This window comes from Dioscorea cayenensis, chromosome 12 (genome assembly GCF_009730915.1).
Source record: "Dioscorea cayenensis subsp. rotundata cultivar TDr96_F1 chromosome 12, TDr96_F1_v2_PseudoChromosome.rev07_lg8_w22 25.fasta, whole genome shotgun sequence".
NCBI lineage: Eukaryota > Viridiplantae > Streptophyta > Magnoliopsida > Dioscoreales > Dioscoreaceae > Dioscorea > Dioscorea cayenensis.
The window spans coordinates 20,261,361-20,384,349 of record NC_052482.1 but is presented as its reverse complement, the minus strand read 5'-3'; the positions used below and the strand labels follow the sequence as shown (position 1 = coordinate 20,384,349).

General features: G+C 34.4%; 13 protein-coding genes, 1 long non-coding RNA gene and 1 pseudogene across 19 annotated transcripts; 9 read left to right on the top strand and 6 right to left on the bottom strand.

The window, feature by feature from the left end:
• Nucleotides 1–4,701: 4,701 nt before the first annotated feature.
• LOC120273961 (LOB domain-containing protein 1-like) lies at nt 4,702–5,567 on the bottom strand. Its single transcript, XM_039280711.1, has 2 exons — nt 5,310–5,567; nt 4,702–5,226 (listed from the first exon to the last, which is right to left on the bottom strand). The coding sequence occupies exons 1-2, from the start codon at nt 5,505–5,507 to the stop codon at nt 4,879–4,881; spliced, it is 546 nt and encodes a 181-aa protein (XP_039136645.1). The 5' UTR covers nt 5,508–5,567; the 3' UTR covers nt 4,702–4,878.
• Nucleotides 5,568–9,064: 3,497 nt separating this feature from the next.
• LOC120273347 (S-adenosylmethionine mitochondrial carrier protein) lies at nt 9,065–12,938 on the bottom strand. The gene is made up of 7 exons (XM_039279972.1): nt 12,562–12,938; nt 11,865–11,958; nt 10,898–11,054; nt 10,686–10,801; nt 10,517–10,595; nt 9,874–10,107; nt 9,065–9,547 (listed from the first exon to the last, which is right to left on the bottom strand). The coding sequence occupies exons 1-7, from the start codon at nt 12,848–12,850 to the stop codon at nt 9,227–9,229; spliced, it is 1,290 nt and encodes a 429-aa protein (XP_039135906.1). The 5' UTR covers nt 12,851–12,938; the 3' UTR covers nt 9,065–9,226.
• A 4,553-nt stretch (nt 12,939–17,491) lies between these two features.
• On the top strand, nt 17,492–20,433 carry LOC120273658 (protein IQ-DOMAIN 1). The gene is made up of 6 exons (XM_039280335.1): nt 17,492–17,633; nt 18,177–18,287; nt 18,390–18,719; nt 18,879–19,100; nt 19,309–19,428; nt 19,561–20,433. Exons 2-6 carry the CDS (start codon nt 18,222–18,224, stop codon nt 20,242–20,244), a joined length of 1,422 nt encoding a protein of 473 aa, XP_039136269.1. The 5' UTR covers nt 17,492–17,633; nt 18,177–18,221; the 3' UTR covers nt 20,245–20,433.
• An 85-nt stretch (nt 20,434–20,518) lies between these two features.
• LOC120273659 (mitochondrial import inner membrane translocase subunit TIM14-1-like) lies at nt 20,519–23,357 on the bottom strand. Its single transcript, XM_039280337.1, has 3 exons — nt 23,214–23,357; nt 21,351–21,529; nt 20,519–20,843 (listed from the first exon to the last, which is right to left on the bottom strand). The coding sequence occupies exons 1-3, from the start codon at nt 23,214–23,216 to the stop codon at nt 20,687–20,689; spliced, it is 339 nt and encodes a 112-aa protein (XP_039136271.1). The 5' UTR covers nt 23,217–23,357; the 3' UTR covers nt 20,519–20,686.
• Nucleotides 23,358–36,854: 13,497 nt separating this feature from the next.
• Nucleotides 36,855–40,706, top strand: LOC120273651 (annotated as a pseudogene).
• Nucleotides 40,707–41,315: 609 nt separating this feature from the next.
• On the top strand, nt 41,316–47,371 carry LOC120273861. Its single transcript, XM_039280594.1, is given in 7 exon segments — nt 41,316–41,820; nt 42,603–42,637; nt 42,639–42,795; nt 42,906–43,145; nt 44,209–44,426; nt 46,295–46,546; nt 47,080–47,371. Coding segments are annotated over 7 exon segments (1,617 nt in total). The 5' UTR covers nt 41,316–41,396; the 3' UTR covers nt 47,371.
• Nucleotides 47,372–48,736: 1,365 nt separating this feature from the next.
• On the top strand, nt 48,737–50,990 carry LOC120273046. Its single transcript, XM_039279683.1, has 2 exons — nt 48,737–48,890; nt 50,131–50,990. The coding sequence occupies exons 1-2, from the start codon at nt 48,809–48,811 to the stop codon at nt 50,799–50,801; spliced, it is 753 nt and encodes a 250-aa protein (XP_039135617.1). The 5' UTR covers nt 48,737–48,808; the 3' UTR covers nt 50,802–50,990.
• A 6,862-nt stretch (nt 50,991–57,852) lies between these two features.
• Nucleotides 57,853–63,304, bottom strand: LOC120273648 (pre-mRNA-splicing factor SYF1). Its single transcript, XM_039280328.1, has 7 exons — nt 61,900–63,304; nt 61,468–61,793; nt 60,665–60,849; nt 60,400–60,570; nt 59,130–59,330; nt 58,601–58,852; nt 57,853–58,517 (listed from the first exon to the last, which is right to left on the bottom strand). Exons 1-7 carry the CDS (start codon nt 63,039–63,041, stop codon nt 58,068–58,070), a joined length of 2,727 nt encoding a protein of 908 aa, XP_039136262.1. The 5' UTR covers nt 63,042–63,304; the 3' UTR covers nt 57,853–58,067.
• A 2,455-nt stretch (nt 63,305–65,759) lies between these two features.
• On the top strand, nt 65,760–80,158 carry LOC120274104 (E3 SUMO-protein ligase SIZ1). 2 transcript variants are annotated; one of them, XR_005540699.1, is made up of 17 exons: nt 65,760–66,236; nt 67,444–67,524; nt 67,646–67,688; nt 70,376–70,454; nt 70,572–70,731; nt 71,007–71,140; nt 72,411–72,479; nt 73,568–73,655; nt 74,516–74,591; nt 75,348–75,421; nt 75,967–76,074; nt 76,757–76,918; nt 77,221–77,325; nt 77,399–77,479; nt 77,570–78,767; nt 79,362–79,778; nt 79,853–80,158. XR_005540699.1 is itself a non-coding variant. In XM_039280859.1 (16 exons), exons 1-16 carry the CDS (start codon nt 66,204–66,206, stop codon nt 79,505–79,507), a joined length of 2,637 nt encoding a protein of 878 aa, XP_039136793.1. In that variant the 5' UTR covers nt 65,760–66,203; the 3' UTR covers nt 79,508–80,158. The 2 variants fall into 2 exon arrangements, 1 of the variants encoding a protein (XP_039136793.1); XM_039280859.1 differs by having other exon boundaries at nt 79,362–80,158.
• A 1,067-nt stretch (nt 80,159–81,225) lies between these two features.
• Nucleotides 81,226–90,636, top strand: LOC120274105 (RNA pseudouridine synthase 5). 4 transcript variants are annotated; one of them, XR_005540700.1, is made up of 18 exons: nt 81,226–81,391; nt 81,468–81,525; nt 81,611–81,638; nt 81,707–81,753; nt 81,841–81,931; nt 82,176–82,344; nt 82,931–83,018; nt 83,606–83,690; nt 83,934–84,009; nt 84,225–84,292; nt 84,666–84,735; nt 85,734–85,812; nt 86,152–86,245; nt 86,912–87,057; nt 89,690–89,825; nt 89,905–90,006; nt 90,206–90,249; nt 90,342–90,636. XR_005540700.1 is itself a non-coding variant. In XM_039280863.1 (15 exons), exons 1-14 carry the CDS (start codon nt 81,280–81,282, stop codon nt 87,023–87,025), a joined length of 1,170 nt encoding a protein of 389 aa, XP_039136797.1. In that variant the 5' UTR covers nt 81,226–81,279; the 3' UTR covers nt 87,026–87,057; nt 88,096–88,376. The 4 variants fall into 4 exon arrangements, 3 of the variants coding, with proteins under 3 accessions (XP_039136797.1, XP_039136794.1, XP_039136796.1); XM_039280863.1 differs by lacking the exons at nt 89,690–89,825; nt 89,905–90,006; nt 90,206–90,249; nt 90,342–90,636 and adding an exon at nt 88,096–88,376 and having other exon boundaries at nt 83,615–83,690; XM_039280860.1 differs by lacking the exons at nt 89,690–89,825; nt 89,905–90,006; nt 90,206–90,249; nt 90,342–90,636 and adding an exon at nt 88,096–88,376.
• A 140-nt stretch (nt 90,637–90,776) lies between these two features.
• LOC120274106 (lipid phosphate phosphatase gamma) lies at nt 90,777–94,514 on the bottom strand. Of its 2 annotated transcripts, none has more exons than XM_039280864.1 (3): nt 93,977–94,513; nt 93,666–93,876; nt 90,777–91,078 (listed from the first exon to the last, which is right to left on the bottom strand). In XM_039280864.1, exons 1-2 carry the CDS (start codon nt 94,439–94,441, stop codon nt 93,670–93,672), a joined length of 672 nt encoding a protein of 223 aa, XP_039136798.1. In that variant the 5' UTR covers nt 94,442–94,513; the 3' UTR covers nt 90,777–91,078; nt 93,666–93,669. The 2 variants fall into 2 exon arrangements, with proteins under 2 accessions (XP_039136798.1, XP_039136799.1); XM_039280865.1 differs by lacking the exon at nt 90,777–91,078 and adding an exon at nt 92,215–92,470 and having other exon boundaries at nt 93,977–94,514.
• A 230-nt stretch (nt 94,515–94,744) lies between these two features.
• LOC120273392 (protein THYLAKOID ASSEMBLY 8, chloroplastic) lies at nt 94,745–95,760 on the top strand. The gene has a single exon (XM_039280019.1). The coding sequence runs from the start codon at nt 94,845–94,847 to the stop codon at nt 95,550–95,552; it is 708 nt and encodes a 235-aa protein (XP_039135953.1). The 5' UTR covers nt 94,745–94,844; the 3' UTR covers nt 95,553–95,760.
• A 1,952-nt stretch (nt 95,761–97,712) lies between these two features.
• Nucleotides 97,713–99,034, bottom strand: LOC120273014. The gene is made up of 2 exons (XM_039279651.1): nt 98,732–99,034; nt 97,713–98,655 (listed from the first exon to the last, which is right to left on the bottom strand). Exons 1-2 carry the CDS (start codon nt 98,897–98,899, stop codon nt 98,152–98,154), a joined length of 672 nt encoding a protein of 223 aa, XP_039135585.1. The 5' UTR covers nt 98,900–99,034; the 3' UTR covers nt 97,713–98,151.
• On the top strand, nt 98,490–100,337 carry LOC120273016. Its single transcript, XR_005540490.1, has 4 exons — nt 98,490–98,612; nt 98,794–98,875; nt 99,027–99,260; nt 100,262–100,337. It is a non-coding gene; the product is annotated as an uncharacterized LOC120273016 (long non-coding RNA).
• Nucleotides 100,338–102,063: 1,726 nt separating this feature from the next.
• Nucleotides 102,064–105,793, top strand: LOC120273517 (transmembrane protein 209-like). Its single transcript, XM_039280150.1, is given in 11 exon segments — nt 102,064–102,395; nt 102,504–102,559; nt 102,640–103,292; nt 103,294–103,380; nt 103,382–103,471; nt 103,550–103,748; nt 103,877–104,059; nt 104,202–104,578; nt 105,359–105,385; nt 105,387–105,507; nt 105,589–105,793. Coding segments are annotated over 10 exon segments (1,992 nt in total). The 5' UTR covers nt 102,064–102,189; the 3' UTR covers nt 105,501–105,507; nt 105,589–105,793.
• The last annotated feature ends 17,196 nt before the right edge of the window (nt 105,794–122,989 follow it).

The window sequence follows — 122,989 nt, the reverse complement described above, 5'->3', positions numbered from 1 at the left end:
TATCATATATATATTTTTATATATTCATGATTTTTCTTTCTGCTACTTAATGCGGGACTATTTAGTTTATTTTTTATACAAAATTAAAGTTGAGTCATCTTATTGGTCCAATATTCATATGATTTAATACAATTTAATTCATGATTTAGTTCATCTTTTATATATTTATTTGATTTAGCATTATTACTCTTGTCAAGTTTATAAATCCAATCAACTTTTATGAAAAAAATTGACTTACATTGGACTGGAACTTGTAAGAGGCCTTAGCCCATAATTTTTTTGAAGATCTTTTGAATCATTTAAGTGGAGGCCATCTCTTCATTGACTTTCCAATTCCCCTTTCTTTTAATCAAATTATTATAATTGTTATATATATATATATATATATAGTCTAAAAAAATTACATTAATGAAGTACAACTCTTTGATAGAGCCAAGTGAGAAAACAAAGGAATAGTTGAGCAAATGGAAACCTCTCATTTCATAGCTTGCAAAAAGATGGGCCATCTTTAAGAAACTTTCATGCAAGGACATCCATATGAAAGAGTTGAAGGATAAACAATGACATATAAAAGTAAAAGATTTCAAAAGGTCCCCAAAAAAGGGTCCCATTTTGATTAAATTGCATTCATGCATGCAAACCAAATTTTTTAACTTTGTCATAAAAGCAACCCCCTTAAGTTCCCATTTGAAGAATCTTAATTAATTAGATTATTATTAAAAACTATATCAAAGTCAAAATGTTAGGGTGGGAGTGAATGCACTAGCCTTCTTTTCACATTCTATGAAACAATGAAATGTGGTTTTGGGTTTGTGCATTATTTTTGTAGGTGTTGACATGCATTTATAGCTCAAGTGTTCTTTGTATTCATTTGTACTTTTTGAGAGAAGGGGAATGGTCAAATATATTAAGGAAAGAGCACTAGCCTTCTTTCACATTCCATGAAAAAATTCATGAATATGGTTGTGTGATTTCTTCATTGGATGACATGCATATATATATATATACATATATATATTAAAAACATTAAAAAATCCTAAGAGATATATAGCTTATATATAAATCAAAATGAGCAAAACTTATTCATTACTTTCTCTTTTTTTTTATACAAGATTTCACTTCACTTCACGGAAGAGTTTTTTTTATGTGTGAATAAGGAATTTGAGTATTGCATCCTCGTTTTGACACAAATATAAATGTAGATACATAGAGAGATTCTTTACGTATTTATTTATTATTATTAAAATTTAATAATATATAAAAGAAAAAAAAACGTAAAATCTAACAGAGATTCCTCTCCCATCGCAATTGATTCATTAATGTTTAATATTTCTTTGACTAGTGAGTTCTCATTTTTAGGAGAAAATAAGTGTGAATATGAGCTTAAATATTACATTCTTTTGGACAAACATTTGAATAAGCTCAAAACAGAGAGTGTGAAAATGAAATTAAAATATTACATGCCCTTGGAAAAAACATTCTTGATTATGAACTTAAAGAAGACTCATATAATAAGAAGTTTCACAAATGCAATGACTCAATGAGTCAAGAGTATTCATTATGACAACTGAATGGAAAGGAAACAAACAAACAAAAAAACACTTGCAGACTTGCTCATTGTGTGAATATAGTCCTCTTCTTTCTCAACCAATTAAGTCTTATGAATGCCATGACAGCATGATTCCACTGTCAGAAAATTCCAGAACATAGCTTTTTATTTTTTAAATTATTGTGCATAAGGTTCCAATTATATATGTTTCAAAGTTTTACATTGTATGGAGATTTTTAAAAACTAAACTATAATAATAATAGATAAAACCAATTTCTATCTTATTTAGAGGGGTCTTCAGTTTGTGTAATAAGTGAAGGGAAATGGCAGAAGTGAGGAAGTCAAACTTCATCAAAATCTCATTTTTTCATTAAAAAAAAATGAGAGTTTCATTGTTTTTGTTTTTGATGTTTAAATGATGAAACTAAGATATAATTATAACTAAATTTATTTCATGATTTTATTAAAATTCTATGTATATAAAAAATATTTAGAAAAATTGCATATATATATATATATATATATTACATGTATCTCAATAATTACATATGTAATTCTAGTTTTCCTTTTTTTAAAAAAAAAATCTATCAGATTTATTATTTTCTTTTCATTTTTTTTCTTTTTCTTACTCTCATCTCTTAAAACTCTCCTTAATTCAAATCTTATCTTAGATATATGATATAAAAGAGAAGCCAATGAAAGTTGAGAAAAAGAAGTACTTTCGTTTTTGGCAAATAAGTTCAATTACATTAATACATAGTTTTTATTTCTTAAAAAAATTGGATAAACCATCCAATGATAACATTAAAAAAAGAGAACAAATAACAAACAAAAACCATAACAACCTGATCACCAAGGATGATGCCGACAAAAGAAATATAAGGATAAAACAAATCGAATAACAAAAGGGAGGAATCCCCACAACACAAAAATGATAGGAGAGTACAAAATAGAGACAAAACAACGACAGACAAATGAAACTTCTAAAAAATCAAAACAATAAATGAGACTTCTGAAATAAAATAAATTTTTAACTTCACAAACCATTTTCAATAAGGAAATACCATCAAATAATCCACTTCTAATTTTGAAAGTCTCACTCTTGCAAAATAAATACTCTCGTATTCTATAAATTTTATCTTTGTGTTCGTTTTGTCTTTAACAATGACTTCATATGTGACTTAATATATAATTATAAAGTATAATTATTTCACCTGTTTTGCTCCATACAAATATTTTTTTTTTAATTTTTGAAATAACTTCTAAAATATTAAGATACTAAAGCCAAGCATTTTGATGAACTATTTCACCACTCACTCTTATCTTAGAAAGTGGATAAAACAACCAAATACAAATCGTATTTTAAATTTTAAAAATATGGAAATAACCATTTGAAGAAAAAACACATAAATTTAAAATGATTTTACCTATAAATATTTTTAAAAATAAAAAATAAAACATAATAAATAGCTTGATTTTTTTAATTGAGATATCTATCACATCTTCTTTATAGGAAGAGACCACACCATTCATGAAAAATTTGGTTGTTAGGTTGTTAGACAACCAACTTTGTCCTTCATATATATATACATATATATATAATAAAAAGACTGGATCATGAATTTCCAAAATGTGTTGCCTAAGATATCTTTTAATTGACAACCAAAATTAAAAAAATAAAAAATCTAAATTCTAAAAAGAGACTTAGATAAACAATTGTATGTGTATATAAAAGACATGAATGAGGAACATGTAACTTGTTTGTATGTGAAAAGCTTTGAATATTGTATGGATGTTAATTTGGTCAAAGATAACCATGTTTTCATGTTTGGATAGCACTGAACAAGGGCCTTGTTGTCATCCTTGATTGGGAAATTTGGAATTAAAGATTTGGAGTCTTCATTATTGTTATGCTAATTTAAATAAATCCTTTTGCCGACATTGTTCATACATTGTCCATTTATCAATTAAGAGTTTGTTCCTTTACATATCTTCTTAATTCCCATGCGTGTGCCTTTGCATGCATTCATTCATTAATGTTGATTTGATTGTGATTTTACCATTAGTATAATTAATTATTCCAATGTTTTCTTATTTCTTTAATTTTATATAATTTTTTATTTTAATTGATTCATGTTATTATTATTAAAAAAATAGATAAATTCGCTCGTTGTGGATACAAATATTATAAAAAATAGATAAATGAGGATGGTGGCATAAAATGCTCTAACGGTTAAAATCTAATTAAATTAAAAAAATTGTTTAAGTTATTATATAAACACTTTTATTATTTAATATTTTTATTTGAAATAATAACTCAATAATTTACTTTAAAATAAGCACTTCATTACTTCTACGTGTTTTTTTTTAAAAAAAAAATCAATAAAAAAAATATTTTTAAAAAATAGGCATAAAAGTGTTTAATTTAAAGTGGTGTGGCGTGTTTGAATTTATTTGGAGATTAAAGGACATAGATATTAATGAATCACCATCATGTCTTTAGGTGTTTTGTGATTGATAAATATATTCAAAAAAAGAAAAACATGCTTAATTATAAGAGCCTCATATTTACTAGATGACAATAAGAATTGCCATCAACTTTGCCTTTTGCTTTGTGCAAATCACATGTACATGCTTCTGTCTAATCTATTGAGATGTGATGCATCTTAAAAACCAAGAATCTATATATTTTTACTCAATTTTGCCTCCTTTTTTAATGAAATAAATAAATTCTCAGAATTTATTAAAAACATATAGGTAGCATAAAAATATTGATTAAATATATGATGACCGCTAACCATAAACAGTAATTAGATGACCTTACAAAAGAGAGAAAAGGAATAAAATGAGAAACACACAAAAAGAATGCCAATAAAAAAAAAGGACGCTAATCAGAGTTCCTAGAAAATAATAGCCAGTAAAATTCTTCAATTCATAATTGCTCAGTTAGTGAAAACTCCCATTCGCATTTTGAGAATTCCCGCTTAACTTGACATTTTTATTTATATAATTACATAATTAAATTACATATATCATTCAAAAATGATTTGACTTTGGCAATACATCACATGGCAAACTTGAAATTAATCACATAAACTAGTCAAGTACAAGAGCAATTAACTTTCTAACAACAGTAATTAACGAGGGCTTAATTAAAGTTATATTTATTTTATTCATTTCTTATAATTCATAAGACAATGAAATTAATCAGTGATACTTCTTCCATCACTATGCCTTCTCATAAGCAAATGTTTATTTCTCTCTCTCTCTCTCTCTCTGTCTTTCTCTTTAAACAAAGAGTCCTTAAAATGAAGAACTTAATAAGAGTTCTACGTCCAAAGGGGCTCTAATGGGTAGCCATGAATGAAGTCCTCATCTTGACCACCTTGATCAAAGAAGAAGGCTTCAAAGCTATCAAAATTTCCACAAGGTTGAGGACTACACTGTTGTTGAGATTTAGCCATTTCGGAGTAGACTAAGGTGATCAAGTTAGCTTGTTGAGCTTGCATGTTAACTAGTTCAGCTTGAGCCCTTGCTAATTGTGCTTGCAACTCGGTCACCTGTTTTTGTAGTTGGCAAATTGCTCCGGCACAACCATAAACCGGATCTCTTATGCGCGCATTTGCTTCATATACCATACTACTCACCGCGTCGGCTCTTTGATTTTCCGGTAACTCCTAAAATAAATTAAGATACAACTATATAAAATAAAGATCGATATAATATTATGCAAAATATGAGTTTGATATGATTGACATACTTGCAAGAATTTGATGATATTGCTTGCGCCGAAAACACGGTGAGCTGTAGTGAACTTGAGAGGCTCGGTAGGAGGAAAATACGGCGCGAGGACGCATTTTTCGACACATCTTCGACGTAGAATTTTGCATGCAGCACAAGGGCTAAGGATGATTGGAGGAGATGATGGTGGTGATGAGTTATTTTCACAAGACTCCATTAGAGATAAAAGAGAGAAAAGAGGGGATAACAAAGAAAGAGAGAAATTAAGAGTACTTGTTTGTTGATTGGAGGGAACTCCATAAGAGTAGGAGGAATGAATATATAGAGGAAGAAAAACATAGGCAAGGGTGATGAGGTAAGGGGTGGGAAAGCCTTGCCTCATTGAGAGAAAAAAAAATTTTTGAAAAAAATTGGTTTAATTAAATTAACAAAAGTTAATGATTTCATTAATAATTTTTGTTTTTTAAGTTTCTATTTTGTATGTTTTCATCAAGTCAAATGGGGTTTGCTAATAAGTCAAGTTGTAGTATACTTAAGTGGTGAAGTCACATGCTTCATATTTTATTAGTCGTTATATTTTTATTTTTTAGTAATCCAATCTTATGAAATGACTAATCGTGAAGAAAAACTAAATATGTTAATTTTCCTTTTCCACGCTTGATGAAATATCCAACATCAAATAAAAACTGACGAAAATCTAAATAATAAGTAAATAAATAACAAACATAATATAATATATATATATATATATATAAGTGAATAATATAAATAGCAGGTTGTCTATTTTATTAAAAAAATAAAAATAAAAATAATGATAAATTATGACAATAATGAAAGTTCTAATGACTCACTCTTGCATGGAAATGTCAAGAGTTGCATGACATGATCACCTATCAAATCTTGGCCCTTTTCTATCCATCTTCACTAGCTTGAACATCTTTAATCTTTGAAAGGTTGATATGATCTAACTTTTTTTATCTAGAAAATGTGATAAATGATTGGCATCCAAAGACTCATGAAATAAGAATCAAAACAGCATTCAATGGTAGGTATTGAACTAATATTTAATTTGATGACAAAATTCTAAACTAGGCATCATGATTAATTTTAATTACTTTTTGAGAGAAAAAAAAAATGACTGGTTAATTTCCATAAGAAATCAAGCCAAGTTGCGCAATATTTATCTTTATATACATCACTTTCAATATAGAAATAGAACACTGACTTTTAATTTCCTCCTTTGTAGGGCCATAAAGATGTATGTATTCCACTAATAATGATGGTGTATTAACATGAAAAAATAAAGAACTTAGAAAAGAGAAGGTGGCCTCCTTCTAGATCCTTTCATCTTTTTATTAGTACTCACTTAAGTTTCTAATTCAGTTGATATAATATTCAAAACTTAATCAATAAGTTTTTCTTTAACATATATACCCCTATATAATTTCAATGTAACAATCAAATACCAATTGCTTGAATAAACTTTTAATATATATATATATATATATATATAAGTCTCTATTATCTAATCAATGTGTCTAATTTTAGTATTAGAACTAGTGCATTAAAAATGGCTAAAATAAAGTAGACATGTTTATTTGTATCAAAATATAAAAAAATGAGAAGGTGAAAGTGAAATGTAGGACAACTCTTTACCTTAAAAAAAAAATTTAGGACAACATAAAAAATAAAGTGAAGTGAAAATTTATAATGCTAAAAATTATAAAATATCGTTGTTTTTTTTTTCAATTTGTAAAATAACTTCAAAATTTTTAGCAGTACTATCAAATTAGAATGCAGATAAAACTTCTAAATTTCAAAGTTAAAATTTCAAATCCATAATTACAAATCCATTTGACTAAAAAAGAGTAAGTTGGAGGTATTTGTGTCTATTATCAGGTGCAATTTTGACTTTGTTAGTACCTTCTCCGTCTTGAACGCGTCTACTTTTTACAACTATAGATCAAGTCTATGCCTCTTAAAGCACATCTAACATACGTTGTTACAAATCCCTTTGTTGATTATCTTCTAGAAGCCCACTTCTTTTATTTGTGTTATTTTGTTATTTTATTCAAATTCCTAACCATTCATACTAATTTCTTTTATTCTTCTTTTAATTTAAGCTATAATTTATCTTTCTTTTTTTAAAATAAAACTATTAAATTGTCTAGAAATTTTGATTTCAAGATTTTTTATATTGAAAGTGAGTCGACCTCTTCACTTGAGAGGAAAATGAACTATTACTCTTTCAATATAGGGGTGATAGTTTCAAAACTTCTCCAATTACGTAATAATAACTATATTTAATACAGTATTACTCGACACAATATAAATGAAGACTAAGTTGTGAAATCCACTCTAAAAATACAAAATTTCATGAGGGGTCTATACATAAATAAAACTTGACTGGGTTATACACATAAAAATATATGTATATTCCCTAAACTGGATTAAGAAAGTGTATAATATAAACACAAAAACTTAATTGAGAGCGGTTGGCACAATGGGCACGAGAAAGCAACAAGTATCTAAGCCCAACCGGACCTCACTTATGTGGCTCTTTTGGTCTCCCAAAATGCCCTTTTTTTCTTCTTTGAAGGAAAACCCTAACTAGTCTTTGATGATGCTCACCTTCTTCACTGTTTTACTTGGAAAAAAAAATAACCATAATAATGATAAATAGATAGAGAAATTAAATACATAAATAAATAAATAAATATATAAATAACAAAAATATATATTATTATGTATATAATTTAAATACTTAGTGGAATTCCAAAGCCAATTTGATAATATAACTAGAAGAAACTATTGATAACTAGTCTTGATTTTTTTTTTTTTCTTGATACTTTATATGTCAATGTCAATGGGCGTGTAGACCTACCAATCCACCAAACTAAGACATTTCAGTCTTTTAAGTTAAAAGTCTTTGGGAGGTAATGACATCACCATTCATCATTTATCTTTTTCATTTTCTTAATTAATTAATTAATTAATTGGCTGTGATCAATGTTTTAAAAAGTTAGATTAAATTATTATAAAGTAAGTGGAAAATTCAAGAAATTAACTGATTTTTTTAATTTTTTTCACACTTAAACATCACACACATAATTGATATTCAATTATGGCATTGAATTAATTTTTTATTTTTAATAAGATGGATAAAAAACTTATTATGAAAGAGAGTTTATCTAAAAAATTAAAATATGATATCATTAATGATGTCATTTTATTTTAATTATATAAAGTAAATTAGATGAAGTGGGGAAAATTGAATAAAAGCTCTAAATTTAATTTTTTTTAAATATAAATTACTAATATTATAGCTATCATACATACATACATATACATAGAAATAGATGAACCATAATTTCAATGAAAAGCTTAGTCATTCAACGGTAGGTACTAGCATTGTAAGAAAAAATATAAAACACTCCAAAAGAGTGGATGAACAACATCATGGAAGACATTAAAATGTTGACAAGAAAATAAGAAAAACTCCAACAAAAAAAAAAAGTACATTAACATTCAAGTAGAAAAAAAAAATGCTGACATGAAATTAAGAAAAACTCCAAATACTGGATAAGCATTCAGATAAAATAAACTTCTTAGGAAAATAAAGAAAAACTCCAAATGCTAAATAAGCATTCAGATTAGACAAAATAAATTAATCATGAAAACAAAGAAAAAACCAAAAAGTTGTTAAGCATTCAGGTAGACATGTCTATCAACATTCACATTTAACAATGTTTACAAGCAACATCATACCAGTGATATTGATAACCAAACAACTGTCATTTCCATGTGGAAATAGTACATGTTTTGATCAATGATTCAATATCAACAACATTAAAAATTTGAGAATACAATCTACTGATTCTTTTTTTAAATGGATAAATTACATTTAGAACGAAATTACAACAGAATGAGAAGGGATTACAATCTAACAGTTTTTTGCTCAATTGTGTCCATTGCTTTTCTTATTAGTTCAAAGCCGGCGAAATTTATGGCGCCGAGAGGAGCAACCCAGAAGAACCTGGGAACAGCTCCTTTGAAAAGAGCAAGAGGTCCTTCTTGCTGGAAAATAGTGATGGCTATAGATGACATTGATGGCGAAAGGCCTTGAGGAGCGATCATCATCCTCGTCTTCATCACGTCTATTGGGGTTGTACCAACAGCTGTAAGGCCGCCAGACACTGCACCTACTAACATTGCCTCCCAAGGCTCCAACTCCCGTCCGAGTAAATTTCGGGTTACCTTGAGAAGAAATATGACTGTTCAGTATGATAATGATGCAAATTGAAACTAAGAAAATTCACGTCCCAAATATAATCTGTTGTTTGAAACAAAATGTCACGCCAAACAAAATTAAGTGTAAATGACCCAGCCCAATATGGACATCCCAAGTGGTCCTGCCCAAATATGATCCAGCAGCATAAAAGCCATCTAACATGTTGAATAATGATCAGGTATGTGTAGCATAGAATCTCTAACTTGTAAATACTGATAAGGTTTATATTATTCTCGAGAAAGCTAATTAAGACAAAGCACGTTACGATGCTAATGACATGGGGAGGAGCTACCTTCTTAGCCTCCTCGTAAAGTCGTGTGCCTGCAACATAGAAAGGGACCTCTCGCATAAGTGTAGCCTTAGTCCCACGGAAGAAGCCTTTAATGCCATCCTGCCGTAAGGTACCAACAACTGCCTCACCAACATTGTTAAAAATGCCTGCTTGCAATCGTTGCTTCAGTACCTCACATGGAATTCTAGATGCTGTTCCCAGCATTGTGCCACAAAAGGATGACAAAGAATAAACCTGCATAGCGTGGTGGCTTGCAACTTTTGAAATGTGCATCAAGAACTCTTTACATGCTACTAAACAATTAAACATGTGCCTTGCCACAGCTAGTATCACAAGAGACATATTTCAGAAATAGAGAAGAATATGGAAGTCCTCAGGAGTACATTATTGAAGTGGTTATGCATGTAAAAATTAAGCCATAGTATATGGCCATTATGACATTTTGTATTAACTGTTTCTGGACTGGCGGTTCAATGGCATTTCCCATTTTTTGCCTTAGGATAGTATACATGCTGGCCCCATAAATCTATGCTGTTTAACAGCACAGCATCCAAGTAAAGCCATATTAAGATTCCAGGGCATACTAAAACTTATCTAATTCTGGAGAGGCAACGAAAAAGAAAGGTTTAAGTTCATTAACTACCTGAAGCTCAGGAAGTGATGGGGCAACACAACCCAATATAAGCCTGCTGGCTTCAAAAAGGCCTGTGCGCAATCCATGGCTGACATGTGACATTGAAAATAGGCACAAAAACTAGCTGTTATGCACCATGCAGAAAATTGAAAATTTATGGTAAATAACAAAAGCTAACCTATAGAATTGTCCAAAAATTGCAGGGATGGAACCTCTGTATAACCCATGCAGCCCAATTTGTGGAATGTTTGATAGAAGTTCTGGGAATGAGGCAGTAGAGGCTTGCACGCATGTCTGACATAAAAAAGTATCTCTTAGAGACCCAACTAGTGCATAAGGGAGAGTAGGAACCTAGCACTGCAAAAAAAAAAAAAAGGAAAAGGGGGTTGCCTTCAATGTGTCAACAGGATGCATCACAGCTGTAGAAAATGCACATGCAAGGGCTCCTGCCAAAGCAGATTTCATGACACTATTACTGGCTTCTTTGGCAGGCGGAGGGTTGGCAACAGAACTGTCAGCTTCATATTGCACACCCACGCCTCTGGCACTGAATGAAAAACATCGTGCTAGTTACATCAACACAAAAAGGTAATCCTTTCTGCTTAGAAGTAATTTTGGCTGATATTATTTGAAGTGGAAATCTCAATAGTACGTAAACTCAAGCAAGGAAATTATTCCCTTAAAAATGATGTCCCTGCCACCAGAGGAAATAAAGGCAAATAATAGTCTACAGATCAAGTAAAAACTTGATGATGTTAAAAGATATAAAGCAAAAGAGTTGTGTGGATCAAGAATTATCTGGAACATTGTTCATTCCGTTTTGAACTGGAATAAGCTAGGTTAAAAAGCAAATTGGGTGATTTTGTAAACATAAAACACTTCAGTTCAGTTACGTCTTTAGCTCTACATCTTCATCTGCAACTAAATGTGAGGAAACTTGATATGCCTTCATACATGCTTTACAACAGAAGTATATCCAGAAATAAACTTTAGAAGGAACTCTGAACCACTGCATCTAAGCCTAAAGGAACACTGTTACACACTGACACAGGCTATAATCTAAAATGGTATCATATAATTTTTTAGAAATCATGAAAGAAACATTTTGAATTTTTATGATAATAATTCAGCACTTGTGTGTGAATATGTCCTGAAAGGACTAGATTTGAAATGTCTGTTTTTGACATGGACACTGGACATGTTTAAATGTAGAAACATGTTTAAATGTTTGATCAGCAAAGTTCTGCTCCTGTTCTTTCAATGTGTGTGTGTGTGTGTCAGACAAAGCAATGACAAGCTGCTTCCAGACAACTGATTGTAAAACTAAGTAGTTTCTATGAAAGACTACCAAGAATACCTCGAAGATATCATCAAGTTCTTCATTGCAATGTTGAACTCTTCAATTGTAGCATCACCATCTTCAGCATTCACACTCTCAAAAATAAACCTTCCTGAAGTACATAAAAATTAATCCTTGACAAAACCAACATAAAAAATGACAGCTAAAATAAAATTAAATGCAACTTCATGTAGACAAATATCCATCAAATATGCTATTCATAGTACAGAAAACCAAAGAATTGATGATAATGTAAAACCAATTGTACAAAGAACCAAGAGCTCAACATTGTCTTATTAAAGACTCCTATAGATGTGTTCTTCACTAAGAAGGGTTCAGCAAACAAAATTACTTGCAAAAGATCCTTTGTGATGATTTCTATGACTACACATACAATTTTCCATTGAAAAACCAAGAGCATATCAAAGAACAAAATGCCAGCTAAACTAAAACTAAATTCAACATCATGTAGACAAATGTCCACCTAAAATACTATTGACAGTTTGAAAAACCCAAGATTTAATGGCAACGTTGAACTATTGCTACAAATAACTTGTTTTTTCAATCTCTACTTAAAGACTCCTCCAGACTTGTAACAACTGAGGAAAATTGAGTAAACGAAATTACAGCAAAAAGATTCCTTTTTTTTTTCTATCAGTGCAAATCAAGAAAGAAATACTAATCACAAACATGAAACTAAAATCAAACAACAAACCTTCATTCTGTGAGAGAAAACAATCAGCATCAGCTTCCCTCCATCTAATCCCATCCACAAGGCCCTCCAGACGATCGAATCGAACAAGGGAAGCAGTAGAGGCCACGATCTCATCTTGATTCGAGAATGGTTGGAGAAACCTCGCGCCGTTTCTTGGATTAGGCCAATGGGACTCCAGATCCTTGGCGGCGCGGCCGAAATTGGATTGAAGATCAACAATGGCGTGTTTGAAAGCCCGTATCGAGTCTTCGACGAAGGATTTGAAGGGATCGCCAGCAATGGAAGCCATTGACGAAGATCGGGAGCTGTGATCGATCGGAATTCCATCTTTTTTTGGAATTCGGGATTTTTTATTTTGAAATACAATTTCGCGGATTTTAAAATTCAGAGAAGCACATTAAAAGTGTTGGTTTTTTTATCAAAAAAAAAAAACAAACAAAGTGGTGGTTTTATACAATGAAATTACTAAAACGTCCCTGAAAGTTATCTTTCTGATCATTTTAGTTACTCTGATTTTTTAAATTATTTTTTAGTCCCTTACTTTTTTTAATTTATTTACTTTTTAGGCTATATAGTGAGCTCTAGGTGCTAGTGCTATTGTCGAGTGATGAAGTCATAAACCCTGTGACGGTTAGAGGTTTGCTCTTGGATCTCCCCTCTGCTGCTATGAGGGGAGATCCTCTTTTAATTGAGCTCAGCTCCAGAATCACCTCTGTGATTGGGGATATTCTGGATTATAAAACTTGGAAGCTAACTTCTGATAGATCTTTCTCGGTGAAGTTTTTCTATAAATTTCTTATCGACAGGGGGTTGAGATGTAGTATCACCTCGGTGATCTTCAAGCGTTTCGTTCCACGAAAAATAGCTGCTTTCACGTGGTTGGTCTGGGATAGGAAGATTCTCACGCTTGACACCATATTTCGCCCGAAGATGCAACAAACTCCCTACGGCAACCTGCTTTCTGTGTTGCTCTCATATTGAGTCGATTGATCACTTGTTTTTTAGATGCCCTATGGCTAGAGATATCTGGGACCGCCTTGCTCTCCTGTTTTCTTTCCCACGTGCCACCTTGTCCAGCTTGGACTTATAGGGACTGTGGTATCGAGAGCTTAGCCCTCGTCTCAAACTATCCTGCTCTTTGGTTGCGAGAGTGGTTTTGTGGAAAATTTGGCTTGTTAGAAATAACTGTGTTTTCAGGACAGTATTTATTTCCTTGCCTGCTTTATTTATGAAAATTTGTTACATGTATCTCTCTTGGATTCCAGTAGTTCCTGCTAGGGAGATGCACAAACTTGAGAAGTCTATTGTTGCGGTTCGGCGTTGTATCCAGTTTTCGAGCCTCCCACGTGAGGAGCTGGATCCCGACAAGTACGACGAGTTTTCCGGCTAGTTGTCCTCCTGATATGCTGTTGTGTCTTGGAGGAGTCCCTCTCTCCTCCTTGTGTCTCATTTTGCTGCCTTGTCTCATAGTGTTTATTACCCCTGTTGTATGCTTTTGTTTTCACTTCTAGTGGAGTTGTTTGTTTTATTATCTTTGTATGGTTTCCTCTTCTTTTAATGCAATTGTGGTTTGTACACTTTATAAAAAATATATATATATATATATATATATATCATAAACCCCCACATATGAGCAATTTAGTCATTTTTATTATTTGAGATTTAAAAATAAAAGTTTTGAATGATGTTTTAAAGAGATGACAATGTTGAGGAGTTGTTAAGAAAAATGAGAGTTTTTCTAAAATCTTACATTATTTTTCTCTTTTTATTTATTTTAATTTTATTTAAGGTTTGCTAGTCTTTTTTTTCTATCTATGCATAATTACTAAAAAGTTCTTGCATGTTTTCCTTCTCACAATTTAGTTCTTTGCCTTTGAGTTTGCTTTTTTCTAAAAAAAAAAATATTTTGTAACCAATTAATCTCTATAGTGTCATTTAAAAAAAAATCCTCAAAAATACTCCTCCATGTCTCTCTATTTACTGGTGTTAACGGTTAAGCTTAGTCGATTATCTCCTAATAGTAGGTAAATTTGTCATTTTTCTTTTGATTTGAATTTACAAATAAATAATTTAACAATGAGAAATTCAATGTACAGCTAGGAGTGAAACTTTACAATGATACATTGTTACTTTTCTCTAATTATTTTTTTATTTTATGATAATTATTTCTGGTTACATTTACGTTAGCAAATTGATAGAATTAGGAATAAACTATATGCATTAAAGTAAGCTAAGATGAAGGTACAAGAACAACAAACAAACAAACAATAAAAATAAAGAATAACATACCCATTAGAAATTGACAATAGATAAACAAATTACAACAGCAAAACAACAGAAAAGTAACAAGAAAAAAAAATAGAAAAAAACCCTGGGATCCCAGGGAGTGAGGATGAAAATATTCAAGCATAAACTTTATTTTTTTTCCTCATCCTCTGGTTGTTCTGTTTGCTTATAATAAGTGGACTTGTAGAGAAGTTGACAATTTGTCAGGGACTTTTCAGTAAATAACCCTTTTTTTCTTTCTCATAAATGTGGACAAGCCCAACAACCTCTTTTTTTTTTTAATTTGCAATCAGATCGATTTAGGATTATTTGTTTAATATTTATTTTTCATAATTAAAAAAAAAAGAGATTGATATTGAGATTGAGATTGAGTTGGCTAATGAACTACCCCAATAATTCATTCATAAGCTACAGCCTTACCACCAAACATGCATAAATGCATAGTTCCATAATCTTGTGTCATAACAACTTGTTCTTTTATGCTTTTTTATTATTTGCTTGGTATTACAAGTCCATCATGTTCCAATTCCAATTATTATTATTATTATTATTATTATGCTTGTCCATCATGTGGTCTTGAAAATGAGATTGAACTTTAAAAAATAAATAAATAAATAATCAAGGATCATGATTTTTTTTTCTTTCTAAGCCAATAAAAGAAAATATTAATATTTACTCTAAACACATGTAATGAAAAAAAAAACAGATATAGTGGAATGTTATGAGAATGATAAATAACAGACCCAAAGTTAAATCTTTGAGTTGATAAACTATTGTAGTACTGTACACATATTATAGGGCAATATATAAATACTGTAACACTGTTTATTGACGGTTTTGTTCCTAAAATATCATCTTGGTGTTCATATAGAAGGGTTTTAATCACGGTATGTAATGTCTAGTTGAGTTAATAAATCCCTAAAATGTTGTTAAACCATTATAACTGATGCAATTATATGTCCAATGACATCCTTTTGTGGAATTGCCCTTGTCACTGACTGTGTAAAAAAAAACTTTATTTTACCATCACACTATAATTATATGTCCCATTGTGGTTTATTCACCTTTTAAAAAAAAAAATTATATATCCCATGACACCCTTTTGTGGAACTGCGCTCGTCACTTTGTTAAGAAAAAAAAAAAACATTATTTTACCATGTTTTTTCAAATTTGATACAGTGAATTTTTAATTAAAAAATATACCCTGCCATGTATATAATTTTTATAAAATATATAATGATTTTAAATTATTGCATATTATATATATCGTATATATTACTAAATTTCCAAAAAAATTTACAAGTCCTTGTTGGGATATCTCAATCAAGGAAACCTCTTTCAGTTTGAAACAGAGTTAGTTCACGAGCTTCTTTCAAAGCCAGTGAAGTTTGAAGATATTTTAAATTTTTATTCCTCAAAGTTTCAAATAAATTTTTTTTTTTTTTAAATTGTTGCATTTAATCAGGAAAAAAATAAATTAAAATATAGTGGTCCAATTTATCCAACCGACACATAATAAATAATAAGAGAAAAAATAAATAAATAGTGTTTTATGAGGAGCGTCTGACGTGGCCACCGACACGAGGGATCCAGCGATGGAGCGGTGAACGTCAGTACGATCACCGGATGCGCACCCTATGCTTAGTTACCGTTACATGCTGACACGTTCATTGATGGTCTACGGTTATCCTATCCACGTTTTCTTTTGCACAAAAACCCCTATAAACATTTTTAATTATTTACACATTCTTGATAAAATTAAACCAAATAACAGTGAGAGGTGAAGGTCAATGAAAAATAAAAAATATATTTTGTTTGCACCGAGGGAATTAATATCACATGGGCCACAAAATATATTTATTATTCAGTTTTATAGTTTATTTTTTCCCTATTTTTTTATTTATCTATTTTACCTAATTCATTTGAATTAAAAAATTAATTAATAATTTAAATTCTATAAAAAAATATTAACTTTTCAAATTTATTTTTTTATTTAAAATATATTTTAAATAATATGTAATTAAATATAATTTATTATTAAAAATTATAGAGACACATTAAATATGAATAATATGTAATAAACAAGTAAAAAGAAAACAAAAAAAATCTCACAAGTAAAAAATATTAGCATTTTTACAACATACAAAAATTTATTTTTATAATTATAAGTATTTTTTTTTTACAGAATAAGGATAAAGCACACGTTAAACACATACACAAAAATTAAATTACCATCTCAATATATTTATATTTTTAAATAATTTAAACTAGAAAATTAAATCTGTTTATCCAGTAAAATATAAACACTCTAAACAAACAATCCAGCGCCAAATTTCATTATATTATTGGTAAATAATTGTCACTGTTTATTGACGAACAAAGAAAAAGGGAATAATCCAAGGCATCTTATTATTAAAAAAGAAAAGAATAATAGAAGGCTTTGTTTTTTTATTTTTTGGGTTTATATTATTTTATAGTGAAGAAGAAGAAGATAGGTGAGGGAAAGAACCAATGGTTTTTTGCAGTGAAGGTTGGTGTGGGTCCCACCTTTCACTCTTTACTATTAACAAAGGTAGGTCCCACTACCTCTCTAATACTACTATCACCAAAGATGGGTCCCACTTAACAAGGAGTTTCACCAGCTGGATCTTTTTGCCTCTCCTCCTTCTTCAACTTCCCCCTCTTCTCAAGTCTCCAAGATCTGGTTTTGAGAGGAGAGAGAGAGAGAGAGAGAGGAGTGAGGATTCAGGAGATCTAGGAATTGAGCAGCAGCTCTGAATTGAGAGGTATGAGGTTCTTGGTTTTGTGGGCATTTGCTGGGGTTTTTGTTTGTTGTTACTCCTTGTTTTATGTGTGTGGTTTTGTGTTTTTGTGTGTGTGTTTTGGAATTCATGATTTTTTTTTTTTTGGGTTTAGATGGAGCCAAATGAGCTGGTGGTGTTTTATTTATGACGTGAAAAATGAGATTTTTGTGTAAAGGTTCCATTTTTTTTTTGGAGCAGATTGTGAAATGATTTGTTAAAAAATGGTGTTTTGATTGCCTTGTTTTCCAGCCATTTTGAGATGTGTTTTTTTCTTAGATTTTTTTTTTTTTAATTGAGGAAATCATGAATTGCATTGTGAAAAAGATGGTATTTATATTGCTATATTTTTTTAATTACCTTTTCTTTTAGAGATTTAATAGGAAATATTAAACTGTTATCACTTCTCTTTGAATCTTCAGTTGTTCCTTGTTGATGTCAGGCAACAAACTTGTTGGAAGAATTCAAGATCTGTTCTTCTTTTTCTTCTCTTTGTTTCTTAATTTTTTTTTTAAAATTGTTCCACAGATACAATCAAAGGAATGATATAACAAGATCCAAGAGAAAAAGAGAATGGGGAGAAATGGGAAATGGTTGGGAGCTGTGAAAAGAGTCTTCAGCCCTGAATCCAAGGATAAGGAAAGCAGAGTTCTCATTCACCTTCTCCCTCTCTTATTGTTTCTGTGACTCATAACATCAACAGAATTATGATCAAAATGTCATCTTTGTTCTTCTCAACAGGTCAACAAATCCAAGAAGAAATGGGGATTTGGGAAGTCTAAGCAATCAGAACCATGTCTTTCAGAGTCACTGGACAATGTTGCTGCCCCAAGTGCAGCTCCGGCACCGCCGCCTATTCCTCATCCTGAGGAGGTTAAGTTGGCTGAGAATGAGCTAACCATGCAGACTCAGTCAGTGGCACTGCCCACTGCCAAAACCGCAGAACCGACTTCTCCTGCTGCTCCAACTCCTGCTGATTTTGAGCGTGTGATTACTCCGTCGAAGTTCTCTGTAAAATTATCCGAAGAGGCTGCTGCTATCAAAATCCAGACTGCTTTCCGAGGATATCTGGTATAATACTCAATACCTGTTCTCTCTTGTGCCATTTGATACAGAGCCATATTTGTTCTTTTATGTTGAAATTGTATGAAAAAAATTGGAACTTTGTAGTTGTATGATTTAATGTGTTGATACTCATGGTTGATTTTGCTAATCATGATCTTTATTTAGGCGAGGAGAGCGCTACGGGCTTTGAGAGGATTGGTTAGATTGAAATCACTAATTCAAGGTGATGCTGTGAAGCGGCAAGCTACAACCACACTGCGATGCATGCAAACACTGGCAAGAGTTCAATCACAGATCCGTTCAAGAAGGATTAGAATGTCTGAGGAGAATCAAGCCCTTCAACGACAACTATTGCTTAAAAACGGAAGAGACCTCGAGAAATGGAGGGTATTGATACTGCACCATACTTCGCTTTTTATATCTACATCTCCTCCTGTGAAATCTAGTGAAGCTAGATACTCATTGATGATATTTGACTTCGTTATATCAATTCTGATGAATTGCATCCTTGTGTATGGTTTTACTGCATATGGAGAAAACAAGCTTTGGAGAGCATCTTGAATGAGTCATTAACCGATCTTTTCTTCTCTGTCAGGGTGGAGATGACTGGAATGACAGTCCGCAAACGAAAGAGCAAACTGATGCAAGTCTGTTGAGTAAACAAGAAGCTGCTGTTCGAAGAGAAAGAGCGATGGCTTATGCATTCTCTCATCAGGTACTGCACATTTTCGACATTTGAATCCTAGAAATTGATTTCTTTTACTATCTCGCCTTCTAATTTTTGTTGACATTGTGCATTAAACATTCTTATCGGTTATGTTCATCGCATGATTTGGTTGTCCTCCAGTGGAAGAGCTCTTCAAGGTCAGGGAATCCACTGTTTACAGATCCAAGCAATCCACAATGGGGTTGGAGCTGGTTGGAACGCTGGATGGCGGCGAGGCCATGGGAGAGCCGGAGTGTGGCTGATAAAGAAACAAGCAACGATCAGGCCTCTGTGAAAAGCGCTGCCCGGAGTGTTGCTGGGGATATAACCAAGGCTTATGCTCGTCGTGACTCCAACTCAGAACGTGTCTCTGGTCTATCCCTGAAGGTGAACCGCCATTCCCCTGCAACCCCTCCCTTTAAGCCGACACCTCTCACCGGGAAGATCAAATCGGCAAGCCCAAAAAGTGGCTGGGCGATGTTAGATGATGACTCAAGGAGCATGATCAGCCTGCAATCAGAACGGCATAGACGACATAGCGTTGGAGGATCATCAATAAGGGATGATGAGAGCCTGGCAAGTTCTCCGGCTGTCCCTAGCTACATGGCTCAAACAGAGTCAGCCAGGGCCAAGTCCCGGTTCCAAAGTTCGGCAGCAAGCGATGCACCTGAGACACCAGAGAAGGGGCTTGTGGTGAAGAAGAGGTTGTCTTTTCCTGCCGGAGATAAGAATGGCGTGACTTCACCGGCGAGTCTGGGAAGGCGACATTCCGGCCCTCCCAAAGTTGACACTGCCTCCATGAAGGACATAGCCATCAATTCTTAGGACCATGAAATCATTGGAGGGAATTTAGCTGTTCAAATAACAGATTGAAATTACGGTCTATTTATTTATTGTACTTTTGATTCATTTGTCTCTTGAGTGTAATGTTCTTTCATGATACCTTCTTTGCAGAGATTGTGCTTGTCTCGCATTGACTTGTTTAAATGCATGCAATATTGTTCTATTTCATTTTATTTCACTGTTGCTTTTCTCTTTAATTTATCCAAATAATACCCTGATGATCAATAGATATGATAATTCACACCATCCAAATCTGGAAAGTTAAGTGCAAGCATCAAATTCATGTATATTGTTGCATGATACGTTCCCGATTATCATATAATCAGTACACAATGAATCAAACTGATCTTCTGATTTGCAAATCAAAATTTCACCATCCATCTCTGCCATTTTGAGGACATCCAGAAACTCGGCAGCAAAAAGATCAGAAGGCCGATCCACCACCTTTGGTTTTCCCGAGCAACACGTCTTTTGCCTCATTGATCTTTGAAGCGAGGTAATGGCTTCCTCCTGCATCTGGATGGTTCGCCACCATCACTTTTCTGTGTGCTTCTCTAACTTTGTCGGGTGTTGTGTTCTCCCTGTTCAATGCAATTTATGAATTTGTTAATGAAGAAATGATCAGCATGTGTGATTGATTAAGCAACTTCATCTTGTTTCAAAACAACCATTGGCTAAACCATCAAGAATCATAACCAAACAGGCTAGAACTTATATAGAAGTTTAAGTGGTTAAGATACTAGAACAATAGTGCCCTGCAAACTCATGGCAAGACAGAAGAATGCAAGTAAATGAAGACAGAATCAAACCAAAAATACAAAAATGGAACATAAAGGATAAAATGCTCAGAAAGAAATATATTCATTTATAGTTTGTCAGATAATATTGTTTAGGCAGCAGCTTGGATACGACTATCTCAGGTAAAACAGGTATCTGTTTGGCTACACATAAATGAGAATGACAAAAGAAATATCATCTTAATATGCTTTATAACTAATTCACATATATCTGATGTCTCTGATTAGCAGTATTTGTAGCATTTTACGCTGTCAAACTTCTTTTCTCATGATTTTCGGAGATGCACTCACCTAATTCCAAGAATAAGAGCAGCCTCTCTTCTGGTCATAGTAGGTTGGAAGCCACCTTCATAAAATTTACGCAACCGAGGAACAGCAGGCTGAGCCTTGTATGCATGCCAAGCTTGAATACTGTATCTGCCAGCAAGTGCAGCAGCGGCAACTGCCAACCCTGCTAAAAATGGTGTCGCCTATCCAAATATCCAAAAAAACAAAAACGAAATGAAAACAAGACTCAAAAGTTCATCAAATTTCACTAAGGGATCTGCAGCAAAATATTTATGTATATATATATATATATATTAAACAGAGAAACTAAAGCAGCAAGACTCTAAAGATCAGAAGAGATCAATAATGGTCATGGCCTTATCAACGCAATTGAAAAATGCTAGCACAAGATGAAATAAATTTGACATCCCAACTAATGGAATCAGTTTTGTGATGGATTGATACCACACTTTTAGTTTCAAGCAAAGAATTCTCGTTAATAGTTGTACGATTCATTCATTCAAGAAATATATAAAAACAAAATTTCTATTTCAGAAAAAATAACTCAAGCAGCACTCAAACAATTATGACCAACAACCTTCCGCTCCATAACATTCTACTAATCAGCAAACTCGGTTGGGTTAGAGACAACAGAATAAACATTTAATAAAACAGATGGTTCACTCGAAAGGCTGCTACTTTCGGGAAATAGAAAAAGATGCATAATCAATGTCACCAAAATCTCAGGATGCATCATGCTACTATGCGTGTTCTATCAGGAGTCCAATCTATAGTTGCCACATATGAAGACAATGAAAACGACAAAAAAAGAATGTCAAACTCGAGAAGTGAGGCACATACAGAAAGAACGTCAGAAATGATGTCCAATTGTCATATTAACACTGTTTGTAACACAAGAAACTAAACATAAAGTAAAGATGGTTCACTTGAAGGGCTGCTACTTTTAGGAAAAAGAAAAGGATGCATAATCAATGTCACCATAAACTCGGGATACATCATGCTCTTATGTATACTCTATCAGGGCTCCAAACTATAGTTGCCGGACATGAAGATAAGGAAAACAACAAAACAAACATCAAACTTGACAAGTGAGACATGTACAGAAGGAACGCCACAAATGATGTTCAATCCTCATATAAATACAGTTAGTAACATGAAGAAACTAAACATTAAGTAAAGAGCGAGTCGTTGACGCAGACACCATTTCTGAAGTTCAAACGCACACAACCTTTTTATAAGACTTGGCTAGTTTTCTACTTAGATCTCTACATCAAGTGATGGATGGTAAAATGTATGAAATATATACCAAAAATCACTTCGAAAAGACAATGTGCCGCATGAGAAACATGTTAACACAAGCAGTGGTACTAAGACTTGCATAATAACATCCACATTCTTCTCGAGTCAATCCATATTTGAGTGGTTAATTTATAGCAAAATCTAACCAACTGTTTGATTAAATTTTTCCCAAATGTATCATCCCAAGCATGCACTAACTTGAATTTGTAATGTAGAGGAGCAAATATTGCAGCCATTGTTACAGAATACTGAATCATAGACTAAACCATTCAATTTTTCCACAGATCATGATTCATAGATCATGAAAAGAAGTGCTTTTTACTGGATTAAATGAAAAATAACAAAGTTTTTTCACAAAATTTTATAAATGACACGCAAAATCCACCATTTTTTTCTCATGATTCAAATCCAAACACTAAAAACTAGCATAACAACACCAAACTCCCACTAAAACATCAAATAAACAAAACTAAAACACCAAATAATTAAAAAAAAAAATGCTCAATTACCAGATTAAAACTCAGAAAACAAAACACGGAGCAAATCAATAGCTTTAGAGGCGCTCACCATTTCCGTGAACAAACACTGGGATTAATCTCAAAGAGCATTCACGGATCACTCAAATCACACTTGATAAGTGAACGAAGAGGTTCAATTTGGGATTTTTGGTGGCGGCGGCGGCTACCGGCTCCTCCCACTGATGCATCGAAGTTCCTGCTGTTTCTATTTGCTTTCTTTTTATATATATATATATATATTTATTTATTTATTTATTTATTTATTAGTCCCTGAAATTTTCTAAATGTACTGTTCAGTCCCTCTGCTAAATGCCTATACTACGTTTCAGTTCCAATTTTTAAAATTTTTTTCTATATTATCCTTGTTGTTACTCTGATCCGTGAAAATTCTAAAAAACCCAGAATTACCATGCCTTGTTTGTTTGGAGGTTTTGCATCGTTTTGTAAAGTATGGTTTTAGGTAAAACCTTGCTTAGATCCAAAGTTTTTTATACGGTATGGTTTATGGGGGTAAAATGGAGGTTTGAGAACCTCTATTTTACCCCCACTTCTCAACCCTCCAAATTGGGGGGGTTGGGAGGGTTTTACATTTTCACTTGACTAAAATGCCCTTTTTACACTTTTAACAATTACATACATGCCTTATATTTTAACTTTGGTGTAAATTGTTTGAAATTTTTTTAATTCTTTGTTTTATATATGTGAACTTTGATGTTCATTAGACTATGTTCATTATGTAAATTATTCGAATTTCTTTTTAATGTGAAATTTGGTTTGTATCAAGAATTTGTATTTGAAAAGTTTTACCATTTATGATTATAACTTAATTGTAATAAATAAAAATATTTTATTGAAAAGTTATGTTTGATATGTATATATTTTAACATTCAAAGGGTTTTTTGGTAATTTTAATATATAACTTTACCTTACCTTACCTTTAAACCAAGCACAACATGGTTCAAAAACCTTCATTTACTCTACCTTTGTCCCAAGCAAAATATGATTTACAACCTCATTTACCATACCTTACCATATCTTACCATATTTTATAAAACCTTCCCAAATCTCCAAACAAGCAAAGCATTACATGCTTTTTGAGAGGGGAGGGAAAAAAAAAGAATGGCACCAGTCTTATCAAAGTATAGTTGTGTGTTTTTATTGTCTTGCAAAAGAAGCTTCTTGTTTTCGTTGTTTTTCTTATCATTCCTTTTGTAATGAATAGAGTCAGTCTTTTCTCAACCTGAACATACCTAAGTGGGGAGAAAAGTCGATCATGACTGAGGTGAGACACCATGGTATTAAATACTAGTATATAGAAGAGTAGCAGGGAGTGAAAGCTTGCAGTGAAAAAAGGTGCAAGTAACAAATGTTTTTTGGTAGCGTTTATTTTCTCTATCTTATCATCGATTTATTAATGACCATTTTAATGACTATCTCACCTATGTTAGTTTTATTGATGCAAGGCATAGATAAATGCATTTTACAATATTGCGCGCCATCAGAGAGAGGGTTGTGGCTTACACTTCACTGTCTTAATTGTATGGGGGTCGATACTAGATGAAATATGCAAACGGTGGAAACTTGAAGTTACCCGGGTGAGGGTCAAGTATTTAATGCCAGATGCACACAAGACGATGTCTTGCATTAGCTCAAAAAGCGTCTTCCAGCGGATGTGCCATATTCACCATATGTTTGACAAGCATGTGGTAGATATGATAGTTGCGATTGACAATGGAATGACATAGATCTCTTCTGTGTCATCAGTATTATTGTAATTATCGTATCTATTTACTGGTTATCTTCTTTACAATGCAGACCCTCTATAATGTGTTCTCAATTTCTCTATTGCATTTAAATTCATTTTGTTGTAATTATTTTATCGTTAGAAATCATTTTATCATGTGTAAATTTTGACGTTTAAGTCTTTATAATTCCCTAAACATTTATTTATGGTGGCTTATGTTAACGTATGCTACCTTGCATTCCCTAAATATTTGTATTGATGCAATTGGGGATTCTTTGTCACAAAGCACTTCATTTAATCAATACCCCGTGCCGTTATCAAGTTTGTCTTGGGGACCTATGCCAATATCGAACTCTTCAAGCAATTTTGAACTTGACGTGATCACGGTTGGTCAATGTTATGTAAGTGCAACACAATTCAAGGAGGCCTTGTGTGACTATGCTATCAACCGGAATTTCAACTTTCATTTTGTAAAAAAATTAAGATAGAGTTACTATGACATGTGTTGCCGCTAGTTGTTAATGGTGTGTTCATGCCTCAAGAGATGGCAATCTGTCAACATTTATAATCAAAACAACTCAAGGGGTGCACACATTGTGGTGGAGGTATCAGCACAATATCACATCCAAAAGTATCAAAGAAATGGGTTAGTAGGAAAGTAATTCAAAAACTCTGGGATTGTCCTCTATAACAGGTCATGGATATACAACAGGATATATTGCATGAACAAGGGGTTTATTTGCCATACAAACATGCTTGAGTGGGTAAAGAGTTAGCACGAGGAATTCTCCATTTAAGTGATATAACAAGCTATGATCTGCTTGTTATGGTATGCGGGAAAGTTAGCTGAAACTAATTCGGGAAGCATTGTCATCATTGATAAGGATGGTGAGCAATTTAGATATGGTTTTTAATGGTTTTCGAAAGGGATGTAGGCCCATGCTATTCTTGACGGAACACATCTACTTGGGAGATACAGTGTCATACTCTTAGGTGCAGCATGTAAGGATGCAAATGAAAGATTATTCCAATTTATTTAATATATATACATACATACACATATACTATATGTTAACTTTTTTGTTTTCATTGTTATTTTTATTTTGTTCATTTAGCTAAATGAGGGTGCTTGGCTTCATATACATATAATGTATATATATGGTATATAATATATAGTGTGTAAGTACACCATACAAACTATATTTTAATAAGTGTATACCAATTTTTTTTTTTACATGTATATCCATGCCGAATCTTATTAAATCTTCATATTTGCATCTATACATACCATCAATTTTTTAAGATTGATTTGTCAAAGTAAATTAGTTTATTAAAGATAAATAAATATTAAAAACATAAATAGTTATTAATATACATTATATTTACATTAATATTACCCTAAATTGAGTGTATTGTATATACTCTTACTATTAATTATTTGGTTAAGAACTATATATAGTATGCTATATTATTATATACCATATTATTATGATATATGTATATATATATATATTACACTATATTGTCTAGTCTACTATAATACCTATAGTATGTCTATTTGTCCTATAAAATAATGTGTATAATGAGTATATAACATATTACTATAAGTGGGCATGTCTTCTACGAACGTTTGTAAATAAGAATTTTACAAAAATCAGTATATCAGCTGTTGGATTCAAATCCAACAGATGTACATGAATTCAATGGATGTACATCATCCATTATTGTTTAGCTGTGCACGAATTCAAAAGTTATATATCATCCAATGTTGTGAACAGTGATGCCAATAGTAATTGCTAACAATGCTATCAATAGTATCGTGTGTGATGCACAGTTCTCGCATCACAATCATTTGATCACCACTCTTCAATGATCCTTCAATAACAGGGTTCCAACCCAAATTGCACTGGTCTCCCTGCCCTCCCTCTTCTTTAAATAAATCTTTTAAAACCAATCAACCCATCTTTTTCTAACCGTATACAACCCTCAGCCATTATTCTTTGTTGTTGTTGCGTGTCTTCTCTCTTCACCCTTATCTCTGTCTTTTTCTCTACCTTTTCTCTCTTACTTTTCATTTTTTGCGGATGCTCTACAAACGTCCATAGTGAACTTATTGCCTTACTATAGTTAGTAGGCCCAGCCATAGGCCTATGCCTAGAGCGCCATAATCTTTTAGGGGCCTATAAATTTTTATTTTTTTAAATTATATTTAAAATATTCATTTACTATTATGCTATTCACATAGTTATAATATTAAAAATTTTAACTGCTTTTTAAACTATAAAATTTAATCATATAGATATCCAATAAATTTGGCATTAGAATAGGACCTCATGCTCTTCTAAACTATAAAAAGTTAATTTATAATAATATCAATATGTAATAAATTTGATCTTACACTAGTCCCTCGCAATTCATTTTTTTTAAAAAAATTATATAAAATTTCCAGTTACTATTATTTTTATTTATTGTAATTATTTTTATTTTTATTTTTATTATGAGATTTATTTCTAAACAAATTTATTATGATTTTATCTGAGGCCCATTTTCATTAAGACCGGTTCTGATAGTTAGAACTATAGTTATTTTATCTCTAACATATATACGAGAGAAGATTTAGAAGTCTTTCTTTTTCAAGATGCCTCCCATTTGTTGTTATCCACCATGAGAGCTATCAGAGGGTCAAGGAGGACCCAAACATAAGAATGAATTAAAAAATAAAAATTAAAGAGCGTTAGGGTTAGGGTGAAATCAACCTCATTTCATCTTATAGTGGCCCACAGTGTAGTGAATCATCGTGGATTGATAAATCTATAATTTTTTCAAAGTAAAGGTGGCCAATTTAAAATCAACACCAAATCTCCCATAACCTATCCCCAATCTTTATAAATGCTTCTCGTAGGCCAAATCCCAAAGGCACTCTCTTGCTCCTCCTTCTCCTCCTCTTGGCCTCCCTTTCCATCTCCTCTTCCCCCACCCTCACCCATTTTCTCTCCCACTTCGGTTTTCCTCTCCTCCCAAAATCTGCACCATCCCAAGCATCCACTAGCGTTGCTGTCGACACCATGCCATCTCCATCAGCCTCCATTCCCAACACCTCTCCTGCATCATCTCCCTTTCCCTCACCCTCCTCTCCGACCTCGAAACCTTGGACCTCCAAGGCAACCGCCTGTCTGGCTCAGTTCTTTCCGACCTTTCGTCTCTCACAGCCCTTGGCATCCTCAATCTTTCCTCCAACCTCTTTACCTGTGACATCCATTTCCTCTCCACACTCCCCAATCTCGAACAAGCCTTCCTCACCTTTTCTCTGGCCAAATCCCCCAAGCCCTCTCCTCTCTCCACAAGCTCATCTTTCTAGACCTCTCTAACAACCTAGATCTCTACGGTAAATACAATGCTACTACGGTCTATGTCGAAGTAATTTCCTCAAACGCTATATATTAATTCGTCAAAACTAACAATACTTGGAAATCTCCTAATCATTCCAAAGTCATTACCGGAACCGATTTGGCTCTCAATGCTAAGATGCCTTGAGTATGATTTTGGTGACTTCAAATTCAAGGTGTTTAACCCAAAGTTAGAAAATTCAATAAAAATTACTGGTAGATTTATGGTTTACGCCCCTGCAATACAAATTGATTTGGTGTGGGTCAGTCTGTACAAAGTGTCAGACTGACAGACTGACTCACACCATATAGACTGATCCAGTGTTGGTTATATTATTTTATTTTAATTCAAATATAGGGTTTTTTAGATATCGTCTTGCGTTAGTGACAAGGTCCCCTTGCGTATATCCCGCAAGTGCACGGGTTTGTCGAAGTAATAATCCCGGATGAACGGGTATCGAATCTACAGGGAGTAGGGAATAAAAACACTTAATCCGCTTCTTAGCTATGTGAAAGACTAATAGTGATAAGTGTGACAATGATTCAATTCTCAAAAGTAAAATCAACAAGTAAGAGAGCACGAGTAAAGGAGGAAGGTAAGGCAATCGATAAAGATGGGGTACCCGGATAATGCTCCGCCTAGGACGATCGTTTCAAGTGCAAGAACCCTCTATTATGCTTCCTAATTAATGCAATAGTGAGTCGTGAAAATCCTTCATTACATAGTCCCAAATCTAAGGTCAACCATGCCTAACTCTATACATATCCCGGAGGAGAGATTAGATAACCTCTCAACCTCGCACTCGCATAGAGTTGCAATGAGCTCTAGGGATTCCAAGTGATAAATCTCTTTCTAATTATAGACCTAACCCTTTGGTCCAGGTGGAAGGTCCCTAACCACGATTAAGCCCTACATACTAAGATCACCTCAATGCTTCACTCCGTTGCACGCGCAACTAAGCCCCAGCAGAGGGTCATCCCTTAGACCATTCACTCTATTATGGCCGCAAAAAACTCGAGGAATGGAGGTAGAATCTATCACGTCGGAGGGGAAATGGGACGCTCCTGTACCTCTTGACTCACCCTCTCAATCCTCTCCAACCTAACTTTGTCTAACACTCGTGGTGTGTCATTCACTCACAAGGTTACCAATAAGAACTCTCAACCCTAGTGTCACTCTAGGGGAAATGTTCATACAATCAAGCATTCAAGGTTGGAACTCACAACAAACATCAATTGATTGAAAGCATAATAAAGAGATTCAATGAAACAAATACATCATAGGGTTCACAAATACCCAAGTACCCACTAGGGGTTTAGCTCTCCATGGAGCTAAGTACAATCAAAGAAATAGAATGTAAAAGCAATGAATTCATAGAAAACCCCCTTGATGGTCGTGTCGATGGTCTTGTGGAGAGTCCTCTACTCGTCGCAAGGGATCCTTTGTCCGGCCTAGGATACACCTCGCCGGATCGGTGCCGACGAAAGCTCTCCCAATAACCTTCTTCCAAACAACGCGCGATGTCGGAGCCGTAGGATTTCACACGCCTGTGGATTTTTCACACGCCCATGTGGAATTTCCACACAGGCGTGGGTAATTTCCACACGCCCGTGTGGATTCTCTAGAATTGTGATTTTCGGCCGGCTGTGAACAGTAACTGCTACGGTGCTTTGCTACAGTGATTTGATGCAGTACATGCTACAGTACTCTTCCAAAAATACTCCCGAATCCACTTTTCATCGAGGTAACATAAACGGGCACACGTTTATTCCGTGGATCGCTTTGCTTCTTCAATGACGGATAAGTTGATGGAGATCTTGTTCTATGTGCATAAGTCGGAATGTTTGAGTGTGACTGCCTTTGTGCTCCTCCAAATGGGTATGCAAACTCAAATACGGGGAGGTTGGCACACACTCTAGCATCTCGCACCCGAATTATATCTTCGCGTTTGAACTTTAGCAAGATTTTCTCCAAAATCGGTGCATTGTGATCCACATTGGCTTCTTTCCTTCATAATTGGTTTCACAATCCTACCTGCATAAAAGTAACATAAAAGCACACATATTAGTGTAAAAACCCGAGAAAAGTGATGCTCAACATAAAAAAAGAACGCTTCGCATTCATATTGTACAAGCACTTATCAGTTAGTCTGTCAGTCCTAGATAAATTCACCACCATAAAAAATTCATGAAAATCACAAATGCAAGCACAACCCAAGTCGGGGATAAGAATAGCAAAGTGCTTGACAAGTTCAAATGCAAAATCCGGTCTGAGATCCAAACAATGGGCCACATCTGGCACTACCTTTGCTGGCACATTTGCCTCGACCATATTGTGACTTGCTCATGTACGAGTACATGAAGAATGAGACCCTAGGCCATGTGCTCAAGGACTTGGTCGAGGGACTGTGCGAGCTGCATAGGTTCATGCGGCACCGGATCACCTTTGGCATTGCTGCGAGACTCGAGTACCTACACATGCTTCATAGCTCAAGGATCATCCATCAAGACCTGAAACCGGCGAACATACTCTTGGATGACATTATTGTTGGAAACTGCAAGGTTTTGAAGAAAACTCACATGTCCTGCCTTGAATCAACTACGCGATTGATCAAAATCCTTTAGCTTGCAGCTTGATCTGCAAGCAAATGTCAAGGAGAAGAGAAGGAGAGGAACAAAGTTTAGAGACGAAGAATGATTAATTTTATTGATCAAGCTAAGGATTACAAAAAGATGAGCTTATTTATATGAGTTCATTCGTTTGTACTAAAAGCTGTTATAACTGAGTGTGCTGACTTGGCATTAGTTATAACTGAATATGCTGAGTTGGCATAAAGTTTCCCAACTCAGCATAACAACAAACTCTATAACAAAAAAAGCTGTTGAAATACATGTTTCTCACGTGACCTGCTCTGTAATAAGGTTTAATTCAATGAACTGCTGGAAATGAATTACTGATCTTCATCTTCTAATCTTCACATTCTCCTCGTTTTTTTTCTTTTTTGTTAACTTTAACTTCTCCAACACCCCTTGAAGTGGGAGAGTGTAGATAATTAGCACACTCCCAACTTAGAAAGTATTCTTTAATGTTGAGGTCCAGATAAAGACTTAGTAAATATGTCTGCTAACTAAAATTTTGAAGGAACACGATGTAATGAAATTAACCTTGCTTGAACTTGTTCTCAAACGAAGTGGCAATCCAATTCTATATGCTTGGTGCATTCATGAAAAACAAGGTTCTTTGCTATATGAATAACTGCTTGATTATCACATTTCAATGAAATTGGAGTAATTGAATCCATTGTGTGCTTACTCAGCAATCTAGTGAGCCATGAAATTTCAGCACATACTCAGTGCATGGACCTGTATTCAGCTTCTGCAAATGATAAATCCATTGTAGTTTGCTTTTTAGACTTCCATGATATAGGAGATTGTCCCATGATAATATAAAACAGGTATGGTGTTTGTAAGATAATTCAATTTCCCAACTAACCTTCTATATATTGAAGGTTCAGCCAGTGGTTCATTTATAATAGGAGTTAGCTTTAAACCTAATACTAGAGAACTTGAGATTGGTGAGCGATTCTCACAATTAAAGTCTTTGAGTAAATCCAATGTGAATTTCTTTTGAGCCAAAATGAATCCTTCTTCATGATATACTGCTTCAATTCTGAGAAAATAATGCAAAATGCCTAGATCTTTCATCTTAAATTTTTTATCAAGGCATTCCTTCAATTTCTGCATTTCATCAAAGTCATCCCCAGTTATCAAAATGTCATCTACATACACTGCCAGAAAAACATTTCACCCATTGGTCTTTTTATAAAAAAGAGAATAGTTATTCTTAAAATTCTAGTAACCTTTATCCTTCAATGCTTCAGAAAGTTTATAATGCCACTGCCTTGAAGCCTGTTTAAGATCATATAATGACTTCTTCAATTTGCACCAAGTTATAAGCTTCACTGTTAAATCCTGGTGGTCTTTTCATATAAACTTCTTCATGTAAATCACCATGTAAGAAAGCATTGTTTACATCCAATTGAAAAAGCTTCCAATGCTTTTTACTGCAAATGCTATTAAGCTCCTCACTATGGTCATTTTAACATCTGAGGAAAAAGTCTCAGTGTAATCAACACCATATTTTTTAGTAAAGCCTCTGTCTACTAGCCTATCTTTGAATCTTCACACTTCCATCTGATTTATACTTAACCTTGTAGATCCATTTGCATCTAATGGGACTTTCTCCTTTTGGTATTGGAACCATATCCCATTATTATCTTCAAGAACTTTAAATTCTTGTTGCATAACTTCTTTCCAAGCAAGACATCTTATTGCCTCTTCATAAGTTTGTGGCTCAATTATAGTAGGTAATAGAGCAAGCATATCTCGATTGTGATGTGAAAGAGAAGGGAAATAGATGTGGTTAGGAGTAAAATAAGAATTGGTAAGAGTATGAGCACAATTAACATAACTAAGTAATGAATTATGAGAGTTATTAATTTTGATAGTATTGCAAATATAGTCATTCAAGTAGACTGGAGCATTGTGTGATATGGTAGATCTTTTGAGAAGCATAGAATTTGTCAAAGCATTTTTATTTGACACAATGGATTCAGAAGTTGATGGAGAATTTGACACAGTAGTTGGTAAAGAATAAGAGTTGGAATTTTGTTCTGTAATGGAATGAACATTTTAATTGGAAAAATTTTGTGAAGCTGTGTTGGGAAAATTGTCTTGCAATGAAGGAGGTGAGAAAGAATAGTTACTAGCTTTACTGTTATAGACCTTATGTAAATGAAAAACAGTTTCGTGAGAAATTACATTCTTAGAAACAACAATTTCTAGAGTATCAAGAAGAAGAACTTTGTAACCCGTTTTGCCAAAAGGATATCCAAGGAATACACCATGTTTTGCTCTATTTGAAATTTGTCTTTGAATTTTTCATTGTTTTTTTACAAAACATAAACAACCAAAGACTCTAACATAAGAATAATCATGTTGTACTTCAAATAATATCTCAAAAGGGGTCTTGTTCTTCAAAAGTTTCCTTAGACTTGTTAATCAGATAGGTTGTAGTAAGAATACATTCACCCCAATATTTGATAGACACTTTGGATTGAAATAAAAGGGCACGAGCTGTTGTTGATATATGTTTATGTTTATTCTCTAATACTCCATTTTGTTGTGGAGTATAATTGTAGGGTGTTTGGTAGATAATCCCTTTCTCTGCAAAGAAAGATTTTAACTCCTCTGAACTTCCTACTTCAAAAGCATTATCAGTTCTAATTTTCCTGATTCTCACTTGAAACTGAGTATCTATCATTTGAATAATATTTTTTGATGTAAAAGAAGCATCTCTCTTAGTTTTCAAAAGAAAAGTCCAAGTGGCTTTGCTATTATCATCCACAACAGTAAGGAAGAATCTATGTCCTTGATGAGTTTCTGTATTATATGGACCCCAGGTGTTAACATGAATTAATTCAAACATTGAAGAAGTGTGAATGTGACTATGAGCGAAGGGCGACATGTGTTGTTTACCATGCGGGCAAACATTGCAAATGATTAAAGAATTATATTTCAAATTAAAGGTTAGTGAAAGAGCAAGTTTATTTTGTGTAAAGGAAGATGTCCTAATCTTGAATGCCAAAGTTCAAATTCAATACTATTATAAGAAGTAGTTAGATTGTTTAGAAACAAAGAACATGTAAACTGATTTTTGTGGAACAACGGATATAGAATTCAGAACAGAATATACTATTGTGATTGTTCCTCTAGTATGAGAATGAAGAAAGTAGTCCTTTGAATGCTTTATCATGGACTCTTCAATGAAAGACCCTATAGAAAGCAAAAAACAGACGTAAAAATAACTTTAGAGCTGAGTTGTTGAATTAATTTGGTCACAGATAGAAGGTTGAAATGGAATTCAGGAACAAACAAAACTTGAGTAATATTCAAATTGTCTGCAAGAATAATTGTTCCAATATGAGAAACAGCCATTTCATAATCTATGGGAAGAGTAATTTAAAAAGATTTAAGTAAAACATGAAGAGTGTCAAAACAAGTAATATCATGACACATACGATCTGAAGTACCGATATCCATGATCCAAGTTTTTTGTATGGGGGATTGCTTGCTACTATTAAAAACATGTGAGCTGATTAAATTTGAAAATAGTTCATAAGATATACCTGCCATAATGGTTGAAGAAAGAGAAGCTACATTTGCATTTCCATTTTCAAAAGAAGTCATATGTATTGTATCCAGATGTTGAGGTGAATTTTTAGAAGTGTCAATCAACGTTGTCGTTAGTTTGTTAAACTAAGCAATATTCAATTCAGGTATATGAGAAATCTCAGCATTATTTCCTTGGACAGGAGCTGCTATTCCTTTCCCATTATATCTATTATTCTTGAGAGAATTTGGAAAACCATGTAGCTTAAACCATCTGTCCCTTGTATGCTTAGTCTTTTTGCAGTAGTCACACATCACCTTTTTGATCTAATTTGGTTCTAAGAGTTAACTGAGAGATGTTCTTATTGCTATAATTTGTTGAATTTCCAGACAAGCCTGCATTCATGGAAATTATTTTAGAGGAAAATTGAACACATGATGATATTTCCCTTTGCTTCTCTTCTTGTATTAACAAAGATAGAGGCTTTATCATCAAAATATTGCTACTTACTGCATTGTAACTCTCATTCAAACCCATTAACAAACTGCAATAACTATTGATTTTCCTCTTGCTTTTGTTGCTCAAGTAATGAACCACAAGTACATGGAAAGATCTTGGTCAAGCACTGAATCTCATCCCAAAGGTTTTTTGATTCTAGTGAAATAAGAAGTAATTGAACTAAAACTTTGTGAAACTTGGCTAAGATCTTTTTAGCTAACCAAACCTCTCCTCTAGCTCTTGCCAAATATTTTTGTAGATATTATTATCATTATTATTAAGTTTTTAATATTTATAAATTTTATTATATATTTTAACATTACATGCCAATCACGGGGCATATACACAAGCAAATCAAATTTAAAAGGAGTGTATATATGGTATTTAGTTTTATTGAAATATATACATGTAATTGCACTAATTTTTATGGGCATACCATATACAAACAAAAAAAAAAAGAAGAATTTTCCCCTTTTTATGTGTTATAAGTCTCATTTATAAGTTTGCCATGGTTTTAACATGTTTTATGTTATTAATATTTAGTAAAAAAAATCTCATTTCATCTTTTTTTTTTTATGAAATATGAATAATTACAATCTACAACCATAGTTGTGAGAGAAAGTTCAATCATGACCTCTCAACTCGGAGAAAATATGGTACCATTCCCCATGAATTTAAAATTTATAATCATTTTAAATATCTAAAATATTATTTTTTAAAAATATTAAATAAATAAATAATTTATATCCAAACTCTTCTTTTATTAACTAGAATTTTTAACACAAAATTCGACTTCTTAAACAACGAAGAAATAGTTTCATATTGAACAAATACATGTCCCCAAGATGCTATCGCTTAATGATATGATTTAATATGTTTTTATTGGTTAATTTATTTTAAAAATAAATCTCATTCGAGCTTATCTGAAATTAGAAACATGTGACAATGTTAATTATCCATATTATGTAAAAAAACAAAATTTTCAAAGCACTAACCATTCATGATTAAGACCTAAACACCTCTGAATCCCTAATTAAGATCTAAACCAAACATGAGTTAAACAACTAATCTAGGGTTGCAATAGAACCGAGCCGACCCAAACTGAGCTCAAGTGGAGCTTTGGTATATTCAAGCTTTGTTTGATATTATTTCAACTGAGCTCGAGCTCAAATCGTGTTTATTTTGAACTTCTTTTGCCAAGCTTTAAGTCGAATCACTACAAAAAAATATCAAGCTCAAGCTTAGCTCGGTATTTAATATTATTGTGGCTAAATTATCCTACATAATATTATTGTGGATAATTTAGCCACAATAATTTACTAGAGTACATGTATAATAATTTAATTACTAGAACTTAACTATTGTAATAAATTTTAAAAATATTTAAAATCATTAAAATATTATAAGTTGTAATACCTAGCTTCTCACGAGTGTTAACAAGTCGAGTAATTTAAAGTTCAAGCTCAATCGATTATTTATCCAGGCTCAAAAGTCAGGCCGAGTAATTTAAGGCTCAAGCTCAATCGATTATTTATTCAGGCTCAAAAGTCAAGCTCGACTTGACTCATCTCCTTAATAAACGAGTTTTTTTATTTTTTTGGAACCAAGCTCTGTGTAGCTCTCAAGTCGAGTGGCTTGGTTGGTTTACAACCCTAGACCAATCCAAATATGGGACAATGGGTTCGGTTCGAGTCACTTCACACTGGCCTTACTTTTATATAGTGGCCTCCAACCTCGAGCTTGGGGCCCAAGAAACCTAAAATTGCATCCACGTGTCTTGATATGATCCGCAAGATCTATATCGACGGTGGATAAGACTCAATGCTTATCACCGTTGGATAAATGATCGGACGGCGGAGAAGAAACCCTAGATAGCCAAGAGGCCTCTCGTCTCCTTTATAAACCCTTGGCTCTCTTCGCGTTCGCGTCTCATCTGAAACCCTAGGAACTCTTCTTCTCTCGCCGCTGTTGTTGCTCCTCTGTGGTGAGGTTTCTCTTGGTTTTCTTTTCGTTTGTATTTATCTTCTTGAATTGTAGCATGCCTTTCGTTGATGTTTCCAATTGATGGAATTCTTCCGATGTTTATTAGTTTTTTTTCCTCCATATTATGAATCCATGATTGTTCTTGTAGATCTGAACAAATGAATTTGATTTATGCTTAATGTGATGTGGGGTGAGGTTTCTTTTGATTTTCTAGTTTATCTTCTTGAATTGTAGCATGCTTTTGATTGGTTTTTTTAATTGATCTAATTCTTCCGGTGTTTATTAGAATTTTTTTCATCCGTATTATGAATCCATGATTGTTCTTGTAGATCTGAACAACTAAATTTGATTTATGCTTAATGTGATGTGCTGATGTGTATATGAAGTAAAATTGATGTTTTTTGTTTGATTTATGTGGTGATCATTGTTTTTTTTTCTATTGGATTTCACTTGAATTTCTTAGTTTCGAGTATTTGAGTTTGTGATGGTATGTTGACTTGCCGATGTTCATGATTTATTGAGATTGTGCTTCTTGATTTGTTTATCCTGCAAAAGTTGTTTTTTTATTCGAATTCAGCTTGGATTTTTATGAACGAGTATCCTATTTTGTAATTATATGTCTATCTAACATGGTGGTTCTGGCCTTTAATTTTTTTAAATTTTGTTTTTGGAATTCCACATGAGTTTTTGACCTATGAGCGCGTGAGTTTGGATTAGTATGTTTAATTTTGTGTTGTTCGTGATTTAGTCAATTTGGTTTCTTAATTTGGTAGATAAGCTTGTTCTTTCTGTGCCTTTTTATATTTAAGGAGTCGTATTCAGTGAGTATTTAAAAGATAGTTGTATGCTCTTGGTAATGAAGTTTGGAATGAAAAGCATCCATCGTCCAATGGATAGGACAAAGGCACCTAAGCCTTTGGTATAGGTTCAATTCCTATTGGATGCAAATGAAATCAATCCATTTAGACATGGCTGAGAGATCTGATATGGATGATGATATGAAAAATTGATGTGACCCTGAAGTAGTTGGGTTGCTTTGGTTCAGTCATATCTCATCAATTGCTCTCCCGGCTTTGCCAAATTGCCATGCGGTTATAATAATCCTTTTTAAAAATGATAAACTATATCAGACAAATTTATTGTTATCTTTATTGTTTTATTTTTGGAATATGGTAATATATTTATAACTAGCAATATTCATATGTAAAGTATAACTTATGATGATGGTTTTCTTTTTTCACTATGTACTGTTTTTGTTTTCTTCCATTCTTGTATTTTTTGAATGTGAACTTTGTTTCCTCACTGGACTACGATAATTTGCATAATATATTTGCTATGTTATGTAACATCTTCTGAAATATGTAAGCAGTACTTTCTCCATACTGTCTTATGTGTTATTTTAATTTATTTACTTTTATCTAAAAGATCATTTATAAATGTTTTGGTTTTGAACCAAGTCTATGAACTGTTAATGGAAGCAACTTCAAAGAAATGGCAAATGGCATTGTTATTGTTCCTTAGTTTTATGATAGTTTTTTACTCTATGTAGACATTCATGCTTATATAGTAATGCCATTCCTTTGAATTTGCTACTCATTTTTGTTTGATCCTTATTTTGTGTTTATTGTTACGAAAGATGTGCTGAAGTTTTTGACAGTTGCTGTTCATTATTGTTTGGCATTCAATTGATTTCTCATGTTAATATTTATCAGTTTTCTTTTACATCTAACTGATCTCCTGTATCTATTATTGTAATAGTTGAAAATTGCAAGGCTTAAAGTGCATATTTTTAATGGTTTAAATGTATGTCATATGATTGCTGTACAATTTTCATGCTCAGTGTTCACCAGCTCCACCATGAAAAGCTTGTCTTTTGTTTTCTAACCATCTTATTTTGGTATAGCAGATTTTTGCCTGTAGTCATGGGTAAAGAGAAGGTTCACATTAACATTGTGGTCATTGGTCATGTCGACTCTGGCAAGTCAACCACCACCGGTCATCTTATTTACAAGCTTGGAGGTATTGACAAGCGTGTTATTGAGAGGTTCGAGAAGGAAGCTGCTGAGATGAACAAGAGGTCCTTTCAAGTATGCTTGGGTTCTTGACAAGCTTAAGGCTGAAAGGGAGCGTGGAATTACCATTGACATTGCTCTCTGGAAATTTGAAACCACCAAGTACTACTGCACAGTTATTGATGCCCCTGGTCATCGTGACTTCATTAAGAACATGATTACTGGTACCTCTCAGGCTGATTGTGCTGTTCTTATCATTGACTCGACTACTGGTGGTTTTGAAGCTGGTATCTCTAAGGATGGACAAACTCGTGAGCATGCCCTGCTTGCCTTCACCCTTGGTGTGAAGCAGATGATTTGCTGCTGTAACAAGGTATGCTTGTTCCCTTTGCCTCACTTGTTCTGAATGGTGGAGATTATGTTATACTTGAATTTTTTTTTCTTCAGAAGTAGAGTTGTTAAAAGTTCAGGATTACTGTATGCCAAATAACATTTTCCAGTCATCAGCAAAGGTTTGTACTGTATTGTTGTGTGTGCTTTTTTGCTGATAAGTCCCCTTTGTTCCTTTGTTGTAGATGGATGCTACAACCCCGAAGTACTCCAAGGCCAGGTATGATGAAATTGTGAAGGAAGTATCTTCTTACCTCAAGAAGGTGGGATACAACCCTGAGAAAATCGCCTTCGTCCCCATCTCTGGATTCGAGGGTGACAACATGATTGAGAGGTCCACCAACCTTGACTGGTACAAGGGCCCTACCCTCCTTGAGGCCCTTGACATGATCCTGGAGCCAAAGCGGCCCTCAGACAAGCCCCTTCGACTTCCCCTCCAGGATGTCTACAAGATCGGTGGCATTGGCACTGTTCCTGTTGGTCGTGTTGAGACTGGTGTTCTCAAGCCAGGTATGGTGGTTACTTTTGGTCCCACCGGGCTAACCACTGAAGTCAAGTCAGTTGAGATGCATCACGAATCCCTCCCAGAAGCCCTTCCCGGTGACAATGTTGGTTTCAATGTGAAGAATGTTGCTGTCAAGGATCTCAAGCGTGGTTTTGTTGCTTCCAATTCCAAGGAGGATCCTGCCAGGGAGGCTGCTAACTTCACTTCTCAGGTCATCATCATGAACCATCCTGGCCAGATCGGCAACGGATATGCTCCAGTGCTTGACTGCCACACTTCTCACATTGCTGTCAAATTTGCTGAAATCCTCACCAAGATTGACAGACGATCTGGGAAGGAGCTCGAGAAGGAGCCGAAATTCTTGAAGAATGGTGATGCTGGCCTTGTTAAGATGATTCCGACCAAGCCCATGGTGGTCGAGACCTTCTCTGAATACCCACCTCTTGGCCGCTTTGCCGTCAGGGACATGCGCCAGACTGTTGCTGTCGGAGTCATTAAGAACGTCGAGAAGAAGGATCCCTCTGGTGCCAAGGTGACCAAGTCTGCTGCCAAGAAGAAGTGAATGCTATTTACGAAGGTCCTCTACTACAGTTTTGGTACCCAAAACTGGGTGCTGGACAGACGGTGGCATCTCATCAAGGTTTTGTTTTCCGTTTCTGTTGGTCTTGTGTCAGTCTAGCTATCTATTATTCATTTTGATGCTCTATTGTTATTTAATATTATTAGAACTTGTGTGTTTCCTGGAGGAGTTTTGTCACTGCCTCCCATAATATTATGTTACGCTTGTTGGAGTCTATTGCTACTTTTCCTTTAATTTTATTTATTTAATGTCCTATCAATATCCTTTTTGAATGCTTTATTCTTCTTACCCTTTTACAACCTACCTTTTTTAGACCATATTAAATGGTTAGTATTCGGTAAAGATGGAGTTTAAGTCATGGCTGATGCTGATCCACATCAGAACTTTCTATCGTATCCTTTTATAATGCCTAAATAAAAAGTACTTTGATCCCTTCTTTAAACACCCTTTCCGTGGGCTCCTCATTGCTGTTCATCATGATCACCGCCGCCTCTTTATAACCGTCAGATGGTACCCCTTCCAATCACATCCCAACACGTAGCCACCTCTAAACCCCATTTTGAGTTGTGGCCCCTGTAGCTAATCTAGATAAGCATCTCCATTACCTCACCTAATCCTAATCAGCTGTTCAGCTCTCATCAACCTGATCAACGGCTATCAACTCACCACGTGACCTTTCTCAGTCGATGCCCCCTCGCCACGGTAACCGGCAATCAAAGGTGGCGCCCCACCCGGTACGTGGTCGTTACGAGCACCGTGGTCGTGGTCCCTCTTGACTTACTGACTTACGTGGAGGCATCTTCACCGTGTTTTTTCTGTGATAAACGAATCATGACCGTCCATTGACTCTCAAGACAGGGACTGGGAGAACCATTCCCATCGCCTCCTGTTTTAGATCCGCCATTAATAGCCTCCATTATCGCTGAACCTTAGCTTGGAGAGCACGCGAGCTCCGATCGCCAATGGCGGCGGGGGGCGGTGGCGGGATGACGTGGCAGGAGGAGCTGGCGAGCTTGGTGGAGGAGACGGGGGTCCGGTACCCCGCCGCCGCCGCGGCGGAGGATGACGAGCCGAGAGATCTCAGAAAGAGGATCGTTGGTGATGGGTCTGAGGATGGGGTAATGGCGGAGGAGAGCTTTAAGGATCAGGTCAAGGGATTTCTCAAGGCCACTGGAGAGATGATGCATGAGCTGGGAAAGGGGTGTAGAGATATAGTTGAACAGAGTCTTGTTGGGGTAGAGGATTCGTATGTGGCGAGGAAGCTTAGAGGGCCGTGTGAAATGGTGGCGGTTCGGTTGAGTTTCTTGAATGAGTTCTTGCCTGAGGACCGTGATCCGATGCGGTGCTGGATGGTCGTCGTCCTTGTTCTTCTCCTCTCGCTCTCTGGTATGATTTTTGTTGAATATTGTTGATTTTTTATTGATTTCTAGTGAGTTTTGATGTTAATGTGGTTGTTAGATCTTGTGATCTTTTGGTTCTTGGGTGATATGTTTGAATTTTGAATGTATGATTGTACTGGCATTGGGGAGTAGAAATTAGGTGGTGCTTTGGGTTGTTGGCATGCTTTGAGTTGCTGCCAGTGAAATGTATTAGGATTCTTGATGTTCTTGGCTAGGAAAATTCATGAGTTTTATTGGAGGGTTAAGGTAGGTGCTGCAGAGGAATTCATCTTGGAAGTGGTCCATGAATCAAGATTTGATCTTTATAAATATCTGTTTCTTCTTCTAAACAAATGCAGATAGATAAAATAATTCCTTCAATAAGAAAAATGATCATGAAATAGTAATGCAGAAAGAAACACCTTGCTGTATGTGTTTTTTTCCCCCATGAGAATCATATAAATGTGAGGTTCCCCGAGGTTATTTTCGGATTGATGGACTTCGGTAATGGGCCTAATTTCTAATCTTGTTCCATTGCTTCTTTAACTGTTTAATCTTGTGTGGCTCACTTGTGTCATTTGTTTCTTTAGCAGAACTTGGTTTGTGTCATTGAACATGCACATTACATGAGCATGTTTCTGTTATATCTTTGGCTGTGCTTTAGGCTTTAGCTCTATTTATTTGATTGATTTTTGTGAAGCATGGATATTTGTTACTTTTTTGTTCTTCTTGCTGCTAGATCTGAACTGCATCTTTTGAATTTCTGGTACTTACAAGAATAATTTGCAGCTATGAATGTAAATACTGGAAGTCAAAATTTAGTCAACCAACCAAAAACAACTGTACATACATCCTCCCAGTGCTGCTCGTATTCAGCTACCAGATGGGAGATACATGGCGTACCATGAACAAGGTGTTCCGGCTGAAACAGCTAGGTTTTCCTTGATCGCACCACATTCTTTCCTTTCATCTCGATTGGCAGGTGGGAATATCACTCTTGAATTGTTTTATGCTCTAGAAATGCATAACCATTTTCTTTTCATGCCTTCTTAGTTTTGTTGATTTTATTATATCTGCAACTTCTCTAAACAGGAATTCCTGGGATCAAAGCATCTTTGTTGGAGGAATTTAGGGTCCGTTTGATAACCTATGATCTTCCTGGGTTTGGTGAAAGTGATCCTCACCCTGGTAGGAACCTTAACACGTCTGCAATGGATATGTTGTCCTTAGCAAATGCTGTTGGGGTTCAGGAGAAGTTCTGGGTGTTGGGATATTCAGCTGGAGGAATTCATGCATGGGCTGCTCTTCGATATATTCCTCATAAAATTGCAGGTAATTATACTTTTCATGAATAAATCAGTGTAATTGAACTTATTATACAGACTGGAGTACTATATATATTTGCTTTGTCCAATCACTTAGATAACCTTGTCACTTAACTATTAGAAAGCATGATTGCAGAGAAATGATACATTCTTCTCCTTCTCTTTAACTATTTTCTCTTAGGATGAATTTCCTTGTTGAATATCTCATTTCTCTGTTTAAAATGTTTGTTGATGACTGGTGGACTGAGTGCAGGTTGTGCAATGATAGTTGTTTGTAAGGCAACCTTCTTCTGCGGTACTTTAAATTTTCTTGCGATAATTCAATTTTCTTGATTGTAGAACAATTATGCTTTCAAGTGGTATATAGTCTTGTTTGATGAGACTAGAATATAAATTGCAGTATATCTGTAAGGCATGGAAAGACCTTGTCTCGGAATAGCCTAAATGTTAAAGAAATCTGAAACTCCTGCATAAGAAATTGTCATAATAATTGATGAACCTGCCGTTGCTATGTTGATTGGTGCTCTAGATATGGCTGGGTGTGTAAGTATTAGATCAGTATAATAAACCCCATTTGCGCGTTCTGGATAACTAGGATAATGGTGAATGTACTTTAGTTAAGTGTGAACAAATTTAGAGATCAGAGAGTTGTCCTTTCGTTTTCAAACATGTATAGTGCATGCAACAGAAATTACTTGAATGTGGCCTTCTTAAATCCAGATTATATAGCTACGGAAGGAGGGTAGGAATTTTCTGATTTGGGAGATTTGATTCAAGGTGTTAGGAGGCCTTTGCATCGCATAGAACTTATGAAAAGCACTTGATGCACATGTTAAACTGTGATACTTCCTTTGCTCACAAAGTGGCAATATCATGATGTCAAAACTAATTTCGGTCACTTTATTCCCCAAAGTGGAAGCCTCTTAGACAGGGCAATACAAAAGTTTTTTTTTTTTTTTGGTAAAAAAATGGTGCTTGATATAAATATTAAGATCACAGTTCTTTTTGTTTTGCATCTGTTGGAAACTTTATTTATAGTCCTTATTTGATTGTTGTGGATGAATGTCCAGGTGCAGCCATGTTTGCTCCAATGGGAAATCCATATGAATCTGAAATGACTAGGGAAGAAAGATATAAAACATGGGAGAAGTGGACAACCAAAAGGAAATTGATGTATATCTTAGCAAGGAGGTTTCCTTCTTTTCTTCCCTACTTTTATCGAAGAAGTTTTCTATCTGGGATGCATGGTCAGCCTGAGAAGTGGCTATCATTGTCACTAGGAAAAAAGGTTTGCCTCCTCAACTTACAACTCACAACTCACAACTCACTTATAACTTTTTCAAATAAAATTTCTTTCTTAACATCTTTTTAGGTAGATGGATGAATTATGAGACCAATTTAGGTAATGATAGGTTATATATGCATTGAATCATCTATACCCTATGGTATTCATTCAAGTTCTTAAGAATACTTAAGTTTACTGCTGTAGTTTTCATGCTTTTGTGAAGCCTCTGCTGCTCTTATGTTCTTGATATTTCTCAATTGTCTTGCAGTTACATTTTCCACTACTAGGCTGGTTTTCTATTAGGCTTTTGCTCGTATTTTAGAAAAGGGCATTATTACCCCTATACTGTTACTACTGTGTATAAAATCCACTTTTGTTTGCTTCCTTTACATGGCCATATGACCATAGATTTTATATTTTAAAAATTGTTTGATGTTGATGTGTTTGTAATTCATGTTACATGACACGACGTCTTCAAACTGAAAAAGTATACATTTTATTTTATTTTTTCTATAAAATTGACATTTTGTTTTCAAAATAAAATTTTTATTTTTATTTATAAAACTTTGAAAAAATCTTTTATTTCTTAAACTTTTTATTTTTACAAAATAAGTGAACTTTTTTAAAATACTAAAATTTCTAATTTTTAAAAATTTATAGAATTTATAAATATTTACAAATAATTTTGAAAATTACTTAACTTTCTAAATTTTATAAACTTTTTGAAATTTTTACAATTTCTAATTTTTTAATAATTTTAGACCATCTTCAAAATTTTATAAAGTTTATAAATTTTAGGAAATTTATAAAATTATTTATTTCTTTTTTCAAAATTTTAAAAGTTTAAAAACAAAAGATTTTTTAAAATTTATGTTTTATTTTTAAAAAAATTCCACTTGATATATGGTACGGCAAGTTATGTCACGCCAGGTATTTGAAAAAAATAAAAAAAAATATATTTTTTCCACTTGATAACATGGCATAATGTGCCACGTGTCACATACACATCAGTTACGACCTCATTGAAATACATAAATAAATTTCAAAATATGAAAATACATGACCATATTACCGCAGGTATGTTATGCAAGAGGTATAGGCTAAAATAAACTTTATAGACATGGTACATAGGCCATTATGTCTTTTTTTAAACTATAAGGACCAGAGTGCATTATACGCTGTTGTATACTTGTATAAGGACCCATAGTGCACTCAAGCTTTCATATTATGTTGAATTAATATTTCTAAACGGTAGAAATGAGATGGTGTAACATGTGTTGGAAAACTTGGCATTCTAAAATGCTGTGTGTTGAAACAGCCATTTATTTCATTTGGTACCTTTTGCCTAGCTTGATTCTTGCAGTTATCATAAATGCTAATAACTACCTACCTTTTACTTCTAGATTCCTGAATTTCATGTGTGAATTCAGAAAATGTTTATCTTGGCAATGACAAAAGTTTATTTTTTTGGCAAGCAAGATGTGTTTTTGGGATATATATCACTCTCCTGAAGTTTTCAATGTGGGTAGTATCAAATAATCTTGTGCCCATTGAATGCTTCTTTTTTTAGTGAGTGCTGGATTCTCTAGAAGCTCGCATATTGTTAGTCATACTTATATGTAGTTCATTGAACCAGACTCTAAAAATAATGCTGTGTTTGAAAATGATATTTATTATTTATTAATGATTGTATGTAATCCATGTTTGGTGTGGTTTTTGATGAGTCTGATACTTACTGAAGTGATCTGGATTTGTTTGTATAGTGTAGGTTTCTCATCGAGAGGTTTTTATTTTATTTTAATTTATTTTATTACTTGATGACTACTTTCATTGGGCCATCCTAATACTGAATATGAATTATTTGTTTTCAGGACAAAGCTCTGATAGAAAACCAGATTTTCAGAGAATTCTGGGAGAGGGATGTGGAGGAATCTGTCAGACAGAGAGACACAAAACCATTTGTGGAGGAAGCTGTATTGCAGGTCTCAAGATGGGGTTTCAGTTTAGCTGATCTTCAGGTGCAGAAGCATGATGGAAAGGGCTTTGTTTCATGGCTCAAATCTCTATTCAATCCAACTGAACGTGAATGGGCAGGCTTCCAAGGCCCTATACACATTTGGCAGGTCTGGCATTAACACCTTTCCATTTTACCTCTGTTTAGCTTTGACAAACCATAAGCAATCTCATTTAAGTCTCATCATTTTCCTAGTAAAAATAATTCGGATGTAGAATGTAGTTTCAGATCACCGTTACATCGAAAGGATCCACAGATTAGACACTACCAATATTAAGATAAGCAGTTCTTTGACAACTGGCATAATTTATAATGTGCAAAGTGCATGATCTTAATTTCTGAGATTCCAGCAAGAGTTGTTTGTTTAATTCTTCTTAGGCTTAACATTCTTCTAAGTTCTAACACAAGATTATCGCAAGTTCTGATTGGTAAAATGATAGCTTTGATTTGTTAGAAACTCTTATATCTCTTTGTTGTGCTTGGTAACTACTGCAAGTCGAACATTTTCTAATTACAACGATCTAGTTGACGAATGCATTGCAACATTTGCGTGCTCTAGTCATCACTGGTAGTTAAGCTCAACAAAAAGCCAAATTCAAAATTGCTTTAATAATCACCAATGGCTTAACTGATTCTTATCAGGGAACGGATGATCGGGTGGTGCCACAATCAATGACTGAATTCGTAAGGAAGGTTGTCCCTGGCGCCACCATGCATAGGCTGCTTGGAGAAGGGCACTTCTCCTACTTCTGTTTCTGCGATGAATGCCATCGGCAAATATTCTCCACCCTTTTTGGCATTCCCGAAGGTCCTCTCAGCACGGCCTTCAATGACGACGAGAACATTGAGGATGCCGAGGATATTGAAACACCATCTGAACAGAATTGTGAAGAAATATCAGATAATCATACTGAGCAGAATGAATTGTCCTGACCTTTTTGGGCCCAACTCTCAAGTCTTTTCCTCTTAGCTTCCTCACAGTGTGCATCACTTTTAAGTGTTAATGTAAATGCCACAGCTGATTCTTCATTTTACCAAGATAGTGCCCTCGTTTAGAGATCAGGTAGGGTTTTTTTTTCTTATCCTTCAGATGAGATATGAAAGGATATCATCACCCCTTAAATGCTACAAGTTGTGTGGAAGCAGGTTGAAAACCAATATATGTGAACTCAAGGTTCCCTTTTTTTGGTACATAAATCAACACTGGGTGTCTATTGGCAGCAATAGAGCCATATCCATATTTAAAAAAATATATATATATATGTTTGGTTCCTTTTGATTTACTGCTGTTCTGCATAAAGTAACATGCTGGCAATTTGATCACCATGCAATGACTTCGTTTGCTGGCAATGGCATATTGTCTGACCATTGACTATTGAAGTGACCAAAGTTGAGCCTTTTCTGTGAATTAGAGAAGTTGAGGGACTGGTCTGAACAATAATTAAAGGATAAAAAAAAGAGTTTTTAGAGGTTTTTAGATAGATACATATAGATAGTCATAGAGATATAGATACAGATATATTTGCTTTTGTAATCCCACAGAACATCCGTACTGGATGTAAACTTTGGTGTTGGAAAAACCAAAGTAAATGAGAGAAATAAAAGGATGAATTGGTTCTTTGCTGGATGTTAACTTGAATTTGACTTTTAATGGATTGATTACACACTCAAGTTTCTCAATTAAAAAAAAAAAAACAAAAAGAATAAACTTTTGACAACAGGAATAAACGCTTTATATATTAAGGGAGTACGTGGAATGAAACTTAATCTTAAAAAATTTCTTAAATATTTCAGATTTGCTTTTTCATAATGAAATCAATACTGTTGGGTTATAAGTCCTTTTAATTAAAAAAAAAATACCTTTTTAGTACATTCACCATAAAAAATCATCAAGACTTGATTGTTTGATTTGTATGTATTCACTTTTATAGTCAATTATTTTTTTTTAACACCATTGCATCTCATACGTTTCAAACCATAACCAATGCAAGCCCTCACAGAAGACATATTTTACAGTGTGATTAGTATCACTAAAACAAAATTTTTTTGATTTAAAGGTTTTTTAAATATAGACAAAAGACATATACATGTATAGAATTAATCCTTTCACCTCGTTTGAGTTGAAATTGTAAACCATTTTTTCATTAGAATACAAACTAATAAAACACAATTCCAAATGATCAAGTGATCATTGCTGTGTGTTGATTATTCATAATAGATTAAAATCAGGGAATTGTCCTTCAATAATAGTATATATTAAAGGGTTATTAAAAACAATATAAAAAAAAGGTTTAAAAAGTAAAGTAAAAGGCGAAAAACCCTAGAAGAGAGTGAATACGATCCCCGAGCGAGAGCTTGGAGGGCGCTGGAAATGGCAGCGAGGCGATCAGCATCTCTTTGTCGCTCCCTCTTCCTTCGCCCCTCTGTGGCTACGCAGACAACCTCCCGACCAGGTCCTCTTTGCTATCTTCTTCTTCTTCTTCTTCTTCTTCTCTCTCTCGGATTTTGATTAATGCCTTAATTTTCCTAGATTTGATCTTCGTCGATGTTTTGTTGCTTCCTTTGATCTTTTATGTGGTTCTGATTCAAGAGATCAAGGAAATGCAGTCGTGAATAATGGAAAATTCGTGGACTTTTCTTTTTTCCCTTTTCATTATAACTATAAAAAAGAATTCTTTAATGTTTTTCTTCGGATTTACTGCTAATTTTCAAGAAATCAATTCCTTATTTTTGTTAATTTACATTGAATTAGATTAAGCTGAAGTTATATAGGTCATTAGTTGTGAAGAAATTGTTTGATTTTGGTTACCCTGCTTAATAATCAACTCAATCTGACATTTTAAATACTTTATAGCTTGATTGATGTTTACTTAGGAATCATTGAATTTGGGAATGAGGTTTATATGATCCATGAGTTGAATCTCAAGTATGAATTGTTTATATTGATGTATATAATTTATCAAGCATCATATGATATATTAGAAGCACTGTAAATAAGAGGTTGACATAGATTCACAGAAATGTCAAAATAGTCCTTCTGGTTAAATGCATAACTCTTGTTGCTTTTGATTATTTGAGTTATGAAGAACGGCGAAATGTGAGACCTTAGATACATTAGCCCAGTCCTATTAAATTATTGTCTCTAGGTATATATATGTATCTATATTGGTATGTATTCTTTGAGTGGCTTAAATTGTTCGGATTGAGACCCTTGAGTTCTTTTCTTACTGCTTATGAAATTTTTGTGTTCTGCCAGTTTTGCGTGGTTATTCGTTGATATGCATATTTGCATAAATGAGCAATAATTAAACCAAAACACTAAACTGTACTGTGAAACGGAAAATGTTTAGCCTCAATTACTTTTTAGGAATGATGTTTGGATATGGAATTGAGTTGCAATATAGTTTTCAGAAACATGTTTATATTTCCCACTTTTCAATTGTAACTAAACATGAACTTATTAGTATCAAGTTAATGTACTATACTTCTCTCAAACTGCTTTTAATCATCCAGATAAGAATGGAAGCAATGCTTGTTAAATTGTAGGACTCATAGATGTTTTCGCGTGCAACTACTTACTCGAAGCAATAGATGCTATTATTTTCTATTTGAAATCAGAAAAGTGAATAACTTTTTATTGCATGATAAATTGGATGGCCAAATACACTTTTACTGATCCTTCTGTCAAACCAGGTTTTCACCAATCCAGGAATGTAATATTGAATCAGTATTCTGCGTGCCGATCCTCCTTTACAACTGAACTCACTGGTTTATGCACTCAGAAGAGATGGGCTTCTCGAGCAGCAACAGCGGCAGCAGCACGAACTTCAGTAGATGACAACAAGATCAGCATCGGCCCGAAAAAAGGTAAACTCGAGAAAGATGCTAAAGAGACTGAAGTCATATACGAGGGTCCAATATCTTCGACCATAAAGAAAGTAAAGCTTCTGTCCCTCTCCACCTGCTGCCTCTCCGTGTCACTCGGTCCTGTCATAACATTCATGACCTCTCCTGAACTGAATGTAATCCTCAAGGGCGGAGTCGCTTCTACCGTGATCTTTCTCAGCGCTTCGACTACTGCAGCACTCCATTGGTTTGTTAGCCCTTACATCCACAAACTGAAGTGGCAGCCCGGTTCACCGACCTTTGATGTTGAGATGATGTCATGGCTGGCTACACCTCTTCCTAGAACTATCAGATTTGCAGATGTTAAGGCAGCAGATACAAAAAGACCTTTTGTAACATTCAAGGCTGATGATAACTTCTATTTTGTTGATGCAGAACATTGCAATAACAAGGCTTTACTGGCAAGGCTCACACCTGAGAAACCATCTGGTCAACAATCTGCTTTCAAGAACATCTGATTGAGGATAAACAGAGTGCTTTTATGTTATGGCGCAATATCAGTCTTTGAAATAGTTTGAAATTCCTTAATGCCTCAATAAAATTTTTTTAAGTGTTTTCTATGTATGACAAATAGCTGCTTGAGAGCTGTTTTGTATACTAAGCATCCTCTGATCAATCTGATTCAGTGATCAGGCCTTTTTGTTTAATCTGCTTCTTTTTTTTTCTTTTTAGTTGATGTTTTATCTCTGGCCAACGGTGGTGATGGTCTGTGTTAATTTATTTTTAGTTTCTTTGGGGCACATTTGATTTTGGCTTATTTATTATTATTATTTTTAATTTGTGTTTTTCCATAGATGTATTTTGTGGAGTGGAGGCATTTTTTTGTTGTTTTCTGAAAATTAATGCTTATGAAAAAGTGTACGAGTGTTTATTTGTTTATTAAGAAAGCAAAACCTAATTATTATTATTATTATTATTATTATTATTATTATTATTAGGGAAAATTACTGTTCACCCCTCGTAATTTTCAAAACTTCCCAAAAACCCCCTCCAACTTTTGCACACCCCGGACAGCCCTCCGTTATATTTTACATTCCTTTTAACCCCACGGTAAGTTGAAGTGGGTCCACGATATGAAATTTCTTTTTTGCTCTCGCAAAGGTGGGAAAAAAATAGCGTCAATCATAACTTTCTTTATCGATAGTTTTTTTCAATTTTTGCCTCCCTGCTTGCTTTTTCTCAAACAAAGTTTAGAAGGCTCATATCTTGTTCTTCTTGTTCTTGTTCTTCTTCTTCTTCTTCTTTTTCTTCTTCTCATTTGGTGTATTCAATTTTTAGCTCTTCGATTAAATTATGGAGAGTTTTTTTGTGCTATTGCTTTAGATACAACGGGGAGGGGACGAGTGCTAATGTTCACTGCGACTGACTTGGGAATCGATGTTAGCATTTGAAATATGTGAGCGATGGGGTCTCGATATTTCCCGTGTCGAGGTGAAGTTTATCACACCCGATGGACATAAAAACAGTATGTCTCATATAAAAGCGAGGTTGACTTCCGAGCATGTGTCACGTGCACTCCATCTTCAAATGTTACATTGTTGATCTTGTTGTTGAGACGGATGATGTGGCATCGTGATCCTCATCGAAAAGCGAGTTCTTCTCGTTGTAAGTTTCTTCTCGCTTATGTTTATATAGTTGTAGAAGTTAATTATTGTTTATTATCCCCGTCACTCGTTTACATTTATCAAGTTTCCATTTAAACACTATTGTCTCCGATTAACTTATTAACTTATTATTTAACGTTTTGTTTTTAACGTTTAAGATTTATGTTTATCGTTTAAATATTTTTTGTGTCTCTGTTTAAATATTGATCGTGTTCGTTTTAAACTAAAGTGTTGGCGGGAATTGAGATCCGGCAGCGCATCGTTTCCACATCATGGCGAGCTCGAGGGTGTGGCATGCCTTCCTTCCTCATCCGATCAAGTCGAAGTGTTGTCGTTGGATATTGGACAATGTTTTTGAAGGCGTTGAACATTTCAGAGGCGACTTAGGAATTTTTGCAATCAAAAGGAATTTTGACTTCAAATTCTGAAGAACGAGAAACACCGGGTATCGTGGAAGGAAGCTTCGACTTCAAAAATGGCGTATAAGGAAGCTATATTCCCCATACCGGACAATGACAGGGCCGATGGATGAAAAATCGTGACTGCGTTTTGCGACCGCTTTGTGACGAGAAGGCAACTCGGGTGTCCCTAGGCGAAAGAGGATCGAGTCGTGAGCGTCCCGAGGTCCGCAAGTTGCGTTGTAGCCATTGCCACGTTTCGGTCACGATCGCGGATCGTGGAATGAATCTGTTGCCGACTAGGCATTGTGTATATACTTCTTATTATTGTTTAAATATTGAACTTTATATTTAAATATATCTCTTACGTTTTAAATATTTTATTCTCTGTTTAACTGTTATTTTTATCGTTTAAAATAAATTTGTATCCGCTTAAAATGTACAACGGGATGGTGCTAGCGGTTCCCCAAGCGTAATTAATACACGCTCGGTTCCCCAAGCGTTTCCACTCCCGTCGCACATAAAAATCGGAACATTACATTACACTCTATAAGAGATTATTAAGTAATAAGGATATTTTAAACAGAAAATATTAAGTATATTTTTGTTGTAATTACATTGATATTATTAAATAATAAGGATATTTTAAACAGAAAATATTAAATTTAAACAGAGAAACCTAAACTTAAACAGAGAAAACGAAAGTTAAAGGGCAAAAGTTATCATTATACAGTTAAAATGAATGTTGATATTAGCCGATAATGAAAATGAAAATGAAACAGAACCCTACCCGATAATGTACCCTGCGGACTACAATATCATCCAACAAGAACAGAACCTCAAAACGAAACAGAATGAATTTAATTGAATTTAGATACATGTACATTTACATTGACAAAATTTGTCATGTTCTTCGGAAAAAAATGAATTGAATTTAAAAGCGGTTTACATTTGAAACTATTACACCTATACTAATGACTATGACCCCGCTTACGTACACTCCCTCTCCGGTTCGTTTTACACGATAAAAGCGGAGTTTAAACTAATTACATTGATATTTACACAATGAACTATATACTTAAACACCGAAAGTGTATGTTAAACAATGAATCTGGATTATTAAAGAAAGAATCGTGTATACAAATATAGAAAGAATGACTAAGAACTCGCCTGCAAGACTCCCTCCCTGGTCGTGATCGCCGGGTCCGCCTCCCTCCCTAAGTATGCGGGAAACATACCTTAATCGCAGATAAGGGACGTCAGTCTGCGGTACCCGTAGCTTCTCACCGGCGAGTAACTGCTCGATAAACCGCATGACATAGACGCTGCGATCGACACTTCCTTTTTCCGTCGTGGGGCTTCGATTGTCGTGAACAAGCGGGTACTTTGCGATCGCCGACTCGCCCAACTCCATATCGATACAGAGGTCGAATAGGTTCCGCTGTCGAGATATACAAGTTCATATTAGAATGCCGATTATTTACCGAACAATATTACACAAACACAAATTATTAAAGCACTTGCCATTTCTAGCGCGTTTTTATCGTATTCTTCGCTTTGGCATGAAGAATAATGCATGTATTTCTTTGTTTTTTTCATTGTCAGGGGCGACGACATGGAAGTGGCCACTCATAATTATCGGGAGGATGACGATGTCCACTTCATGCAAGTTCGCGCGGCATCTCCAATCATAGCCATCGTGGATTCATGTGCGTCGTCGCCTCGCTTTGACATGAACAAGGCCGAGTGGCGTGTGATGGAGGCGCGCTCTTATAACGATATGGCACTACGCTCATCGCTTTTGCAAGATACATACGAATCGCGTCCCATCACATCGTGCGTGACCATCTCCTTCCCTCGAGCGTGTCGAATAGATTGGCCCGTGTGGTGCTCGACGAGTCGTTCTTCCACACGATGCAGTCGTCGTGGTTGAACGGAACAAAGACATGTAAACAATGTTGTAAGTATAAAATTAAACGTTAAAGTATAAACTTTAAATTCTATATTGAATGTTTAAGCAGTAGCGGTAATATTTAAAAGGGTATCACTTATAAGTTAAATGTTATCTCAGAATTTTTAAACGTTAACGCTCCTACTTAAATGGTAACTAAAACAGTTTTAAACAATATCATAAAAAAACTTCAAACTTACTTGTCCATAGGGCGCTGAGGAAGATCCTTATCAACTCCCTCGCTCAGTACTTATTGAGGCGCGATTGGCAACGTATTTTTTTCTTCGAATGAAGACTTTCCAAGTTCTTCTACTTTTTATCGCTTCCTTTAATGGGAGGCACGACTGCAAAGATCAACCCGGAGACACTTCCTTACATGCTTCTTGTTCTTGTGGGATTGTGTCCGCCTCGATGCAGCAGCGTCGACCGTTGGTTCCACCGTGAATTCCCACTCGCTGAGGATAGACTCAACGACCTTCTCAACCGTGAGTTCCACGCAGCGCAAAGATCAATGGGAGACACAACGTTGTCTGGTTGTTCTTCTTCATGGATTGTGTCCATCTTTGATGCCGCGATCGCTCGCGCACGGCTCCACCAGTATGCATGATGTCGTCAACAACGTAGTCGACGATCTTTTTCCACCGCTGCAAACTCGGCGCCATCTTCAATCTCCTCCACCGTGATGGGCATGTCATCAACGTTAACAACATCGACCGCCCGATGGTGCTGCTGCCGATGATGCCGCTTATTATTTCATCGTCACCCGCAGACGCGGTGGAGACGGAGGCATTATTGTTTTCCTCTTTTTGCAAGCTTCTTCGAATGAGGCCGTCTTTGAAGGGCCACCCCGATGATGTCCTCGCTCGTCGAACTCCCGACGGCGTATCCGTCCCGGGTGCTTCATTTGTTTGAAGGGAAGCGCGATCGATTGATCGCGACCGGCCTTCCAACGCCTCCACCCGAGCGACATGCCGAGGGAACTCGGTCATCAAAATCCGCAAGCCTCGCATGAGAGTCTGCAGCGACATCCTCGCTTAGTGCCGGCAGGGGAGCCGCCACGTTCGGGGTCGACACGGTCGGGGAAGCCACGTCGGGCGGGGTGGGGAGGGCTTCTTGGCCCTCGACGACGCGCTTTTGGCCCCGAAGCAGGGAGAACGGCGGCCCGAAAGACGCAAGGAAGAGGTCGCCCTCTCATCTTGCCTTTGAGCAAGCGGTTCCCGGGAGCAATAGCATCCGACCGACCGGTTGGCCCGAACAAATACTTCTTCATCAAGATTCGTCGAACCAAATTTCGGAAACTAGCATGTGTAAAAGCAAAACAATCTTAGCGAAATTATTTAGTTTAAAACAATTAAAACTATATTTACACATGTAACTCAGTATATTTAAACGTTATAACCTATTGTGTTAAACGATAGAACAAACAAATTAAACATTAAACTAAAAAGTTTAAACGGTAGTCGAACAAAGTTAAACCGGTAAGTTATAATGTTAAACGATAGATGAATAAAGTTAAACGGTAAATGATATGGTTAAACGTTAACGTCTCACGCTAAACAAAATATTTTTTTGAATTATTACCTCTTTTCCTTCGAGAGATGACAAACTCGTCTCTATCGCCGCTCGCTTCCTGTAAGTATTTTCACCGTAGCACAAACGATCCTTGGGATCTCGTAGAACGGACTTTCTTTCCCGGCTCCGGCCACCGTAGAAACCGGATGTTAAGCGCCACCGTGCAACCCTTAACATACCCGTGTTGGTCTTCTTCCCCGCAGATCTAGATTGCACTCGGGTAGCGGCTTGTGGTATGTCCTCCATAAGCCACCATGCGTCGCTTGCGCCCATGCGTAGCGCCCATTCCGTGGTAGATCATCGACATAATCAACGATCCGCTTAGGAACCGAAAGCAGGAGGTATTTGGGAAGAGGATTGTACCCGTGAGATACACCATCGATGAGTTTGGCAAAATTCTCCTGCTCTCCCTCCGTCCAACGAGTTCTGAAGAGCTGCTCCCGATGGAGTCTCTCGTGTCTCGTGACGCCTTCGAGTAAATACCTCTTCGAAAAGTCGACCGTGTTTTCTTCTTCAAAACACGATCGCCTCCCCCATCGCAACGCAGCCAAGAACGATCGCCACATCTTCGAGCTCGAAAGTCGAGATGCTTTCCCCGATCCCGAATTTATTAGTGCGGTTATCGTATCTCCGCAGTAGAGTCAAGAAGGGCCCGCTCTTGGTATACGACTTCCAACTCAAGAATGCTCGTGAACGGTGTCCCTTCTGATGATTTCCCAGATGTCGAGGGATCATGTGAACTTTCGATTCGACCCACGGTCTCCACTACTGCTGTCAAGTAGCATCGCCCATTAAACTAGATTGACCGCCATAATCACAAGCCTCGCGACAATAACAAAGACATTGTTAAGCTGAAATGTAATTTGTTAAACCAGTAAACACTCGGCTCTTAAACACCGATATCATTTTTTTAAGCAGATGACGTATACTATTAAAAATGTAGATACAAATAATTAAACCGGAGACTAACTAACTTAAACCAGAAAGCTCATTGTTTAAACGGAGACCTCATTTTTTTACAACCGCAACCATATCAACCGAAAGGGTAAACGTAGATTATAAACATTACACAAAAGCACAACAATCGAAAACCATTTCAATCGTATACATAGACGAAAATGTAAAAACAAAAACAAAAAAACCCTAGCCGAGACATCTCCTCGAGACTAACAAAAACCCCACTCGATTAATCCCCTCGAAAGCTTCAAATGTCTTCCAACAAAAACAAAATCACAAACCAAAACCGAAAAAAATGTCTCTTCGTAATGTAATAGTTAACAAAAAACCATAATGAATACCTTAGACTCGCAGTGACTGAAATGCTCGAATACTTGCACGGGACTTCTTCTTCGAGACGCTGGAAAGGGAAGAGTCGCCGTGGGAAGAGAAGAGCTGGAGACGCGAGTTGAGTCTGAGTCGCGAGTTGAGAGAAGACAAGCATTGTAATGCCTAAGAAAACCCACCCACTTCCTCTCACACCGTCGAAATGGGTGCGACCCACGACTTCCCGCAAGGCATTTTTCGTCCCATAAAATTTTTAAATACACTCCGCTTTAATGCCAGCATGCACTTTTGGGGGTTTCAAAATCATGGAGTTGAAAAGGAAGGGGTTTTTGAGTATTCAAACCATGGGGTTTTTGCAATTTAGCAAAAGTTAGTAGGGTTTTTTTGGCAATTTCCACTTATTATTATTATTATTTTGAAAATTTTAGGTCTGACGAAAAATGCGAGTCTGGTATCAACCGCTTAAGTTAAAAAGATTCAATTCTTGAACCTAATTCACTTGCGAATCAAAGACACTAACAAGTAACAAGAAAATAAAAAACAAATCCACAAAAAAGATTAAAAAGAGTTTCATAGTGATCCCTGAAATAACTTCTAAGTACCTTTTAGTGTCAAAATTCCTGATTATCATAATGAACAAGTAACAATTAGTACTGATAAGCCAAGTCAAGACAACTAAATCAGTGGTAAAACTGGAAGCTAAGAAAGCTCATAATTTATATGAGAAAATTGTTATATAAGAACTAACAAAAGTACTATATCTTAATCTAACATACCAGTGGTTCAAAATAGACCAAGAATAGTCGACTGCAGCACTAAGAAGCAAAATATGTACAAGTTCTCTTCCACCGGTAATTCGACCAGTACAGCTCGGATGCTAATATTCTCAGTTCGAACTAATCATGCAATGTGAGACTACTGCCTCCTTTGCCTCTTTATTCTTTCAAGAGCACCCAAACTACTGTTTCCGCCATTTTCGGCAGCAGAATCTGCATCTTTATCTTTCTGAACTTGATGTGCGAGCTCACCGAAAACAGCAGCCGGAACAGCCTTTTGCGCAATTTCAACTTTCTCATCATCAGAATCACTTTCTTCAGGAAGCTCAATATCCTCATTATTTGCAGTCACCTTCCTTCCACCATCAGGTGTACGAATAACCCCTGGCTGTGAGTCTGCTCCTGCACTTACAAAGTTTACCTTTCTGGCACCATCATTAGCATTTGCAGTGGAAGACGGAGCTAACTGCCTTTCTAATGCAGCCATTTCATCTTCAGGAACCCCTGCTCTCTTTAGAGTGTCAACTGCAGTCTCTAGGTTTAGCTTCTGGTCCTTTTGCATCAAGTTCTCCGGGAGAATGAAGTGTGTCTGCAAAAATACAAATCAAAATAAGAGAAATGCTACCTGATTATCGCCAGTCTTGCCATGTTAAAATGGGCAGATAAACATACCTGACTGTAGCTAGCCGAGACACTACGGCTCATGCGAAGCATCTCCCTGAAGGTATCCTCATTACCATGTTGAACTTCGAAATCTTTCCACTTCTTCCAGAAAATGGGATCAGATCGTGGATCTGCTAATTGTGATGCAAACACGTATATAGCACGAGCACGGTCTATCTCGCCCAGGCTCCTTTCGAGTTCGGCGTACTTCATGGCCATTGCTTTTGCATCATCATCCGGGAGACCAGATTCAATTGCTTGCTGCAACATGCACAGATAAGTAATATTAGTGAAGGGAAGTGCTATTTTAGTAAGGGTTTCATGCTTATCACATCAAAGGCAAATATGGCATCATCATCCGAGCAAAAAATAAGCTTTCTTGCAAGCAAACAAAAAAAATCAGGTCGATTTTTAAAAATAATTTATGAACTGCAACCACATCAATTACTTGAAAGCCTCTTTTTGTTAGCAAATTTAACATAGCATCAGAATAGCTAATGCATAAAATGGTTTGAGCTACTGGGAGAGTGAATCTGACCTCATAAATTTCTCTCGTCTTTGGAACACCAAAAATTTCAGAAGCCCGAGCTATATAAATTTCATACATTTCTAGTTTTTCCTTTGCAGGAACAGCCTTCACTGCTTGGTTATAAACTTGCATGGCTCGTTTTGCCAGCCCGTGTTGTTCCTCCAACTTTGCATATTGCAGATATAGGGGTTTCACATCTTCTGGAGGTGTCTGAAAATAGGCGAGATAAAAAGGAGATATTAGTAACTTAAAAACAATGATCACAGGAGTCCAACGTAGTAAATTATGATTCCGAAATGAGGAAGGTAAAAGAGGGATTAGTCCTATAAGCCTTGTTCCTCAAAATATCCAAAATATACATGTACATATATAATACATTCCAGGAGAAGAACATTTTGAAGGATGATGGAAGGATTACATACATTATGTCAAGCTAACAATTTAGAAAACCAAGGTTGCTCTTGAAAGAAAGCATCAAATAGTGGTTAAAAAAACCTAAAATGAAAAGTATATCCAAACAAACTCAAGAGACATAATTTGACCGCAAAGCTGAAACATAATCATAAACACTGCAGTCTCCCTACATTATAATATTCATATTGATGGTGGTAATTAAAAGAACAGTTCATCAGACCAGTGTACAAAATGAAGCTTAGTGACTGAATACATCAATTAGGAATGATCAGAAATACCAATAGAAAACTGTGCATTTTTAATTCATGCCAGCCTGCCATGTTCCTTTGGCATAAGCATAGATTGAAACAGTTGTGTGACAAGCAAGATATTTAGTTGAAGGGATCTGTGTGTGTATGCAAGCACACGCAAGTGAGTGTGAGTGATTTTGCGTGATCCTATGGCATATGCACAGATTTAAACTGTTGTGCTACCCACTACGTGACAAACAAAATATTTTGTTGAAGAAACTTCGGTCAAGAAACAAATTAGTACGAAACAGTTTTGTAAAAGAAAGCCAACAGAAGAAATCCTTAGAAAGAAAATATTGTCAAAACTTCAAATACCAAATGTTGTTGAATAGACTAGAGTTCCCAATGAAAACACAACAGTGATCATTACAAGGCAAAATCATTTTTCTCAGGTAACAATCCTCGACATTCCCGCATTGCATGACAACAAAGAAACCCATAAAACCTACTGCATTGGCTATGTCAGACAAACAATGAGATTGTACAGCAAGTGATTGCAGAATAAGGTAAATTTTCCATGCATATGGCTTCAGTGGATAGATGAGGGGGAGATGCAGCTACAAAGTATCAAGTACCTTTTCAATGGCATGCTCAAACAGCTCTCTCGCACGTTCCAACTTTGTTGCTTTATATCTTTCCACAAACTTCTTAAGATAAGTGGTCCAAATATCTTTTACATGGGGATATTTAAATATCTTCACACCTCTTTCATAAACTTTGAATGCATCCTCAAAATATTTTTTTTCCTAAAGAACAAAACAGGAAATTATAGAGACTCTAAATTATCATAAACCAAATATAAACTTAGGGAAAAATGATGTGCATTTTGGCAATTCTTACCTCCAGTAACTCAGCATAGTTTAGTATAATCTGCGGGGTGGCTATTCTCAAATCAAGTATTCTCTCATAAACAGCACGGGCAGATTCTAATGTCCCAAGGCTTTCCTCTAAATCCACATAAAAGCTCCACAACCTTAATGATTTGTGCAACTTCATCTGCACTGGTTCATTTCCATCTGCAGCAACTGTGCAAATATAAAAAAGGAAAAAAAAACCAATGAGAATTCAGTTTAGAATCTTGGATGAGGTGCAAATTCACAATATTTACAGTAAAAAGATCACAATAGACGTATCTTCATTGTCCAAACTGGACATAATGATACACACATCTATGTCTAATCACACAAGCCCCACAATCCATCCCAAGCAGTATTTCTTATGTTGACTGATTGACAATTATAATTAAGAGAGCTTATGATGAGCAAAATTCACTATAATAATAGTAAAAATATATCAATAGATATATCTCCAATATCCAAACTCGACAGAGTGACATGCACATCAATGAATAAACATGCACACACCACAATATGTCTCAAGCAGTATTCTCTCATGCCCATTCTGATTGAAAGTTCATAACTCTCTGAGCTTATGATGAGATGTTCCAGATTGACAAGATAATTGGGAATGTTTGTTTTCAGAATACCAATCGACCAATCAAGCAAGAGTTCCTTGACTATAAATTTAATTGCTGTTAATAAAACAGACTGCGGTCAATCCTATAACTTTTAACACTCTCAGGCATGCACCTGATCAAGAGAAAACTCTAGAAACAACGAACGACGGAATTAGTAACAAATTACCTCTCCTTTTGACCTCAACCGAAGGCTCTGCAGTTGCACGTCGCATCAACTGAAGCGCACCCTTAAGATTCTGGTGCCTCAATTCCATTTCAGCCCATTCACACCAAACACTGGCAAGGTTATCAACCTTCTTGTAGTTAACCTGTGTAGCCTTGTCAAAGATCACTCTGGCATTCGCAAGATCATTATGGACTTCATATAACTTTGCAAAATCAACCCACAGGGTGTGAGGCTTCCCAACTGCCTTCATAGGGTCCACTGTCCTCACTGCCTCAGTGTAAGTCATTATCTGCTTTATTGGGTTGCCCATGTATATCTGCACACGCCTGCATTGCCAATGAATTTGGGATATTGGAATTAGGGAGAATTAAAATCAAATGATTACACTTTTGAGAGACATCAAGAAAATACTGCAAAAGGAAAGAAGCTCACTTGCGCCAGTTTTCTACGTTGTGAGGGTTCTGCCTCAAGTGAACACTGTTCTTCAGCTCAGGATACCTAGCGAGAAGGTGATCAAGCCGAGCCAACCTCAGATCTGTATCATCATCGTCATTCAACCAGTAATCACGGACCAGTTTGTCCGAAACCTTATCGTCATCCCCCTTCAAGCTCATAGTCTCCATCTTAGCCCTGAGAGTGCTCTCCTCAAACTGTGTGTAGGAGTCAAAGATGACTCCAAAGTCTCGGGCAGAGACGACAGTGGCAAGGCCTTCTTCAAAGATGTCGCGGGCCTTCTCAAAGAGACCCCTGCGGACATAGTAGTCAGCAAGGGAGGTCCAGAGACGGCCAATCTCGTTGGTGTACTTGCGAATGCCGCCACGTATGATGCCATCGACATTGATGCCGGAGATCTCTTTGGCGTGGTGGGTAAGGAGGTCGCAGAGCTCCAGCCAGAGTTGGTGCTTAGTCTTGCCCTTGATGGAGTGGAAGGAGTCGTCGTTGAGGACAGAGGCAAGGCGGTCGGCGGCCTCTTGCCATAGTTCGGAGGAGAGAAGGAAGTCGATAAAATCCTCTATGTGGGATGGATCAAATAGGAGGTACCGCCGGTAGACGCGAAGAGAAGTTTCGACAGGGACGCCAGGACGAGAGACGAGAGCGAGGTAGGAGGACCAGATACGATCGTGCTGGGTAACTGGCAGCGCGCAGAGAGCGCGATCATGCGCACGGCGAGCTCGGGTGAGGAGGCGCTGCTCGGAGAGAGACGTGAGGTACATGGTCCAAATGCGGGGCATCTTGTGCATAGTGACAAGGGCGCGCTCGAAGGTGTTGTTCAGGGAATCGTACAGAGGATGAGAGATTGGGAGAGGACGAACCTGGTCGAGCCGCTCCCGGAGGTAAGCGTGCCAGAGCTTGTAGCTCCCGGGGAGGGCCTTGAGGGCGCGCTCGTAGATCACCGACCGCTTCTTGAACGGCGCGTCAGCGCGCGCCACCAAGTATCGCCACCATAGCTTCAAGCTGAAGGGGTTCCGAAGGATCTCCTCCTCGTACAAGAGGTCATCTTGGCTAGGGTATAGATCTTCAGAAATCGCTCCCACCGCCGCCATGGATGGTGTTGCAGATGAGGTGTTCGACATCGGGTTGCAATGAAACCCTAGAACGGGGATTGTGGAAGAGGTTGAGAGAGATCACCGCCGGCCCCTTCGTTGATGGTTGTGGAGATTGGGAGGTGGAGCTGGAGATGATCGGAGAGCGGAGAATGGCCGGCGAGCGACGGGGAGAGGGTTTCGATCTGTGGGTGATGGCGGAGAACTCCGAGCGAGAGGGATAGAAAGAGATCGAATGAGATCAAAGCGCGCTTTGGGTTTTAACGGGCCGGGCTTGTAATGGATCCAAGGGCTGAGCTTCGTTGGACTGGGCTGGGCTAGGCCCATTATGGTTTAGTATTTTATTATTTTTTTATTTAGTGTTTTTTTTTAAGAGTCATTTTTTATTTTAACCCATCAAATAAAAATATTTTGATTTTCAAATGTGAATTAGTGACTTTGGTTTAGTTAGGATATTCAAATTAATGTGAATGTGTTTCATAGTAGTCAAAGATTAAAGCAAATAAATTTATTTTGTTGGGATTTTTTTTTTATGGTTATTCCAAAAAGTAGGTACTTTCTTCATCATGCTGAAATAAAACCATTGTATTATTATATATTAATATATATATATATATACACACACATCCGAATAGCAACTGAAAAAAACATTATAAAAAAACTAAATGAGAGTAAATGATAAGGCTTTTTGATATTGAATATTTACAAATATATCTTGTTTCGGAGAGGATCCGAGATCGAATTCTATGTTCATGCAAGGTGAGGGCATGTGGGTCGGCGTTGAACTCTGCTCCCCACATGCACGTCCCTAACATACCTTTAAATGGGGGACATTTGTCGTTTATTTGTCAAAAAAAATATTTACAAATATATATTTAAAAAAATAAAAATAAATAATAGCTATAAAAAAGTGTAGTTTTTACAATAGGTAAATTTATAATGACCTATATACAAGGCACATAAGTAATTTTTTAATTGACCTCCGGTTTTTTTAATAGATAAATTATTGTTGTATTAAAAAAAATAATAAAATACATAGATATGTCTCCTAACATTCTATTTTGTGAATTGAGGCAAAAAAAAATATATATATATATTAATGCCAAAGGTTCTTGGTTCAATAATATATTTGTTTTTTTTCATTCATATAAAAAGTGAGTATGAAAAATGAGTTTAACTCTTGCTTTCACAAAAATTAGGATACATAATGAATAAATATATTTTTTATTGGTAAAGATATAACTTTACAAAAGAGATTTTTCACTCACATACAGCCATGACATAGTTTGTTCATCTTATAAAAAATAAATAAAAAAACCAGCTGTAAGATAATTGCCATTAGTGAGTCTACACACTTTAATCAGTGAAAAACCCTCCTATTTTTGTGTTACACTTCTCAATTATTTCGTTGAACATGGCAACTTCATTGTAATTGCTCCCCATGACCATCCGTACATTAATAACACACCAAGGTTGCTTCATTTTTTAGTGTGATTATTACTTGCCCAAAATTTGTAGTTTATTAATAATTTTTTTTAATAAAAATTTTCATAAAAAAAAATTTCTAGAGGTTTTACTTTGACGGTAGAGTTTTTTGGCTAAAATTTTCCTTTTCTCCCTTATTTTTTAGGGTTTTTTTAATAAAAAATAAAGTATAAATTTTATGAAAATAAATCTATATGTATATATTTTTTTACGATATGTGAATAAGCGACATATAAAAAATATACATTAAGTGTGGAGTTATTGATCTCAACAGATTTATGCCTTATTAACATGGTACGTAAAACAACTCAGTATCAATAGACTAAAAATTCATTATCATAAATGTATAATTTTAATCATAATGCGAGAATTTTTTTTTATGTCACTATCATAACAGTCGAGCAATTAAAGTATTTGACTTTCATTCGAGAGCCACAAGGTTTGACTCTCTTATAATACATAATGGAGCCATAATAATAAAAATGTGTGTTTGATAGTTTACAATTATTATAAAAATAAAATAAATCTTTCCATTGTATTTTGTGTATGACTTTTGAAAATTTTTTTGGGGGTTATTTCTCCCAAAATTTGTGTCATTTTCCTTTTTTTTTAAAAATTAAAGATGCATTGTTTTATAAAAAAAATGATTTTTTTTACAAAAATTAATGAAAATTTAGGACGTGATATCAATGGATTTTCTAACTACATATGTCAATCCATAAATTCAATTTATTTATTTGTGATACAATGTTTTTTATTTATGACTTAATTAATAATCTAAATTTGAAAAAATCAACAAAACAAAAACATTGAAATTCTTAAAGTCATTAAAAAGAGAAACTCATAAACACAAACATATCATTTTGTGAACCAAAATTAATATTTCAAATGTCAAATTAAATATATTTTCATGGCATGGAAAATTCATTTGATAAAATTCATTTTTTTTCAATAATTAAATTTAATTATTTATCAAACAAAGTCAAATAAATATGTTTTTTAACAAAATGTGAACAAAAAATATACTCTAATCAGCATAGATATAAAGTTAATACTCAAGTCAAATTTAATTATAGAAAAATAAAAAAAAAGGGAAAAATATAAAAAAAATAAAATAGGAAAAAATAAAAAAGGGAAAATGGACTAACGGTGCATTTAACGGCGTTAGTGCTGAGAAGATACGCAATTATGCGGACATGGCGCGGATTTAAAAGGGTGGAACAAACCAGATTTAAATCCCTCGATATACGTCCGAGAGTAGTGCTTTTCTAAAGCTCGGAAGAGAAGGAAAAAGAGAGCACAACCCATCAACGCAAGCGAATCCATTGGAGAGAAACTGGGAAAGCCCTACCCACGCCGGCGAGAAGAAGGGCTGCAGTTCCACCTCCCCAATCCTCAATCCTCTCTCTCTCTCTTGAAGGATTTATAGGGTTTCCAATCCTTTTTCCCTGATCGGTGATCCCCCTTTCCGTGTTCCCCGATGTTCCAATTTTAGGGTTTTTTTGGAGCTCTTTATCCGGATTTCGATTGTATTTTCTTCCGATTTGGTGATGAGGGGTTCGTAGGGTTGTAGATTTTGATTTGTTTCGTTGTTTTACGGCTGTATTTTGAGGAATTTGGGTTGGGATTGGGTTTGGTCGAGAACTGGTTTTGGTACATCGCGGCGGTGTTGTTTGGTTTGCTGTCGCGGTGACGGTGGCGGGGGAGATGGCGGCGGTCGATTTGGTGTCTGGTTGCAAGGTAGCGATTTTTTTTTTTCTTCATTTCTTGCTTTGATTGGTTGTTGGCGTGGTTTGTTTGGATGATAAATTTGGATTGTGATATCAATCGGAGTTGTCTGACTATTGAATAAATTTGAATTCGAGATGTGTATATTAGGGTTTTGCATTCTCTTGTTCTGTTTTTGGTGACAATGACTGGTTTTCTTTTTCTTAACCATTTGAGTTTTTTTTTTCCTTTTGGTTGAATTCTTGGAATTATCATTTTGGTGGTTCCATAGTTTTTTTAGTCGTTTAGGGCGTTGTGCAGCTGCATCCCTGGTCTTGATTGACTAGGAGTTTAGATCCTAACTGCAATGTTGGAGATATGGCATTTGAATCCATAGACAAGGTGTTATTGGCACAAGATATTCCCTTGCCCAAATAATTGAATCCCAAAAAAATGATCTTTATATATGTATTTTTCCAGCAGTAGGCGATCAGTTTGGGATGCTGAATTTTTTTTTTTTTTCAACCAAGATGTTCATTTTTAATGGGCCGTCACTAGGCATTCTACGGGAAAATGGATTGTGCACGCATCTGTTTTCACAATTTTCCCTCAGATGTACTTTTTCGGTTCTTTTTAAGGCACACATTACCAACTTTGAGCACTGAATTTTTCCTACAAGACTGCATTTTTTATTTTTGAGTTATTATACCTGCATATCACAATATAGCCATTCATGTGTGCATCACTTAAACATGAATGCGGCTTCATGCGGAGGGTTAGACACATGCCCATGACCAAAATATAGATATTTACATAGGGATGGCGCTCTTGTTTTTTAGATGCTGTGCCGCTGTACATCTCTTCAGCGATTAACTTTGTATTATCATAGGGCCACCAGTTTTTTGGTATGGCCTGATGGAAATGTTTATGCCCTCGTTCTATGAATTTTGATCGATGCTTTATTGGAGATAATCTTGGTAGCTTGTGCCTTTTATTTATTTTTTTGAGTTTGTGAGTGGGTGGAGGGCATGGTGCGCCTAAAGGCTCTTGTGTTCTTCATGTTTTGTGACAGAAGATCATTTTGCAGAAACCTTGAAGATGCACTCATCATATGTTTCTTGTGAACTATTTTAATGCTAATGAGAAGATGCTCTATCAATTGACTTATGCTGCATGCATTTGGTAGAGGCTAATTTAGCAAAACCTATTAAATTGTTGATTTCAAATACTTTTACTTCAGGACAAGTTGGCTTACTTTAGGATAAAAGAGCTCAAAGATGTTCTGGGTCAGCTTGGTCTTGCAAAGCAAGGAAAAAAGCAGGTTAGTAGTCAAAATTCTTGTGTCTCCATTGATAATATGATATTTTGCCGTTGTTTGCTTTTTGCGTATGGCACTTTTAGTCTCCTTAACCTACTATCTTGTTGCTTTGAATTTTTTATAGGACCTTGTGGATAGGATCTTGGCGGTGCTTTCAGATGAACAAGGTACTGGTTTGGCTACTCCTTGCCCTGACATGACAAGCACTTCTATAAACATTTTTGTCTGTATTTTTGTATTTTTACTCACTTAAAATTGTTTTTGTGTTTCATCTGTTTAGAAGCTTTGGTACACGAATCAGAGCAGAAAAATAATTTTTGCAACTATGATCATTGGGTTGATATTTTAGTGATTTCTTTATAAATTTAGTATAATCCTATGTTTTACTTGAGTGGCTATTCACGGTTTTGTACCATTAGGAAAATTGTTTTGTTTTATGCTGTGATCGAGTTTGGGCTGGCAAGGCTTAAAATTTAGTGTTACATGTATATATGTACACATGAATATGCATAGATGGACAAGTAAAGCACATTGTTGGTAAAACTCAGAATAATAAGATTTAAATTAAAGCAAAATAAAATTCTTAGAATATGAAAAATTCAAAAAATAATTAGGATTAAAAGTAAATAAATAAGATAAGGAGTAATTTATTTAAAAACATGACAAAAAAAAATTTATGAAGCTTAAAAGATAAGGAAAAGATAAGGTGCATTAAAAAAAAAATAGAAAATCGAGATTAGAAATCAGAAGACAAATGAAAATGGACCGATAGGCTAAATCCAAAATTCTCTTGTTTATAAATATCAAAGCTAAAGCTAAAGAAGATATAACAGTGATTGCAATATGTTATCCACCTATCACCTTGTTATACCTAAATTTTACTCGATTTATGCATCTGAGGAAATCTATGACTTTCTTATTTAACATTAAAAATTTCCTAATGCATCTGAGGACTAAATTTTTCCAAATGCATCCCTGTGACACTAAAATTTTACCGATGCATCCTAGTAAACCAAAATTTTGTCGTATCTAAATAACAGTTTCTTGGGATAAGTAAATTGGTTTGTATGGATTTGAAAGTAACATTATCTAATTATCATTTCTACTTGAATGCATTGATCGCACACCAACCATGTGAACTTAGCAGACGCTGCCGTCGTTAGGATCTCCATCAACTTTTATTAACTCCTCGCGGTTGGTTATGCTTGTGAAGGATCAGTTGCTTACATTTTTCATGTTTTTGCTTTCGGCCATTTGCTTCCTTCCACCTAGTCAAGTGCCATACACATTGGATGCCCATCATTTTCCATCACTATAACGATGCATGAGTTAAAAGGAAGAGAAACAGGGCCTATCCATAGGATGGAGATATGGTGATATGGTGTTTTGAGACTTCAACATCTGAACTTTGTGTAGTTTTTTGTGCGTGGAACAGAGAAGTGATGTGAAGTGCACTATGGCTTTTGGTGATGTGAGTGTAGGAGGGAGATGGATGGTGAGAATGGGCGGCCTGGGATGTCAGGGAGTGATGGAAGAGATGGAAGTAGATTGTTTGAGACTTGAGAGTGGAGACTGGCTTTAGCTGGAGTGGCCATCCTTAGCAAAGTGTGTCCAAAGAGCTCTTGGTAGGAAGCATAGATGGTGGCAAGGACTGGGCATGGGCCTTCCTCTGTTGGAGTTTCATCCAATATTAGAAAATGGCCTATAGATTTAAAAATTATGGAAAATCGGGACTTTAACATACGGCTATTGACATAAGCTACCCAGCACTTGCTACATGTGCAGGTGGTGTGGATTGGGTTGCGTGTGAAGTACAACTTAGATTTTCAATAGGAATAAAAAGCTATTTATGAACACTATGACTTGAGGTTAGTTCCAACTATTTGGGGTTGGATGCATGAATCTTTCTCTTTCAGCATAGATGGTGGCAAGGACTGGGCATGAGCCTTCCTCTGTTGGAGTTTCATCCAATATTAGAAAATGGCCTATAGATTTAAAAAATTATGGAAAATCGGGACTTTAACGTACGACTATTGACATAAGCTACCCAACACTTGCTACATGTGTAGGTGGTGTGGATTGGGTTGCGTGTGAAGTACAACTTAGATTTTCAATAGGAATAAAAAGCTATTTATGAACGCTATGACTTGAGGTTAGTTCCAACTATTTGGGGTTGGATGCATGAATCTTTCTCTTTCATGTTGTTTTATAAAGAGCTAAAAACTAGATAGACTAAGATCAAACATATCAGTTTGTAAAGTTTTTGCTAAATAATTTTAAAATCCAACCTTCCACACTTCTGTTATGCATGTTTTGCGGTGATGCCTAAATGAATATATTCATGTGTGAGCATTCATGGTTATTCCTTTATGACATAGTCAAAATTTTTTAACGAGTGCATTTTTAGCACAAGTTTGGATGCATGCTCATAATATTAATAATCATCCAAGGATGCCTTTTTTTATTTTTTTTATTTTATCTTGTTTAATTTTAGTTTTTCTTTTAAGCCATTCTTGGCAGTGGTTCAATGTTGATTGTGTTGAGTCAAGTTCTACTTTGCCATGCCTGATATGTTGATGGACCTCGATTCTTACAAGATCCTCACAGTTAGATACATTAATGTACATTTAGGCAAATGCACATTTGTACGCCGCTTGTATATTTTCTTGACCTGCTAGTTAACAGGAAATTTTCATGACGAATTTGACTCGTAATAGCTTAAAATTGCCCCTGTTTCTTTCACAAACTATGTGATTTATATTCTAGGAATGTGTTGTTTTAATTTCTAAATTTCTTGCAATACTCCATTTTCAAATTATTCTTTTGCCTCACTCTTGTGTGTTCTACTTGGCAGTTTCCAAAGCACAACTTTGGGGGAGGAGAAGTTCTATAGGGAAAGAAGGAGTGGCAAAGATAATTGATGATACTTATAGGTATTTTCACAATTGTTATAGTTTTTGTAATTCTTTATTTAAAGTATGTATGCATTCTTCAAGTTTCTGTTAACATCTGTTCTCTGTGGCTTTGTTTTGTTATTTTTTTTCTTGCAGAAAAATGCAATCTCCTGGTGCTACTGATTTAGCAACTAGGAGCAACAGTGGCTCAGATTTTAATCACACAAAGCCTAATCAGGAAGTGGATGACTCATACCCGATGGAAAAGTTTCGGTGTCTATGTGGCAGTTCATTGACGACGGAGTCAACTATTAAGGTAGAATTCCAAGAGTTTTTGCAGCTTTTTTGTAAAATTATTATGGAAGTTCAGTCAATTATGCAGGTCTGGACGTAGCTCATGATCCCTGGAACATTTTGAGATTGAAATTAACAATGAAATTGTTGTTTTTTTACATGTCTCTTTCTTCTTTCACGATCATTTAAGGCATTTGTTTGTGATAATCATTCCCTTCAAGTCTTATGTCATCCTGTTAATTCCCTGTTGTAATGTTATATTTTGTCTTTTCTTATTGGTGGCATTTACTATTGCAGTGTGAAGATCTACGCTGCTCAACTTGGCAACATGTTGGTTGTGTCATAATTCCTGAGAAACCAATGGATGGCGTCTTGCCTGCCCCCCCAACCAGTTTTTATTGTGAAATATGCCGAATTAACAGGGCAGACCCGTAAGTGTCATTTATCTATGTCTTAGTGTTAGTTATCTGTATGCCCAGGCGCCTTTTTGTTTCTCTTGGCTATTTTCTGCAGCATCATGTTATATAACCCCGTGAATTTACAAGAAGCCCTTGACTCTGTTGCTGCCTTTTTTATAGTACCTTGTAGTGTTTGATTTTCATGCCAGTTCCATCCTTATCCTTATCAATGTTTTGTGGTGTTACTGTCTGCCATTTCATGTGCTCTTAGGTAGTGTTTGTTTCAAGGGATTTGGAGTTACATGTAACTCCAAATCCCTTACTTTTTTAAAATCCGGTGTTTGTTTTGATGTATTTCATTTTTCATGTGCTTTTGAAATCCCATCATTGAGGGATTTTGGTTTACGGTCAAAATGACCGTAAAACCAAATCCCGGGAGTTCAAAATCAGTATATATGCATATGTATATATACACATATATACAGAAATCTATACATATACGTATACATATATACACATACATACACATATACGCATACACATATACATATACATATATACACATATACATATACACATACACATATACATATATACACATATGTATATGTATACACACACATATACATACATACATACATATATATATACATAAATCTATACATATACACATACACATATACATATATACACATATATGTATGCACATACATATACATACATGTATGTGTATACATTCCCTAGATATACCTATATATAGTATGTTTACATATATAAATACACATATATATGTATATATATAAATATATATGTATATATACACAAATATATACATATATGTATATGTATATATGCATATACGCAGACATATCCATACATTAATTCCAGTTACATCCAACCAAACACAAGATTTGACTGCATTGTATTTTGAAAGCCAAGTATTTCCAGTTACATTGTAACTAGAAATCCACTACATTTAGAATTACATCCAACCAAACGCTACCTTAAATGACAAGCTGCATTGTTGTGAGTTGAACCTATTACTCAGATGCAGGTTAACCTTTCTGTAGTTTTATGACTACAATCTGTAGGAAAAGACAGAACTTTTCCATTTATTATGTGAAGATTTAGGTCCTTCAGATTTTCCCTTTTGTTCTAACATATGAAAATTGCGTTTGTCTCCTGTTTGCTTCTTATCTATGGGTGGGAAATATTTTCTTGAATTATTTACTATTTCCTTTTTTAGTCCTTACTATTGGAGTTTTGAAATTTCTTGAATTATAGTATATTTTACTTCGTACAGATTTTGGGTGACAATGTCTCATCCATTGCTTCCCATGAAGTTGTCAGCTTGTGGTGTGGCTGCAGATGGGTGAGTGCCATCTTGAAACCCAAAGTTCTCATTCTATGTTTTAAAATTATTTATTGTGTTGTTTTTTTTAAACTGTAATCGAGGCATTTGTTGGCATTATATGTATCACATCTCTGTACTCAGAAACATTATTTTTTGGTTTATAACCCTTGCACGCCATAACTGAGTAATTTAAGTTTCTTGGTCAGGCAAACAAATGTGTGGCATATGGCATACATTTTTATTTTGTGAGGGCAACTACCTGTGGAGAAAGTTACATTTATGAGACTATTTTGTTACATTATTGGATTATCACCATCTTAGACACAATTATGCAAAAGAAGAAATTAGCAAGGTGCTAGTCATATGGACTTTTCAAACCCTGAACCATAGCATCAAAGTGCTATATTGATTTGTGGCACTGAATCTTTTTTCTGCCATAGCATTTAAAATTAGAAAGTCTGTTATGTTTAGCTTTTTCAAAATTCTCTTCCATAGTGGGGTCTTAGTTCTTTGTAGCTGTTGTATGATCATTTTATTAACTTTGAGCATTGTTGATAGGTCATGATGTTTGTGGGATGACCTATTATGTTCTACATGTTGAGACAACATCTACTTTATCTCAGGCCCTTTATATTTGTTTTTGACCTTTAGTCATCCTAGTTTTTGTTAGTATTTTTCGTGATCCTTTTCTTCCTATTAACTATAGTTATGATCTTACCCAGTGCGACTCTCCTGTTGCAATCTGACTGCGTGAGTTCATTCTCTTTCATATTCAGTCAATTGTTAAGTGGAAAATGTCATGTTCATGTGGATATCCATTTCTTTGACTCTCTTGGAAACTGCTATAATTTTATTAAATTCTTGTTGATTTTTTTTTTATTATTTGGGCTACCTTGTATATCTATAGTACTAGACGCACTTCAGAGTTTGTTTTGTGCCATGATCATGAAATTAGAATGATTTGGTTGGGATGGGAACTGATATATCCTGGATAAATAAATTCTACCATATAGTGGTGCTGTGTGTGCTTATTTCAGTTATCTTGTGCTTTTATTTTAGTGAATTTTTTGTTTTCTCTTGATTAAGTCACTGAAATTATTTTCCAGAACAAGTATAATACAAACTACGGAGAGAACATTTAATTTGACAAGAGTGGAAAGAGAGATGCTACAGAGAAGTGAATTTGATCTTCAGGTTGGTGTCCTTCATAGATCATCATTTTGAGGTGGCAAGATTTTATATTTCTGCTTGAAGTTATTGCTAGCTACAGTGCGTGCTAGTTTTAGTTTAATAATGCATATGCTCTGCAAGTTTCAGCAGAACACACTAGTGCCCTATGTATTTCCTATTTTAATGTCCTCATTTTCAGGTGCATGTTAAAACTTTAAAATGTGGTACTTCCTGGAAACTCTTAAATTGGGGCACACTTCTGCCTTTGTGCTGAATTTAGAACTAGGAAGAACTAGTTATGTTCTTAAGGAAATTTTTTTTGTTTGTTCATTTGAAAGTTTGAAATAGTTTTAACAATATTAAAAAAAAAAGAAATAGAATACAAATTTAGGCAAGCTTCATTAAAATATCGCATTAAGGCATACTCATATTTAGTGGACAATCGTCTTTCTGTTCTCGACTTGCTAAGCATCTTTTGATTTCTAGGTTTCTCACATTACTAGATAGATTTACGTTTGGTGTGATTTGTTCAACTAGCTTTGCACTGTTATTTCCACTTTGACACTGTTCTCTGTATGACCTACTCCATTTCCAGAATGTATAATTTTATATCTATAGTAACCTTGTTTGATTTTATACAATGTCTGTAGGTAACCTTGAACCATACATTATTTCAGGCTATTTTCAGCATCATTTTCAAAGTTCATCTTATTGATTTTAAACATTTTTTTGTTTTCTCTGAATAAGTTTTCTCTGGATTATTCTAATCTTGCTGTTTGAATGTCATCTCTTAACAGTCTTTTTTGGTTCAGCAGGGTATATATATACAAATGTTATATTTTATTTTTCTTTCTTTTGTTGTAAACTGGCCTTTTATCATGCAGATATGGTGTATTCTTCTAAATGATAAAGTTCCATTCAGAATGCAGTGGCCACAGTACACTGAACTGCAAGTCAATGGTAAGGGGAGGTTCCCTCTTTAGTCTTATTGGTTCATGTGAGTGAAAATTTTAATGCTATGTTCATTTTTAAATCCTTGTTACAGGTTTAAAAAGTTGCCTTGTTAGTTGTTACTTGGATTATTCAAATATATGTTCTTGTTCTTTCTCTTGATCACATATTCTGTATATATTGGTGGTTAGAGTCATGGTAGGGGGAGCTTTTGGCTCCTTCAATTTTGCTGTGCTTCTGGATAGGTCAAGATGAAGTGAGAATAAATAAATTTGAGAAAGGTCTAAAATTGTTAGTAGGGACAAAGCTGAATACATCAAGCTCAATGATATTAAAATTAAAGAATTCAATCCTGCTTTTGTTGTTTGAACTTTTATTATTGATGTGTTCATCTTGAAACATATACGATTGAGCAACAAAATATTAAATAATTTTCTCAGAAAGAGCCACCTTTTCTTAAATGAGGGAAGTTGCTGTTTTGCTATTGTATTTGCATCTGGCTCCTTCACACTGTCAGGATTGATTCCTTTTTTTATCGAAGGAGTAGCTTGGAAGACATCAACAGTATTTAGTTTGTGTGTGTGTGTGCACACGCGCGCACACACACAGTCTCTCTCTCTCTCTCTCTCTCTCTCTCTCTCTCTCTTTCTATTGAAATCTTTTCTATCTAGTTAATCATGCCAGAATTTTGTTGTTCATACAGTTCATCCCCCATTCATTCCAATATTTCTTACAAATTGTTATAACATGTGATTCAATGACCAGCTAACTCAGTCAGAACTACCAATAGGCCTGGATCACAGATGCTAGGAATCAATGGCCGTGATGATGGTGCAACGGTGAGTTCTTTCTTATCCTCTGTGTGTGTAATTTAGTAAGACTGTGCTGGGCTCATTCCTAGGACCAAGTAAATAAGAAATATCAAATATATTTCCTTTATAACATAGTATTTCAAAATTATATACAATTATTTATTATATAGCATTAATTTTCCAATATATAGATTTAGTTTGAAGGGAACCAGGAATTTAGTTAATTGGGGATATGAGGCATGAGTTGTTATGATGAAATCAGTATATTCATACCATGTTGGTGGCTTGGCTGAACTATTTGTAGTTTAACTTCTAAGTTCATTGTTAACATATATCTTTCATATTACAAAGTTTTGAACACTTCGGAAATAACTTGTATTGCTTGATATTTAATAATACTAAAAACTCCCAAGTCATATTCCAAGTGATGCCTATTGCTTTTGTCATGATTGTTATGTTGGCATCAATGCTTTTGCTTTGCGCATGGCTTTCAACAATCGTCTCACAGCTAGTAAATACGATCTTATAAGTTTTATTCTTAATGTGCCATCTTGCTTTTTAACTACTTACAGATCACAACATGCAGTCGTGAAGGAATTAACAAGATTCTATTATCAAGTTGCGATCCTCGTGTATTTTGTTTAGGGATCAGAATTGCTAAGAAGCGGACAAAACAGCAGGTGATTTAATTTATTTATTACATGATCTTGGAGAGACTCATTTAAGTGAATGATATTTTCGGATTTTATTTATTTATTGGCTAAATCATGTAGCTTGAGGTTGCTGATGAATGATGGATGTTCTTAGGATACAGTTCAAAAATTAATGGTTACTGGATGGTATAATGCTCCTCAATATTTGGAATAATTTTCATGTTATGAGGATATTAGCATCCCATTGGGAAACATTTTGTAACACTTGGTGTTTGGTAATGCTTTTGGTATGCCTGCATTAGCATCTGGACTGACTACCAATTTTTTGTTAGTTTGAAGAGTGTTGTCTTTGTGTTCTGATTCATTTCTTTTTTTCTTTACTTGGGCCAACTTGTTAGTAGTTCTGTGGGTTGATATGTTAATGTTTTTAATTATCTCCAAGCAACAGTCAAGGCTTGGTGCTTATATCTGATGTTGAAGATTTCAGGTTCTGAACTTCTATTATAGCATTCAAAAATTTCTGTCACAATCCTGACATGTGGTTAGAAACCTCAGTTAGAAATGCATTTTGATGATGGATGCTATCTATTAAGTGTTAGCTCTGTTTACCGGATTAATTCCTAGGGCTATGTAATATGGAAGTGTGGGTACTTTACTACTCTTTGCTTTGACCGCTATATATTTTGATTATGCTTATGTCTATGTTTAGGTTCTAAACATGATACCCAGTGAAGCAAATGGGGAGCGCTTTGAGGAGGCCCTTGCTCGTGTTTGCCGGTGCATCGGCGGTGGAACTACCAAAGAGGATGCAGACAGTGACAGTGACATAGAAGTTGTTGCTGATTCAGTCACAGTCAATCTTCGCTGCCCTGTAAGTGATATTAATAGCCACTATACATAGTAGTACACAGATGACTAACAGCTTTGTTTATTATGGTGCCTAACTATTGCTTGGTTGAGCATTAGTTGCATTCTGGGGTTCTATTCTTTTTTGCTTTATTTTCTGACCTTAATTACAACATTTCACTCCCTGGAATCATTGCATATAATTTGAAAATTTTTCTCTTTGGATTAAGAATCTTACTACTTGAAGAAGAATTATTATGTGGGCAGAGGCAAGCTAGTTTTGTATGTTACTTGTGGTTTGCTCCAATTCTCATGTTGTGCTTGTAGATGAGTGGGTCTCGAATCAAGACTGCTGGTAGATTCAAGCCTTGTGTTCACATGGGGTGTTTTGACTTGGAAACTTTCATTGAAATGAATCAGCGTTCTCGTAAAGTGAGCATCGTCCCCGTTCTTTGAGTTTGTTCTTGTCCTGGCTTCATATGACCATGAGCTTTCCTTTGTGCAGTGGCAATGTCCAATTTGCCTGAAGAACTATTCTCTAGAGAACATCATCATTGATCCATATTTCAACCGTATTACTTCATTGGTAGGTATCATCTAATAGTATTTTAGCTTCATTTCTTTCTTGATTGGCTGGTGATATTGTTACATTTTCATTTTGTCATGTTGAATATAGATGCGAAATTGTGGTGAAGATGTGACTGAGATTGATGTGAAGCCTGATGGTTCCTGGCGTGCAAAGAGTGAGGGTGAATCAAGGGTTCTTGCTCAGTGGCATCTACCTGATGGCTCTCTTTGTCCTCCGGCGACTGCAGAAGTTAAACCTAAACTGGAGGTCTTTAAGGCAATTAAACAGGAAGGCACTTCTGAAGGTCATACAGGTTTGAAATTAGGAATCAAGAAAAACCGCAATGGAATTTGGGAGGTCAGTAAGCCTGAAGAGTTAAGCAACTCTCCTGGAAATCATCTGGTAGAACAATATGATAATCCTCGCCAGAATGTTATAGCAATGAGTAGCAGTGCCACTGGGAGCTACAGGGACGGTGAAGATCCCAGTGTTAATCAAGAGGGTGGGGGGCCTTTTGACTTTTCTCCTTTTAACAATGGGCTTGAGCAAAATTCTTTTCCTGTTAGTTTTGATGCACAGTATGATGTTAATAGAATCCCTGTTGCACCATCCAAAGATGCAGACGTCATTGTCCTTAGTGATTCTGATGAGGATAATATCACACTTATTTCTCCTGAAAATGGATATGAGACTGGTCCAGTGGGAACCAATGGCATTACCTTTTCTGCCAATCAAGCTGGAATTTCAGAAGGGATGCAAGGAGATCTCGGTCTCGGGACAAGTGGTACATCTTGTCTTCGTCTCTTTAGCAATGGAGTAGAGGATTTTGAGATGCCACCCTGGCCATTGCAACCAGGTTCTCAGGCTGGAAATGGCTTCCAGCTTTTTGACACAGAAACTGATGTACCAGCTGCTTTGGCCGATGGGCACAGTTTTGGTTGCACACCAATGAATGGCCACACTTTGGCATCAGATGGTGCATTGGGGGAAACTTCACGAATCAGGGACCTCCCAACTAGTCGTTCTAATTCAGAATTGAATGGAACACTAGTTGATAATCCTTTAGCATTCGGTAATGATGACCCTTCCTTGCAGATTTTTCTTCCTAGTGGTCCAGCTGGTGTTCCTATGCAAGCTGACCTGAGTGATCATATTGAATTCCCAAATGGGGCACGTTCTGATGATTGGATCTCTCTTAGCCTTGCTGGTGGAGGTGGTAAAAATGATATTGTTCCTACAAATGCATTGAATTCAAGACAAGATTTTGCTATGGAGGAGGATAGGATGGAGACATTAGCCAATACAGGTTTGCAACTTGTTTTGAATGATCAATTTTGCACACATGTTAGTAATATCCTCCGCAAATAATATTTAGAGTTTGTACTTGGTCATTGATTTGCTATCAAACTTTGCTATTGTTCACCTCTGAAATTATTTGTTTATTTTGTTTTCATCTTAACTTATAGTCTTGACACATTGAAAATTTTTAATATTAATCTACCAGTGCATGTTGGTAATGATTTTCATTGAATGCATTTAGAGTTGATTCATAGTTGTTAAATAAGCTATTGTATCCAGCTTTCCAATGATTTGATCACTGTCTTTTGGCTTAGTTCTGGGCTCTGAGGCAGTTAATTGCAACCCTTTGGACTTGCATTTGACATGTACGTAGTTGTGTGAAGTCTTGTTGCTTGCCATGGTTATATTTTATATGCTCATCCTTTTGCTCAACATCCTGCTGCTGATGTTCACCTATTACTCTCTTGCTTTGAAGTTCTAAAGTTATTTGTTTTAACCCAACCTGAGAAAAACTCAGATGTCTCTCTTGCATTAATTACTCTTTTCTTTTTGGTGGTACCATTATAGTATATGCTTCTAAAATTTGATCTTTATTTTGCAGCGTCTTTGCTGAAGAGCGTGGACAATAACCTTACAGATAATGTTACTTCAAACCACAAAAGATCAGAAAACTTCTTCACACACCAGCGTCAGCAACGTTCTGTTAAGTCTCGCCTCTACCTATCAATAGACACTGATTCAGATTAACCATGTGATGATGGTTTCATGGAGTGAGTGTTTCTTGTCGGTCTGCATGAATGGCCGCCGATCCTGTGCTTTTGCATTACCATCCTTCTACCAAATGTCAAAGCTTCTTCCCCCCCAACACACAAGAACAAAAAGTTGCAATGCATAATCACCTAGTTCCACCATTGAGCTTGATGAAGATCATTCCGATACCGTCAACCTTCAGAAATTGGTGTGTTTGTAACTGCTCTTCTTCGCCTAACAAATTACAATAGCCCTCCATCTTGACCAGGTGAGTGCTTCTTTTTTGACTCAATTTACAACCAAGCTGTGGTTGTTCCATAAGTTTTGTACATTATTTCATAGAAATGGAGAAACAAAAGTGAGAAAAATATGGAGGGCCATGGCCATCCCTGGTGTAAGCCGAAATTGACGGGAAGGGCTTGTGTATCTAACGCACCCCCGGTTTGAGCTGATGTAAATTCATATGCTTATTTAGATGACTGTTGAAATGCTATAAGGAACAACAGCCTTAGCCGCTGCAAATTGTTGCCAGAATTCTTGTGTTCATTCAGACAGTGATGCTGCAAAGTTGTAGTGAATGTCCATCATAAATGAAATATTTCCCTATAATGAGAAAAACATAAAATGGTACAGTTTTGTTGTACCTTATGTGCGTGACCCTAGCGAATTTTTAGTTTTAGTATTTTTTTTTTTTTTTTAATTTGTGAATATCATTAGTTCTTTTGCTGCCTCCTGCTATTTGTAACATTTGCTGCATTACCTTGATTCTATCAAGAACAAAAAGAAAACAAAAGAAATTCCATAATTAGTGTCTTAATGAATTAATACTCTAGGAAATCAAATAGATTTGTAAATTGCAGCTTCATATAGCTTCCTTTCAAAGAAGTATGTATAATTAGGATTTTGGCTACTGTGATTAAAGATATTATGAGAAATATATTTATTTTTTTAAAATATTATATTGAAAATTTTAGAACATTATTATTATTATTATTATTATTATTATTATTATTATTATTATTTCAAGTGAGTGAATCAATAGGCGTGTTTCCATTTTATTTCTATCAAAAGGTTTGTATTAATGAACCAATTAGGCATGGGTTTTATGTATATGCCACTCGCAGCAATAGGTAAGTGGTAATGTTTTTTGTTTGTGGGTTGTTTGTGCACATTTTAATATATATATATATATATATATATATATATTTAGGAGACACTCGACATCTGTAGATTTTCATTATGCACATGTTCCCTGTTCCCTTGAAATCCATTGAATCGTCATCTAATGATCCTGCATCTTCTGTTTTTTTGCACTTTTTCACCGTATTGTTTTTTTCCGCTTTTTATATTTTTTTAATCTGAACTTCACATGTTATTTATCTCTTACTTTTCATCATTTGCTGATATTCGATGTTTTTCATATATTTATGTTATATTGTTTTTAAAAAAAAATTTTTTAATGATTATTTTTACAAACTTGTTATGCTGGATTTGTATTAAAAAAAAAAAACTTAAGTCATCTCTCTCACACACACACTATTTTGACTAAATAAAAACTAAAGATAACAACAAAGAAGACAAAAGAAAATAAAATTAGTGGATAGTAATTAGAAATAATAAAATTATTACTAATTAATATTAATAATAATTGCTATTCAACAACTGCATCGGGATGAGGACTTTCCTTTGATTTCTATATCGACGGTGAATAGCAATTCGCAGACTTCCAAAACCTCCGAGACGAAACCCTGTGCTTTTCGAGGTCACTCATGGCGATGCCCACCTCGTCGACGCCCCAACCACCGTACTCCTTCGGGGCACCATGGCCGGAGCTCAACGAAGGCTTGTCCTATGCTGACGCCGTTCCTTCAATCCATCCTGGTTTCTTCGCTTTCTCTTCTCCTGATCCGATTCTTTGTTCGTTTCCGATTTCTAATCCATTCCTTCATTCGAACAGCTCCAACGCTGATCGGATTCTATTCCACGGAGTACAAGAGCTCGGCACCGCTGGAAGGGTGAGTTCCTCTTCTGATTCTTGTAGCCCTTGATATCTTGGTTATCTGGTTGAAGTTTGTTTGTGTTTTTGTTTCTTTGATGCAGTTGGCTTCGAAGAATCCGGAATGGCCAGGTTCGTGTCATTTGATTTCTTCTTTGGTTTTCTATTTGCTATTTTGATGATGTTTGTTGTCGTTGTAGATTACCATTGACGGCCAAGTTGTTACGGATCCTGAGACTGTTCTTAGGTTTGAATGTGATTGTTTCATCTTGTCCTTCAAAATTTTTTTCTGTAGTGAAGTAACAATCCTTGTTTTGCTGCTTGCATTGTTTAGAGCGGGTTCAAAAGTAGTTTATCATCGGCTTCCTTGGAAAGAACCTCCTGCCCCTTATCTGCTTGAAGTTCTTTATGAAGATGATCACATGGTTAGCATTTTCTCATGTTTCTTTTTATGGTTTGATTCGAAGACTTATATAAAGTTCAAAATAATTGTTTGATCTTTGTTCATAATGAGCATTGGAAAAAGAAAATGTTTGGGTAATATTTTGATATTTTTAGTTTTGTGAAATTTGATGGTAGGGGAAAACGAAGATCATCAACTTACTGGGGTTTTAATAGGGCATTTTGATTTTATTATTTTATTTTTTTACATTTTTTTTGTGTGATTAGGTTGCTATAAATAAACCTTCTGGTCTGCAAGTTCTGCCTGGAGGAATTTTTCAGCAGAGAACTGTCCTACAGCAGCTAAGGTGGAATACATGGAAAGGAATTCCTGTTTCACGTCGTTGTGGAGAAGCGCATCCTGTACCTGTTCATCGCCTGGGACGAGGCACATCAGGTTTTCTTTATTTGTTAACAAGATTTCATGATTCGTGTCTGCGTTAAATATTTGAAATCATTGCATGACACCATGTGCTATTTTAATGGCAAGTTGCATATTTTCAATGTTTCCTGCTTTAAGTTCTGTTTCCAAGAAGGATATAGGTTTTGATTGCCATATCTTCACCACACGAGGTGAATTGATCTTTTGGCACTCACACTTTTGATGTGAGAGCTGGTTGGAAAGAGACAGTAAATATGTTTCCACTCTGAGTCTGATGGGATAATGGCATAGCATCTTTTAGTTGAATCTTTTTAATCAATTAAATGCATTTCCCTGTATAAAATTAGAAGGCGATACACTTAATAATTGAAAATGCTTACTGGTGGAGGTGGCTGAGTTGATCAAGCAAAACAAGGATCCAAAGTCTAGACTTATTTATTTAAATTTTTATTGTAATCTAAATGAACACTTTATCAGTTTGCTAATAGGCAGTTGCCTCTGTTATTTTTATCAGTTTATTTATTTATAGTAATGATTTGACCTCTACTCTATTTTGAGCGAACTCCTGTGGTTAACTTTATGTATTGTTGCTGAATGCTAGGAATATTACTGTGTGCTAAGACAAAGCAGGCAAAAACTGGCCTTGCAAAATTGTTTGCTGTCGGTACATCTGCCATCGAGGAGAAAAGGTGATGTGGGATTTTTTCTTGTTATTCTTTCAATTACTTCTATATTTCATTGATCATTTTGTGCAAATTTTTCTTTTTCTTTTCTTTGACATTATTCAAAAGCTATTTGGTTTATATAACTTAAACAATTGCTGATATGGAGGTCTTAAAAAATTGTTATTTCAAATGCTGTCAGATTAGCAAAACCCGCAAATATCTAACTGAATAAAGATCAGCCCAAGTAAAATGACCGAGAACATACAGTCACTTACTGTATACAGAATACAATCTAATGCATATCCCTCTTAGTGACTTATGAAAGATGAAGCTAATACTCATAGAATAATTCTTTGATCTCTCTTATATTGTTCTGTGCGATGAAAACCTCCAGTTTTGTGCTCCCTTCTTTGATTTCTCTTATGAAAGATGAAGCTAATACTCAGAATATTTAAAAATGAAAAGATTATAGAAAATCAACCTTGTATATAGAGCTTCTCTGATATCACCTACTCTCACATGTTTCCTTGAAGTTACTGCCATTTAGAACATGACATAATTTTCTTTATTTTTGACCCCTTATATCTGAATTCTACATTGACCACTCAAAGAAAATATAGCCAGAAGCTTGATAAGGATTGGAGGATTTCAAAGTTCTATAGAGCACTTGTGACAGGGCTACTTGAAGATGATGAGGTAAAAGTCTTGTTATATGAGATATATATTTTCTGTGTAATGGCTCACAATGAATTCACATGCATGAAGACGAGCAATTTCTAAATTCTGTATATTATATATTTAAAGAAAAAAATGCCATTATTATTATTTTTTTTTGTGAGTGTGTAAGAGCGCCTCCACACAAGCAGCTATCAGTCCCTGAAAACCTTTCTTAGCATATTGGCTTTTTTGAACAATAAAATCCGGTTTGGTTTGTCACAGGTTATAATCAAACAGCCCATTGGAGTTATGCAGTATCCTGGTGTTGCAAAAGGGCTTTATGTTGCGACTTCTTCAGGTTTTCTTTCTGTTAACCTAATGGACCTTCTTTATGTATCTATCTATCTGTGTACATGCACATGTGGCCAAATTGGTTGATTAAAAAACTCAGGGTCTTAGAAGTCTCTTCTGCGCTCTGGCCGGAGCAAGCCAGACCCCTGCTTAACCCATTTACATATATCCACTAAAATAGGTTACCTTATGCCCATATTAAATGCTGTCTTATTAAAACAGGGAAGCCTGCTTTGAGCAAAGTGTCTGTTGTTGAAAGAGATGTGCAGGAAAAACGGACATTGGTTCAGGTATTCTCATCTGTGGACAGTGTACCTCCTTCAAAGTTGTTTTAGTACAATTGCGTTTCTTGTTTAGGTCTATCTTTGAGGTAGATTTTAGAACTTTTGCCCTGTTTTCAAATTTTACTGTTAAGGAAACATTGGGTGTCATTAAATGGAATATAAATGTTCGATCATAAATGCCTATCCCTTTTTAGCTGTAATTTCCATATCCTACAATATTCATGTAGAACTAACCTCCTACCAAAGTGACAATTTTCTGAGTCATTCGTGGACCAAGTGTGTCATACATGAGGTTTTTGAAATGCTTTTAACTAGGATTCTAACAAACTCATTCACCTACTAGTTCAACTGAATATTTTTTTTCTTAGTTCTTTCTTAGGTAGAGATCCATTCGGGGCGGCCACATCAAATTCGCATTCACCTTGCTTTTATTGGGCATCCACTTTTTGGTGAGTTGTTTGCTTTTTATGTTTAATTTCTCATTGCAGTAAATTTATTTTATTCTTGTACATTTGAACCTTCTTCAATTGTTGTAAATGGAGAAAAGTCTCTTAATCACAAATTTGATTTTAATATACAGATACATTAGCATTTTAAATATTTAGTGACTTTGAGTATAAGTGGTTGCCTGTTATGTCTTGTTCCATACACCGGTTGTAAAGACCACATTCTGATGATATAAATGTCTTATACTTTTGGTCGTGTTCCATACACCGGTTGTAAAGACCGCATTCCGATGATATAAATGTCTTATACACATGTTGTAAAGACCATATTATGGTTGTAATCATATTTTTTAATAAAAATGGAGAAATAACTCTTGAGTTCATTGAATGCAAAAAGAAAATATGATTATAATAATAAGCACTTGAGATTTTTTATATTTTATATTATTATTATTATTATTATTATTGGGGAGAAACTTGCACACACACACAGATATATATATATATATATATATATAATCTTTTAAGAGAAAAGAGTTTCTTTTAGCTTATTGTTCTAAGAGAGTCTAATAAATCCCAAACAATGAAGTGATACGCCTGAAGAATGCCTACACAATATAAGTGCTTTGTAGGGGCTGAAGAAGCCTGCCCGGTAAAGATGTCATGTTTGAGCACAAGATTTTATGTGAAAAGCTGGTATATAGAAGTTAAATATTTTGGAGCATATGTTTTTTCTTTGCCTGTCACTGTTGTCCCGCTTGTATTAAAAATTTTCTGAGTTGTCTTATCATGCTGCATACAATTAATAATTATATGGACTTGCTCTCAATATATTTATCAAATCTGCATGATCTCTTACTATGACATGTTGACTATGCCAATCTACAGTTGAACTGTGAGCTGTCAGAAGATGATGACTCTATCTTTCTGTCAATTTAATACAATTCCACTAGTTATTATTAGCCATCTTGATAATAATTGATTTTGAAAATTTTTGATAGGCGATCCTCTTTATGACATTGGTGGACATCCAAAATCGGTCGAGTCAGAATTGGTAGATGGTAGCTTTGCAGAAGATGGGTAATAGTTGGCTGCATTTGCTTAAATACCCTTGATTAAGTAGATTATGCAACCTCAAATTACTTGCATGTTTTGCTACTAATGGGGATGAAAGACACCTAGTTTGGAGCTCTTTTTTGAGGCAACAAATTATTAGATCAGTTAATTCTTAAAAATAACCATGAAGGATGTCACATTGGTCATTTATGCTCTCATAAGTGAAGTCTTTGCTCCTTGTCCATCCTCCATATAGGCTGAAAGTGTTTAGCAATTGTAAGCATTTTCAGTAAACTAATATTTCACATATTCAATGTATTGACTGTAAATATCTTTCTTTGTTGTTGCTATGTTCTTCTGCAGAGGGTATAATAAACCAACAAACCCTGTACCAGGAGATTGTGGCTATTTTTTGCATGCACATCGGGTTATTCTATTTCACCCATCCACGGATGAGGTTAGTATACAATGACCATAATTTTCTTCCTGGTGTAGCATATGAATACAGCGAGATATCCACATGTAAGATTAAGCCGTAAGAAGATTACCTATTTACCCTTGAACTCATGGTCTTCAGATAGCAGATTGAACTGAGATTGTTGAGAGAAATTTCACGAATATGTGAAATTTTTCAAAAAATTGCTGAGATGGAAAACCCAATGCAATCTTTGTCAAAGATTTGGCTTTGGTTTCTCTTTTGTCAGTTCCTAGATTCTCTTTCACAGTATTATGAGTTACAGGCTAGTGTTATATCATTAGAATTACAATGGTTAGTCATTGTTGCTTAATACTTTCGAAATCAATACAATTCATATGCCATCATTTACTGCAAGGTTAAAACACTTCTCTGGAATGCATGTTCACTCTTTGTATTCATAATTCATACAGTACCTAAGGAAAGCTCCCTTTGTCTGTTGGTAGACATACACTAGTCCCATCAAACCACTAGTGACTCCTTGAGCATGTCACCCTCAAGGTCCTTTACACCCAAGCCTGTGAAACCAGCCATCTATGCTTATATACATTATGCTATAATCTTTGAGATCTATGTAGGTTTGTATATTTATGATTCCAGATCAGCATAACATGCATTGTTGAGTCTTAGATGTGAATTTCCTTTCAGGTTGTTGAAATAACTGCTCCACTCCCATCAGTTCTTCAAACTAATAGCAAAGAATTGAATAGAAAGGAGATACCAAAAGAGGGCCTACAGTGTGTTGCAGGCAGTAGTTCCTAAAAACTATAAACACTCTCCAGTTGATTGACCAGGTAAAGTTTAGTAGCCCTACTTAATAGTTATAAGGATAAATATAGATTTAAATTATTTTGCAGACAAGAAATATCGGAAAAAAAAATGACCTTTCTGCTTTGATTGGCTTTTTCCCCACTAAACAATCAAAGCATTGAAATGAATGACACAATACAATAAGGAATGGATTAAAGAACAAGAGAGTTTTTGTAGCATTCTTGATGATCTTTAATATAATTGTGTTTCTTCCAGATTTCTTGTAGCTTATGAAAGTTCAGTGGCACCTAATGTTTTAGTGTTGTCACATCAGAAGAGCACTGTTAATATGAACTTACAATAGTCTGATTACTACTAAGAATAGTTATTCTACCCAACCCGGTCAGGTTCTGGGTTTCGGTCAATCATCGGTCAATGTTGGATATATAGAAATATATTATAATATTATTTTAAAATTATAAATTATTTTTAATTATATAATGATATATAATAATATTCATAAATTATTAGTTATCAAATAAATAATTTGATGGAAAAATAAAAAATATAATTATTAATCTCTTATTTGGAAGTAGTAGAAAATGAAAAAAAAAATACAAACTTAAATTAAAAAAGAAAAGCCGATATGGCGAGTCCTATTCCTATATCAATCTGAACAAGTAGCCTTAGTGGAAAGTCTCATCAGACCTAAGACTCGGCGAACTAAGACCTTTAACTTTTGACAAAATTACATATATATACTCTTCAATTTATTAGATCAAAAAATTCAAAGGATGAAAAAGTTATTTTAAAAAAATCATTCACCCGGAATCTGGCCGGGGCACTGGGTTTGACCAAATTGAAGCGGGTCAATCTGGGTCAAAATGGGTTAATTGCATAATCAGTCTAATTAGAGATCCGGACTGGTTTAAACACTGGGTCATTGGATCAACTAGTCCGATCACAGGTTGATACGAGTTTAATAACTATGCTGCTAAGCATGTGGTGCAGAAAAACAAAAATCATTGTAATTGCAGGAACATTTTATGGTTTTCTGATGAAGATATCTTGTTTTGGACCAGTGATTTTACTGGCGAATGGAGTAGTTTGGTGAAATTATAGTGTGAAGTTGACAGGCCACCAATCTAAGCCTGCCTCTTTATTGAAGAATGAAGATTGTTGAGACAATCAAACAAATCGGGTTTGGGTGATAATGGACATGCATTTAAGTAATAAAATGAGTGAATTATGTCGGTTGTATGCTTACTCCTCTTGCTGTCATATTTCCTTTTTTTTGCCATTGTGTTTACGCTATTTTTGTAGTCATATAGGCTTTTAATGAAATACATTATTATTATTATTATTATTATTATTATTATTATTATTATTAGTAGCGAAAGACTCAAAATCCAATTGCAAGGGATGCTTGTTCGAATCCCTTGATAGGCGTTAGACAAGTTGATTTATCTCGGATTTGGTTGTCAGGATTAGGGTACCAGGCAAGGAAAAGGGAATTTAATGATTTCATGAAGATTTTAAGAAAATAGTTTCATCCATACGTGACACAGGTAGATTATAAATAATTTTATTCTCGTATCAGCTAATTCTTCTGATTTTTCTTCTCTCCCAAACATTTTAAGTTTAAAAAATTAATAAGTAAAATTCGTGCGAAATATAAATATATAATTTAATTGTGACAAATCTACTTGTGGAAAGCTGGAGAGATTGTTTAACAACTTTAAACAAAAGTGACATACAATATATACATATATATTTTGTAAGTGTGTGTATAAATAAATTCACAAGAATTACATGATTTCAACAATTTAGCATACATGAAATTTTTTCCCAAAATGAGCGGTTCAGCCGCTAAGAAAAGACAAAGACACACACAAACTTCAATGGAGCAAGTAGGGACGGAATCAATGCGTATATGAGTGTTGAGACCACCTATACACAACTACTACTCACACTTTTAAAAATATGCTTTCATTCACACATGACTCAAACTCCCACCACTTATGAAGGGTTCTAATTGAGATCCGGCTATTACTATACCGCTTGATCATTGGATTACGGCTAAGAAGCTTTCTTAGCCTATGACCAATAAGAAATATTACTCAAGCATACACTAGAAGTTACTGCTACTAGATATGGCCAATTATAGCATAAAATGACAGGTGAAAAACAGGCCATCCATAATACCATATCCTGCAAAGAGTCTATTCAAACGATAGAACAAGAGGATGATAAGCAGACAAACAAGGGTCACATAAAACCTCCCAACATATGTATGTTGAGCAAGGTCTCTTGGCCCAGAGGGGCATGACACGCCAACTGTCTCTTTTGAGCTCTAAAAGAGAAACAACCTAGCAAGTGACACCCAATAATTTTGGTCACATGGACTAGTGTGAGTTATGAGGTTGATCAAACACAAGAGAACCAGTTTGCAACCCAACCCACTTTTGCATGTGTCTCTCTCTGGCACCACAGAGCTCAATGCCAAAACAAAAGAGGTGCGTGAGAGTGTAAGGGTCCATGTCTCCCTCAAACATTATTGTGAATTTATGAGAGAGGGGTATGGTGTCATGAATCCTCATATCAGTTCACCATCACCCACCTTCCCTTTTCCTTCTTCTCTTATGGCTGCTCTTTGTCTCTATTTATGTTTGTCAGTTTGAGACGGGAGCAAGGGCTCGGGTCTTCTTGAAGAACAGACAGAACAAGCGTCGAAGGTCAATGGAGCGGAGCCAATGGAGCACACTTGTTGCCATTTCACTTCTTATAGTTGCCACATTTGTGCTATCCAAAGGTCAGATCATCTATCTGCTAATCCTTCAACATATTCCTATGGAAAAAACACTTAACCAGACTGTTCTTGGTTTGTACAGATGCTGTAGTCTCGGATGCAAGTAATGAAGAAATATACCAGATTGATTACCGAGGGCCGGAGACGCACTCGGCTTTACCCCCTCCAGAGATATCCAGGGCAGGTATTGAAGGATGGAAATGCTAGATTTACAGAATAGTTCTATCAAACTGACGTAGTGTCTGAAATATTAAACGTTAGCAATCTATCGTATGGTCAAGTCGGTCAAATTATTTGGTCCTACAACATACTATGACACTTAGTTTCAGCATTACCTGCATCTTGCTATAATTTGATTTTTCTGAGCTAAGTAATCTATGCAGATCCCAAGCCAAAACCTCAGATGAAGCATCATGCACACAAAACTGTAAGGCCTCCGTATCCAAATAACAGTTGTAGCATTTGATTTTTATTTGAACAAGGGCATGGTGCTAAACAACTAGAATATCTGTTTTACAGAGAAAGATAAGGCATGGATAGAGAAGGAAAAGCAAAAGTGCAGCGATGGAATGCAATTTATGGGTTTGTTTATCTACTGGTCAAGAGTTTGGGTGATCTCGGTAAATGACAGGAGATGGTATATGTTATATCATATATGTTCGAGTGGGGAAAAAAAGCCAGCAAAATAAGGTCTGATAGTTGTTTAGGATCACTACATGATGATATTTGAATCAAATCATAGAAGTTGTATTGCTATCATTTTGAATCATATATGTATGATCAGCATGTCATGCTAATTGAAAGCTTGAGTTCATATGTGAAAAAGGTGCATGTGGTGATTGTTTGAAAACTAATAACAAATGATAATCTAATCAGTTCACAGAATGCCATAGATTGGTCTGCCTAGTAATGCACAGCATAGAAATCTTGTCACCATAAGAAAGATGAATAAAGGAAACAAACAGAACTATATTTAGAAATTGATATTTTTTTTAATAACTATTCAATTGCATAAAGTTACAATATAATCAGGGTAAAATGTTCTTTTTATCAATAAATAGTGGAATGAAATCCTACTGTTATGAGATCTTGAAATACTTATCCCAGGTCTCTTTATAGTTCCTTTCAAACCCAAGAATAACAAGCAAAGTTAATCTGCTATAATGTTATAATAAAAGCAATTACCTGATGAGATCTCCACTGATGTGCAAGGTACAATATTTCAACAGATGGGTTACTTCAGCAAAAGGAGAGATCTGCATTGCAAAAAATAAGGATGGAAAACTTGACCACTAACAGCTGAAGCAGTTAGAATAGCTGTGACAAAGCACATAGCACATATGTAAAAATCGGATAATTAACCGAAAGTAACTAACACTAAAAAGAGAGAGAGAGAGAGAGTCATCATTCCTCACCAACAACATATTTTACCCAAAACATCAGTATAACATATATGGAGATTTTGGTTAGAAGCACAGCGGGAAATTAGATTTGAGAACGAAAGATGTTCTGCTTATCACTCTCATCTAAGCAGGGCTTTTTTTTTTCCTCTTGCAGAGCTAAGACTTAAGTATAAGTCTGCTTTGCTAAATGAATGATTATTTCTGAACTTCTCATGATACTCCCATGCGCGTTCTATTTCTTATTTCTGATATCCAAAATCAAAGTTGATAAAACTCAAGGAATTAGTCCGGCAATCTGATTTGGATTTAAATTTCAGATCCTTAATTCCATAATGGCTAGAAAAAACATATCAATACGCCACCATTTCCTGCATGCACCTAAAAGCAAGCATTTTATGCCTTAGTTTCCTCAGAGAGCTCAAGAATCAGAAACCAAAGCACTCATGATTGCATTCCATGTAACCAGCAAGTAGGATCCGACATACTCAAACCTTAAACATTGTAAACTAGAGAACAGGTGATAAGCTTCTCAGACTCAGGCATGTTGTTTTTCTAAAACAGCCTAACTATGGACAAAATGATAGAAAGCCTTTCTCCAAAAGACAGCAAACAAAAACAAAAAGCCAAAGATAACCATTCCACAAAGACCAACATTAGGTGAGGCGCCCCTTTCTCCAAAGGAAAAGTGCCGGTTTTTCTGGTTTTGCTGGGATATGAAAAGGCATCATTACTAGTTACCAGTGGCCATTAATCTTCTCATATCAAAACAAATTCCCAAAATTCACACTTACTCTATGGTCTTCAGATGCACACCTTCTAAATTGAATAATATCATGCATCAACAAGGATGGCTTTAAATCCCACAAAATTACCAACATCAATGAGTCCATAAAATAAGCTCATGAACTTGTACAAGTGTCTCACTTTCCACACCATTCACCACAGTCATAAACCATCTCAAATCACATATCATCCCATACTCAGATGCGTGCTCATTTAATCTTACATTTTATTTATATAAAACTTATACTTTCAAAAGCTATTGCATTACCCTATAGATCCGCTCACATACATCTCCTCATCTCCATTTGTCTATGACAAAGACAAACATAACAACAACACAGCAGACAACCTCTTTTCTTTTCTTTCGCCCGCCTAAAGGAGGATGTTGGTTTACTTTCACTATAAAGTTTGAACTCTTAACACGCCATCAAGATATACCCAATCTCCATAGGAAGCTTAAAGCTGTAATAGTGTTGTGAAGAAAATAAACAATGCAAGCATGATGACAAACTATCAACTAGATTAATTAGGATTCAAGCAATAGAAGTTCAATAAAGGTGATTATCATCAGAGAACTGCAAATATTTTACTGGAATGTCTCAACTACATCCTCTTACAAATCCTTCAAATAGACCTTAAAACTTCAAATAACAATCAAGCCAAAAGAAAAAAAAAAAAATAATACCATGAAAGATATAATCCTGCTCCACCGTCCTCTAAATTGGGGTCCATATAGAAAAGTTGGAACAAATGGAGGTTCGAATGCTGATGTTCATATCAGACTGGTAATCCCCAAAAATGCACATTTTCTCAACATCCTTGCTACTCAAGCACTAATAGAAAAGAAGATAATAAAAATTCCATTGTTCAATGAAGGGCATGACTGTGAGACAGTGTCATATGAAGTATCACTTATTTCCTCACCAGAAATCTTGGCCTGAATCTTTTATTCACTATTAGAAATTTAGCATTGTACATGCCAGATATCCTCTATTTGCATTCTTAAATTTAACATTACTTGCTTAGTACCCAGTACATTATAAACCATATAGTTTGTTTATTATTGAATTCCACGATCAACATTCCAAAACATATCCTACCTCTGTACCTAAAATAATAATAATAACAATAAGAATAAACTATGCACGTTGGTTTCCGTAAACAAAACTTTAGGATCAAAATGTTGGAAGAAAAGGGGAAGCCCAAACATCCAAATTAAGTTTTACAATAACAAATAACACTAGCGATTATATTCAATTCATCAAAGGCAACAAGAAGGAGAACTAAGACAAGAGGTAGTCCATGCACATGAAGAAGTGTTTCAAAAATCACAGGAACAAGTGATTGTATCACGGCCATTTGACAATCAATCGGGTGGGGGTGACAATCAATATCGGCTTGAACGATCAATCAAAAAAGTTACAAAATTAGATAGCAATACAAAGTTTGTGCAATACAATCTGGAAAAGCAGCATGGAAAAAAGATCCAGTAATAGAACAAATAATCAATTACAGCCATATCAAACCTCAAATGGCAGGATAAGAAGACACTGATCTAAAGACCCTCAATATACCTCTAAAATTAACGCAAACAATATATAAGTTCAAGTTTCACGACATCGACAAAGAAATATTCAATAAACAAATAGAAACTTACAAAATCAATCCTGAGCCTGCTTCTTCCTCGCTGCCCTAGCATTATCATACTCAAACTTCAGAACATTCTTAATATGGGATGAATCCTTGATGTACAAGACCCGCCCGATCCAACTCTCCTCCATTGCCGGAAAGTAATCCACAAGGATACTGTTCACAATCCAGAACCACAGCGCTCCGAGCACAAGACCAAGACCCGCCCCTGCAAACACCTAAACATTCATCCAATCCATGGACACACCATTATCATCCTCACTTCAAAGACAAAATCAACAAAATAGATTGATGAAATGAGATCGCCTGGATGAGAACCTGGGCGACGGTGTGGTATCCGAGATAGACGCGAGAGTACATGGTGAGGATGGCGGGGGGCCAAGCGAGAAAGGTGAGGAAGGGCCGGGATCGGGGTGAGATGCCGAGACCGCGGATGCAGAGGAGGGAGAAGTAGATGGCGAAGAAGAACATGTACTGAGAGTGGCTGGACGGCCATCCATGGGAGTCGCACATCTCAAGGGCGGCGCAGGTGTCGGGGCGGGATTGCTGCACCGAGGTCTTGACAAGCTCGTTGAGGACCTGGGAGAAGATTAGGCCTAGGGCAAAGAAGAAGCCCTGGAGCTCTCGCCGGAAGAGGAAGTGGGAGACGAAGCCACCGAGGCTGATGAACACAGGGATGAGGGAGACCCAGGCAAGGAAGTGACCAAGAGAATCGCCGCGCCGGTACCGGACGTGGGTGAGCGTCACCGCCTTGAGCGCCGCCTGCGCCGGAGGGGAAGCCATTGCCGGAGAGGGAGATCGCGAATGAAGCTTCGAAGAGAAGCACGGACGATATCGAAGATGGAGTCAAAAAGTAAAAGCTCGCGTTCAAACAGTTACAACAACCGTTATCGGGTCGGATTTTTTCCATAGGCGGATCCAACATAGATCCGAATCCGATTCACTAAATATTTTTCTTTTCAAAAACTTCAATCAAAATTTATTTTAATTTAATTAAACAATAAAAAAAACAAAAAATAATAATAATAAGTATATATAAAAATAGGAAAATAGCCATTATTCTCAAAATTTTCTTTTTCTTTTTTTCTTTTCTTTGAGAAAACATTTTCTTCTTCTTTTTCAAAAATAAGAATACGATTTCACGGACGTTCTCTAATCCATTTCGCGGGAAAGCAGTTCTCCGGCGATGGCTGCCGCCGCCGCTGTCTTCTCCGCGCAGCTTGTACTCCGCTTCCCGAAACGCTCCTTCAATGCTTCCATGCCCACCCTCTCGCCAATCACTTGCGGTCCGCGCGACAACCGTGGGCCGATGATTCGCGGCCGGACGCTGAGCACGGAGGCGATACTCGCCATCCAAGCCCTGAAACGCGCTGGCGGGGACGAAACCAAGATCGATGCCATCATCTCCGGTCCCGTATCCAGGCTTATCAAATCGGACCTCCTCGCCGCCCTCGCCGAGCTCCAGCGCCAGGATAGGCCCCGGCTTGCCCTCAAGCTCTTCCTTGCCGCACGCCGCGAGCTCTGGTACCGCCCTGACCCTGCCCTCTATGCCCAGATGGTCTCCGCCCTCAATCGTAACCAGATGAGCTCCGAGATCGACGTCTTGGTCTCCGATTTAATCGAAGAACAAGAAGGGAAAGATGAGACCTTTGTGCATGATATTCGTGGTGTCGCGAGGTTAGTGAAATCTTTGTTGGCGGCAGGGAAGGGGGAGGCTGTGAAGGAGATGTATGGGTTGATGAAGAGAAGAGGGTGCCGGCCGGATGAGTTTTTGTTTCGGCTTCTGATCAGAGGATTGAGAAGGTTGGGAGAAATAGATGCCGCTGATGAAGTAGAGAAGGATTTCAAGGTTTGGTTTGATGGTGGCGTTGGGGCGGAGTCAGTACCTGTTTGATGAAATGCCTAATAGAAAAGAGGTTCACTTTTGACTGCCTTTGGAGCATGATGCCATTGAATGGCAGGATTTGTTGTGAGTTTCTCTGTAAAAAGATTTATGTGCATGTTCTGATTAAGTATTGTTTGCAACTCTCTGATGCTTGTGATGCTTTTGCTAATTTTCATCTTTAGTTCTTATTCAATACTGTTATATTATCCACTCTTAACTATTATGCTGTTCATTAGGATCATGATGCAAATGCATGGCCACACTTGTTGTGGATTTTTTTTTAATATAATCTAAAATGTATTTGTATGCATGTTTTGATAAAGTATTGTTTCGAAGCTTGTGATACTTGTGATACTTTGCTGGTGGTCTCTTCTTAGTTCTTATTCAATACGATAGCATTATCATCTCTTCCCATTGGGTCGTGGTTTTGTAGCAAGATACAAAGCGACTTTATAAGAGGATTTCATTGTGAGTTTCTTTCTGATTATCTGTAAGTTCTGATTAAGTTTAATTTTAAAGTCTCTGATCCTTGTGATGCTTTGCTAGAAGCTTCATTCATTTCTTATGTTGAGTTACTAATTTTGGATCTTGGTTCTAAATTTCCTTTGGAGCATGGCAGGACTTTGTGATTTTCTTTTTAAAATCATTTGTATGTGTATTCTTATTAAGTATTGTTTGGAAGTTTGTGATACTTGTGATACTTTGTTAGTAATCTCATCTCAGTTCTTTTTCAATATAGTAGCATTATCAGCCTTTTACTACTGAGTCACTGATCTGTAACAACAGTAAGATGCTGCAGGTGCAAAGTGCTTAGCAGGATTTGTTGTGAGTTTTTTTTCTAAATGTATGTATGTTCAGATTAAGTAGTTTTTCATAGTCTGTGATGCCAGTGATACTTTGTTAGTAGCTTCTCCTCAGGTCTTACTCAACACAACTCATATTTATTGGTCACTGATCCGTAGCATGGTTCTTTACTGTCATTGGAGCATAGCAGCATTTGTGAATTTCTTTCTAAAAGTATTTGTTCATGTTCTGATTAACTATTATTTCAAAGCCTGTGATGGTTGTGGTATTTTGTCACCAATTTAATCTCAACTCTTATTCAATACACAGCTGTGATTTATCAGCTTTAGTCATCGGATCACTATTCTGGGGCATGGTTCTTGCCATAACTTATTGTGCTCAATGATCTATGTTGGACTTGGAGTACCACTCTATATCTAGCAGTTACCATACATTAATTATATGTGTTGGTGAGAATTAAATATATTCTATCAATCATTAGAGGACAAAGACTGTCCTTGGTCCTATCTAACAAATATCTGCATCAACTTGTTTAATTTCTCCACGTGCTGCCTATTTGTAACTGTTAATAAACCGCCTGATATATATATATATATATATTTCTCATTTATTATGCCTATCTATTTAGACAACTTTTATTGCCTGGTTAGGTTCCTAGGAGGAAAAGGTATCATTTGGGGCATTATGTTAAAGCCTGAAGCTGTAGTGCAGAAGCAAGTGTCCGATGCTAATGGAATGGTTATGATTTCTCTTGTAGGATAAATGTACTGAGAGGAACATGGATATTTTTATGGTGGAATGTTGAAGTTCAAACAACTGTTTAATAAGGTTTGTTCAAAGATATGGATGATATTGATGAGCTGCTAAATTTAAAAAAGCAACTATAGTGAAGCCATTGTGTGTATTGAGGTGGGACTTGGTAAATGGTAATCAGACAGTGTGCCTAAGTGTAAATTTGGTTAAGATGAATTCCATTTGGCTTATCCAGCCAAACAAAAACCTTGAATTTTGTGAAATTGGTGATGTGCAGAAGTCAAGCAAGTTTTTGTTGATAGTTTATAGTGTAATAACCTTTGTTCTGAGATCACAGCCATAGCTACAGTTCTTCAATTTAATGATTGAATAATTGGTTGAGCTTTTCATTTTGATTATTAGTTATCACATAGACTTCATCAAAACCATCATTGGTGTTCCATTCCTATATCAGTTTGTTTACTTTTAATCCCTGCCATCCGCTGCAAATTTTGTACCTGATTATTTCTGTGTATAATTATTCAATTTAATTTTAAAATATCACAATCGTTGGCAATGCATTTTCAGGAATATTTGTTATATAGGACACAATTCATGTGGTGCTGCAGCATGTGTAAGGAAGAAAACAACAATTTCCTTTGCTAGTTTTCTTATCCATTGCTTCTTTCTCTAATAATTTTACACTTTACATCTTGTATTTACATTTGCTGGTGTCTTGACAAATAAGATCAAAAAACAAGTGGCTGATATCAAGAATTCTCCTGCGCTCATGACAATCAAGAAAAACATCTCCTTCAGCATGACAGGTACCTTCCAACTGTGTATGCCCACCATTTTTTTAATAGCTGACAAAGAAGGATGCTTTTCCTGCATATGGAATTCCTGCTATCATTTTCTCTTGGATTAGATGGATTTTTCTCTTCAGTGCTTCCGCCACTACAGCTGCCCTTGCAGTTCCGATCACCGGGAAAATGAAATAATCACAAACCCAGAACACAAAAAAGAAACTGCCAGGTAGACGTTAACATTAGATTTTGTTTTGGATATTGTTTTATGATTCTTGCTGAGCCAGGGAAGCTACCTCCCGAGCCCAGAAGCGGAGATGCTTCTTCATATCAGCTCTATCAAGAGAATTTGGCAACATTCGTAGATTGAGGAGTGGAGAATCAGGTTTACTGATAAGCCAAGCCTCTGACAGATATGGCCTTTTCACCTGTTCTTCATTGGTCTCTCTCCTCTCAGCACTTCCACTCTTCTCTTCAACTAGTCTTTGAAGTCCCGGTATCACACATATCATCTCCGAACTCAATTTCTCTTTGTGGAATACAAACCCAAGATCCATGAACCCCTGGAGCTCATAGTTTTCAAGATCAGACAGGCTCTTGTAGGTCCTCATCTCTCTCCGTATGCTTCTTCTTCTTCTTATCTTCTGTGCTGAATCTGCACTCAAGGTAGGTGTTGAAGGATGCTGCAGCTGGAAAAGAGGCTTTCCTATGACGATATTCAGCACAGGTCGTTTCTTCTTTTCTTTGTATACTGCATGGCTTTTCCTACTCTGTGAAGTGCACAATTCAAGTTAATATACATGAACAATGAATTCGACTAATCGTAAACTATGATGTATTAAATACCTGTGATGTGCTGCTGTTTCCTGGAAGTGATTCTGAAGATGAGTTTGTTGGTAGGTGGGCAGGAAGAGGAGTTGAGGAAGCAGTCCTGGTCTTGCCCAAGAGAATGTTTTGTGAGAACCAGAGCTCATCCATGACTTGTTGGAGGTAAGAGAAGGTGTTTGAATCCATGTTTGCTTGTCCATGTTGCAGAGTCTTTGGGGATGCTTAAAAAGACCAGATGATGAACGTGGGGTCTATTGAGTGGATGTGCTCATAATACAAGAGCTCTAATTTGGCATCTTTGTGTATCATACAGCCAATGAACTTGAACAACGTGGTCCCTGAATGTGACTAGGTAGGGTCATATGGAACAACTAGCTATCAAACTTTGTATCTAGTCCCTTGAAGATGAGGATCAGGTGAGTGTGGATCCCAATCAAGCCTTGTTAGAGTGTTTATTAATTCTCTGTTTTTGGCTTTACCAGGTTGAAAGAAAGTTCTGGGAAGAAAACCATAAGAATGAGCATCCCTTTGATGGGTTATTTTAGAGGTTCTGTCTCTTCCCTTTGCATTATACCCTCTCTTTTGGTATTCATTCTTTGGTTCTTGCTTGCTTTGAATGTGATATTGAGGAGATTTATTAATTTCATGATGATGAGAAATTATTGCTTGTCTTTTGGATGTATACCCGACATATGTTACCACAGCTCAATTTTAACCCAAAAGTTGTGACAGATGTGATATCCAGATTATTAGTAATTTTAGCCTATCACTTTGCCAATGAACTCATTGATCTGATTATGATATAATGTTAGGTAAAAGTTTAATATAATTTAACATAAATTATTGTAAGTTGATGTATATATTCAAATGTAAATTCACTGGGGCTTTCATTTCGGGAGAACTTGGCAGAAGCGGGAAGTGGGGGAAGTGCCACTTTTCTGAAACGGAGGGAAGTGATATCACTTCCAGTAGTTCTAGTGTTCATTTGTTAGAAAGTGAAAATAGAATCGGAGAATTTAGGTGTTTGGTGAAGCTCTATGAGTTTAAAAAGGACTTTTGAAGCGAAAGAAAGTGAGTTTTTATAGATTGACTCACTTCCCCCTACTTTAGTAAAAAAAAAATACTAAAGTGAGTTTAATTCAAAATCTACTTCAGCACAAATGAACACCATAAGTGGAGGAAGTTAGACTATTTCGCCTAACTTTCGCCTAGTTCTCCCAAAATGAATGCCCCCTGACTCAACTGATGTTGAATTATTAGTTACTCTAGTAAGCTAAGACTATACATTTCCTTTAAACTTAGAGCACTCATAGTTAGATTTTAAGGAAGGATATGTTTGCCTAAACAGATTTTTGTAAAAAGTAAAATGTTTTAGAATCTATGTATTTTCTGATATTACTGCCAATGAAGATGTTGTGTTACTGTTAGTCTCTATTTACATTTGGTTTAAATTAAATATAATTTTTTTAATAATAAATATTATGTTTTTCCTAAACTTATCATCAATATTGGCTATCTTTCTCCTGTGTGGGTATTTGACAAAGAAAGGTTGGATGCTACTAGTAACCGGAAAGATGAGGATGAAGGTGATAAGTAGAGATAGCACCTTTTGTTTTTTTTTCCTTAGTTTATACATTGTATTTTGGACTCCTAGTTTATCCATTATATTTTAGACTTTATTTTTTTTCTCAAATAAAATAAAATGGATAAACTATTAATTTATTAAAAATGAGTTGGATTTCTATGTCACGGCTTTTTTTTATTTGGATAAAAGTGAATAAATCAGCACGACTTCCTTCTAGTTTCCTTAACCAACAGGAAGTGGGCGAGTCACATTTACGTTCACTTTTTTTCTTTTCAACTATAAAAAGAAATAGTTAGGGCCTGCCCTAAACTCAAGCTCGATCATATCTAAAATTGCGGAAAGCGAGCGAAGGCACTCCGTGAATAGGGTCGAGTAGATAGCAAATCGGGGTTATCCTTACCCCTCTCCGATCAAAATTCTAGCTTGCTTTCACCTACTACTCTTTACTTTTTAGAACACTTTAGATTTAGGGCTCTTGATAGTGATTTAAATGAATTTTTTTAAAAAAAAAATTATAAGTTGGAGAGACATAATTGAGGAAATTGACTAATAAATGACATGAATTAAGTATTGTTCTTCTTTTATGACTGAATGGCCCCTCTAATTTTGGTTAATTCATGTAAGTATGGGATTGTGTATTTCCTCGGTTTCTTTTACTTGTCCTATTTAAGTTGTTTTTTTTTGTCCTTTTTACTTATCTATAAAATTTATAACATATTAAATATAGTTTTTTTTTAAATTTATCTTTTATATTTAATGTAATTCTATAACTTTTGATAAATTATACTTAACTACATATTTTATTAAATAATATTTTAAATAAGAATAATTTTAAAAAGTTAATATAATTTTTTTATAAATTTTAAATTATTAACTAATTTTAACAGATTTTTTAATTCATGTGTTAAACTAGGCAAGTAAAAAAGATATTATTGTGTTTTTCTGCGAAGTTGTATGGAATTTTGAGAAACGCATCCGGAAATAATTTTTTCAAACTTAGTAGGTTTTTGTACAAAATTGTTAGGTATTTTGCAATCCTCCAGGGCCAGAAAGTTGGATATATACTAAAATTAGTGCGTTTTAATGCAAAGTCTTATGGTTGCAAAAAGACACCCTCATAATTATTATTAATAACAAGGGGTGCTTTTGCAAAAATGCTACGGTTTGTGCGGTTTTTACATAAAACGCCCTGGAAAGGTTAATTTTACATGAAGTTTTGTGATTTTGCAATGACGCCCTCAGGAGAACAACTAACAAACAAGGAGTTCTCTTGCAAAAGTGACAAAAATTTATGCCGTTTACAGAAACACCCCTGGCGTTTTTGAAACTAGTGGGTTTTTGTGCAAAAAATAAATGAAGTTATATTTTTTTGCAGCAACCCCCTCACGGTAATAATTAATCACTTTGTCGTGCCGTACGCGGTTTTACTAAAACACCCCCATAAAATATTTAATCTAATTCTAATTCTCCCGTTCAAAGGGTTCATTTCCCTCATAAACACAAATGTTTGCGTTTTATAATACTGTGATCACAAAATTTTTTTTTTAATACAAAAATTACTTAATTTTTTTCGGTTGTATGTGTGGCCATAATATCATGTGATTTCTAGTATTATATCAGCGTCACATCAGCAAATTAGTCAGAAACTGTCTGTCTAAAGTCATAAGTCATACCTGCAAGTGTTCAACTGGAAAAATAAATAAATAATTTTTATGTTAAAAAAAATTTTGTGGCCACATAATATAAATTATAAATGGTCATGAGGTGCGATTCGCAAATGAACCCCCGTTAAAGTGTCAAGTAAAGCTTGCAAAAAGAGAACATTTGAAATCTATGGAGATTTGAAAACCAGAGACCGAGGAGAGCCCGCGAGCTCGCGAGCCAGACGACAATGGAAGCAGATCGAAACCCTAATGCTACATCGAGGAGCTTCTGCTCCTCCTCCTCCTCGAAGAAGCGCGAGTTCTCGGTGTACCAGAACCCCGCTTTCTCCGCCGCTCTCACCGCCTCCAGCCTCCGCCCTTCCTCATCCGCTGTCCTCTTCTTCTCCTCCTCTGCCCTTGTCTCCGCCCTATCCTTCCTCGCCCTCTCATCCATGTACCATTTCTTGCCCTCAAATTGTTTACATTCTTCTCTGCTTCTTCACTGTGCTCATGCGTAAGCTTCTTCTCCTTCTGATGCTTGTTTTCTTGGTCGGTCCTACAGGGAGGACTCGCTCACTCATAGCTTGGGATTGATCCGTGTATCAAAAGTTGGAGCTTGTAAGGATTTCACTATGCACTAACTATTTCTGGTAATGCCCATTAACTGTTTGATTAATTTCCTCTGTGGAGTATTGCAGTGTTTCTTTTCAAATCTTTGCGAACTGCGCTTGTTCTGGTGTTCATCACGACATTATCTGCTTTCCTCCGAGCTTTGGCTCTGCGCAATGGTGGTGTTCTGACTAAGAGAATGAAGGATCAGCAGAAGAAGCTCTCTGAGCGTCAATTGAACCTCTTAGGCATAAAGCTGCAACCTTGTGAGAAAATGGATGATGAGGTTGTGAAGAAGCATCCCAAGTCAATGACTTTGTCCTCGGAGCCCCTTGTCCCTATTAGGAAGTCGGGCTTTGGTTATACACCCACTCGTTCATCATTAGTTGGATCGGAGCAACAACAGTTAGCTAGTAGTGCAAAGAAGATGTCAGGGATGTCCCCGGTTTCAACTCCTGCTCGGCTGCATTCTCAATATATATCCTCTCCTTCAACCCCATGGTCAAAAGGCAGTGCAAAAGGGATACAGACAGAAGCCTTGTTTGAGCAATTCTTGGCAAATGTGGATGAGAAGTTTTGTGAGTCAGCTGTCAAGACAGAAACTACTACGCCCCCGGCCACCATTAGGGGATTTGGCATTGTCAGCCCAAGCTCAATAGCCAGCTCGGCCACTGCTTCTGGTACTACAAGGAGCACGCCACTGAGGCCTGTGAGAATGTCCAACCAGAAGTATAGCACACCTCCCTAAGAAAGGAGAGGGAGAGCTCCCACCTCCTATGTCAGTGGAACAAGTAGTAGAGGCTTTTTGAGTTTTTGGTGTCTACCCTCAAAATTGAGCAGTGGCAGGATAGGCTGAGGCAGTGGTTCTCATCAATGCTAATGAATCCGTTGCTTGAGAAGATCGAAACAAGTCACATTCAGGTTTTCAGCTACCATTCTCTAATGCACATCTTTGATCTGAATATGTTTGTAATGTGAATATAATTGTAATTTTTGCAGGTTATGCAAGCAGCAGCGCGGGTTGGTGTTTCCATTACTGTAAATCAGGTTGGAAGTGATACATTGACTACTACTGTGCCTGTCAATGTGTCCCTGATAGATGGTGCCAAAGAGTGGCAGCCGATATTTACCTTGGATGAAGATGGGGTTCTTCATCAGCTTCGTGCAAATCTATTGCAAGTACGTGATGCATCAGCTTGTGAGTTTCTTTCACTATTCCTGTCTATTACTCAAGCAACTTGTTTACTGTCATCTGTGGCTAGGATGGTTTAGCTTTACATATAAATTTATCTGATTGTGCTTCTTCTCGTTCCCTCCAATGTGAAGTGCAATCTCCTATAGTTGGCTTGCAACAACCACAGCCAAATCCTATACTTCCTTTTGTACAAGCATGTGTGGATGCCATCACTGAACATCAGAGACTTAACACATTGATGAAAGGAGAGCTGATTAGAGGCTTGCTCCCACTAAGTGGTGTGCGTGCAGATTATACTGTGCAAAGGGTCCGAGGTAGACATCATATTTTCAAAATATGAATTTTTTATGCATGTTTAACAGTACAATGTAGTATTTACCAAGATGTCAAATATGCTAGAGTTAATACCATGACTTGTTTTCTGTTCTTGAGTTTTCTGTTCTTGATTTGTCGCAGAACTTGCTGAAGGAACATGCTTAAAGAATTATAACTATTTGGGGAGTGTAGATGGTTCTGACAAAGCAGGCAAAAAGTATTCGGGCGAACTTCCAAGTGACTCTCACCTGCTGTTATATCTATTCTCTGCTTTCTTAGATCATCCCAAATGGATGTTACATGTCGATCCCGCCTCCTATTCGGGTGCTCAGTCAAGCAAGAATCCTTTGTTCCTCGGAGTTCTTCCCCCGAAAGAGAGGTTTCCTGAGAAGTATGTGGCTATCATATCTGGTGTGCCATCTGTGGTCCATCCCGGGGCTTGTATATTAGCAGTTGGGAAGCAAAGTCCTCCGACTTTTGCTTTGTATTGGGATAAAAAGCTTCAAATCTCTCTGCAGGTTAGTTTTTTTGCCAATGTATAAGTGTTTGCTGTTATAGTTTATCCTTAAATAATCACAATAGTGGTCTTCTATGCCAGCTGAAACACTGGAATTTGCTTTAATTTTTAGACTTATTGTCTGCCTGATAATAGAGCACCAAATCGAAACTAAAAAAATAGTTGAATTTCTAAGTGAATTTATAGGCTACAGAACTTTTTAACTCTACTGACCCCTGAAAGGGAAACATAACTTGATGAAAGTGCACTTTTACTTCCTGAACTGTACCTCTATATTCACTATGGTCATTGAACCCTAGACCAAATTAATTTTTAGTAATTGTAACAAGAAAAAGAATACAGAAATAGTCCCCAACTTATGGAAACATAAGGAGTCCAATTTAGAACTACTTTTTTTAACCCTGAAATCAAATCAACATTTTTTTGTTTTTCAGGACCATATTGAATCTTCAGTGGTTCAAAAGATCTGAAGTGCACTTATACTAATAAAACTCTGCCAATTGTTTTTAAAGTTGGTCTATAAGGCATACATTAGATTGCGTTATGTAAGTTGCTGGAATTATATTCTTTAGAGTTTAAATCCTAATTCACTTGCATTACAGAAATGAATATAGTCAGTCATTCACGCAACGCTTCACTGTCAATTTTCAAGTTTATGTAGCCTCAAAAGATTTCATTCATTTTTTTCTCTGCCCTTTTGTAAGCTTATTGTTCTCAGTCTGCCAAAACTCTTTTTAACATGTCCCTAATCACTACTGAACTTAATTCATATTTTTTCCAGGGAAGAACAGCATTATGGGATGCTATTTTTGCTTCTCTGCCATAGAATCAAGGTAGGATATGGAGCGGTTGTTCGTGGAGTTCATCTCGGTTCTTCGGCTTTGAACATCCTTTCAGTTCTCGATTCGGCGAATGAAAGTTGAAGATCAGGTTTGTAAAACCCTCTCCTGTAGCAATGTTATGAATCCATCATCAAGTCTAAAGACTGTCTTTTCTGTTTGTGTTGTGCAGGAGATAAGAGCACCACTTGCTAAACTGGTTTCTAATGTGTAACCTTCTCTGATCTTTTCAATTTGCTTTTATGAATTCAAAAACTTAGAATCATCTTTTCAAGGTCGTCTTTAACTAGTTGCATGTATCCTGATTTTTCAAATCAGTGAGGGAAACAAAATTTGGTTGTATTGATTTCAAATTTAACACATTTGAAGTTTAGAATGCTTGGTTTGGATTTTTTTGTTAAAAGAAAAATAACAAAAAAATAAAAAGCATTCAAAATTACTTATTCACAAATTTATATTTAGGGACATATATTTCGCTTTCACTTTGGGATTTTTAATTGCATTCTTTTTAACAATACAGATAAATTATTCCAAGTATGTTTTTTAAATTTTCAACTATGTTTTAGAAGAGAGTTAAATTTTTTACTTACCACATAGAAATTAATGACAATACCATTCGTCCTCATTGCCATATGGGCTTTTTGTATGTGTTTTTTTGTCCATTATCAAGTGGGATTTTTTACTTCGTTTTGGCATGATTATAGGCTTAATCGTAAAATTTCCAAAGATATTTGGCCAAGGATATTTAGCTTGAAATTTTTCTTGTTTTTTTACATTCAATGATTTCTATTTGCGATTTTTATCCCTATCTCCCAATGTTCTTTTAGAGTTGTTTTGAATTGTTTTATGTTTTTCAGTTGTTTTTTGTCTTGCATTTATCGTCTTTCACAGTGAAACCAACATTATCAGATTAAAGATCCATTGGTTTTTTCTCGAGTTATTTTCTATCATTGTTATTTGTATATGCTTTTCTAGTTGTTTTTATAAAATTATGATTTACCTATTTATTTTTAACGAAGTTAAAATAATTGTATTCATATATATTCTCTTTTGATGGCCTACCTAATTCAAAACAATGGTCATGTATTCAGTTTTAAGCTTTTAATGATAAAAAAATTTTTAAAAAGGTCAATCCAATCCTCCCACAGAAAACTATTTTAATACTTATAAATTCAAATAATTTGACTTATATTTAACTCAAAATTTAAAACATTTTCAAGTACTGTGAAGTACTGTAAATGTTTCCAACTATTCAATTTTTTAAAGACTTTGAATCTCATTGGACATTTTAAGTCAGACATAGAAAGGAAGTAGGAAAGCATTGAAGAGTTTGTTCTCTGTTGGGTGGAGTGCACCGTCCAAACACTAACTAGTCAAGTTGCATACAATTGGGATTGCACTATTTGTGGTCACTTACTTGGCCTTTTTGTTTTATCTAATTATCTTATTATTTGATTATTATTATTAAGTGCTCCCTCTCTAGCTTTGATTCTCAGCCACAAAAGTCAATTAAACTTATTTGATATTAAAAAAATATATCTATTTTATATTTAATTTGTTTTTGTTATAAACCCCATCTTAGTGGTTTTTTTTTCTTAAAAAAAAGATAAACTATTTAGATTAAAAAAAGCAAATATTTTTTTTATAAAATAAAAAAAAAGAGCAAATATATAAATATATATATATATATAGAAATATGAAATAGAAGGACTACCATATAACTTTAGTAGAAGTGGATAAATTCAGCTATAGAAGACAAATAAAATAAGTAACTGAAAGACTAATGAAATAAAGAAAGAAAAAGACATGAGCACTTGATTTTAGTAAGCTTTTGTTGCCATTATATGAAATTTAATTTAGATAATATATTGTATGTATAATTAATCATTTAAATTATTGTTATGATATTTAGTACTGTTTTGTGTCTATTTAAAAAAAAACTCAAATTATTATTATTATCTAATGCTAATTTTTATAACTTGCTTTTTTTTCTATTGTTGATGTGGGTCCTCTTTTGGGCATGGATATTGACATGATATGTTAATATATATTTATATATTATGTAATTCCATTTATTTTGTAGTTTTTTCAAAATGTTAATCATGACATGTCATAAACTGGATTGATTTGATAGCTAATTTGCCGTATACAAACCACATTTTGCATGCCATGCCACGTCAGTATATATCAGCAAGTCAACATCAGAGACAAAAATAAATATTTTATGTATATATAGCTTTAAATTGAATACTATTAAAATAAATAAATAAATTTAAAAAAAATCTCACGACCCAAACTTCATTCCAACTTAAAAATAATAATAATTAAATAAAATTGATACTTTCTCCGTTCTTTTTTATCTGTCACAAATTTATGTTCTTTTCTATCTATTATTTTCGAACATCAAAAAATATTTATAATTATTTTTTTAAAATTACTTCTAGCATTAATATTTAACTCTTTTGTTGAAATTAAATAAAAAAAAATGTGAGATGAAAATTAGGGTAATTTTGAAAAAATAACTAATTTTTTATAAAATTTTATGAAATAACTAAATTTTTTGGTATGTGAAATCGGTTAATCACGACAGATAAAAAAAAACAGAGGGAGTATTACTCATTTTCATTTTAGTGATTAAAGTAAAATTCACTTATTTTAAATATTTTGGTAGAATACCCATATTAGTCCCTATACTCTTTTCATTTTGTCCTTTTAGTCCTCTTACTTCAATTTAAGCCCTTTTAATCCTTCTACTCTTTGAATGAGTGCAATCAAGTCCCCCATATACACTTTGAACATACAAATTACTAATTTTCATTGCTCATATATTCTATGAATCATATAAAAAATAAAGAATTTTTATTATTTTCATGAATTGTGTATATTTTACAATGATTATTATGGATGAATTGTGTAGTATATTAAGTATTTTTATGATTAGAATGCGTTTTTACCACTGATTGCACCATTCGAAAGTAGTGGACTGAAAGAGTAGTTTTAAATCAAGTAAGATACTGGGCAAAGAAAAATAAAATTAAGATGAGAACCAAGATGGTATTCTACCAAATATTTTCTTTATATTTTTCAATCTTGACTCTATATAACTAGTTTAAAAATAAAAGTACGGATAGTTTTTATAATATAAATTAATATCAATTATATTTTACATTTTATATAATCATGATCATGCATCTTCGCTATTTAAAATTTTTAAAGTAAATCGAGACCTCTCCAAAGTCATGTAAACTCATTAATTATCATCTACAACTTTTCAACGTTATCTTTATCTATTCTATACTATGGTAATCGAGAAAGAAAAAGTCAAGATTTGGTTTTTGACTTTTGTACACTCTAACTTTGACTGTATTTTGTATTACATATATAGGTTGGTTTAATTTTAATCCAATCTAAAAATTTCAAGATGCTAAAACTTTATTAGTCATACAATTTCATGTACTTAGTTGTAAGAATCCGAATTTATTAATTTTTAAACACTAATTATATGAATTAAATAAATACTACAATTTTCAATTATGAGACATTGAGATTTGAGAGGGAAGAGAATAGCAAGCTTTGGCTTTATGTAACCAATTAAACTATTCCATAGTGACATATCCATAGCAAAAATATAGCTTTTAATAGTTGGGTGCAGCCTATGCTCAGGCATGCTTATCTGGCACTCATAAGAGTTTCAAGGATGGCTACTAGTCATTACCCTTCTAATGAACAAAAGAATGGTTTTGGGATCAAGAGCTCATTCTCTCTTCCTTTTATTCTCTCTTTTCTTATGTCTTTTCTCCTTTGGTAATGCATTACTTTATTCAAAGTTCAGATTTATTTATTACTATTATTCTTTTATTCTTGATACGATAGGACAGTACATCAAAAATATGAGACAGTATATATATACAAAACAAATTATAGTGAATTAGATGATGGCATGACTAATAGTATTTTACCTGACTATTTATTGTAGTGAAAGGAGAGTTGAGGGTTAAACCTTTTACTCGGGAGAGTTGCTCAAAGCCGAGAGACATCGTGAAGGAAGGTGTTGAAAAACTCTACCATAAACATGAACACTGCTGTGTTTCTTGGAGTTAGAAACCTCTTCCATGGCGATTGCATTGTTAAGGTGATGAAATGTCTTGCTCTTTTATGTAGTGATTTATATATTTATATTTATATTTATTTGTAATCATATAATAAAAATTTGTTCATGTATAATACATATAGTCTCAGTGTGCTTCACTCTTGTTGGAGGATCACTAGCTCAATGCAATCCTTGCAGAGCAAACCAATTCGCAACAGCTTTTGGGACGAGAAATTTCAAGTATGTTAAAGTGATTAAAGATGCATTAGAGAAAGAATGCCCTAATACCGTTTCTTGTGCTGACATTGTTGCTCTTTCCGCACGCGAGAGGAGTTGTTATTGGTCTGTAATTCATCAGTAATGTATCTCCTAATTTATATTTTTAAATTCAGTTAAGACAATTACAGTTTTGAACTTAAAAACTAGCTAATGGAAAAATCAAAAAGTGTATTTATACTCTAACAACCAACTTCGACATCATTCCACATTTGTTTTGTACAGCTTAAAAGGACCATATTTTTAACATGAGGAACAGGAAGAAGAGATAGCCATAGAGAGCTACAGCCAAGATGTGATCAACTCCATTCCCAAACTTCACAACGAGTAGCCTTTCCTTCATTCTCTCTCGATTTCAATCAATAGGAATCAGATGCCGGAGATACCTGGCTCTGTGGCTCTGGGTAATCAAAATTACATCAGCTCTTGATATGCTTATTGGGACGTTTCAATTATCAAGATGCACGCTACAGCGTATATTTACAGTATTTGTCACCTGCTTAGTATTTTGTGAATATTTTTAACACAGGCATGCATATACTCAGTCGAGTCAGCAGCCCGGATCAACTGACTGGATACGAGGTTATTACACACTTAATTATGCTTATATATACAGCAAAAGGCCGAGAAAAGTACAGCGAGTATACAATCGAGGTAAAATCAGACGCAAGAATTACAGCCCTATTAAGATGCATCTCCTAATAAAAAGTATAAATCTAATATGAGGGCCTCATCTCGTTGGAAGAGTACATTGTATAAATGTTGTTAAAGACTTTACCCAACAGTAGACCGCAAAGTATAGATCCCATCTATGCTGAGTATCTCAAGGTGACGTCTCTCTCACGGAACTCTGACCCAAAGGCAGTGTGCATGCAAGGAATGATAGAGGTACACCAATGATAATTGATAACATATTACAAGAATTTAGCTTTAAGCATAAAGGGTTTGATGTTAGTAGACCAACAATTGGTTACTGACCCTTCAACATCTCAGTTTATTGAAAAATGGCTGTAGATAATGATTATTTCTATGAGAAGTTCACCGAGGCTTTGCTCTTGATGTCGGAGAATAATCCGGTCACGGAGATGAAGGGAGATTAGAAAAGGATTGTAGATTTGTTAATTAAATGGTCAAGTATGATAGAAATGCATATCAAAATAATCGAAACTCTTGAATAATTCCATGGCATTATGGTGTATTGGTTTGAGAAGTTGTAAGATTGGAATATTTGCATGTGTGTGCTTGAGTAATTGAAATATGTGATTGTGATATTCAATAGAGAGGAGAAGGCTGCTTCTTAATTTAATGCTCTTGCATGTGCATCAATGGTGTATTATTTAATATTAAAAATTTTAATGGGGAATAATTATATTGGAATATAATAAGTGAAAAGATTTATATGTATTTTTCATGAGGAAAAAAAAACTCTTTTTATCACATTAATTATTTTTCACAAGACACTATTATGCACCGTTTTACTACCTTGTTTTTAAATATTTATCAAAAGAATAAATTGTTCTTTTAGAAAATATAAATGATGATGACCTAGTTATCTTGTTCTAAGTTGCTTGATAATCATTTAAAAATTCTAATAAGTGAGTGAATTTTTACTTGCTATAAATAAATTATTAATTAAGACATAAAAATTTAAGAACTCGCAAATTTTTTTATATTTTTCACATATTTTTATTTTTAATTAGATTGACATCATTAATTAATTAATTAATTAAATTAATAATAATATGAATAAAAATCGTACTAGTGGTCCCTAAACAAAAGATATGCTCTTTTGATTTTTGATAATTACATTGAATTTGTTTGTTTACTCTTCCTGTACGTAACAAATCTATATCTATTTTATCACGTGTCGTTATATGATATATATACTCCGTTTTTCATATAAGTTAGAAAAGAATTTTAAAAATAAATAAACGATGACCTATAAAACGAATGACATGCATTATAAAAAAGCACGAAGAGATATCGATAAATATGTATGCTCACGATCTGCGCATTTAGTACTATATGATATATTAGTTGTATACTAATTTTAAAAACTAAAACTCGAAAAATAAATATGTTCATATTATAAATCAAAAATTAGCAAAAATTCTCAATCCATGTTTCACATAGCTACAACATATAAGAATATCTGGAATAATTAATAAATATGTTTCACGATTTATGGCATCTATATATATTAATTCTCTGTATTTCTTTTGTCACTCTTCTATTGAAATAATTAGGGACTACGTCATTATGTGGATGTTTAAGGATTTTAAGACCATGTAGAGCAAGTTTAGATCGAGCTTACATATCATTAAACTAATACTTATAATACCAATTGGAGACAAACATCAAACCTCACATATCAAAACCTATCTTTATCTTAATTTGTTCCCCATGGTGATAAGGAGTGATAAATAAAGGATATATTGCACCATTCTTTCTTTCATACTAAAAAATAATTAAGTGCTGGAGCTTTCATTGAATATAAAATTCCAAAAGAAGTTGAAAATACATCACTGAATTAATTGCATTTCACTCAAAGTTTGGTCCATGATGCTTGCAATTTTGGTTATTATTGTATAAGCCTTCCTAAACTTAATGCGTGCCACGTATAAATTATGCCAATCCATATCCATCACTCTATGTAAGTAAATTGAAAGCAATATTTTTATAAATCTTTGTCATTAGCTTAAACATAGTCTTATTTCTAATTTATAGATTGAAAGCATCATCCGTGGATATTATGCTTCTATATATAAATTTTAATATGGATTATCAAAATTGACTGAGAAATATTTCTAACATATATATATATACATATATAATCACCGTTTTATTTATTAGCACCGAGTCACCTGTGTAGGTTATTCGTGTCCAATGAAAAAGGTGAATTTGAACGTTAGTTTGTTTAGGGTGAAGGCACAAATGTTGTAGAGCTTGAGTTCATACTTCTCACATGTGCCTTCCCCTGACATATAGCTTGTATATATTTGTCAATATATATAGTTATACTTATTTATATCAGTTTTAAAAATGAAATATAAAAATAAAAAAATCACTTAAAACAAACATAATACTAACTATATCGCTCTTATCGAAGTAAAATTTAAGTGTTGTTTGATTCACATATTCTTACATTATTGTTCATAATAGGACATCGAGAATATGATTCTCAAATCATATCATTGGAAAAATATGTGCACCCTTTTTATTTGGTTGACAAACTGGAATGAGGGTCAAATGAACAAAGCCGCTCGAAAGTTGCTCGAGGCTTGGTTCAAAAAGCTCGTTATTAAAGCAAACTATGAGAGTCAAATCGAGCTTGAGCTTGACTTTCAAACTCGAGTAGATAATCGAGCCGAGCTCAAACCTCATATTGCTTGCCTCATCAAAGCTCGTAAGAGGCTCAATAATATACCATATGATACTATAGCATCTAAAAAAATTTAATCATTACTCGTAGTTATACTATAATGATTAAAATTATCATGAAAGCACATGTATTGTACCTATATATAAATATTAATGTAGTAAATTGTTGTACAAGCTACACTATAGCTATTCGAGTTGAGCTCAAGTTTGATATTTCCTTAGCGAGCCAAGCTCGAGCTTAACAAAAGAAGCTCGGTTTAAATAGTATTCAGCCAAGCTTAAACATAACAAAACTCAGCTCGACTCAATTTGATTGTAGCCCTAGCTGGAATGTAACACTAACATGTTTTGTTAGATAGAAAACTTAATTATTTGAAATAAATATATATATTTTTTCTTCAACTTAATATTTGAAAAAAAAAATCAAATGTTTTCCTCTCCTCCAACTAAATATTTCAATAAATATATTTTTATATAAAAAATATATGAGGATGGAATATTCTTATTTTTTTTAATTAAAATTGAAGTTTATGAAATTTATTGAATTGAAAGGTTAAAATGGAGAAGAAGAAAAAAATTACATTCAAATGAGGTAATCTTACGTGTTTTAGATCACCCCCAACCAAACGCCACTTCATTGTATTCTTATCTTAATCTATTATTCACATTTTTTTTACTTTCAATAAACAAAATACTACACTAGCTCAAATATCATGATAATAATAAATTAAAAATTAAATAATTATAGCAACAAGGTAGCCCAATATAATACATTCATAATGTAAATTAAAAGAAAAAGTTTGCTATTTGGGCTCAAGCCCAATAACAATAAATTGTACAAAACCATTGTCAAAACATAACTCACTTACCTCAATTAGGGTTGATCCAAATGATAGAGTTTGAATTTTTAAACAAATAATTTGACTGAAAAATAATTTATTCTTGTATTGACCTCTTAGAGTAGCTCACCTGGTAAAAGTCCCAAAAATAAAAATCATTTTTAAGCCAAGCATTTTGGGATCATTATCAAACTTACATTAGTATGAAAACAAATAAATTAGAAAAAAAAAAAATCTCTTCACTCTGTTCCCAACCAGCTCACATTGGACCCCTTTCACAGACCCACAACTAAGACTCATGATTGATTATTTGATTTGATGTACACAAACAGTGGACTGTGATTATTTTTGTTTTACATAAATGGCCATGTGACACATCAATTTGCAAAAATTTCTTTAGTTGTTAATCATTATTGATCGTTATCATCAAATAACTCTGTGTCTAATGAGCCATGAAAACAAATTGTTGCTTATAAATGAGATTAATTAATTAATTAAAACTTAGGATGCAATGATGAAAACCAGTATTGAAGTTGCTTGTTGAGTAGCCTTTCAGATACATCAAGAGAAAATGACATGAAAACCAAATCATTATCAAATTATAAAACATTGATCCTTATCATCAAATCAACTCCTCCCGTCTACTGGGCCTATTTGGATTTGATTTTTCTCAAAAATTATACCTTTTAATATAAAAGAAAAATCTTACCGAGAAATATTTATTTTACCAACGACCCTAGGTCCCTTACATACGATGTTCTAAAAATCCAAAAACATATATGTTTACGAGTTAGTTTCACGTTTATATCATGCCTGATACTGGGTTTGTACGCTTAAAAAATATATATTTTCATAGGATAGAAATTTACGCATTGGGTACAAACCCATGACCGGAAGTAAACTAAATAAATCGAGACAAAACTTAAAAAGATAAAAACTATTTAAAAATTGAAAATAATTTTCTAATAATGTATATATATCTTCACCCATATTTTTGCATTTAGTATCATTTTTATTTACTTGTTACTTGTTATTAGCAAAAGCATTGTGAAAGAAATTCATCATTCAACATTACAATTTATTATTTTTATATTTATTATTCATCTTTATTATTTATATTATCTATTTTTGTAATACCAAATTATTTATATATATATTGTTATACTACAACATAATTTTATGAGTGTGCAACAATATAAATATATTATTAATTTAAAACCGTAATTTTTCTATAATATATTTCATTTAATGTGGAATCTTTAAAATCTTGCGTATTTATAAACATATTATTAACTTAAAATCATAATATTTGAAATCTTGATTAATAAATAATTTACTTAAGATTTTGTTATATTGATAAGAAAGTTTTTCACTCTAACTTAATTTTTAAAAATAAATTAAGATATTTATGATTCCTAGATTTATCATTTCATATTTAATTTTTTTTTATGGAAAAATAAATTTTTTATTTAATAAAATCTCTTCAATTCCTCATAGATCCTTTTTAATCAAGTCAATTATTCTTAAAATTTAGATTTAATCCTACATCAAGTAATATCTGGTTTTGAAAATATTATTAAAAGTATTCAATAATGAGTATTTAACAAAAATAAAATTAATAAATATAAAACTTTTAATTATTGTGATTTATTTAAAATTATCATACATATATCTGCATTTTTTAAAATTCTATTTGATTTTTAGGGCAAAAAAATATCAACAATGGTGGTCTACAAGACACAAACAATGGTGGTCTACGTTAGCATTCTTATACTTACCTGCTTCAAAATAAACTGCAAGTTATTAATTGATATTTTTAACTAAAAATAAAAATAATAGTCTCATGTTATTCAAATTAATTCTCACATCAATTATTTTATTTTTAAAAATATATATGGCAATTAGTAACTGCCTGTAAAAAGGGTCATACCTAAACCCAATTTATATATATGTTGTTTTTATAATTTTATTTTTATTTTTAAATAAACCCATGGCTAGGAGGTTCTAACTCGGCCTGCGGTTTAAGATAGTGACACGGGACGGGTTTGGCTCTGCCAGGCTAATCTAGCCCGGTGGGTTAGCATATCAGCTAGAGCCGGTTCAGGTTGAGGCACGGATAATCCTAAAGCTAACATGTAGCCATGTAGGTATGGCTGGTTTGGGTCGGGCCCCAGTTGATGCCTGTGCCCCTCTTTAGCCCAAAAAGAATGCCAATTAAGTTGGGCCAATACAGATAGCCCCTAAGACCATGAGAGATCTCATAAACTGGTAATTAAATAGCTTCAATAATACCATCTATAAGCATTTTAATATTATTATCACCATCATCTACGCGCACGCACACGTTGGATAATAAATTTTTTCAAAAATTATGTTGTACTATTCCTCTTTCTCTAATGCATACGGTTTATCCATTTTTACAAAATAATAATAATAATAATAATAATAATAATAATAATAATAATAATAATAATAAGTTTTACTAATTTACAAAATTTATGCAAATAAATCCGACCATTTTTTAAAATAAATATAAGATTATCTCATTTTTATATTTTTGTGCCAACTTTGCAAATAAGTCTAAGATTCCCACATTTTCACATTTCCTACAAATTTTCCAAATAAATCCTCATATATTTTCTTTTTTATATTGTTTTTTATATATTTGTAAGAACACGCATATATTTTGTAGATCAATCTTGACTGACACCTCTCCATTATATTTTATACATATACTACAATAATTTCACAAATACATATAGTCAATGAAAAGATAGAGCCATAAATTTTTTAAAAGTGGGTCAAGTGAAAATAAGGAGCTAAATAATATATATTGACAATTATTGTTTTTTAAAAAAATTTATATATAATTTTATACATATCAATTTGTAAAAGGTCAGGTGACTAAGAATATTTTTTTATAAATAATAAAATATAGTGTTTTTACAGCATATATACCAATATATACTAATTGGATTTTTAAAAACATTAGCTTCTAATATGTATGCCATATTATTAATTACATATTCTATATTATAACATTCATAAAAAATGCTATTAAAAAATCATAGAAAGCTAAAGGGGCGAGGAAGAGTATGATCTGAATTTGGTCTCCAAAGTTAACCATAAAGGATCATGATACTGAACAGTAACCCTAAGTACTATAAATCTAATGATATTTTTAAAAACTTATTTTTGAACCTGTAATGTGTATATATATACTGTATACATATAATTTTTCACATCATGTATTTTCCTAGTCACTCCTATCCAAAGTAGGATCTATACTAATATATTAGATATTTCTAAAAAATTTGAATGTCTTTTCTTTCGCTCCCATCAAAATAGGATACATGTATCCATTTTTCATACAAAAATAAAATAAAATAAAATAAAATATAGGATACATGCTAATATATTAGAGATTTCCAAAAACTATTTGAATTCAATTAGGATATATAATAATATATTACAAATTTCCAAATTAGTTAGGATATACAATAATATATTACAAATTTCCAAAAACAAAATGGATACATGCTAATATATTAGAAATTTCCAAAATTATTTGAATTCAATTAGGATATATAATAATATATTACAAATTTCCAAAACTATTTAATTTTAGTAATATATTAAAATTTTCCAAAAATATGTAAATTTAGTTAGGGATATATACTAATATATTACAAATTTCCAAACCAATTTGAATTGAAAATAGGATACATAATAATATACTAAAAATTTTTCTAAAAATATTTTAATTTAATTGGGTTAACAACTATAATATATATATATATATATATATAGTGAAAACATCATCCCAGTGACGCTGCAGATTTCAATTCTGCGATGTTTTTAAATCTGGTTTCGTCGGATCATCATCCACTGATTTGATCGATTATATAAACACCGTATACAGCCTTTTTATCGTTTATCGATCATCGACAACACCGTATGTAAACGCATTTCTACCGTTTTATAATGATAAGCAGTCCGATTTTTCATCCGACTGGGCTATTAGATGATATCCCTAGATTTCAAATCTGGGACGTCCCCAGATGATGGGTTCTCATATATATATATTACTCTATATAAATAGCAAGGAAAAAAAAAACCAAATTAAAAGAGAGTAGGAGATGGCGGTCAAGAATGAGCAAATGAGCCAGTTGAGCCATGTAGTAGGCCAAGAGAATGAAAACAAAGTTCCCCATGCAATTGAGACACGTAAGCCATAAACGTGGACGGAACGAGAATGAAGCTCCGCAACGCATTACACGAACACCGAAGAAGATCAACGTGTTGTCAACATCAAACAAAGTTGGAATTCATATCAAAGATCGTGCCCACCAGAACATCATTAATGGTACGCATTCACCTGCCTTCACAGTATATATATATATATATATATTTAAAAAATATTTGTTTATTGCATTAACTTTGACTGTATTTTTGAATAGAGTTTTAATGAAGATGACAATCAAAAACAACAACAATAATAATTATAATAATAATAATAATAATGGTAATATCTAGAAAGTACTGGCTTTTTAATTATGCTTTCTTTTTTGAAATATTTTGATAGTCATGACTTTTAAGGTATATTTTTAAGTTATTAAAAAAATTAATGGTTATTAAAGCGATATTGATTGGCTCTTCTGGGTTTTTAATCAGGTCTTTTAACGCTATCATGTACATATAATCATGACTTTTTAGTGTTTATTTTTAGCAGTTGTAGCCAACTATATGTTGGCTCTATTATTTTTCTTAAATCAGGTTTTTTAAGTTTTTTTTATTATTTTTCTTAAATATTTGTTAATAATGGTTGTAACGTTTATTTTTAAGTTATTAACTGTTATTCTTATGTTATTAAATATTCCCTCCGTTCCTTTTTATCTGTCGTGAATAACCGAATCTCACATACCAATAAATTTAGTTATTTCACAAATTTTTATAAAAAAATTTGTTATCTTTCCAAAATTACTCCTAATTTATATCTTTATATTTTTCTCTCATATTTAATTCCAATGAGAAAATCGAATATAAATATAGGATATTAAAAATAATAATAAACGCTTTAATATTGAAAAATAATAAATAAAAAGAATATAAGTTTTATGACGGATAAAAAGCGAACGAATGGGGAGTATAAAAAAATATAAACAAAGAAACCGTTATGAAAGTGTAAGGCCGATGAAGATGCTCGAGCTCGAGCTTCTCGTTCTCCAGCTTTCGCTCGCCTAGTTCCTCTTCCTCCAGTTCCTCGCTTGACCGGGAGAAACTGATGGCCGAGCTGACCGAGACCGAGGGATCGACTGAACCAGCACGCAATGGAAGGAGGCACGGCAGGGCATCCTATTGCATCATTAATTTGCACTTCTACGGCCATGTAAACATTAACGTGCTTTAAGTAAGAATAGGTAAGATTTATGTTCGAATATTAACGGTTGATTTTTATATTATTTTGAATGGACAAATGGGATTTGAATATTTAAGGTATTTTGATTAAGAGAAGCTAATTATTTGACTTTTTTGTTTTTAAAAATAAAAGAATAAAAATTATCTTGGTCTGGAGATAAGACAGTACTGCATGTAAACTGATTATTAGGAAAAAAAAAACATTGAATGATAAATTAAAAAAATGTTTTAAAAATAAAACCCACAACAACCTTGAAGGGGAAAACGCATCAAAAATAAAAATAAAGTTAATCTGAGGGTCCCCGGTCGTAATTTCCTTCTCCACGCGCTCCTCCCCCAATAGTGTCATAAAGTATTTCACATAAAATGAATGAATAAATAAATAAATAGATAAATAAATAAATGATTTAATAACTCATTTCCGAATAATATTAATTAATAGTGTCATAAACCACCTCAAAAACTGATCTATTAACTAATATATTATTTTTGGGTGGTAAATTTACAGTTGTATTTTTATTTTTGACCTGCATATCTACAAGACAAATCTTGCAAAATAATCACAAATATTCTAAAAACTTGGTTTTCAAAAGATTTTCATTGATAATTTCAAAGCAATGTATTTTTACTTAAGCATGCCAAAAAAATGAACTTAGCACCATCTTAAATACACCCCAAAGAAAAAGAAGAATTTAGCAGTATCTTATCTAGCTCTATTACAATTGTTTACGTGTATAATTTTTAAGTACACCAAAAATGAACTTAGCACCATCTTCTATCTCCATAATCTTCAAACCTCTTAATCCTCAAACCATGAGTTCTACAACAAAAAGTAAATAAACATAATCAAATAAAAAAACTATGAATCTGATTGTAATTAAAAGTCAAATAAAGAACCATTAAATCATGAGACATGAAACCTTAGAATTCATAGTCTTAAATATATTTTTCTAAAAAGTGAGAAAAATAGTGAATATGCTCATGGCAAACATTTATATACTTAAACACTATTACATACGCAAATATGAAATTCCCAACATATATAGTCTCAAATACTTTTGTAGAGGTGAGAAAAACATCATGGATTGCAATTACTCAACCAACCTCTTAAACCACATTATCTTCATATTTTGTTGAACTAACAGCAATCTAAGGAAGCTCCAAATAGGCTCGATTTGAGCTCGAGCTCGGTTTAAATAGTATCAAACTAAGCTTGAACAAAACAAAGCTCATCTCAAACTCAGTTTGATTGTAGCCTTAAGCTAGAATGTAACACTAAAGTTATATTTTTATTAATTATCTTTTTACTAAAATGCTCCACTAAAGTTGCCAAATATATCAAAATTGTTTAATAATAAAAATTTCACTTTAAAAATATTATATTTATATAAATATTAATTAAGTCAAATTTAATTATTTGAAATAAATAATCTTCAACTTAATATTTGAAAAAGAAAAATCAAATGTTTTTCTTTCCTCTAACTAAATATTTCAATAAATATATTTTTATATAAAAAGTATATGATGAATGAGGATGGACTTTTCTTATTTTAATTTTTAAAAACAATTGAAGTTTTTTTGAAATTTTATTGAATTGAAAGGTTAAAAATGGAGATTTACATTCAACTGAGGTAATCTTACATGTTTTAGATCACCCCCAACAAAAAACCCCACCTCATTGTATTATTGTTTTTTTATTTTATTATTCACATTTGTTTTTGCTTTTCAATAAATAAAAATACTACACTATCTCAAATATCATGATAATAATAAATTAAAAATTAAATAATTATAGCATCAAGGTTTTTAGCCCAATATTCATCTTAATACATTCAAAATGTAAATTAAAAAGAAAAAGTTTGCTTTTTATTTGGGCTCAAACCCAACATAACAATAAATTGTATAAAACCATTATCAAACATAACTCATTTACTCAATCGGGTTGATCCAAATGATAGAGTTTTTAAATTTTTTAAACAAATAAATTTACTAAAAAAAATTTATTCTTTTATAGAACTCTGAGAGTAGCTCACTTATCTGCTGGTAAAAGTCCCAAAAATATCATTTAAGCCAAGCATTTTTGGGATCATTATCAAGCTTTACATTAGTATGAAAACAAATAAATTAGAAAAACATCTCTCTCTCTGTTCCCAATCTCTCCAGCTCATGTTGGGAACCCTCACCACCTGAGGCCACAACCAGACCATCTGGCCTTACAGCTCAAAGTCCAATTTGGGGTGGGATTTGGGTGTAGAGTACTCCAACCCACACCCAAATCCCAAATTTGGGTTTTGAGTGCAACTGGGGTCATACCTTCCAACACCCAAAATGGTCATTATTTTTATTTTTAATTATATTTTTATATTTTTATTGTTTTTATTATTGTAATGAAATATATAAAATTATTATTTCGTTAATATAATTATAAGTATTTGTTATAATATTAATTTGTGTGTAATTAATTAATAATCAATAATAATAATTATTTAATTAATAACTAAAATAGATAATTATTAATATATAATAAATTTATAAAAACGAGGAATAGTTGAAAATTTTTATTGAAAATAACCTTAATAAAAAGTCAATACAATGTAAAAAACTAATTACATTAAAACTAATATTCGGTAAATCATCTAAGCACTTCCTATATTATCGAAATAGCTTGAATGGATTTGATGATGAGCGAAGGTGGTTGTTGAGAATGTCCTTTTGCATAATTCGTGCTTTGTTCGATTGAATATAGGCACTGAATATTAGGATCGATGATGACTCAAGTCTCGTAACTAATATCTTATTTTTCTTCTTTAAACTTTTTCATAGCCAGTTTTATCTGCATTTTTCTTTTTCATATCTCCATAAGTTGTCGGTTATCTTCTTCAATTTGCCCCATTTACTAGATGTAAGATCAGCTTGATTTGTTTTCTTTCAATTTAGCCTTTTTCAAACCGACTGGACGTTGGGAAGAGTTTCCATAAATTATCGGTTATTTTCTTGCAATTTGCCCATTACAGATATAAGACTCCACATTCTTTGTTGTTTTCTCTTTCCAAGTTCATAACCATGAGTCATGACCAGTGGCATTTAATAATGAAGACAAAACGATAAATAAATAATATTTAATTCTTGATATTAATAAACAGTTCAACATTATAACATGATTGATTATTTGATTTGATGCACACATACAGTGGACTGTAATTATTTTAATATTTACATGAATGGCCATGTGACACATCTAAAGCTCTAATTTCAAAATTTCTTTTGTTGTTAATCATTTAATAAGTTATTGAACAAAATATTGTATAAATAGAAAAATAATTAATTAAAACTTAAAATGCAATGATAAAAAGTTAAAAACCACTATTGAGGTAGCTTGTTGAGTAGTCTTCAGATACATCAAGAGAAAAATGACATGAAAAACCAAATCATTTAAAAAAAAATAAAATAAAATTCTAAAACATCGATGCTTATCAGTTATCACAAATAACTCTCTGTCTACTGGGCCTATTTGTATATGATTTTTCTCAAAATTATACCCTTAATATAAAAAAAAAACTTATAGAAAA

Excerpts from the sequence above, each read along its gene's own strand:
- LOC120274105 (XM_039280860.1), top strand. The coding sequence starts at position 81,280 with ATGGCGATGCCCACCTCGTCGACGCCCCAACCACCGTACTCCTTCGGG. Across the intron at positions 81,754-81,840 it reads GATCCTGAGACTGTTCTTAG|AGCGGGTTCAAAAGTAGTTT; the intron begins GTTTGAATGTGA and ends TGCATTGTTTAG. Across the intron at positions 83,691-83,933 it reads GGCTACTTGAAGATGATGAG|GTTATAATCAAACAGCCCAT; the intron begins GTAAAAGTCTTG and ends GGTTTGTCACAG.
- LOC120273347 (XM_039279972.1), bottom strand. The coding sequence starts at position 12,850 with ATGGCTTCCATTGCTGGCGATCCCTTCAAATCCTTCGTCGAAGACTCG. Across the intron at positions 10,108-10,516 it reads CATCACTTCCTGAGCTTCAG|GTTTATTCTTTGTCATCCTT; the intron begins GTAGTTAATGAA and ends CACGCTATGCAG. Across the intron at positions 9,548-9,873 it reads TTTACGAGGAGGCTAAGAAG|GTAACCCGAAATTTACTCGG; the intron begins GTAGCTCCTCCC and ends TTTCTTCTCAAG.
- LOC120273046 (XM_039279683.1), top strand. The coding sequence starts at position 48,809 with ATGGCAGCGAGGCGATCAGCATCTCTTTGTCGCTCCCTCTTCCTTCGC. Across the intron at positions 48,891-50,130 it reads GCAGACAACCTCCCGACCAG|GTTTTCACCAATCCAGGAAT; the intron begins GTCCTCTTTGCT and ends CTGTCAAACCAG.
- LOC120273392 (XM_039280019.1), top strand. The coding sequence starts at position 94,845 with ATGGCTGCCGCCGCCGCTGTCTTCTCCGCGCAGCTTGTACTCCGCTTC.
- LOC120274106 (XM_039280865.1), bottom strand. The coding sequence starts at position 94,441 with ATGGCTTCCCCTCCGGCGCAGGCGGCGCTCAAGGCGGTGACGCTCACC. Across the intron at positions 93,877-93,976 it reads GATACCACACCGTCGCCCAG|GTGTTTGCAGGGGCGGGTCT; the intron begins GTTCTCATCCAG and ends ATGAATGTTTAG.
- LOC120273658 (XM_039280335.1), top strand. The coding sequence starts at position 18,222 with ATGGGGAGAAATGGGAAATGGTTGGGAGCTGTGAAAAGAGTCTTCAGC. Across the intron at positions 19,101-19,308 it reads GAGACCTCGAGAAATGGAGG|GGTGGAGATGACTGGAATGA; the intron begins GTATTGATACTG and ends CTTCTCTGTCAG. Across the intron at positions 19,429-19,560 it reads CTTATGCATTCTCTCATCAG|TGGAAGAGCTCTTCAAGGTC; the intron begins GTACTGCACATT and ends GTTGTCCTCCAG.
- LOC120273648 (XM_039280328.1), bottom strand. The coding sequence starts at position 63,041 with ATGTCGAACACCTCATCTGCAACACCATCCATGGCGGCGGTGGGAGCG. Across the intron at positions 60,850-61,467 it reads GGTTGAGGTCAAAAGGAGAG|TTGCTGCAGATGGAAATGAA; the intron begins GTAATTTGTTAC and ends ATATTTGCACAG. Across the intron at positions 60,571-60,664 it reads ACTATGCTGAGTTACTGGAG|GAAAAAAAATATTTTGAGGA; the intron begins GTAAGAATTGCC and ends TTTGTTCTTTAG.
- LOC120273659 (XM_039280337.1), bottom strand. Across the intron at positions 20,844-21,350 it reads GCTCTTATTCTTGGAATTAG|GGAGAACACAACACCCGACA; the intron begins GTGAGTGCATCT and ends TGCATTGAACAG.
- LOC120273014 (XM_039279651.1), bottom strand. The coding sequence starts at position 98,899 with ATGGATTCAAACACCTTCTCTTACCTCCAACAAGTCATGGATGAGCTC. Across the intron at positions 98,656-98,731 it reads GAAACAGCAGCACATCACAG|AGTAGGAAAAGCCATGCAGT; the intron begins GTATTTAATACA and ends TGCACTTCACAG.
- LOC120273961 (XM_039280711.1), bottom strand. The coding sequence starts at position 5,507 with ATGGAGTCTTGTGAAAATAACTCATCACCACCATCATCTCCTCCAATC. Across the intron at positions 5,227-5,309 it reads ATATCATCAAATTCTTGCAA|GAGTTACCGGAAAATCAAAG; the intron begins GTATGTCAATCA and ends AATTTATTTTAG.
- LOC120274104 (XM_039280859.1), top strand. The coding sequence starts at position 66,204 with ATGGCGGCGGTCGATTTGGTGTCTGGTTGCAAG. Across the intron at positions 76,919-77,220 it reads CAGTCAATCTTCGCTGCCCT|ATGAGTGGGTCTCGAATCAA; the intron begins GTAAGTGATATT and ends TTGTGCTTGTAG. Across the intron at positions 77,326-77,398 it reads TGAATCAGCGTTCTCGTAAA|TGGCAATGTCCAATTTGCCT; the intron begins GTGAGCATCGTC and ends TCCTTTGTGCAG.